Genomic DNA, 144,179 nt, shown 5'->3' on the forward strand with positions numbered 1-144,179 from the left:
ATGGCAGAACCTAAACCAAGCAATTGATGTTTCTGTTTGTCTGTGTGTTTAACAGAGCCCCTTTGTGAACTCTAGGAGAATTACTCATTGTTTAAATTCCCTTCTGCCTGGGACCAAGTAAATGCCGTGTATCTGATGCCCTATTCTTAGACATTTGGACAACTCTACAAACTATACCCATGCAAATAAATTAAAAACTTGTCTTTTCAAGCTCCTGGGAAATACGAAAGGTTATGATCAGTCAAGGAAAATGTGTTTAGCAAAATGCATCTGGGTTTTTATTGGCCCCAAAGCCCCTGGAAAAATTGGCTAAGAAACTTGTTGCATTCCAAATGTATCTTGTCTGCGTTCCTTATTAAGGCCCAATGACATTCAAAATGATTTGTGTGGCTACGGTCCCTTCTCTCTGGCCCCTTTGTGAATTTAGTGGACACAGGTCAGAAATAAACAATGAAAAATGAAAATAAAAGATGAGTGCCATTTCGTTCACTAAACTGGGCCAACTGAGCTGAGGCCTGACTTTTAATAATATAGTCAGTTCTCAGCTTGCCACTTTGTTATTTACACAGATTGAATTGTGAACGACAGGTTGGCTTCCCCAGCCACCCTGCCCTCCACAACCACCATCTATTGTCTACCTACCTAATGCCAGCTCATTTTAATGTGAGCCTAATCCAGGCAGAAATAAGAACACAGCTCTTCAAGGAAAAGGGAGTATATTGCATTTCAAAGCCAATTACAACCAGAGTGGTAGAAAGAGCCCTGAGATACAACTTTAAGAGATCTATATTATAAGCCAAATTCTTCCTCAATTTGTGTGGCCTTGGGCAACATACTTCACCATTTATGCTATGGTGAGGATTCATTTTGGTGTATAGGTTAAACTAGATGGCCTCTGATAGTCCGTCCAACTCTGAGCTTCTGTGATCAGGAAATATTTACTATCTAGGACATGATTACTATGTCCTAGATACCCTCTTGCTAGGCAGTAGGGATTCAAGCACAAAGAAAGAAAATTCTTTTTCTCATTGAGCTTATACTCTAATGAGGGAGAAAAATACCTATAAAAACACATACAGCATAAGTTGAGGTTGTTTGTCCTTTGAAGAGGATCAAAGACTTCCCAGGATAATGTCTTGACTTGCATGTGAATTGCATGACTTTGTGCAACTCACCTCCCTTTTTCTTCCATCAAAGTCCAACAGCAAGACAAAAGTCAAGATGATTGCATTGGCCTGGGAGGCAGTGGATGACCTTGGAGTCTTTGATGCCTGACCAAGCACTAAGGGCTCTATGACTCCTCCTTCAGCTGCCTTCATGGCTATTGGTACAAGCTGTTGTCATCCAGCCATTCTGCTAAGGGAAGTCTTTGTATGCTTGGGGTAGACATCCCCCTAATTCACCAAAAGGTCTGAGACACGTCAGTCTTCCTTAACCTGGTGTAGCCCAACTGCTGAGGTAGTTTTACTGAGGTCCACCATGGTGAATGCTACAGCTTCTTGGAGCTGTAACAGTTGGGTGACAGGTGGACACCAAAGGGAGATGAGTAGCCCTGAAAAGGACTTGGCAAGCCCTCATACCAAAGGTGCCAATTTTCTCAGAACACCCACATACCTCAAAGCATTAGCATAAAGTTAACAAATTCATCAATTAATATATATAAACATATACTTATACAAAGTAATTAAATATGAGATAGTTGGGGAGGAAGGGCACCAACACTCAGGGGCTCAGGAAAGGCTTTCATGCAGAGGATGATACCTGGTATCCATCTCAAAGGAAGAGAGGGAATCTATGAAGGGTTGAGGAGGGAGGACATTCAGGTGGGTGGACAGCCACTGCTAAGGAGACAGAGTGCCAAAAAGGGAGTACAGAGAGCAAGCCAATTTGATTGGACAGCAGAGATTGGCAAGGGGAACAATATCCAGTGGGGTCATTTGGAAAGGTAATTTGGGGCCAAGTTGTGCAGGGATTTAAAAGATAAATAGAGCAGTTTATATTTTATCCAAGAGTAAATAGGAAGACCCTGGAGTCATGTGGTCAGATGTTCAGTTAAAAAAGATTATTTTGATAGCAACGTATAAAATGGACTAGAGTGAAGAGAACCTTGAGGCCAAGAGACCAGTTAGGAAACTGTTGAAATAATCTAAGCTAGAATGAGGGTCTGACCTAAGGTGGTTGCTGAGTGAGTGGAGAGAAGCAATCAGATGTTGTGAGGATAGAAATAGCAAAAGAAAACCAAGGAAATTGAGTTAGATGACTTCTATGATGACTTCTTCTAGTTCTAACAATCTCTGATTTTTTATAGATTAACTATGGTTTGGGATTATTCATGCCACTTGAACTCAGATAATTAAAAGGAGATGGCGATCACATTTTCCATGTATGGTGCCTAAGAGTACCCCAGTTGGCTGGCTTCTGGTTCCATTTCTTTCTTGGCTATGAAGTGGGTTGGAATCTGCCTTTGGGTGTCAAGTTTGGCTTATTCAAGAAACAAGGAGTATAGACCTGAAAAGGAGTGGGAGGGTAGAAAAGAGAATATATTCTCCACACATAACCATTGTTAAATTTCTTTTTTGGCACATAGAAAGGAGCTGTGCATGGGTGGATGCCAAGATAGCCTAAAGATTTAAAATGCTGCTAATTGAAAAAAGGCCTCTTCTTTTAATTGTTCAAATGACTGCAGTTGGTTGGCTCAGAGATATTAAGGGGTTACCAGTTGGATAGCTTTTTATTGAACAATCAATTCGGCAGACATTTATGGGGTACCTCCATGGGGCAAAGCACTGTGCTGAGCATGAAAAGGTCCACAGAGGTGACAAAAACACAATCCCCCCCCGCATGAACTTTCAATCCAGTAAGGGATAGAAGCCATAGGTACACATGTGTATGGCTTACATACACAGTAAAACAGAATATTGACAGTGTACATGATGCACAAAGAAAATTCTAAGAAGAATCACAGGAGAGAAGGGTCATTTCTGTCCAGAAGGAGTGAGGAAGGTATCATGAATGAGGTTGTATTGGAAAAGTGCTATTTTGAAGGATGTTACCAATTTCAACAAGATTTTTAGAATGTAATGTGGCCTATGAGAAAATGTACAAAACCCAGGGTCAAGAAGCCAGCTAGCAAGTCAACAAACATTTAGTAAGTGTTGGCTGTGTGCCAGGCACTGTGGTAAGCACAGGAGATCAAAGAAAGGCAAAAACAGATCCTACTCCCAAGAAACTCACAATCTAAGGAGAAGGGTGAGACACAACATGGAAACTACATACAAACAAGACACATATAGGTTACATTGGAGATGCTCTCAGAGGGAAGGCACTAGCATGAAGACGGATCAGGAAAGATCTTATTTTAAATCCCACTCTATCACTTACAAGTTCTATGACCATGAGCAATTTATTTATCCTTCTCTTCATGATTCAGTTTCCTCATCTGTAAAATCAGAACCATATACCTGTAATACTGTGCCTCACTGGTTGTTGTGAGGGTCAAGTGAGATGCTGTGTCTAAAGTACATTGCAAATGGCAACCCAAGACAGTTCCAAAGAATTTATGATGAAAAGATGTTACCTACTTCCAAACAAAGAGATGATCAAATCTGAATGCAGATTGAGGCATTTTTCAAACTTTTTTCTTTTTTTTCTTTTTGGTCTATGTTTTCTTTTGCAACATGGTTGATATGGAAAAAATGTTTTGCCTGATTGAACATGCATAATCTATAACAAATTGCTTGCCTTCTCAAGGAGGGAGTAGGGGAAAGAAGGAGAGAATTTGGAATGAAAAATTAAAAAAGAAAAAAGTGTTAAAAATTGTTGTAATGTTGTAAAAACTTCCTGTAATTACTAGAAATAAAATATAAGATTTTTAAAGTATATCACAAGCCTTAAAGCATTATATAAATTTCAATTATTATTAGTGCACAGCATAATAATTATTATTATTTCCTTCTTACATAATTATCTCATCATCATTTTTATGAGGTTCAGATAGAAAATAATCCCAGGACAAGTAACTATTCTACAATTGTTCTTCATATTCAATGGTCTGTGATCCGTTTACTCTGTCTCTATCTTGTGGATACACAGTTGTCCACAGGTTGACTTTCTCATTGGAATGTGAGCGCCTTGAGAGTAGGAATTGGGCTTTTGCCTTTCTTTGTTTCCTCAATACTTAGCACAGTGCCTGGCAGATAGTCCATGGTTAGTCAATGATTTTTGACTTACTATTGCCCAAGCAGATAAGATAACTACTTTCAAAAATTGCACAAAAGATATAAACTCATCTTCTGTAGACATCCTCAATGCAATGTTAGTAGTCTTTCATCATCATATCCTGCAGCCAACCAATTGCAGGCATTTAAATAATGAGAAGAAGAAACTCTTTTTCAATTAGTAGCATTTTTAATCTTTAGGCTCTCCTGGCATCTACCCATGTAACTTTGATGTCTGCTCCTAGGTCTGTATGTTTTGAAAGCTTTATGTGCCATGTTGCTTGGAGATAATTTATGAAATCTGTCATGGTGACATCTATTAAAAGTACTCTTCCTAATTTATTGTTGTTATTGTTGTTGCTACTACTGATATTGTTGTTCTGGGGATAGAAATGTGGAAGAAGGGTGTCTCAGGCAAAAGGTATCATGTAAGCAAAGGTGCAGGGGAGGAAAAAAGCAAGGGATATGTTCAATAACAGTGAGCAGACTGGTTTGATCACAGCATAAGGCATGCCAAATGAAGCATCTTAACACAAATGTGGAGTGGTTATTTAGATTGTGGAACCTGTTGTTGGTGTTTTTTCATTCTCAAAGAGGACCAATGACATCACAAAGGTGATGACTTGTGAGCCAATTGAATTTAAGTGAAGCAGAGCTGTACAAAGTCATCATCCCCACTGTCTCCTTCAGAGTCATCAGAGCTCAGTAGCAAGACAAAAGTCACAATATCTGATGATGGTCCAACAGATTTTAGAGACCCTTAAATGTAAGGCTGAAAACTTGAAATTAAACCATTAAGAAATAGGGAGCTAGGTGGAGCCAAGATGGCAGAGTAGAAAGACACACGTACTCAGGGTCTCTCCCCACAGCCCATAAAATACCTGTAGAGAGGGACTCTCAACAAATTTTGGAGCAGCAGAAGCAGGGAACTACAGAGTGGAGGAGATTTCCAGCCCAGGGTGACCTGAAAGGCCCACAGGAAACATCGGTTGCACCGGATGCAGAGCAGAGTGCGGAGTCCAGCCTAGCCTTGGCCTTGCAACAAGACTCTGGGAGGAGGACACCTTGGGGGCAGAATCTCCATTCACAGCAGGGGGTCCTCAGATCCCTCAACCCACAGGTGCCAAAGGTCAGTGACAGGGTTTTTTCAGCTGGCCAGGAAGGGAAAAGAGCCTTCCCATAGCTCCAGCCTTAGGCAGTGGTCACTGAGGCCACATTGGGCAGGCAGCAGCAGTTCTCAGGGCACCCCCTACATCAGCCCACATACATTATTGGATTGTAAAACCCCTGGGGGCACTGAGGAGCTGAGTCTTACCTCAGCCTTTTGTAAAGGCCCTGAGAGAGCTGGTCTTTGTCTCACACTGAATGGTGGCCCTGCCCATCCAGCTTATCTGAAAATCAGCCCCCAGTGCTGACTTGGCAGAACTGGAGGCTAGGGGGGCTGTGGAGAGGTAACTGCTAAGATTCTAGACACAAAAATCTTCCTGCTTCCAGATCAGTGTACACACTAGATTGTGCCACCTTGGAGGAACTGAGATATTACAGATTCCCAGGGTATACCTTACTCTTGACAAAGGACCCAAAAGTCAAATAACTGGTTGAGAAAATGCCCAAAAAAGGGAAAAAAATAAGACTATAGAAGGTTACTTTCTTGGTGAACAGATATATTCTCCCATCCTTTCTGATGAGGAAGAACAATGCTTACCATCAGGTAAAGACATAAAAGTGAAGGCTTCTGTATCCCAAACATCCAAAATAAATATTCAGTGGTCTCAGGCCATGGAAGAGCTCAAAAAGGATTTTGAAAATCAAGAGAGGTGGAGGAAAAACTAGGAAGAGAAATGAGAGAGATGCAAGAAAAGCATGAAAAGCAGGTGAACACCTTGCTAAACGAGACCTAAAAAAATGCTGAAGAAAATAACACCTTGAAAAATAGGCTAACTCAACTGGCAAAAGAGGTTCAAAAAGCCAATGAGGAGAAGAATGCTTTCAAAAGCAGAATTAGCCAAATGGAAAAGGAGGTTCAAAAGCTCACTGAAGAAAATAGTTCTTTCAAAATTAGAATGGAACAGATGGAGGCTAATGACTTTATGTGAAACCAAGAAATCACAAAACAAAACCAAAAGAATGCAAAAACGGAAGATAATGTGAAATACCTCACTGGAAAAACAACTGACCTGGAAAATAGATCCAGGAGAGAAAATATAAAAATTATGGGACTACCTGAAAGCCATGATCAAAAAAGAGCTTAGACATCATCTTTCATGAAATTATCAAGGAAAACTGCCCTGAGGTTCTAGAACCAGGGAGCAAAACAAATATTGAAAGAATCCACCAATCACCTCCTGAAAGAGATCCAAAAAGAGAAACTCCTAGGAACATTGTGGCCAAATTCCAGAGTTCCCAGGTCAAGGAGAAAATATTGCAAGCAGCTAGAAAGAAACACTTCAAGTATTGTGGAAATACAATCAGGATAACACAAGATCTAGCAGCTTCTACATTAAGGGATCGAAGGGCGTGGAATATAATATTCCAGAAGTCAAAGGAACTAGCACTAAAACAAAGAATCACCTACCCAGCAAAACTGAGTATAATACTTCAGGGGAAAAAATGATCTTTCAATGAAATAGAGGACTTTCAAACATTCTTGATGAAAAGACCAGAGCTGAAAAGAAAATTTGACTTTCAAACACAAGAATCAAGAGAAGCACGAAAAGATAAACAACAAAGAGAAATCATAAGGGACTTACAAAAGTTGAACTGTTTACATTCCTACATGGAAAGACAATACTTGTAACTCTTGAAAATTTTTTTTAGTATCTGGGTAGTTGGTGGGATTACACACACACACACACACACATACAGAGAGCACAGGGTGAATAGAATAGGATGGGATCACATCTTTAAAAAAAATAAAATTAAGTGGTGAGAGAGAAATATATTGGGAGGAGAAAGGGAGAAATGGAAGGGGCCAAATTATCTCTCATAAAAGAGGAAAGTAAATGACTTTTCAGAGGAGGGACAAAGTAGGGAGGTGAGAGAAAAAACATGAAGCTCACAACACATTCGAGTAAAGAAGGAATAAAATGCACACTCATTTTGGTATGAAAATTTATCTTACAATACAGGAAAGTGGGGGATAAGGGGATAAGCAGGGTGGGGGGGATGATGGAAGGGAGGGAAATGGGAGGAGGGAGCAATTAGAAGTCAACACCTCTTGGGGAGAGATAGGATCAAAAGAGAGAATAGAAGCAATGGGCAGCAGGACAGGATGGAGGGAAATATGGTTAGTCTTACACAACATGACTGTTAAGGAAATCATTTGTAAAACTTCACAGATATGGCCTATATTGAATTGCTTGCCTTCCCAAAGGGAATGGGTGGGGTGAGAGGCATGAAGAGAAGTTGGAACTCAAAGTTTTAGGAACAACTGTTGAGTATTATTCTTGCAGCTAGGAAATAAGAAATACAGGTAATGGGGTATAGAAATTTATCTTGACCTACAGGAAAAAAGAGAAGATGGGGATAAGGGAAGGGAGGGATGTTAGAAGGAGGGCAGGTTGATGATAGGGATAATTAGAATGCTCAGCGTTTTGGGGTGGGGGAGGGGAGAAATGGGGAGAAAATTTGGAACCCAAAAATTTTTTGGAAATGAATCTTGAAAACTTAAATTAATGAATTTAAAAGAAAATAATGCAGGTTAAGCTTTAAAAAAAGAAAGAAAGAAATGGGAGGTAGTGAAGATTTTTGTGGCAAATGAACTGATCAAACTAGTGTATTAGGGAAATTAGTCTGGTAGTGTTCAGAGGACAAAATTAGAGTAGAAAGAGTCTGAAAGTTGGAAAACTGGTAGAAAACTGTTGAAATGTCCTAAATGGGAGAGGAAGAATGTAAGAGGTGCTTTGGAGATAGAATTGATGGAACAAGTATTCAAACCAATGAACATCTAGTCTCCGGCTAGAAAAAGAGAAAAAAGGAAATGAGTTTAAAATGTATAGAGATTAGATTTAAAGAAGGGGCAATGTTTTGTTTTGTTTTCACTCCTAGATAGAGACTGAATTACTGAGGTGGGTAGGGGAATTTTCCCCCCTGTATGTCTTTCAAAAGAAAATTAAATCTCAGAATCATGTGGTAGTAAGACTACTGGGTTCAGAGTTTAGGGGACTGTAATGTTAATGAGATATAAGATCTTCCCTGCCCATTAATAGGTCTCATGTGGAGCCCATTAAGGGAAGCTTCCTTAGGGGAGGCTTGCTTGTAGGAAAGCTTCCATACCTCTTGGTACTAAGTTGATGAGGCACTGAGTCACAAGGTTTATGATGCCTTCTGGCTCTGAGAAGTATAAATATATACTCTGAGTTGTTGCTTTGCTTTGGGAGCTCTCTTATGAGAAAGACCTTGTGATTCCCTGGTCAAGACTCTGAGTAGCTGCATGTTCAGACACTCTGATTGCTCAGATGTAAAGTCTCTCTCGATCCAGTGGCATATGTAATGTGTATAACAGTATTACCTTGATCCAGGCAGTGAAAGCCCTGTCTGTCATTCTTTATGCTAATTTCTCTGTATTTTCACTGTTTGCATTTTCTCTGCTTATATTTTCTCTGATGTTCAGGGTCCCCCTGAACTAGTAAATGTAAGTAAAGAAGACTGTTGACCCCTTAAATGTTGCTTTCCTTTAAGAAAAGCAGATCCAAGAACCTATGCTAGTAGATCATTCTGGGTGTGCCAGGGTGCTTGCTGTTGCAGGGACTTTGCTTTAAATCATGGCTCTACTACTTACTATCTTTGTGACCTTGAAGAAGTCAATTACTCTGCTCTTGGCCTCAGTTTCTCCTGACAGAATATAAGCTCTCTTGCCCACCGCTGTCAATGCCCTTTTCACAAACAAGCTTGCATTTACTTTTAATTACTTATATATACTTATATATGCATGTACATAAAGAATATACAATTATTAACTTCATGTTTATGCTGTTTGTATTTTTATACATATTTTGCCAAATTATAATGTAAGTTCATTTCATGTTGGGCATATTTCATTCTGTACATTCGTATTCCCTGGGTCTATCTAGCATAGTGCCTGATACATAATAGGTATATATAGGCACTTAATATAAAAGATGGATTGACTGATGGTAGAAATCACTTCATTTCTGTCTTTATATCCCTGATACTTGGCACATGGTAAGTGCTTGGTATATACTTGATTGAATGATCTGTAAAATGAGTTCAGTCAGATTTGATTTACCTCTGAGGTCCCTTCTAGATGTAGACCTTATGATCTAATATGCTTTAAAGATGGTTCTTCCTGATAGCATGGCAAAGAACTACGTACCCTTTCAACATGTATTTCCAGAGTCTTCTTTTTCCAGAGTCCTAATTCTGAGCATGCAATAAGGTATTAAAATATACTGATTGTTCATTGTCCTTTTATCCTTGCAGGGTTCATCATAAGCTAATGGGATCTACTGATTGGAGATTACCCTTGTAAAGAAAAAAACTGCTGCTCTCTTCAAATCAATCGAATTGAATTCGACAAGTATTATATTATGTGTCTACTGTTTGCATAGCACTATGCTATATATTGGGGGATGCAGAAAGTATAAATAAGACAGAGTTCCTGCCTTCACAATGCTTAGAGTCTAGCATAGGGGTAAGCCACATAAACAAATAGCTATAATCCAACAAAATACATAAGTACATTATAGCAATATAAAGTGCTTTGTAAATTTTAATGGGAGAAATATTGTTACCAATGGAAGGCTTCATGGAGGAAAAAGGGTTGGCATTTGGATTTGGCTCCTAAGACAGAAGCACAGGTGTAAAAAACAGAAAATATTAGGTTTCTAGAGGGCACATAAAGTCCGGGGTTGGGGAATTGTGGGGAATGTGGAAGAGAGTACTCTGGGAGTAGAGATGGCATCAGTTGTAAAAGCCTTGAATGCCAAGCAAATGAGGTTGAACTTTACTCAGATTCAACCATACTTTGCATTCCATCTAGCTGTTCACTTGACAATCTAGCAAGCCACTCTGTTTGATGCTCTACTTTTCCCTACCTAGGACATCTTCAGACTTGGCTACCAGAAAACAAATGGTCCCCAGTCCCCTGTGGTAAAGGAGAGTAAACCTACTCAACTTTGGAACTTGTGCCTGAGCAGAGCTATTTTGGCTGGTGAATGAATAAGAGACAGTTCACCTAGCCCATACTACTTATGTGGTCCCTGGTCACCCAGCTCAAACCATGCTTCATATCCCAGTCAGTCATCTTCCCTGAGTCATCATGTCAACTGACTGGTGTCATATATGTGTCCATATGTCCTATCATCCTCCTCAGTCCCTTCTATTTCTCTCTCTGGGCTCTACAAGCAAATCAATATCATTGCTACCATTGCTCCTGGAATGCTCATGCTAGACTGCAGTAAGATAGATCTAGTGGATAGAGTGCCACCCTTGAAATCAAGCAGACTCTAGTTCGAATCCTACTGCTAACTCTTACTAGCTGTGTTGCCCTGGGCAAGTCACCTAACCTCTCTCAGCCAGTTTCTTCATCTATAAAATGAGGATAAAATGAACAATTATTTTTCATGGGTCTTAGGATAAGTAAACTGCTTTGCAAACTTTTGCGTGCTATATATAAATGCTATCTATTATTTTTGTCTGATCCAACTTCCCTCGTTCTGCAGATGGGGAATAAGAAACCAAATTCAGTTACTTCTACTTCCCTAAAAGTAACAAATGAAATCAATTTTTATGAGTTTGGAAAAGAAGCCAATAAAATGATAGGTTCCTATTAGATCTGGAGTCAAAGGACATGAGTCTGAACCCAGGTCTGATAATTACTATGTGTGGGTTCTTGGACAAATCACGTAGATTGTAGATTTAGAACTGAGAATGACCTCAAGGACCATGGAATTCAACCTTATGGATTTTACAGATAAAGAAACTGAGGCATCAGAGACAGGATTTGAACACACTTCTTGTGTGTTCACTCCTTGTCTCATACCCTTTCCACCCTACCTTCCCTGTGAGCCTCAGTTTCTAGTTCTATAACATGAGAAAGTAAGATTAGAAGATCTCTAAGATTACTTCATACTTTGAAATCTGGGAGTCTATTATCCCAGTGGAAGCATTTCCATTCTAAAGGTTGGGTGTGACCTAGGGGTTGATACAGAGGAAGTGATGAGAATGAAGAGTATTAAGACTGTTTATGCCTACAAGCAGCTGAAATAAGACAGAAAGAAACCATCAGACAACAGGACCATGAAGAGATGGGAGTAGCAATGAGGCAAATTTGAGAGGGTCAAGGAACCCAGTGGAAGTTGAGGAAAATGATGAAATTCACTTATTTGAAAAGAAGACTGATGATTCTCCAGGGACATTATTATGGGAGCAGATGTGATGATGGCTTTGCAAGACAGAATGCAGAGAGAAAGCCTCGTCAGAGAGCAGCTGTGGACTCTCCCCATGGCTCAGAGTCCTAAGGAAAGGAAAATGGGAAAATAGAGTGGGTCAGAGGAAAGCTCACATCTCTCCAATGAAGGTTCCTGGGGAGGTGGGGTGGGAGCCAGTATTGTTTGAAGACTGAGCCAGTAAATCCTGGCAAAGAAACTGGAGAAAAGAGGTCCTGAAACAGGAGAAAAGAATGATTTCGGTCTGGACCCTAGAAAGGCAAAGAACCTAATGTTTTTCTTAAAAAAAATTAAGGTTTCTTGACATTTTTTATTATTATATCTTTTCCTTACTGTTCACTAATAGTAATAATGATACTTGGTATTTATGGATGGTTTAAAGGTTTGTAAAAAATATTATTTTGTTTGTTCCTCACAACAACACTGGGAGACAGGTGTTAGTTATTATTATCATCATCATCATCGCTGTTTTACAGAATAAACTGAAGTAGACAAAGGTTTAGTGACTTGCTCAGGGACCACAGCTAGTAAGTGTCTGAGGTAGGATTCAGACTCAGGTCTCCCTGACTCTGGGTTCAGCATTTGATCCACTGTGCCACCAAATTGCCTGTGCAGCTAACTCCAAGTCTGATCATTATAATTACAGTTCTGGGGTGTGTGTGTGTGTGTGTGTGTGTGTGTGTGTGTGTGTGTGTGTGTGTGTGTGTGTGTGTGTGTGTGTGTGTGTGTGTGTGTGTGTGTGTGCGCGTGAGTGTGTGTTTCTATTTACATTGTCATAATCAGTTGTGTTTATTATTTTCTGGATTCTCCTTACTTCAGACTGCATCGGTTTATATGTGTTTCCATGCTTCTCTTTTCTGATTTTTTTCATTTCTTATGACACAGACCTTAAATCAACAGAAAGACTTTTCTTTCTTCTTCTCTTTTTCCTTCTCTTTCTCCTTTTCCTCCTTCTCCTCTCCTCTCCTCCTCCTCTTTTTCCCTCCTCTATCATGACATCAGTGATGAAGTCTACCTGCCTCACTCCTCTTGGCAGAGATGGACTATGGGCATACAACAAGACAGAATACATGTGGCCAGATCTTCAACTTGTTTTACGTGACTATACTCATTTGTTCTGTTTGGGCAGAAGGAAGGTGGAAATTGGAAGTAAGTGAGTGAGAAGTAACAGACGTGAGAAAAGAAAGAAAGAGAAAGAACATCAATAAAACATTTCAAAGTGCAGAAGGAAACAAAAAGACATATATAAGTGAAAACACAACAGAGCAAATTTGATTGCGCTGTTAAACTTAATATACACTTTTTAAAAAACAAATTATGTAATGGGGTAATAAAAGGAAAGTGATTTGCAACTCTGAAAACAAAAAGAATCCCAACCAACCCTTTCTGAGAATCCCCCGTTTGGCATGCTCAGAGCAGGAGAGAGAGACCCAGGCTGAAAATTCTGGAGGTGAGAGGAGCTCCCCTGCTCAAAGAGGAAATGGTCCCCAGTCCCCCGTGCTGACTTTCTGCATCTCCTCTTCTTGACTTGAGTGCTGAAGTGTTTCCACAGCAGTTCCTACCTGGGATCAGCTTACAGATTGTTTCTAATTCCTAGCCTGCCCACCCATCTGCCAGGGTTGCGCTGCCGCCACTGGTGTGAAAAGGCAGGTGAAGCATGAAACCTGTTTTCCAGTACATGATTTAAATCCTAACTGGGGGGAAAAAAAACCAACAACAACAACCCTCACAACCACAAAAAGCTCAACTCAATACCACCCATGAAAAGGGGAAAATGGGAAGATATTCTTTGGAAATTTCATAGACCAGAGGCCAGGCTGCTGCACACATGAGGTAACAAATCAATTAGCTAATTGGAAACCAGTTGCAATTATTTCTTTTCCCAAAGCTCAAGAGAGGCAGAAAGATGCATGTCAAAAATGGGCCAACAGATTCCAGTCTAATAAGTCTGCCATATTCTTGTTTTCTAGAATAAATATGAAAGATTCCTGCAGACTTCCCAAGGGAAGAATGCTGGGCCTGGGGACTGGGTTCAAATCCCAGCTCGGCCAATTATTATCTGTGTGGTTTGAGGAAAATTATTTATTTATTTTTTTTTTTTTTATTATTAAATTTATTTATTTAACTTTTAACATTCATTTTCACAAAATTTTGGGTTACAAATTTTCTCCCCTTTTATCCCCTCCCCCCCCAAACACCAAGCATTCTAATTGCCCCTATGACCAATCTGCTCTCTCTTCTATCATCCCTCTCTGCCCTTGTCTCCATCTTCTCTTTTGTCCTGTAGGGGCAGATAGCTTTCTATACCCCTTTACCTGTTTTTCTTATTTCCTAGTGGCAAGAACATTACTCGACAGTTGATCCTAACACTTTGAGTTCCAACTTCTCTTCCTCCCTCCCTCCCCACCCCTTCCCTTTGGAAGGCAAGCAATTCAATATAGGCCATATCTGTGTAGTTTTGCAAATGACTTCCATAATAGTTGTGTTGTATAGGACTAACTATATTTCCCTCCATCCTATCCTGTCCCCCATTACTTCTATTCTCTTTTGATCCTAACCCTCCCCATGAGTGTCGACCTCAAATTGCACTCTCCTCCTCATGCCCTGCCTTCTATCATCCCCCCCACCCTGCTTGTCCCCTTATCCCCCACTTTCCTGTATTGTGAGATAGGTTTTCCTACCAAAATGAGTGTGCACTTTATTCTTTTCTTTAGTGGAATGTGATAAGAGTAGACTTCATGTTTTTCTCTCACCTCCCCTCTTTATCCCTCCACTAATGAGTCTTTTGATTGCCTCTTTTATGAGAGATAATTTGCCCCATTCAATTTCTCCCTTTCTCTTCCCAATATTTTTCTTTCTCACTGCTTGATTTCATTTTGTTTTAAAGATATGATCCCAACCTATTCAATTCACTCTGTGCACTCTGTCTCTATGTATGTGAGCGTGTGTGCATGTGTAATCCCACCCAGTACCCAGATACTGAAATGTTTCAAGAGTTACAAATATTGTCTTTCCATGTAGGAATGTAAACAGTTCAGCTTTAGTAAGTCCCTTATGACTTCACTTTGCTGTTCACCTTTTCATGGTTCTCTTCATTCTTGTGTTTGAAAGTCAAATTTTCTTTTCAGCTCTGGTCTTTTCATCAAGAATACTTGAAAATCCTCTATTTCATTGAAAGACCATTTTTTCCCCTGAAGTATTATAGTCAGTTTTGCTGGGTAGGTGATTCTTGGTTTTAGTCCTAGTTCCTTTGACTTCTGGAATATACTGTTCCATGCCCTTCGATCCCTTAATGTAGAGGCTGCTAGATCTTGTGTTATCCTGATTGTATTTCCACAATACTTGAATTGTTTCTTTCTAGCTGCCTGCAGTATTTTCTCCTTGACCTGGGAACTCTGGAATTTGGCCACAATGTTCCTAGGAGTTTCTCTTTTTGGATCTCTTTCAGGCGGTGTTCTGTGGATTCCTTGAATATTTATTTTGCCCTCTGGTTCTAGAATCTCAGGGCAGTTTTCCTTGATAATTTCATGAAGGATGATGTCTAGGCTCTTCTTTTGATCATGGCTTTCAGGTGGTCCCATAATTTTTAAATTGTCTCTCCTGGATCTATTTTCCAGGTCTGTTGTTTTTCCAATGAGATATTTCACATTATCTTCCATTTTTCCATTCTTCTCTCTTTGTTCTGTGATTTCTTGGTTTTGCATAAAGTCATTAGCCTCCATCTGTTCCATTCTAATTTTGAAAGAACTATTTTCTTCAGTGAGCTTTTGAATCTCCTTTTCCATTTGGCTAATTCTGCTTTTGAAAGCATTCTTCTCCTCATTGGCTTTTTGAACCTCTTTTGCCAATTGAGTTAGGCTAGTTTTTAAGGTGTTAATTTCTTCAACATTTTTTTGGGTCTCCCTTAGCAGGGAGCTGATCTGCTGTTCATGCTTTGACTTCATGTCTCTCATTTCTCTTCCCAGCTTTTCCTCCACCTCTCTAACTTGATTTTCAAAATTCTTTTTGAGCTCTTCCATGGCCTGAGCCCATTGGGTGGGCTGGGACACAGAATCCTTGATTTCTGTGTCTTTGCCTGATGGTAAGCATTGTTCTTCCTCATCAGAAAGGAAGGGAGGAAATGCCTGTTCGCCAAGAAAGTAACCTTCTATAGTCTTATTTCTTTTCCCTTTTCTGGGCATTTTCCCAGCCAGTGACTTGACCTCTGAATATTTTCCTCACACCCACCTCACCTCCTGATCCTCCCAGCCCGTGTTTGTGGTCTGAGATTCAAATGCTGCTTCCAGCCTCAGGGCTTTTGGCGGGGGCAGGGCTGCTATTCAGTATGAGATTATGATCTGGTGCTGAGATCGGGGCAGGGCCACCTCTCAGGCTCAGTTCCCTCAGGGGGTTTATGCGCAGACCTTCCGCAATGGATTCAAGCTCCCGCCCGCTTGGGGAGCCCCTGTCTGCATCCGCCTCTCAGCTTCTACCTCCCGGGGGGGGGGGGCCTGAATTATGGGGGCACTCCACTCCCCTCTCGACCCGCCAAAGAGACTCTCTCACCCACCCCTGTCACCTGTGGGTGGAGGGACTTGTGCGGCCGCTGGAGATCCCGTCCCTGAAGCCTGCTCGGATCTGTTTCTCTCGGTGCTGCAGCCGTGGCCGCAGCAGGTCTGGGCTGGGCTTTGTGTCTGCAGCGCGACGGACCTTTTGCGAGAGGTTTGCAGATCCCTCTGTGGGTGGAGGGACCCGCGTGGCCGCTGGAGATCCTGTCTGTGAAGCCTGCTCGGATCTTTTCCTCTCGGTGCCGCGGCCGCGGCAGGGCTGCACTCAGCTCCCAGTCCCAGCGCCCAGTCCGCAGCGTGAAGGACCCCCCCACGAGAGGTTTGCAGGTCTCTCTGGAACAGAAATCTCCCTCGCTCCAATGTTCCGTGGCCTCTGGGTGCGGAATTCGCCGTGAGTTACTTCCCTGTAGCCATTCTATGGGTTGTGGGTTCAGAGCTATGTGTATGTGCGTCTTTCTACTCCGCCATCTTGGCTCTGCCCCCGAGGAAAATTATTTAACCTCGGTTTCCTCATGTGTCAAATGATGGGGTTGGATTAGATAACTTGTAGGTTGCCTTCTAGCTCTTAATTCATAATCTTATGACTAGTGGAATACTGATGATAGAGGTCACATTTATTTGATTTATAAGGAACAAGTTATACTAGCTACAAATGAGGAATTTCACAAAGAGCTAGAGTTAGAAAGTCACCTAGATGCCATCGAGTCCACCTTGTATATGAATAAGAACCCTGCCTACATCTCTGAGTTGACCTTCAACTTTTACTTGAAGGCTTTTAGAAATGGTGAGCTACCTACCTCTTGAGTCATGTCATTTCACTCTCAGACAGCTTGAATTGTTGAATTTTTCCTTCTGTTGAGCTTCAGTCTGCCTGTCTACCACTTTTTATCCGTCACTGCACTCTAACTCTACTCGCTGGAGCTAAACAGAGTCTACTCCTTATTAGAATCTATTAGATGGCACAGTGGCTAGTCTAAGATTTGGAGGCAAGAAGACCTTGGTGCCAATCCAACCTCCAATGTTTCTTAACAAGGTGATCCTAGGCAAGTTTTTTAACTTCTCTGTGCCTCAGTGCCTCAATCTTAAAGAGAGGATAATAATAGAATCTAACTCACAGAGCTGTTGTGTGGATCAAATGAATTAGCATATGTCAAAGGCTTTATAAATCTTATAGCAATACATAAATGCTAATAATAATACATGATTATTAAACTCCCCTAGGATATGCTTTTAAATACTCGAAGTCAGCTATTATATCCCACCTCCAAGTTATTCAAACATTTGGGTTGAATGAAATGACAAAACTAGTAATAAATGAAATGTAGCTGAAGTACCTGAATCAATGAAAAAGCATTTATTAAGGGCTCACTATGTTTTAAGTAGTGTGTTAAGTGCTAGACATTCAAATACAAAAACGAGATAGTCATAGGATTAGAGATTTGGAGCTAGAAGGAAACCTTCCTTTAGAGGTCATAGAGTGTACCCCTCTCTATTTACAAGTAAAGAAAGAAAAACCAAAAAAGGTTGAGCTGTCAACTCCGCTGGATCTTTAGTGCATGTGATGGCAAATTTCTGGAGCCACTGGATCTTTAGAAGTCATACAGTCCAGCCCCCTGCCTTTTTTTAAACAAGTAAAGGAAGAAAAACCCCAAAAGGTTGAGCTATCAACTCCCATCTTGATCTATTTGGACCAGGTTCCAGGTATCAACTACATCAGGCAGTGTTTCAAAGCAATTCTTTCCCTTGAAGAACTTGCTTTGAATACACAAAGGCAACAAATATGGGCTAACGATTATTCTTAGTAAGTTGATTTAGTGTAGTGCTGATGAAAATTATCCTCCCCCTTTGTATAATATCCTTTTTCAAGAAGATTTTGACTGAGACTCCATTTCTCTGCTGTCAGTTAGGTGAGTTCCTGTTCTTACATCCTCAAAAGTTCTGGGAGTCTCCTCTCCACAAGTAAAGTTGGGTGATGACCTGTTCCTTGGGTCTAGGACATGTGAGATGAGGAAGGGGTAGAAGCTGGGGTAAGGAATGATGTTTTAGGGGATAAAACAAAAAAATTTCCATCAAGCACATCAGATAATTTCCTGAACAAAGAAAGATTCTTTAAGCAAGTTATTATGATATATTTCTCATAATTTAGTTTACAAAATGTCAAAGATAATATAGAAACCGGAATCATTTTTGCTACTTGGTCATTAAAAAGACAAGAACAAAACTCCCAACAGGTCTGGAAATAATCAGTGTTTATTAAGTGTAGCTCTTTTGTACATAGTGATTCAATGATTAAAGGAGAAACAATCTGACTATTCCCTCCTGACCCTTTATGTGATCATCATTATTTATAGACTGCAAAAAATTAAAACCCAACATATTGTCAAGGCATAGAATCACAAATATGTCATTAAAACAGGCATATGAGCTCCCAGGGCTCCATGGACTCCATTGTGCTTACAGATTTGCGGTACTCAGACACTAATTGAAGTTACCCTGGTAATGAATTTTTGCTGTGATTCTATCATTAAATTATCTGCATCATCCATAAGAGAAATTTGCCATCACATGCACAAAAACATTATTGGATATTTTTCTCCTTAACTCAGAGACTAATTAATTGATTTTTGCATCTTTATAATTTATTATTAGTTTCTTAATGATTCGATTTGAATGCTCCAGGAATCTGAGAAAGCACAAGCTGACCCAAAGGAAAAGCTTTCATGGAACATTCTGTTTTTACAAAGCATGTCACAGCCCCTGATGAGTTCATCCATAGAACATCTCGGTGAGGTAGGTCCAGCAGTGAGAAATGGTTGAATGGGGGGAAAATACACCCTATAAATTAACCTGGCATTTAGCAAGCAAGGATAGCTTTTTGCTGTGATACCCAGTACTACTACAACAATCTGACATCTCTTTGGCAGAGGGATGACTTTTGATGACTGGTGAAAATGAGTTACAGCTTTGAAGACAGCTTTCTTTTGACCGTTCCAGTAATTTTGCCATATGGGTTATCAGTAGGGAGTAGAACCTATGGATAGAAACAATGTTAGCTTGAGGGATATTGACATCTAGCCATTCACTTGTTTTATTAATTTATATCATGGAAATATTCAGTAAAAAATGCACATAAGTTATATATATAATATATATATTATATATACATATTTAAGTGAACATGCAAGCACACAGTATGTCCTTAATTATAAATATATATATACATACACATGAATATGTATATATATACATATATATATGTACATACATATAGATGGCATTGTTAGGGAATGAGATATTCCAAATAAGCTAATTTCCTATATATTTCAAACTGAAGATCCTCATTCCGCTGCCCCTAGGACAACATTTTTTAACAAATATTTTAAACATTTTATAAGCACCTCTCCCAAGTGTTCCATAGAACCATAGATCTAGAATTAGAAGGAACCTCAGAGACCTTCCCCCTTAGTTTACTTTGAGTAAACTGAGGACCTCACTAAGTAGTTTGTTCAAGGTTGCAAAGTCACTAAATCCAGAAGCAGAATCAGAATCCAGGTCCTCTCACTACAGAGGCAGCGTTCTTTAAAGTTTACTGCAATTATTCCATCCCTTGTTAAAAAAAAAAAAGACATTATATTTATGCCTTTTATCTTTACTTACCAATCATTTTCCACCTCCTTCTTGTGACAAAGAAAAGCAATTTAGCAAAAACACCTGATACAAAACTCGTTTGATGACCTATCCAACATTCTGTTCTCATAGTCCCCCAGCAATTTGATATGAAAGAGGAGACATGTTTTATTATCTCTTTTCTAAGACCTTCACTGGTTTTCCATTACTCATAGTTTAACTTCCTTCTTTTAGTTACTCTGCCTTCACCAGAGAGCAATTCAGTGTTGTGTTGAATCCTTGCTTTGTTCAACAATCCAACATTCGGCACACTTATTCAACAAGTAATTATGAGACTGTGGCACTCCAGTAGGTGCTGGGGTTATAAAACTATATAGTCCCTGCCCTCGTGGAGCTTACATTCTGTTGGAGAGGAGAGAGAAAGAATAGCTTGGACACACACATGCACACAGACACACACACAAACACACACTTCACTAGGAACTATATACAAAACACTCTCAAAATTATTTTGGGGAAGTTATGAAGGGTGTGGAGCACCAAGATGGGCTTCCCTTGGGAAGCCGCCCCTGAGCTGAGCTCTGAAAGAAGTCAGGTCTCCATGAGGTGGAAGTATGGAGGCTTAGGAGAGACACTGTGCAGTTAGGAAGGAGTAGAAAGTCAGTTTGGCTGAATTGTTGAGTTCATAAAGCAGAGCAATATACATTCCATAAAGCTGAAGAGGGAAGGAAGCCTCAGAACCACACTGTTGGGTGCTCTTTTTATCCCAAGGGAAGGGGGACCCAAGAGAGTTTCTCAAGCTTTGCTCAGCATTAAACTTTGGCACGTTGAGTGGAAAGAAGAGAGGAAAGGGTAGAGATTGATCTTGATCCACTATTGTACCCAAACCACACCTTCTCATTCTATAGTCCAGTTCTTGTCCCTGTCCTACCAAAATTCTTGCCCTACTTAAAGATTTCCATTAGGATTTTTAATTCTATCCAAATCAGTCAATAACCATCAAGCCTGACTATGTGCCAGACACTGTGCTAAGCCCTGAAGATACAAAAAGAGGTAAAAGATAGTCCCTGCTCTCAAGGAGTTCACCATCTTATGGTGTTTATCAAGTGCAAGACCCTGGGAAAGACAAAAACTAAACAGCCCCTGCCCTAACAATCGACTGCATTTTAAATTCCATGAGTATCAATACGATCCTCACATCACCCATCTGGCATCTTGAAGATAATTTAGCATTTTATCAAAGACTCAAGGCCATCATTATGATAATTAGTGCACTTTGTCACCAAGAATGATAGTCTCAAGCATCACTTGCCCCTGCATTGGAGAGCTCCAGAGGGCTCTATACTTTGGGAATTCTGGCTTCTGTTATTTTTAGGATTTTTTTTCCTGTCTTCCTCACAGTCAGTTGCCCTTTTTTCCCTCTGTCCATTCCTAGTGTCCTCTCCTCCTTCTAATTCCCTACTTCCGATCTGACTAGAACTATAACTGAATGTGTTGCAATTGTCCACAAAGTAAGAACGGATGGATCTGGAGAGAGGGCTTGACAAGGTTTTCCTATGGAGCAAAGCACAGGAATGTTAAGTGCATGGACTTGATACCCTCTGTTGGACAGCTCAGAGAGATCTATTTTGCTATGCTCCAGAGAATGAAGTTGTAAGATAAGGTACATCTGGATAAATGAGGTCACGGTAAGTCAGAGATTTGCAGAACCTCACGTGGGTAATTTCACTTTCTGTTTCTCATCCTGTTCTTTTTGCTTTTTCTTTTTGGAATCATCTTTCCCCTTTTTCTTTTCATCTCATTCATTTTATGTGGTCTCTGAATCAGCTTGATTTTGGTTACAGAGAAAAATGCTATACACATGTGTTTGCATCAATGAACTGTGAGACTCCCTCCTAAGGAACTCTAGGCATTTATAGAACTGCCAAAATTTAGAAGTTTAGATTGTTGAGTCTAATCCCCTCCCTTTGTGAATAGAGGAACTGAGAGTTGCTTAAAGTTACTCAGATATTTAGAGACAAATCTGGTACCAAGATCCCAGGTCTTCTGCCTCCTAGTGGTCTTTCAACTTAATACTATATCAGGGGGAGGAAGGGGAAAGAGAGGTACTCTCCATATATATTATTAGATAACCCTATACTAAATAATTAAAATAGCACACTTTCCTGAGCCCTCCTTGGAAACTCATGAATGGAACAAGGTTTGGCACTTTTCATTGCCAAATTATTGTACAATTAGTATAGGATCCTTCCAGAGCCATGGATCCTATGGGTGGGGCCCCCAAAATGGGAGGCTTAAGGATACAGGTCTACCTAGTCAACTCTTTTAGAAGCCTTTATTACCCTGTGATCCTGAGAGTCTGGGAAGGCTCATTTGCTTTTCTCAGCAGATAGATAGATATTTTCCTCTTAAGTGACACCTACATGAGGCCTTTTCTGATTCCTACAACTGCTAGTGTCTTCTCTTGACAAATCACCTTATGTTTACTCTGTATATAGCTTGAATATACTTCTATATGGTGGCACTGTGGATATGGATTTGGAGTCATGAAGCCCTGAGTTCAAATCTTGTCTCAGATGCTTATCAGCTATATGACCCTTGGTAAGATACTTAACTTCTCACCTCAGTTTCCTTACCAGTAAGGTGGGGAGAAGAGTAGTGCCTACCTCTCAGAGTTGTTATAAGGATTAAGTGAGAGTGTATATAAATGTTTTGCAAACTTAAAGCACTTTATGAATTCTAGTCATTATTATGTTGTTTATCCTGACAAAATGTAAGCTCTCTGAGGACTAGGAATGTTCCCCTTTGCTTTTGCATCCCCAGTGCCTAGCATAGTGATTGTCACTTAATAGAGCAGGAGCTTAACAAATGTCTGTTGACATCAATTGAGGCCACCATGCTGTTTTAGGCTGAGGTTTCATGAAAAGGATCTGGAAGGAGAAATATCATTATATACACCTTGGATCAGCTTCTTTCTTTCATCTCTGGATTGGGCACTAGACTTTTCTTAGTATGCCCCTCCAGTAAATGTTTTTGCTTTGAGCTATTTTGTCCTCTGGCTAACTATGAAAGCTAAGCACACACATTGGTAGGGAATCATGAGATATATTTTTAGGGATACAGACACACAAGTATTTTGATTCTGAGAGAGCCATCTTTTGGGGATCTGTTCTGAGTTGGCATGGGGAAGGGTAGACCCTTGTTCTTAAAAAGAGGGAACATGGAGAAATTGGCAAGGGTATAAAGAAAAACATGGCACAAGCATGCCTGAGGCATGTAGCCTAAAGAGTCTATAGAACCTCTAGTCAAAATGTAGCATTTCCAATATTTGACCAAAGTCAGGGATATTGCCTGGTCATTGTGGGCACTAGCTTTGGTAGGAGGAGGAGAATATGGGCTCAGATCTCAGTCTGCCCCTAACTTCCTATGATACCTTGGGCAAGTTCTTGAATCTACTTAGGTTTCCGTTTTCTCATTTTCCAAATGAGGCCTTTGGACCATTTGAATCCAAAGGTCCCTTTTCAATTTTAAATCCTAGGAAATATAGGAACCTCATAACATTTTAGCACGCACACACACACACACACAAGTTTTGTATATATGTTTTTATACATAGATGCACACAAGAGGCAACATGAAATGGTAGATAGTGGGCCAGCCTTGAAGGCAGAAAGATCTGAATTCAAGTCCTACCTGTGACGATGGTGACTGTATGACCATGGTGAAATCACAACTTCTCAACTCCCCAGGGAAGTCTCTAAGACTTCTAAGTTACAAATGAGTTTCCAGTTTACGTTGGTGGGGGGAGTTTCAACATTAGGAGCATCCCCACATGAATGAAATTAATAGTTCCATTAAAAAAATATACATACAGGCATGTATATGGATACATAGATATTTTATGCAGCTAATAGATATAATCATATTAATAGAAAAGTCCAAAGTTTAAAAAAATCCATCCATAAAACTGTGTCAAGAACAATCTAAGAGAAATGTTGCCTATGGAATGCTGATGATAAGAAACTGCCCATAGATTGACGTGATCAGAAGTGCCTTCCCCCTTTTATCTCTTCCCCCACCATCCCAGTCTTTTAGCAATGGGGAATAACTGCTAATGATTCCACTGTCATTAAAAATGTCCCTGGGCTTTGTAACTAGATAAATGAAATGATTTAATTGTTTTTCTCCGTCAAAAGAGAAATGAAGATAAACAAATAAACAAGAAACCTTCCCATAATTTAGCTGCTTTTCTAAAACCAAACATCATGACTGGAAGGGAGCTTCCTCATCCCACCTTCTATAATTCTAGTTAGAAACACAAATGCCCTGTCATCTCCCCCTAAAAAGCTTCCTTGCTACTGGACTTGCTGCTTCCTAATCAATAAAACTTTTGGCTAGTTGAGGAAGAATAAGGTACTGACGGGAGGGAAGGTATCATTTCTCAGGGAAGTCTCCCTGAGAACTTTGTGCTTTGAACACCTTCTGTTCTCTTTGTCCCTCTCCATCTCTACCTCCACCTCCCCTCTAAGCATCCAATCATCCTTCTGCTCCTAGACTCTCCAGTCCTTGAGTCCTTGAAGTGCCCTGAGTGTGAAATTCTTAATTAGTTATCACCTAGGAAGACCCAAGAGCTGCTAAGATGGTAGACAGGTTTCTGGTCTGAAAACTTAGGATGGGAGACATAGCTGGTACTGAGAGTGGTTACATGCTGAATACTCAAAAAGCTTTCTTACCTCATCTTTGTTGATTAGCCCCATTTTGGACATGTCAATAGTGAAGTAGTGAATGTTAGGGAGGCTGATTTCCATGTCTTCTATCTGAAATCAATTCAATAATATGGAGTGTGATTGTTTTGAACCTCCATCCATCCACCCACTTTCTCTTACCTGCCCTCCAAATTGTTCCTGTTTAAGACTCTTTCTGTTATTGTAAGTTGTTTCAGTCATGTCTGACTTTTTGTAACCCTTTATGTGATTTTCTTGATACTGAAGTGATTTATCATTTCCTTCTCCAGCTCATTTTTCAGATGAGGAAATGGAGTCAAACAGGGTTAAGTGACTTAGCCAGGGTCACACAGATAGTAAGTGTCTGAGGCTACCTACCTATTATCCCTCTAGTATTTGTAAATTTTTTTTTGTCTCCTACTCTGCTCTTTTGCCAGGTCCCATCTCATATTATCCAAGTCAGCTCTTCTATCATTCTATACTAAACATATTCAATTGTTTCCACATAAGTCCCCAACCAGCCCTTTCTGTCAACTACCCTTTGCCCACAACCTCCTTGCTCCTCTCCACAGCCCTCCTCATATCTTTTGGTTCATTACAAACAGATTCACTCAGGGGCATGCTACCAGCTAGTGAGAGCAAATTGCTAAATTTTCAGTGTGAGCTCAGAAATAGGCTAATGCTACAAATCAGTGCTTGCTTGATTGTGTTGATTGCCTAGACTTAAGAAGGTGATAATAAAATGTTAATAATGCAGATTATACTGAAAAGTATGTCCTCTGTGCTGAAACATCAGCACATCCTCGGATCTACTCTGAGACCATGATGTGGTGACATAGAAGTGCTACAGGTCATGTTTACCCTAAATCAGGAGCAAACGAAAAGGAAGCAGAGTTTTTGAGAGGAGTTGAGAATGACACTATTGCCCCATATTGCCATTTCTAGTTATCTCCCATTATTTGCTTATTTTTTTTTTGCTTCACAGAATTATTGTCATAGCAGCCTGTTTTTCATCTAGTATTCAGTTTTCTATTTTGTAGTCAAGAGTTTTCTTAAGACAAGAGTATCTCTAGCAAATTATCTCAACTTAAACTCTACAAAGGGTTTAGTGAAAAAAAAGATACCTCTGGAATTTTGCTCAGAGAGAACACTTGAATGTCATAGAGGGTCTTCTGAACTGAAGGGGAATACTGTCCTTTGTCATATGGCCCAGCAAATTTCTCCAGGATAATATCCCGAACACCATTCCTTAAACATAGAAAGGGAAACTAATAAATTTAAGAGATAGCAACGGTGTGACTTTTGTTTTCAAATGATTTCATTAATAATGCCCCTTCTCCTTAGTACGACTTTACTTGTCCCCTCCTGCCCTTCTCCTCCACCTTCCCCTACCCCCATCTTGCTAGGGATGCTAATATCACGATGCTTATGCTTCTCATTTCCCCATGCAGTAAAGGCAAACAATATTTCTAGTCGTCTGATAGATGATCAAATATGAGTCACTGGAAAGAAAGAACTTTTAAGAATATTAGAACATTGTGATATTTGGTTTTGCCTCAAAATCTCATTACCACTCCCTCTGTACATCTCGTCTCCAAACACCCGCTCCCCAGTACACACAGACACACACAGACACACAGACACACACACACACACACACACACACACACACACACACACCTTCCTTGGCCCTGGCATCAAGCTACCAGGCAACTTTAATCATCTAGTGCATTTGACAATTGGCACCAGTGAGTTACAAACTCCCCCAGTCTCTGATCCTATCAGGTAAACAAAAATAGGAAGAAGGTATTTGATCATTTCAATTCTCCCATTCCTTACCCCAGCTAGTCCCCAAATTGATAACAAAACTCTATTCTCCTTGCAGTATCTGACTCTCAGTGCAGGCCTAGCTTTCTTTTAAAACCACACCAAACTGAGAGGTTAGAATATTTATAAGGTAGCATTAATAAATAAACATATGTAGGTATCATATATACATATATGGTACATACATGTATGTATTTTAGATGAAATACTTCTCAAAAAAAAAAGGAAGAAAATAGCTATAGGTCATAGGACAGAATCAGAGAGCTTCCAGGATTCAGTAGTGGCCACACCATTTCTGCAGAGTTCTCTTTGGTTCTGGGCAATGTCTTTTTCCAAAGAGATCATGACAAATCAAAATCCATCCAGAACAGGGTGACTCAAATGGTGAGAAATCTGGAGATCATATCATATGAAGAAATGTTAAAGAAACTGGGGATGGAGAAGAAAAGATTTAGGGAGGACATGACTGTCTTCAAGCATTTTGAAGGACTTTTGTATAGAGGAAGTCTACTTAAAGATTTAGAGCTGGACAGGACCTTTGGGGCAGAGCATCTCTGTACTTCAGAGGTTGTCTGGCCCAACCTAATTCCTAAATTCAATATAATTTGATAAACATTTATTAAGCACCTACTGTATTCCAGGCACTGTGCTAAGTGTTGAGGATACAAAAAGAGGCAGAAGATAGCCCCTGCCCTCAAGGAGCTCACTGTCTAATAGGAACAAACATTTCCTCTAGAACTCACCCAAGGAAGGTCATGTAGTCCACCTTCCTCATTCTACAGTTGAGAGAACTGAGGCTCAGAGATGTTGTATGACTTTCCCAAGGTGACACAAGTGTGACAGAATAGCAGAGTCAGACATTTGAACTCCAATCTTTCTGACTCTAACCCATTAATTTTCCCATACTACCTCTGAAACATTTGTTCTGTGTCACCATAAAGGACAGCACCAGGAGCAATGGGTCTACAGCACAGACCAATATAAGGAATAACTTTTAAATGATAGGAACTATCCAACAAGGGAATAGATTGCTTATGAAATATGGTGTGTGTGTGTGTGTGTGTGTGTTTGTGTGTGAGAGAGAGAACATTGTTGTTACACATTTACATGCCAGGCCCAAGCACTAGGATTATTCAAGAGAAAACAACCTACATTCACCCGTCATCTAGAGATATCATAATACCAGAGGAGGCATTCCTTTATGAATGTGGTGTTGGTTTATTTGATCTGCTGGTGCCATGGACTCCAACCCAACTCATGGAGTGGGGGATCAGTACATGCTCCTGCTTCCTCACCATACTGCTTGGAAGTCCACATTCTGGAACTGACTGTAACGCCACTTGCAGTAAACCTGGGTGGCAAAGCACCGGTCCTTCACTTCAGAAAGAGTTGTGAACTGGTCCTTGATGAATCCTTCAAATCCAGACTGGGTTGTTTTCAAAACCTTCATGTCTTTGATGCCAGAGTGAATGGTTGGGGGACCTATTTGGGGAAAAAGAAGTAGAGAGGAGAAATTAAACTGGTAAAAAGCTTGATCCCAGTGGAGAAGAAAAGTAGAAATTCTGGGGGTGTTGCCATTTTCACAAAACAACCCTACTTTCTCCCAAAACACTACTTTCTCCCAGACCCATCACATTGTGCATCTCCCAAGAGGCTCTGAAATTCTTAAATTAAAAAATTCAGAATAACCTTTTCAGAGAAAACATTGTTCTGTCTTCTATCGGTTTGATTTTATCAGTTCCTCTATTTACACTGTATTTCTTACTGTTATCAGGACTCCAACTCCACCTCAGTCTGGGCTTGTGTAGGTTGAAAGTCTGAGTGGAAAAGAGTCTCTAAACCACCCATTTTAGCTGAAGCACCCTGAAATGAAAATCCTTGCTCCACCATGCCTCCATACCCAAAGGCAGGCATTATGTATGGTAATTAACATTCTGCATCTTTAATGAAAAGTCTGAGAACTGAGAGGCAGCCTTGCAGGGTAGACTGAGAACCAGTATGGAAGTCAGAAAGACCGGATTTCAAATCCCGGTCATTTAACCCTTCGGTGACTAGGCAACTGTCTAAAATTTTACATTTTAAATCAGGAGCTAATCTATAATTGGAAGAAGGTAGGGGGAGCAGGTTGGGATTCTATACTGACAACTCTCTAAACCAGTAAAATCACAAAATCTCAGGTCCGAACAAAACATGAGAAGCTCCTTACTCAAGGTCATCTAACATGTCTCCTATTATCCTGTAACTCCTGTTATTATAATGCTAAATACTCATTATAGGCTAACTATTGATATTATACATTCAATAAGCATTTATTAAGCACTTACTACATTGTGTTAGGAGCTAGGGACACAAACCCCTCCAGAATCTTGCTTCAAGGCTGATTAAACATTATTGTCTCTCATGCATATTACATTACAGCCAAACTGAGCTGCGTTGTTTTGGTTCATTTTTGTATGGAACAATGCTGGAGCTAACATTCTACTAAGGGATAAATGGAAGAAACAGCACATGCACAGAAAAGGGAATGCAAAATATGCACTAAAGTAAGTCACTAACAATAAGGATGTCAGGAAAGGTCAGGAAAAGTACTGTTAGAGGTGGCCCTTTGCATGAACTGTCTATAAGTGGCATGCTGTCTTCACTACCACCTGCTGGAATCCCTTGGCTTCCTTCAAGAGTTGGCTCAAACCTTGCCTGCTCTCCTAGCTGGTAGTGTCCTATGTCACCTTATAGCTTGTTTGTATATCTCTATAGAGGCAGGTGTTGTTTCCTCATTGGAATGTAACCTTAGAGAGTAGCAACTGTTTCACTTTGGCCAGCCCAGAACAGGGAAGCTAGGCATTCTAAGAGGCAGAGAGGAGGAACGACTCCATTCCAGAAGTAGGGGAGTAGGTGGAGGACAGATTGTACAAAGGCAGGGAGGTGAGATGTGGGATGTCATGAACAGAAAATACATAGGTGAATTTGTCTGAAATGCAGCCTGTATAGGCAGAGTGTGTTTAATCAGCCTGAAAAGAAAGGCTGAAGTCAGATCCTGGAGGACTTTCAATACCACGGAAGAGTGTTTGCATTTTCTCCTAGAGACACTAGGGAGACATGGGGTGTGTGTGTATGTGTGTGTAAAATTTAAAATTATATTTTATTTTCAGAGCTGCCTTCTCTCCTTCACATCCTCTTATCCCACAACTGAGGAAGCAATAAAAATAAGACTATATGTACTAAAAGTACATATAGTCAAACAAATTCCTGCACTGATCATGTAAAGAAAAATTTGTTTTAAAAAAGATGTCTTCATCTGTACTGAGTCCATCACTTTTCCAGCATGCATAGTCTTTTAATGCATGTATTTCAGAAGGTTTTGCTCACCACCACCAAGTGATTCCAGTGTAGCAATGTGGTTAAGTGGAAAGAAATCTGGATTAGGAATCAAAAGACGGGTTTTGAAATTAGGAGACCTGGGTTTTGGGGAGCTGCTGAAAGTTCTTAAACAGAAGAGTGGCGCTGGTGCATCCATGTTGTAGGACTACCCCCAAATGGAGGCATGGAGTCAAGATGACTAAGTGACAAGGAAGCACTCCCCAAAGGATTATACTTTAATGAATACGGCTTCACCTAAAGGAAGAACTCTACTTCTCCCCCATCTCCACTCAGTGGTCACCAGTCCCATTACCTCTCAATTCTGTCGATCTAAAAACTTAGCTGGCCCAGCAACTTTGATTCTTGGAGATGTCACTTATTTCCAAATTGCTATTGGAATTCCAAAAGGAATTAATTCAGAAAGTGGTTCTCTTCAGGCTAAGTAGGTCCTTGACCAAATTCCCTGCATAGGCAAAGGTGACTGGATTGGGTTACAAAATGAAGGAACCCATCAGTTTAGCTTTATTGAATGTGAAGTAGCCTTTTCTGAAGACCATCAGCAAACATTTATTTAAATACTCACTGGGTACAAAGCATAAAAAGCTCCTGGACCCTGGCTAAATTCTAGTTACAGATTTTAATAGCACAGTGATTTATACTCCCTACACAGTTTTAATTGAAGTGGTTTAATAGACATTGCTCTGCACTAAGGAATAGCTGAATTTCAGTAAAAGTGGAATAATTACTATTTCACATTCCCCTCTGTTACATCCTATGGAGAAGAGTGACCAGTAAAATGTTGGTTCATTAAATATGTATAAATATCTGCAATGTTCGGTGTAGTGTTCTGGTCTAAACAAGGCTAGAAATAATAGATTTTTTAAAAAAAAATCTCAAATATCTATGATAATCCATGATTAAGAAAGGAGGATAAAAGCAGCAGGGAAAACAGGGCTCTGTCCTGGGCCCCTTCTGTTTCAACATTTTTATCAATTACTTGAATGAAGGCACAGTTGTCATGTTAGTCAGATTTGTAGGCAACATAATTCTGAAAGCAATTAACTAATACATTGGATTCAAGAATGAAGATCCATCAATATTTCTATCAGCCACAATGATGAAGTCAAGTCAAGTAGGGTGAAAATTACTAGAAAAAAATGTAAATTTGTTCACTCAGGTTTAAAATTTTAGCTGTAGCAGGGCAGGACAGGGGACTTCCAACCAGACAAGATACCTCTTAATGATGTCATAAGAATGAAAAACTTGGGAAGACTTAAGAGCTCTGATCCACACATTGACCACCCATTATTCCAGGGCACCAATGATGAAGAATCTCCTGACAGAAAGATTATGGATTCAGGGGACAGAATGAAATGTACATTTTTGGCCATGGCCAATGTAGGAATTTTTTTTTTTTTATTCCACTATGCATAGTTGTTACAAGAATTTTGATTTTCTTTTTCTTTATTTCTCAAATGGGAGGTAGGGAGGTTGGAGGGAGAGAAAATAAATGCTTCATTGAAAAAAGTAAACTTTTTAAAATAAAAAAGCCCTTGGGATTTTATCAGATTGCAAATTCAACATGTATTATAGTGTCAGTGTCATCCTATAATGTTCAAAAAAACAGCTGAGGTGATTTTAGACCATGTTACTAGAGGAAATGCATCTGGAACAAAGGAAAAAAATAGTCCTGCTCTACTCTGTCCTGGTGAGGAAGTCAGCTCTAGGTTTCACATTTTTGGAAAATGTTCTAATAATTTGAATTATCCCAAAATGAAATGGGTAGTGAGTTCTCCCTCAACAGAGAACTTCAAAGAGTTGCTGAATGATTACTCAATTATTATGGACTACTATGGACTATTATCTTCTAGAGGAGATGGCTTTCGGGAATAGATTGGGTTAACTGGTTGCTTATTACTCTCCCAACTCTAACATTCTGTGATTCTTTAACTCAATGCAAGACATTGAGAAGCTAGAGTACGACCACAGGAGGGTTATTGGGGTGATTGAGGGGCTTGCAATCATGTCATTCAAGTACTGATTGCAGGAACCAGGAATATTTGTCTTTGAGGTGGGGAGAATGGCATGATGGCTATCTTTGAGTATTTGATGGGTAGTCATGTGGAAGGCAGATTGGACTAGTTTGACTTAGACTTAGAGGGCAGAACTAGGCTGAAACTGGAGATGAGAACAGAAAAGCACCATCTGCCTATTTCTTGCTTATAACAGAATAGAAAGTAGTTCGCAATGCCTTAGGAAGGAACGACTTTTATAAACACCAGTGCAATTCTAATTATCCTTGTCATCATTTGCTTCTATACAAAAGCTCAATCAACTTACTTCCATCCAGATAATACCTACTATCTCTATAGAGAAGTCCATCAAGGGAGCTTATCTCTTGCCATGAACCAGGCTCATTTCCGCCCAGGAAATGGTCTTTGATCCATCTACCCCTGGCCTCAATACTTTACAAGTCTCCCCTCCCACTTTGGAAGATCTTTTACTAGAATGACTTACTGTAGTCTTAAAAATATCCCACTCTCTGCTGTTTCTATGTTCTTTAGGGATGTTAAATGGGGAAGCAACTATATTTCTTCATGACAGGACTTTTTTTTATGTCTCAGGGAAAGTTCTGTGCTTTGTGACACCTGATGTATAGGTAAGGAAATGGGTTTATTTTCTGTTCTCAGTGAGTTCCTTTCCCTTAGAGACCTAAAGGATAGAGTATATGGTTCTTTGGGAAAGAAATTGCAGTCTGGTAGGTTAACGAGAGTGTAGGAGGAATACTAAAAGCTAGGAAAAATTATGTTGCAGGAAAATTGAAATGCTGAAGACTCTTTCTCCTCTTCCTTTCCCCTCTTTTTATCCCCATGCTTTACTCCACAATCATTGAGGGAAACCTGAAAAGCTGATTAAGTGGTTTCATGGAAATGTAGCCCAGAAAAGGACAGTCTTTTTTGGGTGAGTTCCTTCTTGTTTGCATAAATTTGAATATTCTTTGAGTGTGTGAAGCATAATATTTTCATTGGTGGGGCTGTAGACTAAAAAAGCTCCAACTTAGCCATTGTTATGAGAGTTGGGATGCTGCCAATAGAGAACATCAAATAAACTCCCTAATTTTAACTGGGGTTCTTAATGTCTGCCAAGACAAGGTAAAACACACACACACACTTGCGCACACATGTGCACAAAGATTATTTTTCATAGAAAGATGAGAGAGCCAGAGTCATGAGGGTTCATTCTGCCAAAAATATGGTTATGGTTAATTGTCTCTGGAAACATAAACAATTTCTTCCTGTGCAAAACTGAAGCCAAAATATATTCAAAAACATAACTATTTTCTCCATTTTCATAATGTATCAGTAAAGGGAAGGTTCCAAAAGAACTGAGGAGGACAAGTACTCCCATGCATATTGTTAATTCTGTGCCAGTGTTGGAGGCAGGCCTAGACTTTACATTGGAGACCTTTGGCAGAACCAAGAGAATCCATGTGATCAGCTCACTCTACTTGCAGTTGGATGAAACTTAAAAAATAGTATATCACATCAAGTGCAAATCACCCAATCACAGAGCCTAGGGTTGGATGAGAACTTAGCACAATGTTAATAAAGTATTGGATCTGGAATCAAGGAGACCTGAAATCAGAAGCTGTCTTCACTGCTTGCTACATGCATAATCTCGAGCCAGTGATTTCCTCTCTTTGGATCTCAGTTTACTGCTCTATAAATGGAAGGGATTAAGCTAGATAACCTTGAAACTCTACCCAACTTGAAATCTATAATTTTATAATCCATCTAGTCCAACCCATACCTAAACAGGCAACCCCTCTGGCAAATAAGTGGTCATCCAACTTTTACCTGATGCATCTAATGACTATGAACCTGCGACCCCCTGAAATATTTATTGGTGATTAAATAGACCAGATGAATGAGTGTATTACTAGAGCCTTATGTAGGGGGACCAGTGAGGGTTTGTTGTTGTGGCAGATAAGCATAGTTAAGGCAGCAAAATTGAGGGGCATGAGAGGCCTAGCACAGTAGACAAGCCTTCTTTACTTAGCTTTTGTGCCAGATCCTAGCTTATTTATATTCCATTTGCAATGAATCTTGGGAGCGAAGCTTCCTTTGTTGCTCTAGCCTTACCATTGGTCCTTTGGATTTAGGGGGAGACCTAGGCTCACCATGAAGGATATAATGAATTTTCTAAACCATAGTCTGTTAGCTTTTGTTAACTTCCTGACTAGGTATAGTGATCGTAACCTCAGCTTTGTACTGAAAGAGTGTTAGTCTGACTTTTTCAGGGAGAAGTTTTCCAGGCTTTTCTAACGCAGCCCAGCCTCTCTTTCTCACCTCATTGTCCATTACTCTTCCTCCCACAGTCTTTGACTCAGGCTAACTCTCTCAGGTCCTCACACACAGCCCTCCATCTCTCCTCTCCATGCCTTTCTATTGGCAGTGCCTTATGCCTAGGCTGCACCACCTCTTTACTTCTATTCTGCAGAATACCAGTCTTCCTTCAAGATGCAGCTAACATACCACCTTCTACACAAAGCCTTTCCTGATGCCCCCAGTTGCCAGTGCCCCCCTTCCAAACTACCTTTGATTTTGACTTTATTCTGTATGTAATTACATTGGTACCTGTCTCCCCCATAAGAATTGGAGCTCTCCAAAAGTAGAAATTATTTCATTCTTGCTTTTGTGTCCCCAGGTCCAAGAACAATGCCTGACACATAGTAGGTCCCTAATAGATTTGTGTTTGTTGATTTATAACAAACCATAAATTGCAATATAAAGGCAAACTATTATTTTCCAAGTGCAAGGCATAAGAGAAGGAACTGTGTACAGAGCGGCATGAAGGAATGGTCAGAAGGAGTCAGAGCAGCAGAAAGGTCCAATGAAAACTAAAAAAACACCATTGCATGAAGCAACGAAGGAATCTCTGGTGACATTACAGAAAGGAATGCCAGTAAGGATTTAATCCACCAGTGGGAGTGGAATCTAAATGCTACAATTCAAGCCATGATTGATGTTAATGGTACCTGTAGGCAGAGTTTTCAGCAGAAACATTTCTATCCTTTGCCTCACCTACCAAGATGAGGCAACCAAATGACTCTGTAGTTCATTGGGCAAATGCTCCTTTAATCCTTGGCATGCATGGAGCATGAGTTCCCCATCTTGATGAAACCATAGTTCCTTCCCGTGACTGTGTGCCAGTATACATCTAACCCACACTCTCTACATGCCAATGGGTATAACACTGGGTGGCACCATTGTTAGCATTTTCTCCATGGATGGCAGAGATTTAACTGCCTTTGTCATTAAAGTTAGGCAGCCTTGACTAAAGTCACAGGCAGGGGTTCATGCCTTCTATAATGTAAAGAAATGACTTAGTATCATTAAAACAGAGATAACAGAAATATCTATGAAATATCAGGGTCAGGAGCTCTTAGTGTGGGAATTTCCTCCACTTAAAGAGATCTCAACTCAACTGTGACAAGATAAGTCTGAGGGATTTTCCATATGCACATAGAGGTTAAGGGACTCTCCCAAGGACATACAGCTAATATCAGAGAAGAAAAATACTATATGTACCATAATAACAATAACAAATAAGACAGCAATAACAATACAAATGACCAAATCACTAAATTAAAGTTGGACCCTGAAAAATACAAAAAGTAGATAAGGTCCCAGAGAAGAGAGCAGGAAATATACCTTTCTTCACTGACTGAGAGGTAGGGGAATAACTAAAGTGCCAATTCATTCTCCACACAACTTTTAAAGTGATTTTCCTAAAAACTAGCTCTGACCATGTTACTCCTCCTCTCAAGAAACTCCAGTGTTCCATTACTGCCTCAAATATCTCTTCTCTTGGTTTTGCAAGCCCTTCACAAAATATCCCCAACTTACCTTTCCAATTTTTTTCAATATTATTGTATTTGTTATGATGATCTGTGATTAATGTTCTTTAATGTTACTATTGTGTGTGTTTGGGGGCATCCTGAACCATGCCCATATAAGACAGCAAATTAATAAATGTTGCATGTATGCTGACTACTCCACCAACTGGCCATTCCCCCATCTTTTTCCCTCTCCTTGGGTCTCCCTATTTCCTGAGACACAATAATATTGAAATTAGGCCACTTAATAACCCTACAATGGCCTCTAAATGTTCAAGATAAAGGGAGAGTCGATCAATTTGGCAAACTTCATTGTTGTCTTCTTTTAAGAAATTACCACAGCCACCCCCAACCTTCAGCATACTTCCTATAGTACAGCATAAACATAACTATTATATGTACTGGGAAACCAAAAACTTCATATGACTAGCTTTATTGTGATATTTGCTCCATTGAGAGATTTGCTTTGTTGCAGTAGTCTGGAGCCAAATCCACAATATCTCCAAACCCTCAATATCTTCAAGGTATGCCTGTATTTACTTTGGATATGTTTTACATTTTTTGTTTCATCAGGTACCATGGTTTAAATAATGTTTTTCATCATAAAATGATGAATCTCTGCAACCTGAATTGTTCTGGTCCTTGGAAAGGAGACTCAGTCTCTTGCTGGGGCTGTAGTAGAGGGATTCCAGCATGGTAAAGCTTGACAGATCTTATACTACTCTGGCATTAACCTTAAAGAACCCAGAGCCACCTCCATACCACAAAGAGACACAAAAGTCAGACGTTGGGTAGACCATCTCTTGCACAATTATGGAATGGTCTCTCATAGATAGGTTGTAGTCTGTATTGTTGGGGAAATTGTCGAAACCATGAGATCACAGATCTATTTGAGTATAATTTGTGTATATTTAGATATGCACTTGTTGTCTATTAACAGAATATAAGTTCTTTGAAGGCAGGGACTGTTTGCTTTTGGAAGTGGAGGGAGTCTTTTTATTGACAATAATTAATACAGTGCTTGGCATATAATGGATAATAAATGTTTATAGACCAACAGACTATTCAATACCTTGTCAGACATGGCCTCTGTATTGGAGGATTTATTCCAAAGGAGGATTCAGTTTGTAAGGGGGCAGAAATAACTGGTATAAAAGAAAAATCATAAATAAAATGTACTTTTTTTTAAAAAATTGACAACTTTGCAGATTAGAAGCCTGAATTGTGTCTCTACACCAGTGCTGGGCATACAGGATAACTTATATATATATTCCTTAAGAAGTATTAATCTCTCCACTAAGTATGTAGGAACACATGGGAGAGAAACCTCAAAGATTATTTATATACATTTTCATTAAATATCTTTGTTATGAATTAAATGTGAGCCCTGGCTAACTAATTACCCCACAGGGAAGGGCTTATGATTTATGGTTTGAACAGCATTCGGACCCATAGAGAACCTAGAACCTGGGGTAGCTCAGTGGAGGAAGCTGAAATCGAGAGGGCCTACTCATGGAATGCCCTCCCTGTCTGTGGAAATGGCTCCCAAGTTTATATTTTCATTCCCAATCCTTCTGTTTTCTCACTTCACTCAACCTCAAACTCAACACTGAGTTCCAAAAATGAATTTATTTCTCACCTGTCCTCAAATGTACTTCTCTTTTAGACTTAATTCTCTCACCATCCTTCACTCAGTCACTTAGACACAAAAGCTTAAGGTTATCTGTTCTTTGGCAAATCCAATCAATTGCCAAGTCCTGCCAGTTTGACCTCAGCAGCATCCCTAGTATCTGCCTCATCCTTTCTATTCTTATCACAGGCTAGTTCAGACTTTCATCACCTTTTTGCCCAGACTATTACTACAGATTAATAACTAACTGGTCTCTTTGATTATAGTTTCTCTATCCACTCTTTTTCCAGAGTTGTCTTCCCTATGTTCAGACATAATCATAGGCATGCCCAAAATGTGGGCTGGATAGGCCCAGGGGTTTTTGCACACCCTGCCGACACGTGATTCACACCTATGAAAAGGCTCATTTCACTTCTTTGCTCACAACTTCTCAGTGACTCCCTATTGTCTGCTCAGTAAAGTCTGACCTTAAAGAATCATAATGTGTGCATCATAATGACCACCCAAAGCCCCAGATTTTGATATTTTAAAATGACATGATCATTTTTGTCTTCCTTGAATCTCTCATAATACTTTCTTATCTTTTCTCCTGGGCTGAAAGCTCCTTAAGGATAGGGATCCAGTTATATCATCTTTGCCTTTGGCATTGAATAGACGTTGTTGACGCACATCCGTCAGTTGAGGCAGTATTGTTTAAGGGATAGTGTGTTGTTCCTGAAATCAGGAAGACTCGAATGAAAATCCTACCTCAGATATTTATTAGCTCTTGATCCTGGGCAAATCACTTAGTTTCTCTCAGCCTCCTGAAAAAGGGAGATAATAAAGGTGCCTACCTCCCAGTATTGCTGTGAGGATCAAATGGGATAATGTACATAAAATGCTTTACAGATCTGAAAGCAATAAAATCAGTAAACTCCTGTAACTCTCTGTTGCTTCTAGGAGCTCTTCTCTACCTTCAAACCCCTTTATACTACAGTTCCCTCCTACTCTTCCAAGTCTTCTTGTACCTTAGTGCCTACCATGGACTCTTTGTCCTCCTGACTATTTCCTGAACAAGATACTCCAACTCCCAGCTCCAGGCTATCCCCCATACCTATAATGCTGTCCCTACTGCTTTCCCTGGCTTCTTTCAAGTCTCAGCTAAAATCCCAACATCTAACTGAAACCTCTTCCAATTCCTCTTAATTCTGCTAACTTCCTTCTCCATTATTTCCAATTTATTCTGTATATAGCTTGTTTGTACACATTTATCTGCTTGCTGTCTCTCCCGTTAGATTTTGAGCTCCTTCAGGGCAGGGACTGTCTTTAGCCTCTTTTTGTATCTCCAATGCATAACCCAGTGCTTAGCACATGGCAGGCACTTAATAAATGTTTATTGACTGAAAACATAATACAAATATTAGATATCCTTACTCACTTGAATGTTTAAATTTATTTTTCCTTACATTAATATCTTTCTATCATGTCCCCTCAGTGTGATTTCAAGAAAGGTAATTTTCAGTTTGGGGATAACAGATGGCTTGGAATCAGAGAATCTCCAAATTGGAAGAGATCCCAGAGAACACCTTTTACAACTCTCAATTGAAACATGAATTCCCATTATCACACTCCAGATATGTGGTCCATCTAACCTCCACTTAAAGAACTCCACTGATGAAGAACTCATTAGCTTTCCTCCTTAATACTCCCCGCTTCCAACTTTCCATCTTTCTAGTCACTCACATATGTACGCTGGGAGTCATCCTCACCTCCTCACTCTCTGTCACCTCATAGATCCAATCAGTTACCAAATCTTGCTGAGTCTATCTCCAAGTTGCTTTAGTCCCCTTCACTTCACTCATATGACTACCACCCGAGTTCAGACATCTCACTGGAGCTATTGCAAAAGTCTTCTGGTTGTTTTCCCTGCCTCAAGTCTCTCCTCTCTCCAATCCATTTTTCATACAACTATCAGTGATATTCTAAAAGTGTGTTTCTGACCATATCATTCCCCTGATCAAGAAATTCTAATTCCTCCATGATAAAATACAAACTACTCTTGTTGCTGTTGTCTGATTCTTCATGACCCCATTTGGGGGTTTTCTTGGCAAACATAATGGAGTGTTTTGCCATTTCCTTCTCCAACTCATTTTACAGATGAGGATACTGAGGCAAACAGGGTGAAGTGATTTGCCCAGGGTCACACGACTAGTAAGTGTCTATGGCTGTATTTGATTTCAGGAAGGTAAGTCTGCCTGATTCTAAGCTTAGTGTTTTCTCTCCACTGATCCACCTAGATGCCCACCATATTCTGACATTTAAAATCCTTCCCAATCTGTCTCCATCCTATCTTTCAGCATTATTATACATTAGTCCAGGAAACTGAACTGCTTCCATGTCAGGAACTGAATTGCTTCCATCTGAATTGTCTTAGGAAGATTCTGAGAATCACCTGGCAGGATAAGGTACCAGACACTGAAGTCCTTGCTCCAGCTGAACTGCCAAGTATTCAAACTATGCTTCAGAGAGCGCAGCTCCGATGGGCTGGCCACATTGTTTGAATGCAAAATGTATGCTTGCAAAAGAGACTATTTTATGGAGAATTCGCATGGGGCAGGCAATCATATCGTGGTCAGAAGAAGTGATACCAGGACACTCTCAAGAACACTGGATTTGACTGTGCAACATGGGAGACACTGGCACAGGACCGTTCAGCATGGTGTGCCCCCATCAGAAAGGGTGTTGTGCTTTATGAGTAAAGCAGAATTGAGACAGGACAAAGTAAATGTAGGATACATAAATTTGGATATCCATCCCAAATATTCAAATGCACTATCTGTGCCCAACCTGTGGTAGAGCATTCCAAGCTCGTATTGGTCTGATCAGCCACAGTTGGACACACTGAAATTTCACTTTATCGTGGTGATGTTATTTTGGTGCTCTTCGAGAATGAAGGGCCAAAACCAACATTACTCCCTCTTCTGCTCTCCAAAGTCTTGTCAAATTAGTCTTCACTTCCTCTCTCCCATCTCACCTGGAATATATTCTGTCCTTACTTCCATATCATAGAATCCTTGGCTTCAATGATGATGATGATGATGATAATTATTGGGGAAATAATTGTTATTATTATAATTAAGATTTAGATAATGCTTTTAAGGTTTGAAAAGCACTTTACAAACATTAAACCATTTTATCCTTCAAAACTCAGTTGAAATGTCACCTCCTAATATATGGCATTTTTTTCTTCCTCACAAGCTTTAACTAGTGCTTCCTGCCTCTATCAAAAAAATTGTTTTTATGTACTTTTCCTATATTTTTATTAAGTGTATTTATGGGTATCTATGCAGTCTTCCTTCTTTGTAAGGTCTCAGAAGGCAAGGACCATTTATTTTGTCTTTGAATCTCCACCATTGGTCTAACCCTTGTATATAGCAGGTGCTTAATAAATGCTTATTGATCTATTGGTGCTGATGCTGCTCCCCAGTATCATCTCTTTTTCAGGCCAAACAATCCCAGTTCTTTCCACTAAACCTTATGGAGAATGATTTCAATTCTTTACAACATCATAGATAAATTCTAGCTTGTCCATGTGCTTCCTAAAACTGTATACAACATACCAGGTTTGGTCTGGTCCAGAGTAGAGTGGAGGTGAATTCTCCTCTCTCTCTCTCTCTCTCTCTCTCTCTCTCTCTCTCTCTCTCTCTCTCTCTCTCTCTCTCTCTCTCTCTCTCTCTCACACACACACACACACACACACACACACACACACACACACGCATGCATCCTTCAGGCTACATGTGGTCCTCTAGGTCCTCAAGGGTGGCCCTTTGACTGAATCCAAACTTCACAGAACAAATCACCTTAATAAAAGCATTTGTTCTGTAAAACTTGGACTTAGTAAAAGGGCCATACCCAAGAACCTAGAGGGCTACATGTGGTCTTGAGGCCATAGGTTCTCCACCCCTATTTAGATTCTATGACTCTCTTAAGGAAGAAATCGAAAGTGCTTTCTGCGCCATGCTACTAACTCATACTGATGTAGAAGCCCACCCAAATCCCCAGGTCTTAATCTTCCTCCCACACCGCTTTCCAGAGAAGTAGAGCAAAAACTGACTCCTTCCCATGTCCAGTGAACCCAACCAAGGGAAACAAAGAACTGCCATTGTCTTTTTTCATAGACATTGAACTTGGTTGCCTGCTCTACTCCCAACCCCATCTGAGCTCTGACCATAACTTCCACAATGTTTTATAACCTCTTGGGATGACATGAGGAATTGCTAAGCATCCCATCAACTACTATAATTCTGTTTCACATGATCATGATTCTGATAAGGAAGGACTTCCCTCTTTCACTAAGGCAGATGCTTCAAGTTGATAAATAAATAAATAAATAGGGTTTGAGATCATCAGAAAGAATATTTCTGTGATTTACTCTAACAAACGTCCTCAGCAGAGTGTTATGTTATCATGTGACCACAAACCATGGAGAGGGCTTTTTAACCCAACCTAGCCAATAATTACTGAGCACCTCTCAGGTACCTGGCTTCTCTAACTCAAATCTGAAGAGGGCATCAGCTGTTTTCTATCACTTAGCACAGCAAGTGAGGCATATAAAAAGTTGGCTGAGATGCCAGAGATTTTCATAGAGGCATAGCCTGCTAACGCAAAAGACTAACAGTTTGCGAAGTTGTTTACTAATATTTTCCTTCCTTTTTATCAGTTATAATGAGGTCCAGGTTGTTGTAATTAATCATTTTCTGTATTTAACTTGCAAATTTTGGGATAAACAGCAGGAATTATGCAATTATCCTTGTTGCTGCTTAACTGAATTTAATTCAATATCAATGACTGGGTGGCAGAGCATGTGGAGACAGTTAAGAAGGATAAAGGTTGTAAAATGCTTTAAATACCAAAAGAGGAGTTCATATTTGATCCTACAATAGGAAGCCAGTGGGATCTATTGGGTAGGGTTGTGATGTGACATTGGGACCTATACTTTGGCAGCTGTGCGGATGATAGATTGGCAAGGGAAGAGATGATGAGGCAGGGAACTCTATCAGAGGGAATGAAAATGAACAATGTGATAGGTAATGAAGACCTAGAGTAGGTGGAGGATGGGTGAATAGAGAGATGACCTATGTGAGAGGAGTTATGGAAATAGAAGTGACAGGCTTATCGGTATTTAGGAATATATTTAGTTAGATGCTATGTGATGTTGTAAAGGAACAAATGGTCTTAGAGTGGGAAAACCTGGGTTTAAGCCCCAGTTCTCATATACCCTGGCTATGTGGCCTTGACCAAGTCACTTAACCTCTTGGTGCTCCAGGTGACTCACTAAGAACATAAGTTGTAGAGAAGGTGTCAACTTGCATTGATAGAATTTCTTTATCCGAAAATTGCTTATATCAATGAAATCATGGGCCCAATCCCTATCCCTATACTCTATACACACACATATGTATGTATTTATTTCATAGATAAATAGATTGGACAATTTATGCGTATATATGTATATATATATACATATATACCTATATATATACATACATACTTACATACATATATATGTATGTACATATATATATATACATATATATATATATATATGTATATATATACACACACACATACACACATAAGTCTTCCTTGGCAATGAAGGACAAACACAATCCTGTGAGTAGATGCAGCTGGCTGAATAGGGACCCAGCTAGCTAGGTAACTCAACTCCTCCTCTCCTGTCTGCCTCCCCCTCCTCTTCTCCTCTCCAAAGGATGGTAAATTTAGATGGCCAAAAAATGCCCAGCTGACTTGGGTTTTACTGGTCCCTTTCCTTCCTTTCACTTCCCTTCCCTTCCCTTTCTCCTGTTCTGTCCTGTCCTGTCTTCTCCTCAAACCTTAAACCTACTGCCCTCTGAAACTGGGAAGCCAAATGGTCCCCTGCCAAAGGGCTCCTCTTGACCCTCTTAGCTTTATAGTGATTATCAATAGTAACTGTGTCTTTTTCCCACCCAGCCTGAAGTCTTTCTTTTTCTTGGTGTCATAAAAGGTGTCTAGCTACTTCTTAAACAGGCCTATTCAATGAATGGGAGTTGCCTCACCCTAAGTGAGTACCTGCAAAGACCTTGGCCTAAAGGGCTCACGGTCCCCCAGTGCATCCTGGGTCATCTCTAGTCATCCTGATGAATATCTGGTCACTGGATTCAGATGGCTCTGGAGGAGAAGTGAGGCTGGTGACCTGCACAGTCCTCCCTCACTCAAAACAAAGTCAAGTGCAAGTCATGTCATTATTTCTCTGATGTCATATCCTTCTTTGGCAATGAAAGAAGAACACACTGTGGGTGTGTGAAGATTATGGATCCTTCAAATGTTTAGATTTCTTCATATCCATGGTTTCCATGTCCAAGAAATACTATCCTAGAATTCTTACCACACAGAACCCTAGCAGGCAGTGGAGCCTTCCCTGGGTCCTCCTGTCTTTACAATCTACTACCTAAAGACTAGCTTTTTGGAAATCTTAATCAAAATGAACATAATTCAAACTACAGTGCTTTAAAACCTTCCATTCTTTTCTCTGCTGCTGGCTTCATAGAGCTAAAGCTGTCTTTGGGGAGGAGATAGGTTTCTTCTGCTTGGACCCAAAGAGAAAAGACCAAGAACAACAGTTAAAAGTAACCAAGAGACAAATTTAGGATTTATATAAACAAATAGGATTCCTAATAATGAAAGCTATCCAAAAGTAGGATGGTGGGTTCTTGTTCACTGGAGATCGGTCATAAAAGGCCAGAAGACTATTCACTGGGTATGTCATAATGGGAATTCTGTTTTAGATTTAGTTTAGATCAGATGGTTTCTAAGGTCTTGACCAACACCGAGATTCTGGGATTCTGAGATAAGTACTCCTTTAATAGAACATCAAGCTAGAGTCTAAGTTTCTATCTCAAGTGAAGGTAACGTTCTGCATTCTCCATACCTGGTCTCAGTTAAGGAACAGAGAAGTCTAGGGAGAAAAAAAGAAATGCTACCACAATACCAAAGAGATGGACAGAGAAGTCCTTTCTCACCATTTGGACTCTGCTCAACTTCACAGAAGTGAGTTCCAGTGGGAGTGTTGATAAATGCATGAGCATGCTCCACTCCATTCTGAGGAGAAAGATATCCAGTCAATTTTTAGCATCAATCCACATGTATTTTCTCAGTGCCAGATACAGCACTAAGCCCAGTTCCCATCTTCAAGGAGCTCACAGTCTATTAAGCAAAAAAATCATATGGACAACACACATATAAATATGTATGAAATAAATAAATAACAAGGAATACAAAGAGTCAATCACTGGCAGCCAAGGGAACCAGCAATGGCTTTATGGAGCAGGTGATGAATGAGTCCAGCCCCAACAACAAAGGTATACATAAACTGGAAAATACAACTTATTGAACTGACCTTTTCCAAACGCTTCCAGGGGACCTGTTCAATATAGACTTTAGCTCGAGTAACGTGGCTAAATGAAGAAAGGAAGTGCTCACAAATATCCATGGCAAATTTCTCTATGGTTTTGATCTGCAAAGAGAAGCAAAATAGCAGAGGACATGAATCCCTGGTCCCAGGTACACGATGATGACAACAACAATAACCAAATAGCTGCCACCATTATTGTCTACATTAATGATCTACAATTTCCTCAGTCATGCAAACAAAGATTTGGAAGACTCTTTAGAAGGAGAGTGAACTCATTGTCATAATACACAGGAACTAGCATGGTGGTACAGTGGAAACTATCATTTGCTCTGGAGCCAGCAGACCTGGGTCCAAATCCCACTTCTATTATTTCCTATGCAATGATCATGAGCAAGTTAATCTCGCTGAGCTTTAGGTTCTTTCTTTGTAAAATAAAGTGAAGTTCATAATAACAAAAAAAAATTTAGTTTTAAAAAATGTTCCCTGGGTATAAGGGGTGAAAATAGATGACCTCTAAGGTCCTTTCCAGTTCTAAATTTGTGATTTATAAAACATTTTCCTGACATAGGCTAGAGACAGATAGTTTATAATGTGCTTCATAGATTATAGGATCTTAGCTGGAAGGAATATTAGAGAACGTTGAGTTGAACTCTATTTTATAGTTGAGGAAACTGAGACTAAGAGATAGTTAAATGACTTGCCTAGGATCATACAGCTTTTGCTGTTCAGCTGTTTCAGTTGTGTTTGATTCTTCACTTGGGCTTTCTTGGCAAAGATACTAGAGTTTGCCATTTGCTTATCCAATTCATTTTACAGATGAGGAAACTGAAGAAAACAAAGTGATTTATCCAGAGTCACACAGCTACTAAGTGTCTGAGTCTGGGTTTGAACTCATGAAGATGAGTCTTCTTGATTCCAGGCTCAGGGCTCTATCCATCTAGCTGCTCCCTATCTAGTAAGTATCTAGATAAAGTAAAACTTGAATCCAGGTCTTTCCAGTTAAAGTCCCTGTCTTCTAAATGCCTCATTGCTATGAACATGACAATCATGGCATTACCAATCTACCTGAAAATGTGAATACTGAACGTCTCCCGACAACAATCTCGTAAGGCACAAATATTGTTGTCCTCTTTTGATGAAGGAGGAAATGAAGGCTCAGTGAGATTAAGTGAATTGTCCCATGAAAAAACAGCTAATTAGGAAAACTGTCGGGTCTGTCCCTTGCATTCTGCCGCGATGTCCAGGGCTCCTTTGGTTATCCTCTAATTGGGACTCAGCTTTCTTCACCAGAGTCCGTGGTCTTTGGAACTGCCAAGAATGGTTAATAAACCATCTTAAACAGATGAGAATCTGTCCTATTTTTAAAAAAGAATTCTTCCTTGAGGTTCTGTAACACCACCTCAGAAACCATTGTGAGGGAGAAAGCGTGGAGATGTATGAGTAGGAAAACAACTCCAAATACATGTCCTTCTGAGGCCAAGCGGACAAGTGTGCTCTTCAAGTACAAAGAGCTCGTGTTTTATAGGACAATATGCAGCTTAGCTACAGAACACTTTCCTCCAAATGACCCTGTAAAGTACACAGGAGATCAAGACCCAGAAAAGTTGTGAATTACCCAAGTGGACATTGCTACTAAGTGGTGTGGGCTGAGATTCAACACCTGGTCTTTCAATTCCAAATTCAGATTTCTTTCCATTGTACCCCCAGTTCATCTAGTACTGAGCATGGTTGTTTGCAGTTTATAGGTAATTAATGGCAGTGAGAGAATTTAACAATTGGAACAAAGAATTGGAGGACTGAAGTAGAATTCTTTAGCCTTCTTATAGTCTGAAGGTAAGAGATAGAGGAGGAGATGGTAATGGCCTTCAGAAAATACAAAATATCAGAAATCATGACAGAATTCAAAGGGATTCTTGACAGAGAGACTTGGAGTGTTTACTTAAAAAAAAGAAGAAAGAAAATGCAGAAGGATTGGAAAGGATTCTGGAAAGAAGAGCACTGTAATCTCCACAAACCTCACCCACAACAACAAAATTCAAGGGTTAGAGGGAATCTCAGTATTCATTTAGTTGAGTCCCAGAAAGGAGTCATCCCAGAGCAACACAGTGGAAAGGATGCTGGCTTTGGAGTTAGAGGACCTTATTTCAAATCCCAATCCATTGCTTGAGTTTTGACAGGGTTTACCTCTCTGGGCCTCAGTTTTCTCATCTGTAAAATGAGAGGGTTGGATTAAATGGCCTCTGAGGTTCCTTTCAGATTCAAATCGATGATCTCCAGCAAGAAGAAGCCTATTGGTTCCCAAGGCAGCCCATTTCACTTTCAGTCACAAAGTATTTTGATCTGGAAGTGATCTCAGAGAAGGAAAAGAAGGATGGATGGAAAGAAGGAAGGAAGGAAGGAAGGAAGGAAGGAAGGAAGGAAGGAAGGAAGGAAGGAAGGAAGGAAGGAAGGAAGGAAGGAAGGAAGGAAGGAGGGAGGGAGGGAGGGAGGGAGGGAGGGAGGGAGGGAGGGAGGGAGGGAGGGAGGGAGAGAGGGAAGGAGTATTTTAGGCCAGAACAGGGAAAGAAGGAAATCCTTTGAGACTTATTCAGGGCACCAAATGCTAAAAAGTCGTGAGAATTCCAAATGAGCAAACAGGCCAAACCATGATAGAATATCCCAGAAGCAGACTCACTTACCCCTTTGAATTTTGCCAGAACATGGACAGTATTCTTGATAGTGTCTGTAGGGATGATGTCAGAGTTGTCTCCAAAGAGATAATCTTTCTTGGTCCCCAAAGTGAGTTGGACTGATGCTGCAACTTCCTTAATGGTGTGGTATTTGCCATCACGTTGGATGTGGAGAACTTTGACCATATCCTTCCCATAGCCAGTGCGTACAAATTCCACATCCCTGTTCTACAATGAAAAAAAATTCATTTCAGTTTCCTTAGATGATTGGCACCTCAATAAGACAGACAGTACCTAAATCAGACCAGATTTCAATTCTTAGTTGAGTTTTGGTTTTGTATCCTCTGTCTTTGGCATGACACCTGGCACATAGTAGTTCTTTATCAAATGATTGTTGATTATTGATGATGGTTTGTCCATACCAGATTCTCACACAATTAACAAGAAAGGTTAAAATTCAGGATGTCTATAAAAGTGTTATGCATAGAAATTAGTCAGGAATGGAGTCAAGTCCTTTGATTTCACTGGGATAGGAAACTCCTTGGAGAGAAAACCTCTACCAATGAAAGGTAGCAGCCGCTTTGTCATTTGGAGTTTTAGAGAATGGCCTAGAGAACTAAGAGATTAAATGACTTCTCCAGGGTCACATGGCCAGAAGGTTTTATAGATAAAACTTGAATATAAATTATCTTGACTTTAAGTCTCAGGCTCAATTTACTTTCATTCAATGGAAAAAGTCTCACAAATGGATTAATATTATATTAGCCTACATGCAAGGAGAGAAGGTTTTTTTCTAACTTTGTTTTCCAGAATATAATATTGGGTAATAATTAGATAATGAGTTGAACAAATAGCCCTTTTACATAGAGGTGGCTTAGAGGAGTCTCTATTGACATCTAATGCAGGTGTGACCAAGTCACTCCCCAAATCAATAAAGTGTATCGGCTCCCTTATTCTGTGATCAAATCCATACTCTTCTGTTTTTGAAGCTTTTCACAACCTTAATCTGCCTACCTTTTGTAGCCCCATTATATATTACTCTGTGCCACATTCTAGGGTCCAGTCCAACTAGCTTTCTTCCTCAGACATGGCGCTATGCCTTGGCCAGTGTCCATTCCAAGTAGACATTCTTACCTTTTCTCCACCTTAAATAATTCCTCACTTCCTTCAAAACTCAGTTCAAGTGACTGTCTTCTACATGAAGTCCATCCCGATTCCCCCAATTGCCAGTGTGGGGCATGAGATAAAGTAGTGGACCAGAGTCTGGAAAACTCACATTCCAATCCAATTCTACCTATGTCTGCCTTGGTTTCCTCAATTGCAAAATAAGAATAATAGCACCCACCTCACAGAGTTGTGAGGAAAAAATGAGATAACATTTGTAAAATACTTAGCATAGTACCTGGCACATAACAAGTGCCCATTTCTTTTTGTTCTCGAAATTACCATGTATTTTCTTTTGCCTTTATTCTACATGTACTTTTATCTCCCTTCATTTCTCAACAATTTCTTTCCTGGACATCATCATCATCATCACTGCCCCCAGAGACTCATCTTCCCATGACCACACTGGCTCTGAAACTCACACCTCCTCAGTACCTTCCTTCACGTGGGGCCCCTCCCTCTCTCTGGTTGAGAGTGGAAGGCAGCTAGTGGGGAGCTTCTTCCAGATCCTCTATTTAAGGAGGGGCTGCAGGGCAGCCACCTTGATATTTCTGATCTGCATGCAAAATTTCTTTTCATATGTTGTCTTTCCCCCATTAGACTATAAGCTCCTTGAGGGCAGAGACTATCTTTTGCCTTTCTTTGTATCCACTCTGCTTAGCACAGTGCTTGGCACATAGTGTGTGTGTTTGTCCTTTGTTGCTAAAGAAGACCATGTCATCAGAGAAATAATGACATGACTTGCACTTTGTTTTGAGTGAGGGAGGGCTGTGCAGGTCACCAGCCTCACTTCTCCTCCAGAGCCATCTGAATTCAGTGACCCGATATTCTTTAGGATGACTGAAGATGACCCAGGATGAGGCAATTGGGGTTAAGTGACTTGTTCAAGGTCACACAGCTAATGAGTGTCAAGTGTCTGAGGTGACATTTGAACTCAGGTCCTCCTGACTCCTGCACTGGTGCTCTATCCACTGCACCATCTATAGCTGCTCCTTGGCACACAGTAGGTGTTTAATAAATGATTGTTGTTTGATTGACTGATTGAACACTAGCACAAAGTCTTTACCTCTGATTCCCCAAGGACAAAGTTTTGTTTCCTCAGCCATGTCTGTGAGCCCAAAGGAATAAAGCACCAGAAATTGGAGTAAAAGGGGACAGGAAGGAATCTCTAGATACTTCAAAAGTGAACCCAGGCTGAAGAAAAACTCCCTGCAGAAAAGAGGCATTTTTCTTATGGATGTTTAATATAAATGATGGATTTTTATTTCTCCAGTCTGAAAAGAAGGTGAGTGGGTGATATCTTATCTTCAAGCCAATTGAAGAATTATTAAACCATTTGTTAGGTGAAACAGGTTGTGTCTGTAGGTTCAACAGCAGGACTGGTTTAGTCATACTTAAGAATAATAGACTTAGAGTTGGAAATGACTTTAGAAGTCATCTGGTCCAATCCACTCATTTTACTGGTGAAAAAACTCAGGCACAGAGAGAAAAAGCAACACCCAAGTTCCCATGGCCAGTGAACCAAGGTTCAGACTTAGGTTGTCTGTCTCCAAATCCATGGTTTCCCCCATTATGCCAAGAAGGAGACCTTTGATCACCCTGGTTTGCCTTGGTCTATCAACCATCAACCAGCAATCAGCAAAGAGCACAGAGCAATAGTTGATCTGGCTGTCCAACCAAATGTTTGTTTATGCATATGTGTGTGTATTTATATGTATATTTGCGTTCATATATATGTTTATGTCTATACACACACAGAGAGATCTGATTAATTAAATATATATGTATATGTATCTATCTATAGTAACAGTAGAATTTCTGTTACACATCATGTCTTCCCTCGCTGCCCACAGGGTACATGCTCCTCGAGAATAGGAAGTGCTGTCCTTGAAACCCCAGCACCATCCCTGATAATCATTCAAAAGATTTCAGACTAATGATCCACACTGTGAGGGAGTAGAAAAGATATTCCTTTGGATGGATGGACATCCATAGAGCTCATCCATCAATCAGTTCATATATCTTGGACAGGTTGATTAATAGTAACAACAATAAAAATAATAGCTAACATTTGTAAGATTTGCAAAGCACTTTACGTATGTTAACTAATTGGGTACTCACGACAACCCTATGAGATAGGTGCTATTTATTATTTTCATTTTACAGATGAGGAAACTGAGACTGAGAGAAGTTGAATGTCTTGCTCAGGGTCACAGTGTTTGAGACAGGTCTGAAACTCAGGTTTTTCTGCCTCTGTGTCCTGCACTCTATCTGCTGCACCACCTACCTCTGTCTTCATTAACTAATCAACTGACAAATATTATGAAGTACCTATGTTTTGCCAAACACTGTATGTACTACCAGCATGGGGAAATCCAAGGTAAAGAATATAACAGTAAACAAAAAAGCCAGTTTCTTGGGATTGTAGTATCCATGAAGGGCTGAGATGTGTAATAAAGCTGGAAAGGTAAGATGGGGGAAGACTGAAGAACTCCTAATTCCAGAGGCATCTATACTTCATACTTGAAGTAATGAGGTGGAGTAATTGAGTAGTAACAGTCACTCCCATGCTTTGGGAAAATTCCTTTGGCAGCGCTGTGAAGACTTTGTTAGAATGGGGGGAGACTTGAGGTAGAGTCCAATGAAAAGATCATTGCAATCACTCAGTCAAGAAATCATCAGGAAATGAACCAAGGTTATGACTGTATGAATGGAGAGAAGACGATTGCATACAAGAAACATTGTGAACAGAGAACAATGTGGCAAATGATTAGATAGGATGCCAAGAGGCAGTGAGGAGTGGAGGACAGCACCAAGATGGTGACACTAGGTGACAGGAAGTGTGGTGAGGTCATTGACAGATAAAAGAAAGTTCATGAAATGGGGGAAGTTGAAATAAAAAATAATGAGTTATTTCAAACATTTTAAGTCCAAGTTGGACTAAGTTGAAGCTCAGGACTAAATAGATAGATCTAGGAGTCATCAACATAGAAATGGTAACCAAACGCAAGTGAACTGATGCAAATGGACAAGAAACTGGGTCTAAAATAGATCAGAGAAAGGCAAGCATGCTGGATATCTTTGGGGAATTTCATGGTGCTTTTAAGGACCCCAGACTTCTTGAGACAAAGACCTAGCTTTTTTTTTTTTAGCACCAATATTCTTTCAGTGATGTATGACAAATGACAATGAGTCATTTGATATCAACAGTGTCCAACAACTCCAAGGCAAGTATCACACAAAGGTCAGTGGAGAATTGGTTGGTGAGCATGAGCAGGCTGCAGCCCACTGAAGAATTACAGAGGACATACTGTTCAAACGATGAAACCACCAGAGAAATGTACAGTCAGAAAAATACAAAAAAAGATGGACTAATGATGCAACAAAAGCCAGGATAACCAATGGACAAAGTCTGCTTACTCCACTGGCATCCATGAACTATAAGAACTAGAGGCAGTCCCCTGGAATGGAGGCTGTTTGGGAAAGATGTGGGCAAGAATTGCCCAGGATAAGTAGGCATGGATGGACAGGAATAGTCTGCAGCACAAGAGATAGTACAGATAGAGATTCATCAAAGTGACAAAGTATAAAATCTGCACCATTTACTAGGAAGATGGTATAACTGCGCAAATAACTCAAATAAAAAGAATACTGGATCTGAATTCTGGAGAGAGTTGAGTTGAAATTCCAACTCTGCAAGTTATTTTGAGATCTCAGAGCCTCAGCATCCTCATCTGCATAATGAGGTTAATACACAACTGGCTACCTGAGGTTGTCATGAGGAAAGCATTTTAAATTTCATCAAACTATGCAGCCATTTTCTCTCTTTCTCCCCAAACCTTTTTCCCTCAGTTTTCTTCAGGCTTTCTGAAATAACTAACCGAACCAATCTATATTTATTAATATCAGGGAAATTTTTTTTTTAATTGAACATTGACTGAAAAATTTCCTCCTGCAGTTTGTATGGGGGTGGGGTGGTGAGAGTGGGAAGTGAATAGAGAACTAATCCTTTTTTTTTTTTTGAAACAATTGGGGTTAAGTGACTTGCCCAAGGTCACACAGGTAGTAAGTATCTGAGACCAGATGAGAACTAGTCTTGAAGCAAGCAAGACCTGAGTTCTGATTTTTCTTTTGATTCATACTGGTTGTATGATCTTGAACAAGCCATTTAACCTTGATGCCTTGGGTAAAGGATTTTATTCATCTAGCAGCTGCCAATGCCAAGGAAATCATGGACCTGGAACCCACCTCTCTTCCTAAAACACAGTGGAGATCTGGTATTAGTATTATTTTGTCCCCAAAGACATAGCCTGCGAAGCTAGAATGCATCATGGACTGAGCTCTATATTTATGATTCTCATGAAAAATAAATCCTACACATGCCTGTACTGGTCGCTGTTGTCCCTATGTCCTGTCTTCCCTATAGGGAAACAACCGGACTTTATGTTACTCATGAGCCCGAAATTATTCTGATCAAGTTAAAACCTTCGCAGAATTGCCCTGCAGAGGAAGCGCCAGATGTGGAGCTGCTCGGAGAAGATTTCAATGTTTGGAACAGCCTTGTTTCGTCTTTCTGGCTGGCTTCCTTTCGCTCAGGCTCTGACGGGTGGGTTTGTTTTGTTGTTTGTTTCGCTTGTTGTGTTAGACGTTTCTTCGCAGTGTCTACGCCCCCGTCAGCTGCCAGAGGGAAATACTTCAATCTTCATATTTCGTTTTGCATTTTTTTCTGATATTAATAAATGTGGTTTGTTTGCGATTTGTTTTTCTGAAAGCCTGAGGAAAATCGAGGGAAAATTGTTTGGGGAGATAGGGGGAAAAACTGCCATACACTTTGATGAGATAGAGGGAGCAGAACTGCAGCTCCATCTAAAAAGACAGTATCTTTCCCCCTCCCTCATCCCTATCTCTCAACAACGATGTGAAAATACGCACTTACAAAGCCTGCTAAACATCACCTTGGGGAGAATTGTAGGCTGGGTCTTTAGAACACTTCACACCTGTGTAAATAGCCATATGCTGAGGCGAGAATGTCTCCAAGAGCAAACTGCACTGAGAATTAGAAAACCGATTTCCTTTCTCTGATTCTGTAATTTTATTAAATTAATTTTATTTAATTAATTTCAGGAGGATCTGCTGAGTGCTCACCTCAGAGTTCTCACCTCTAAAATGGGAGAGAACCATGGTAGCTAGCATTTAAGCTTGGCCAAGTGCTTTCCAAATAATATCTCATATATCTTTACAACTACAACTATAATCTCCTTTTTTCAGTTAAGTAAGTTGAGGTAGACAGAGATTAAATGACTTACCCAGAGTCTGGCTAGATTTGAACATTGGTTTTTCTTGATTCCAGACCCAGGACTCTATCCACTGTGCCACTTAGACGCCTCTAAATAGGGGATAAGAATTCATTCCAGCTACAAAGAACATTGGCTGTGCATAGAGAAAAATACATAGCATACCTCAACAACAAGGGGCTTTGGAAAGAGTGATGGATTCAGAGCTAATGGTCCTTGGTTCAGATCCCAACCCTACTATTTATGACTGCAGGATCATGGACCCGTACCTTCACTTTGCAAGGCCTGGCTTTCATTATCTGCAAAAGGAGGGGGCTGGGCTATATGAATACTAAGGTCTCTTTCAGCTCTAAGCCAATATCCTAAGTTATTATTGCTTTGGTGAGTCTTACTAGAAGTAACAATCACATATTAGTGAACCAGGAACAACGATAGGTCAAAAAGCTGTAGCCAAGGGGCTAGTTTCCTGATTTACCCCCAAATCTACTGCCTTTGGCCAACAAGGATCCAAATACTCCCAAATCATACAATAAGAGCATTACCTCAACCTGTCTGGAAAGGGAAACTACCCTGAGTATTTGTAGACATGAGGTCATAAAGGGATTTTGCCTAACAAATGTTTCACGAGCAGGATAATCGTACATCTACATCACTTACAGCAAGGAGAAAGAATGGCCTATTACATATTGAATAGTGAACTTTTAAAACAGCAGGTGCTACAGGTACACAATTATTGCCGTTTCTCTGCTTGTGTTACCTAGGGAGAGGAAATCATAAAGAAACGCCGACCGGAATGCTGATTTGCGTGCTAGTCTTTGCCACACTAGCAATGGCATCATGGAATGAGGAGTCAGCAAAAAAAGTCGAATTCTTGGCCTCAACCTCTGGTATGAAAAGGTTAAACCCATCATGCTCAATTCCATGGGTCATCCTTGGATAAATCATTAGACTTCCGGGAGCCTTTGTTCAGCGGAGGAGTAAAGGCAGGAAGGAACCTGGGTTCAAATCTCAGCCATGACATTTACTTGTTATTGAACCACAGACAAAATACAGTATCTTACTTCTCTGAATCTCAATTTCTTCATCTGTGAAACAGGCACGATAATAATGTCCATATACTATCAATCAACTTCACAGGTTTGTTCTGGGGACCAAATGAGAATGTTTGTAAAGTATTTTGGAAACATCCAGCACTCAACAAATGTAAGCTATTAGGTCAGGGGTTCTTAACCTTTTTAGAGCTATGAACTCCATTTGGGAATCTGATGAAGCCTGTGTACCTCTTCTTAGCATGAAATAAAATACAAAGGATTTTGAAGGAAGCCAATTATACTGAAATATAGTTACCAAGATATTTTTAAAAGCAATTCAAACACCCTACGTTAAGAACACTGAAGCTAGATAAATTGTAAATTTCTTTCCAGCTTAACTCAATTCTAAGATCTAGGTTGTTTTCTTAAGATGGATTTGGTTAAAATAAATACTGGCCACTTCATTCCCAGTTAATCTGTGGGTAAAACATAATTGCAGTGAATGAACAGGGGGAAAAGAAGCACTCTATACCCAGCAGTGGAAATAGGGGAATAATAGTTAGCACTCATATGCTAGGAAACACACTTTAAAGTTTGTAAAGCGTTTTATAAATTTACAAATATTTTACAAATTTAGGGAGCTAAAATTTTACAAATTATCTCATTAGATCTTCTCGATAACCCTGAGAGATAGGGATTACTATTTCCTATTTTACAGATAAGGAAACTGAAGCAGAGGTGAAGTAACTTGTCCAGAGTCACCCTGCTAGGAAGTGTCTGAGGCTGGATTTGAACATGGGTCTTCCTGACTCCAGATTCAGTGCCCTGTGCCTTATGCTACCCCACACACCCTTCACAGCACCTTCTAAGAAAATGCCCTGCATACCACAACTCTTATTCTGATTTTCCTAATAAGAGGAAGATCCTATTTCAATAATGCTTTAAAGTTTACTAAGCACTTTTCTCACAACTTTGTGAAATAAGTAGTAGGGGTATTCATATCCCCATGTAACTGTCATGTATGAGATGGAGAAGGACTACATTTTTCACAATGTCTGGATCAATGCCCAAATGCTCTTGTAAGGGAACAAAGCTGTATACTCAGAACAACACTGGGAAGTGGAACTTCTGGGGTTGACAAAGGACAGCAATGAGATGGAGAATGAATGGATATCTCTGCAAGGGATGGTTGTGATTGTGTGTGATGAGAAGGAATGAAGACGAGCAAGCTAGGAGTTATATGGTGACCATGACCAAAAGAAAGAGTCTTCAGATACTTGAACAGTTTGTAAGTTGGGATGCCAAGGCTGTCTGAACTGCACTCTCTTAAAGCAATTCACTCCATATTCAGAAAGACAAAGAGAGATGGAGATAAATAAAGAGACAAAAACAGTGAGACAGAGATAGAGACAGAAAGAGACAAAGAAAGAGAAAGAAATAGAGAAAGAGTGGGAAAGGTAGAAAAAGAAAAAAGAGGCAAAGAGTAAAAGAGAGACAGAGAAGGATAGAGAAGAAAAGACTTTGCCTATATTTTTCATAAACAATCATTAGGAGTTAGAAAGGAAGTGGAGATAAGTAGAGATGAGATTGTATTCATTCAAAAATATAGACTATGATTGCTTTCTCTTGCTTTACTATTTATTTCTGCCCAATTACACTTTTTAAGCAAAGAAATCCATGTATCACTTTCAACACTGTTATTTTCTTGGATCTGTTAGCATAGTAAATAACCAAATACAGAAAGGTGAGTTCATTTCAAGTGTTCCCAGGGTTTTAACTGGGTGGGAGAAAAGCAAGCCTGATCACGTATTTGACTGTGAAATTCGTCATGATTTGAACTCAAGTCTGAGAGGGTCCAGAGATAATTAAACCATGACCTCAGTACTCCTATGACATGGGCAACAGTCGTTAAACAAATGAGAACAAATGAATGATCACATTAGGGTTCTCCTATCTTCACTTCCAATGGTCTTTCCCCATGCCATATTGTCTCTCCTTGATCGGGAGTCTTTTAAAATGTTGTTTTGTAAGTGGCTCAGGTTTTTAGATGGGCTATCTTTAAAAGACAGGGATGTCTGAGAATATTTGAAGGCTAACTTTATTCACCTATCTACATTTTCCCTGCTGCTTCATGGTGGAGTAAAAGTTTAGCTCTGCTGCCTCCCTAAAATGCAAGACACCCTCAACTTGAAGAGTAACTTCTGCATGAAGAAGGACAAGAGAATTTACACAGGACTAGTCATTGCTTAGAATTCATTAGAATCAGGTCATCACAACATCATTCCTGTAGTCAGTTCTTAGGATATATTTATTGAACTTGAATTTTTAATTTGGAACAAAGTCACAGGCTGTTAGAAATATAAGTGGTATGATCTGTTTCAAATACCTCACTTTACTAATAAAGAAACTGAGATGAAAAGCTTTTGAATGACTTGATTAATATGGAAAATAGCAAAGGAAAGATACCAACCCAAGTCCTCTGATTTCAATTCCCATGATGTAGAAAGAAACATCACAGAACCACAGCAATTCAGAGTTAACCAGGATCTCCATGTCAATGTAATCCAAATCTTCCATGAAAAAGAACCTCCATCCCCAACAGTATATCCAGCAAGTGGCCATCATCACAGACCTTCAGTGAGGGGAAATCCACTACATCTCAAAGCAGCCCATTCCACCTTGAGACAGCTCTAATCATTAGAAAGTTCTTCCATTCATCAAGTTGAAAGTAGCCCCTTTGCAACTTCTGGCCGTTTATTACTCCTAGTTTTACCCACTGGAACTAAGCATTACAAATCTTTTCCCTCTTCTCCATGACAGCCTTTATTTCTTGAAGATAACTAGTAGGTTCCCCCTAAGTCTTCTTTTCCTCAAGCTTAAGAACCCCAGTTACTTCAACTCATCCTCTTTTGACATGAGCCCAAGGTCTTTTACTATCCTAATTGTCCTCCTTTATGAAATCTTACCTATATCCTCACTTTTGCTTTAATAATTTGATCAGGGTTAATTCAGAATTCTCATCTAAAATATTTTCCAATAATCTCCTCACTGTGACTAAATTTTGCATGATTTTTCATTTGTCATCCTGATGTTTTCCCCTTCCCCTATTTTTTGTGGTCCTCATCAGCTTTAGCTGCTCTTTCCTTTGGTCTATTACAACCTTCCTTTTACTTGTCAATCAGTATACTTATATCCCTTGCTCTACTGTATTCCTCGTATCAACAAAAGTGAAGTCCTCAGACCCTACACAGAGTAACACTGTTCTAGAGTTTCTGGGACAAAATAAAAACATGCCCTGCAAATTCACTCCAAGCTACTGAAACTACTCTTGAAGAAATGAAAGGAAGAGATAGATGCAGATCTTCAAATAGACTAGAAAGTCCAAGAGTTTCCTAAAAAATGTATAACCAGGGCATCCCAGTCCCTTAGCCAGGGCTCTGACATCCTTGTGGAGTAGTTTCATTTCCTCATTTGTCTTCTCAGGTTGACGTGGTTAGAGGACCAAGAAAGCAGATTTCATACATATGAGAAAGACACTGAAGTGTGTTGATACCCCTGACACTACTGATGCTAGACTTTATAATGGTCAGGGGGCACCGTATGGATAAGAGTTAGTTTCTGGGACATTTGAGAGTTCCTTATTTCAGTGATGAACTTTCAGGGACAGACAGAAGCATGGACAAAGAAAAATACTCAACCCTAAAAGAGGTTTGTGCTGAATCTTGGAATTGAATGTGTAGTCTATGTTACATGAAGTTAATACTTCTTCTTTGACTATACATTTACTAGTCTAATTAAATTATGTGTTTAGATTATGGCCTTAAATAAAAGTAGACAAATCAAATGAAGCAACATGAAAAGAAGGCAACAGCAGGGGACCAAGTAATAGGATCTGAGCAATAGAAGGACTGTCATACTCAGACTGAAATCTACAAAATCATGATAGTAAAGTTGTGTGAGCAAAGTGCTAATTAACTGGAAGCCATATGCTTTGAGTTTCTTCTTGTTACATAAGAACTTTTTCCTAGTTCACTATAGCTAGGCAAGAACCTAAGAACACATTGCTTATTTTTCTGGAAAAAATCAAATTGGTCAGGAGATAGAGTATTTTGCAAAGTAGCATGTTTCCCAGGCTTTAAAAGAAAGACAGAATTGAGAGAGGGAGGGAAAATCCAGAACTTGTCTCATCCTTCCATACAAAACCCAAATATTTTAAATTCATTTATGAAACCTCTACTCACCTTCAAAATATTCTGTTTTTAATAGTAAAATCTAAGGCAAATTTGAGTTTATGGTTGATTTCTTTAATTACAAATCCCTCTTCCACCCTGCCACTGCAACACTGTAGTTTCTTAAATAACTGTTGTTTACTGACTAATTAAATTCTGCTTGGCCACAGAGGGCAGAAGTAGAAGAAATTAATGCAAGTTGTAGAGAGTCATATTTGGTTTGAATGGAAAGGAAAATCCCCAATAATCAATTAATCAAAATGGTTACTTTGGGAAGCATGGGTTCTATATCACAGTCTTCAGGCTGTGATTTGTCCTTCATTCTCAAAGAGGACTATGACATCAGGAAAATGATGCCATGACTTGCAAGTGAATTGGATTTAAATGAGGGAGGGTTATGTAGTCACCAGCTTTACCTTCTCCTCCAGAGCCATCTAAGTCTAGTGGTCAGATATAGATCAGGACAAATGGAGATGGCTCGAGATGCAATAGGAGACCTTGGCCCTTTTAAGCAAAGGTTCTGAGTTCTCACTTTGACTGAGGCAATGCCCATTCAGTGATTGAGACTCTTTATGAGTGAGTCAATGGATGGCCCCTTTAATCTAAAATAAAAATAAAATAAAATTGGGAGGAGAAGACCCTCAGAATTTCTAGCCAAAAGAAAAACAGTTGTTATTTGCATTCACTCTGAGTTATCAGGACTCAAAAAATATCCATTAAGTGGTGCTTGGGCAGGGATTTATTGTCCAATCATGGACAGCCAGAGTGAATTGGGTTTAAGGCATGGTCTCTAAGAAAGAAATGTATATCATGACATGTTTCAGTCATCAAAATTTACCTTGATTTGGCCAGAGTATGCTGAGATAAGGGCATGATACCCTATTTGGAGAGAGGAAATACAGGGAGAGGAGGGGAGGAAGAAGAAGGGGAGGGGAGGGGAGATCCATGATTTTGAAAGTATGGGTATAATGTCAACTGATATAACCCATAAGCCCCTAGGCTTTAGCCATTCACTTCTCAACCCCTGGCAATTTGACTTGCAAGCTCACCACTCAACTGAAACTATTTTTCAGGATCACCAATGCTAAAACAGGTGGCCTCTTCTAAATTCTTACTTTTCTTCACCTCACTGAAGCCGTTGACATCTTTTGTTACCCTCCTCTTGGATACTCCCTCTCCCTTGGCTTTTGTGACATTGCTTTTTTCTGCTTGCCCAACTGCTCCTTCGCAATTTCCTTTACTGGACCATCATCCTTTCCCTACTCCCTGAATGTGTCTCACCCTCCCCAAGGTTCTGGCTTGAACTGGATTAAGTGAAGTAGATTGTTTCGTGAATTGCTCTGGCTCCCAAAATTCCTCCGTATGACATTTGACCCAACACTAACATTTTGGAAATCCTTAAAATGTAACTGGATTAAAAAAAAGGAACAAAATTTCCTGTAAATATGTCATACCAATATGAACTATATCTATATCTATATCCCTATGCCTTAGGATTGAAAGAAATATAAAGAATAAGATTAAAAGAATTAGCATCAGTTTAATACTCCACCAAAATAAACAGATATGTATTCTGGGTCCCAGAGAATGTGATAGTTATATTCACTAAAAACCCTAAAAGCAGTAATTTTAAGTGACCTCAAGAGGTATCAAAAAATACTCAAAAAGTTTTCAAATCAAAATAATATTTAATTAACTTTAATTTTAAAAAATAAACATCAATAATGTAGCTCCTATGAAAGTACCAAAAGGCATTGTGAAGTGACATTAAATATAAAGGATGACAATTTCAAATGGTTGAGATTCATCAAAATTTTGGAATGTGCCCAAACCATATAAGACCTGTACCTATGGTGGTCATAGGGAAAGCTGATGGGGCCCCTGGGTTTGGAAAATGATTTAACAGGGAACAAAAATGTTGCCTATTGTTTGCAGGGTTTAGCTTGAGCCAAACCCAAAGGTGTTTGTCTGACTAAGGTAGATATTAATTTATCTTTTGGAGGAGCCTTCAAAGGGAACCAGGCTTGAGATCATACCTTGTCCGAAAGAATCTTAGGAAGCTAAGGCAACTCCTTGGACCCTCAGTGCCAATGCAGATTCATTGTAAAGATGAATGCCAAGAGTCCTCTTTGGTCTAGACTCAAGAATGGTTCCTAATCCTCAAAGTGATTCTAATCTCAACCTCTATCCCCAATACTGACTCAGAAGCAGAGCCAACTACTGAGTGGGTTGTGAGACTTTACTATTCCTTTCATTTTTTCCCTCTACACCTGGCCTTCTGGTGGAAAATCATTCTTTTAAACCAATACATTAAAGGCAATGGTTTCCATGTCTCTCTACTTTTTATCTCCCCTCACCCCCTCAAACAAGGTAATTCTCACCTTTTCATATTCATAGTCATGGGGCATTTTCACTTATTCTTCAGATTCTGTTTTAGGAGTGATGAGAATGAATCCCTTGGACAAAATACCTATTGGTGATGGGTTTTTTTTATTTGCATGGAAGGGTAGAAGGTCAGCATTGTGTATTTGTTCCCTATCATAGGCTCCAATAAGCTATTGGAGCTCTTTAAGCTAAAGCTACACTTTGAATGGTTTAGTCTGGGAGGTGGAGAGGACATGTCAATAACCCAATGAGCCACACTTTGATTTTAACCCTTTCCTTTACTGTCAAATAAGCAGTTACCTCAAATAAATGACCATTTACTTCCAGAAGGGAAAAGGACAAGTGGTTTTCCCAAGTCATTATTTATCTTTTATTACCCCTTTAGAAGGTGGTATTACATAGCATATGGAAAGTTGCCCATAGAATCAGATAGAACAAAGTTCATGACTTGCCTTTGATTCATACCTTGGATAGAATATTTCACCTCTTAAGGCTCTATGCTCTTTTGTCAGAAAATAAGGTTCAGAAAGTTTGCTGAATGCATTGGTAAGGGAGTTTCCTCATTAACAAGTTTTCTACCCCAATGAAATCACTGGTCTCATTCCCCAAACCCTCGAAATTATCCTTTTACATCTGGTGAGGCATCTGTGTATCTGTGTGTGTGTGTGTGTGTGTGTGTGTGTGTGTGTGTGCGTATTATGTCTCTCATTAAAAAACAGGTTCAGACTAGGTTGGAGATGGGAGGGTGGGAGAAGAACCAGGAAAGGAATATTGACCCAGTATATATATATTTCTTGGCTTGAAAGGCTCTTTCTGATTATTCACACTACAGAGAACTTGCCCTCAAGGGTTAACTATATTTCCCCTCTTGTCCAAGTTTTTTGAATGACTTTTCAAGGTAGGCAAACAACTCAGAAAAATCGCATCCTAAGCCACTTTGACTGCATTTGTGGTGGGACCATAGAATTCTCCCAGATCCAGCCCATTCTGAAAAGGCAGGGATCCTGGACTGCGTGACGAAACTGAATCAAAAAGTGGAGTTGATGGGTCTCGGAAGAAATACCTTTTAGACAACTAGTCATCTTTTTCAAAGTTGTCCTTTCTGGCATTTCCTAGAGAAGGCAGACAGAAAATGACAGCGAGATTATTAGGCGTGGGCTTCACTGTGCTCTTTCTGAGCTCCTGTGTGCCCGTGGGGGCAGCTCAAATTTCTTGCAGAAATGAAGATGGTGACGCTGTAGATTGGTAGGTAAAGAAAATTCATAGTCTGGCTTTTGCAAATAAAATGCACTGGGCTGACAGATGAAAGGACTGACTGTGGAATCTTTGGGGCCCATTCTCTCCTCTTTCTCCTATCTTCCACCTTGCCCTCCAAAAGACAGAGGGTTCACCTGCAGTGATATTTTTGTACACTGAACAGGAATAGATGGGAATAAGAGAGAACTGCTTCCCCTGGGCACAGACAATCTCATGTAGGACCAACTCTACAACTTATGATCTTGGTCTACACCTCTCAGAGGAGGCTGAGAAGTGTAATGAGATAGATGCTCACATAGTTATGTCAAGGATTTTGCTTGCTTCCTCACCAAGGTTCTTCCAGGCTCCCATTCAAAGAGTCCGAAGAAGGTAGGGAAAAATAGTTTTCCTCTTAACATGGAAAATAGGCTTTTCCCAAGAAGAATAGGGAAAATCAACATTATGGCCTACTCCCTAGTGCACTATTTGAATAACCTTGGTCTGTAAGAGCAGCCGCAGCAGCTGAATGGCATGTCATTGACATCAGATGACGTTTCAAGGTGATAGGATATAGCATTGCTTAGTTCAGATTGCAAAATCATCATAAGTTCTCAGAAAACTCTGATCACTCTTTGACTCTTTCTAATTGAGAGCAAACAGGCTGATGGTTCAAAGGATAATAGATTGAGAGTTCAAAGGGACCTTAGAAAACATTGAGGCTAGTCCTTTCATTTTTTACAGATGAAGAACTAAGGCCAACAAAGATTATGTGATTTGTCCAAGGTTAAACAGGTAACATTTGAACCCGTATAATTATATCAAAAATGTAACCTTGAAAACCTTATTTAAATAGTAGCTATTATTATTATTATCCAAACGTCATTTATTAAGCACCAACTGTTCCAGATACTCCACTAGCTCCTAGAGTTGCACTAAAACAAAGATTTTTAATCTGGTGTCCAGGAATTTTATTTATTTTTAATAGTTTGATAATTGTATTACTATATAATTGGTTTTCTTTGTCATTCTATACATTATATTCCATACATTTAAAACCATGATTCTGAAGAGTCCCTAGGCTTCACCAGACTGCCAAAAAGGATCCAGGAAAGAAACCAAATTAAAATTTAGAATTGTTGCACTAGATGACCCCTAAAGATGCTTCCAGCTCTGTAGGCACAGTCTTGACTCTTGGTCCAGTCATTTTTTTTACTATCCCATATTCTTGCCTATGATTTATACAAAGTGACAGTAATGTAAAATTCACCTTTTTCATTTCCACAGGCAAAAAATGAATGTGAAAAAAGGTGGAAAAAATTCCCAGAACATAGAATTTCCTCCCTTGGTTTAACGCACAATAGACAAAGTGTCCAAGGATGAGATCCCCATGGGCTAGGAGAGATCCTGACTGCTTTCAGAGTCTTTCCTTTCAGAGAAAGGTCTGCTTAGACAATATATGTGCCTACAGAAGGATGTCATTTACTGCAGGAATGAAATCAGCAGGCATCCAAGTTGGGGGACGAAAACTTCATGTCTCCTCCTCTTTTTTCTCCAGCACCCAGCTGCTCTGACCTCAATACCAGTTGGTCCCAAATCCAATAAAACATGGGAAAGAGGATGGGAGGGTATTAGACTTCCAGCTCCCTAGATTATTGGTCACAATATCATGGATTTAGAGCAGAAAAGAAACTTAGATATCGTGTCCAAGCTATGCATTTTATATTTGAGGAACCTGGCCCCCGGGGACATTTGATTTCCCTACCGTTGCATAGATCATGATTAACAGGCATGATGTGACCTTGGAACAAGTGTTCTGACTCCAACCTAGCATTCTTTCCACTGAACTGTTTACCCTGGAAAGGCTCTATTTTGGGGGAACATGGGGGTGAGGAGTTTCAGAAATTCTTTCCAAAACGAAAAGCAATCTTTTTTCCTTTTGTACTCACAAGGGTCTTTTGGAAACTCCATTTTATAGGCATAGGAATCAGAGCTTCTGGACAGAACTTGAAGTGGTTGGAATATCTGAGCATTTGGGTATGTCTGGGCTACTCTGGACAAATTTGCAGGGTATAGAGAGACAGAGATTTACCTGCACTAGGGGTTCTTAGACTTTGTGTGTCATAGATCCCTTTAGAAGTCTGGAGAATCCTAAAGAGTCCTTCTCAGAATAATGTTTTTCAATACATAAAATCAAATTCATAGGATTACAAAGAAAACCAATTATATTCAATAGTTATCAAAAAATTTTAAAAATCATGGAACCCAGGTCAAACATTCTTGATGCTAAATCCATGGGTAAGTTTTCTCATTTGCTAAGGAGCTCAATATTCAGGTACAGTTCCACTGGAATTAGGTCAGAAGGATGTTTCTCTTAGGTCCCATAGTTTCCCACACACACCTCCTGGGAGGAGGAAATGACAAGTTTACAAGGGGAGACACAATCTTTCCAGTTGTGTTCCACTACTGATTTTGGATGACTAGCATTGAAAAATATTGCCCACTTCCTGACAGAGGGGTGATAGACTCAATATACAGAATATGATACATTTAAGGGCATGGTCAGTCTGAGAATGTTCGATGATGTGTATTTGTTACAAAGGTTGATTATCTTTTTTTTTTCAGGGAGGGGAGAGACAGTAGGGAGAAAAAATAAAAACCTTTTTAATTGGAAAAATCAGATTTAATTTTTTAAAAAATTACATGCCAAAGTGCTGACCCCTTTCCAGGGGACAGACAAGCATATTCAGGCCATCAGCCCTCACAAGGCCCTCATAAGTATTAAAGAGAGAGGGTGTGGTAAAAGCATCTTCCTTCTGGCCTTCCTTGCTCTGCATATTCTGAAGCTGAAATTTGTTAAGGGAAAATAGCAAAAGCCAGGAGACAGAGAGATATCATATTGGACTCCTGCATATATCATACACTCAAGTTAACCTCAGAATGGCTGAGGAAGAGGGGGAAGGTGAATACTACAGAGAGTCAGGGATTGGGGCCTGAAGCAAAAAAAGAACATTATTGCCAATGTGAAAGAAATTCTAGAAGAGAGCAGGGAGTGAGAGGGATTTGGTAATATGGGTGTGAAGGAGAGTTGGGATAGATGGTAGGCATAGGGTGGGGATGCTGCCATATTTTATATCTTCTGATGAAATTAATTATAGAGAAACCATGAAGGTCTGCCCTCCCCTTTGCTAGAATAGACCTTAGCATCTAGAGAGAACATTGCTCATTTCTATCCCTTTTGGTCAGAAGGTTTTAAATAAGTAATGCTTCATTTGTATTTTAGATTCATAACCTGACCAAATATGATCCAATGAGATAGTATATACATATATATATAAAACCTTAAATCATTTTATAAATATGAGCTATTATCATATCCTGGTGACTATGCAAATAAATAAATAAATCAGCAAATAAATTCCACTAGAATGGGAGCACTTCTGAAGACCAAACTGTTGTCCACTGTAGACCAATGCTTGACACTGATCCATAAAAAGTTGAGAATATTTTTAATGGATGTCTCTACCACAAACAGAGATGCCATCTAAACTACATGGAATGAAAAACTTTCAAAATATAGAGATGTAGAAAAGGAGATCAAAATCATGTCTAAATCTTGTTCAATCTTGTTGACTTGTCTGCTACTGGAGAGGTACTAAGGATGTTTTCAGTGAACTTATAGAAAATGAACTTATATTGTTATTGTTGAGTCATTTCAATCGTGTCTGACTCTCTGTGACCCCGTTTGGGGTTTTCTTGGCAAAGATACTGGAGAGGTTCACATTTTGTTCTCAGATCATTTTCCAGATCAGGAATAGGGCTAAGGGGCTTACCCAGGGTGACACAGGTAGTAAGTGTCTGAGGCAGAATTTAAACTCAGAAAGATAAGTCTCCCTGATTCAAAGCCCAGTGCTCTATGCACTATGGTGTCACCTAGCTATCCTGACCTTGATAGTTTATTCAAGTATTTTGAAAGCTATGCTGACAAATGTTTAGCAACTGGCTCCCTGAAAACACATTCAATTTTTAAAAGTTTAATATGAATTATTCATATTTTCTAAATCGCTTTCTAAAGTCTAAGCAGTCAATAAAACAATAAATCAATCCCTGTTTATAGTGTATAAATGCTCATACTGAAAATTGAAAAATCAGCTCTCACCGAGCAGGGCAGGTATTTTGTTCACCTGTTTAATAGAGTTTTATAGACAGAGTGCTGGGCCTGGAGTCAGGAAGACCTGAGTTCAAATCTGGCTTCAGATGTTTCCTAACTGGATGACCCTGGATAAGTCACTTAATCTCTTTGCCTCAATTTCCTCAACTATCAAATGAGAATCATATCAGTACCTACCTCCCAGGGTTGTTGTGAGGGTCAAATGAAAAAAAAACCTCATAAAGTACCTAGCACAGGACCTGGAAATAGTAGGTGCTTAATAAATGCTTATTGATGGACTAACTGACATATTATCAGTGAAGTATGACATATGGTAATTATAATAATATCTAATACATATAACTCTTAAGGTTTATGGAGGGTGGTGTAGTTAAGAAGAGTTCCAAACCTGGAATCAGGAAGACTTCTCTTCCTGAGTTCAAATCTGGCCTCAGACACTTACTAGTTGTGTGACCCTGGGCAAGTCACTTAACCCTGTTTGCCTCAGTTTTCATTTCTATAAAATGAGCTAGAAAAGAAAGTGGCAAACCACTCCAGTGTCTTTGCCAAGAAAACCCCAAATGGGGTCACAAAGAGTCGGACATGACTGAAAACTTAAGTGAAGTATCTAAGTTGACCCTCAAAGCAGCCCTGAGAAGTAGGTGCTGTTTACAGGAGGGAAAGTTGAGTCCAAGAGAGGGTAAGTTATTTCCCAGAGTCATACCATTGGTATTTACAGCTGTATTTGAACTCCAGTTATCTTGACTCACAGTCCAACTTTCTATCCATTATTCCATCCTGTTTCTTCCACCAATGAAAGAATTCAAACAAAATGCTCTAAGAAAATTTGAGAATGGTAGAATATTTTTAACTGTGGGGAGGCAGGAATCATAGAGGAGGGGGCATCTGAGTTGACCCTTGGATCCTTTCCTTTTGCAGGTTTGTTTTTTACAAGTTACCCCAGAATAGAAAACAGAAAAGCGAAAGGAGTGGGTTAGAGTACATGTACCTGGATGCTACCACCAGAGGCTGGCAGCGAAGCAAGAGTCTAGTCAATATGACCCAGAGTTTCTTAGGAAGAACATTACAGCAGCTTTACAAGGCACGGGAAGCCAAGGTAAGCCAAGCTTGGGCATGATCTAAAATGATGATGATGAAATAGAGAGCAAAGCAAGTACCCCTGGGGCTTGGGATCATTCATTCAGCTTTTTTATGGGCCAGGCACTGTGCCAGGTGGTGGAAATAGAAGATAAAATCCTACCAGATCTTCAGAAGGCTTACAATCTATTCTCTGGCAAAGGAGGTGGGGAGCCCATAAGAGTCCTATAGGACAGGGTATATAATAGCTGGAGGATCTAGATTTGGGGTCACAGGACCATAGATCCAGAGGTACAAGGGACTTGTACAAGGTACAAGTGGGAGTTGAGGTGGTTTTTGTAAAAAGAGAATCATTTCAGCAAGGTAGAGGCACATTCTAAGCCCAGGAAGCAGTAGCAGTAAAGGCACAGAAATGGGAGAGGACAGGGAAAAAACAGAGGGCAGGAAATAGTCCAGTTCGGCTAGAATGCAGAGTACATGACACGAAATAGCATGAGACTAGCTTGGCTTGTCTAAGCATCAAAATCAATTTAAGTCAGAGCTACAAACTAGGCAGCTGTATGCAAACCTCTGAAAACCAGAGAGAAGACAAGAAGGGACAAGGCCATGCTGATTCAAGGCCTTACGGACCAGGTTGTCATACTGCATAGAGAGGCTAGCTTCTAGTCAGATTCAGCACTCTGTCAATGGCGTCCCTCTGCACGAGTTGAGACAATTCTCTAAGTAAGCCAGTCTGCTGGCTAAGCTATTACTACTCACTTTGTGTTTGCTATGTGATATATTTTTTTCCTTGTATAAACAGAAAAAAATACTCCTTGAACACAAACATAAACTACAATACCGAGCCTCCATTGATAAGACATGAACCATAGGTTGTTTTTTCATTAGTGGTGATCACTATGGGCTGACTCATTCATGAACCATCTCAGGGTCACTCTTATATAGAAGCTGTGTGGCACAGTATATAGAGTGCAGGACTTGGAGTCAGGACAATGTGAGTTTGAATCCTGCCTCATAAACCTGCTATCTGTGTGAACCTGAGCAAGTCACTTAACTTCTATTAGCCTCAATTTCCCTATCTGTAAAATGGAGATAATAATAGCACCTGCCTCCCAGGGTTGTTTTAAGGATCAAATCAGTTAAAATACATAAAGCGAGACAGAATAGAATTTAGAACAGTGGGCCTGGAGTCAGAAAGACCTGAGTTCAAATCCAACCTCAGCCATTTACTCGCTGTGTGATCCTGACAGTTGCTTAACCTTTGTATCAGTTTCCTCATCTGAAAAATGAGGACAATAATGACATCTACTTCCCAGGGTTTTTATGAGGATAAAAGGAGATAATAATGATAAGGTGCTTAGCACTGCACCTTACACATAATTAGAAGCATATAAATGTTCATTATTAGTATTTTGCAAACCTTAAAGCACTACATCGATGCTAGTTATTGTTAACTATGCATCTTTAGTATGGCAAGGCAGTGGGCTAATGAAATGTAGAAATGGATGAACCAAATTGGAGACCGAATTTGTCACATCAGATTTGTAAGCACCATTTTTATGTTATCACAACAAGGCAGGCAGGTTGGTGACTTCATTCAGTTACCCTGGTTGCAGCAGCTTCTTTCTCACGCTCTGATGTCCTGTACCAGGTGTATGTAAGAGAAAAGATTAGTGGGATAGTCAGTGACAGTGTCTGAGACTAGCCTTCATGATTTTGATTTTGTAGAAGTTTTGGAGGATGGGAGAAAGGAGACCTGGAGGACTTTGTTGTGACAGAATAGCCTGGCTGCTGCATTCGAGTGTTTCTGAGCTGCCTTCTCTCTATATCTCAAGTTTGTGTACCACCCATTATGTGCATGTCCTCCACGGGAGGCTGGTCACTTGTCTTGAAAAGAGAATGGATCTGGATGGTGTGGGCTTCAGGCTTGGCTCTGACCTCACAAGCTAGGCAAGCAGGATGAATCATAAGACACATCATTTGTTAGAGTAAGCTTCCTCAGTTGTAAAATGAGAGTAATCATATTTAAACTATCTGCTGTATAAGATTTTGAGGAATGCACTCTGTAAACGTTAAAGGGATTATATAGAATGGTTATATATATAGATACAGACAGGTATATATGTATGGGTATATGTATATATGAATACACACACATATAGCGACTCTATATGACAGACAAATGTGATATAACAACTATAGAGCTGGACTCAGACTGGAAGACCCAGATTATAGGAAAATACAACTAAAAAAATATCCCTGTTCACCTGGGACATCGTGCTCTGTGGGAGTTTACTCAGTTCACCTCAGGATCACCTGTCATCAGGACAGCCCTTTGAGTCTAGGATACCAAACCTTGAGTCCTTCTTTGTGGAATCCTTCCTCTTAGAGTGAAGCCTTTAGATCAACCATAAGAAGAAAGACCCTTCATTCCAAGTCTCTTGACTTTCTACACCACGTGTAACTTCCTGACTATATTCATCACATTCCCACCCAGCTGACCATCCTAGGGAGACATAGAGCCATCATGAAGGATGGAGAATACCTCATTTTTGCTTCTGTAGATCCCAGCAGCTATCCCATTGCTTGCCATATCATGTGCCCTTAGGATCATAGAATATTAGATCTAGAGAAATGGCTACTGGTGATGATGATGATGGTGGTGGTGGTAATGGTGATCCTAATGCCTGGCATATCTTTGGTTCTCATGATCATAGAATTATAGCTAAAAGGGACTTTGGAGCTTATTTTACAGATAAAGAAACTGAGGCCCAAAACAGAAAGTGGCTTACCCAAGATTATACAGGGAATGTGTCTAAGGTGGGATATGAACCCAGTCTTCCTGACTGAGTCCAACACTCTGCCCTTCTGTGTAATGCTGCCTCTACTTAAGAAAAAAATGTTTATTGAATTTAATTGGATTAGAAATAACTGTGGAGGAAATAACTCAGCTTGTGAATCAATCAGTGAATAAACATTTGTGAAACATCTACTATGTGTCAGACGCTGCTAGATGTTGGGGATACAAAGACAAAAATGAAATCGTTCCTCTCCTCAAAAAGCTTATATTCTATTATGAAGACAACCCCCTCCCCCCCAAGCCTCTGTTATATTCTATTTTGTCAAGAGAGATATCCCCTAAAGCAGGGATTCTTAACCTATGGTCTGTGACCTTTTAAAAATATTTTGATAGCTGTATTTTAATAAAATCGATTTCCTTTATAATTTTTTGTATTTTATTTCTGTATTTAAAAATATGATTCTGAGAAAAGTTTCATAGTTTTCATCAGAGGGGTGTCAAAGAGGTCTATGACACAAAAGAGAAGATCCTCCACCTTAAAGAAAGAGAGAAGTTGGATTTTGTAAAGAAATTAAACCATTCTGGTAGAATTGGGAGACAATTGCATCCTTCCTGCCTCCCTACTTCACAAGATGAAAGCAAGGCTTTTAGTCATTGTTCCTTTGAGTCATTAGATGGGGAGCTGCCCATAAGAAAGATTTATGGAAATTATCTTTGTTAGTCATATCTAAAAGCACATCGTTTGTGCCTACCTGAACTTCGGTGCTGTTTAAAACAGAATAAAAAAAATAAGATAAAAATCCCTGAAATATAGCAAGGAATGGTCCTCAGAATCACGGGCTCACGAACTTGGCCTTAGAGACTCCCCTGGATGTTTTGAGAATGCGGTGGTATTTATTTAATGGGAAGATTCACGCAAGGAAATGAAATGTTATGCATACAATTTCACTGTTTTTCCAGGCAGGAAAATATCAAGCTAAAAAAGGTGATAAGCCAATGAAAAATGAGCTGAAGAGAGAGTTTAGGAGAAAAGCTTCCATCTCAATGGGAAATGCTCTATGGGGTGGTGTTCCATCCAGTATCTATATTGACAGCCGCCACCCTCCTTACCATTCCCTGGATGACTGCAATGATCTCCTAATACGATGCAAAAAAAAAATTCTCTCTTTCTTATTTTGCCAGTTGAATTTTTACCTGTCTCTAAAAGCTCAATTTCCTGAAGACAGTCACCATCCTTCCTGAAACAATCCCATTTAGCAAGGCTATCTCATGGGGAATCCATGGGAATCATCCCGGGCAGGGTCACCCCAGGGAGCAGGTATGGGTATGGGCTTTGGAATGGCTCTTCATCCTCCCTGGGATGACGCCGCTACACTACAAAGTCTTTTGTAAGACTTCTCTAATGCATTTACCACATCATTTAGCTATCTAGTTACTCTACTAGTCTTGTCCTACTATTGAATTATAACCTACAGTAAGGCAAGGACTATTCCCCTTACCACCTACCAGCCCCTAACACAGTGCTCTGAACACTTCGACTTCCTGCAGGAAATGGATAAGGCAATGGTCTCCTAAATCAGGCATCATGTCATTGAGTCTCACGGAGGGTAGAAAATTCACTATAGAGGCAGCTAGATGATGGATAGAGTGCTGTTTTTAAGGTCAGAAAGAACTGTATTTAAATACTACTTCAGACACTTAATAACTTTGTGACCCTAGGCAAGTTACCTAAGTCCTTCTCAGTTTCCTCATCTGTAAAGTGAGATTGACTTGATGGTTTCTAAGGTCCCTTCAACTTCTACAGCTGTAATCATTTCCTTTCCTCCATACTTATTGTATGTGCTTTTTCCCTTCTCATATGGTAAACTTAACCATTTATGTGTGACAAATCTCAACTCTTCCAGTAAAATGTAAGGTCCTTGAGAGCAAGAACTACTTTTTGTACTTATTCTGTATCTTCAGCACAGTGCTGGGCTCCTAGTAGATGTCTAATAAGTGCTTATGGAATTTGGATTGGCTTGGATTGGGTTGGATTGGATTCAATTGAGCTGGACTGAACCATAGACATTTTGATTGATGTTTGCAGAACTGAATTGGTTGAAAGGAATACCTAATGAGGATTACCCATTCAATACAGAGGGAGAAAGGACCAGTGCAGCTCCCTAAGGTCACAACAGAGAAAGGACAAGGGCTAATATGGTTGCACATTATAGCTCAGATCAAGCAGTTGTGGAGAAGTAATGATGTATCGATGATTAGCTCCAAGCTCTATTCATAGCATGCCTACATTATCACTGGAAGAAGCCTGGGCATCATCCTCACTGGTTCTTCCTGTTTTGTTTCCTGAACAAATATTTAGCCTTGATTTTATTGTATGTTCTGATTGCTCAATAACAAATCTGAATCTCAAACAAAACAAAACAAAAACAGAAACAAGAGAAGAGTGAGAGGAAAAATCCCTCCCTCACTTCTCATGGTATAAAGCAGTCTAACTGCTTGGTAACAATTATAACCATCAAAATAAGATCTAGCATTTACAGAGCACAGTGCTTTCCGTATATTATCTCATTTTATCCTCACAATAACCTGAAGCATGTGCTATTATGAGTACCATTTCTTACAAATGAGGAAACTGAGGTTGAAAAAAAGTTAAGTGACTCACCTATGGTCACACAACTAGTAAGGGGCTAAGGCCAGATCTGAATACTTTGATAACAACCTAGTTCTGTTCATTATATACAAGGCTCAATTTCCCATCTCCATGTCTTTGCACTGGCTGTCTCCCATGCCTGAAATGCTCTCCCTCCTTATTTCTGCCTATTAAAATAACAACAACCAGCAATGACACCAAAGACAACAACAGTAATAGCAGATTTCTGGTTCTGGAATCAGAAAGACCTGAGTTCAAATCTGACCTCAGATGCTTACTAGCAGTGAGACCATGAACAAGTTACTGAACCACTGTCTCAGTTTCCTCAGCTGTAAATAGGGATCATAATTGCCCTTAACTCTCAGGATTGTTATGAGAACCAAATGAAATATTTGTAAAGCATTTAGCACAGTGTTTGTCACATAGTAGGCATTTTATAAATGTTTATTGAATGATTGATTATTGATTGATTAAGGGCAGGGACTATTTTTGCTTTTCCTTTCCCACCCTGGCACTTAAGCATTCCATGAATGCTTGGTTATGGATTGACTCAAAGCTGGGCACTGCCCTCACTGCCCCAAGCTTTCACCCTCAACTATAACCAGGTCATGGCAGGGCAGAGGCAGGATGACTCCTTTTGGCTTTCTCTAGAGGCTGTAAAAAGCTCTTATTGCTACACAAACTGCCTGTTAAGGGCAAAGATGGAATCTCTAGAGTGTTCAGGAAAACTCTGCATTCCAAACCACAAAGGTAGCAAAGCTGTCTACTGTGCCATGGAAGATTAACTGTTTTAAAAAAATATAATGCGTTTTCTGCAGAACAGCAGCACTGCCTATCTGATATATAACGACAATGTCCCTTGCTCTGTGGATTACAGCTGGAAGCAGGGGCATGCAAAAGGTATGATAATAGCCCTGAGTCTATGTCTTCTGTCAGTGATGAAACTCACCCACAAACTTACTTATTTATTTGCCCTTTGAGATTCATAGAACATCTTCCCCCTGAGAACTCAGAGACCTATGCCAACAATTTCAAAACCAGAAGCCTTCTAGGGGTGGGGGTGGGGGGAATAAAGCAACATCTGCCTTCTTGGGGGGAGGGGTGGCAAGAAGGGAAGTGAGGCAGGTGGTCAAATGAAGAGACCCTACCCCCAGGTACAATGACATATGTGCTAAGAGGTGATGATGCCTGGGCAAGGCAGCACATTCCATCAAGGGAGAGGTTTATGTTGGGAGGCAGCCAGCTTCATTATGCAATATTAATTTGGGCATCTGGCCAAACATTTTCCACTTGAACACAAGCCATAAGAGAGATTCAGAGCTATAAAGAGCCTCAGAATTCATACCGTTCTGACTCTTCATTTTACAAATAAAGAAACTGAGGCTCAGCGAGGAAAAATGACAGGCAGCCCATGGCAGAGCCATCTCCAAATCTAGCCCTCTTTCCGCTGCTCTACGTGGTCTTCCTTAGTTGGTCTATTTCCACTCAGAGTCTACAGAATCACAGAAATTGAGAGAAGGAAGAGACCTGAGGGGCTGTCTAGTCTAAATGATGCATAAAAGATATCCTTGCTAGAGCATACCCAATAAGAAGCCAACCATTGTCTACTTGAAGACTCCCAAAGAGGGAGAACCCTTTCCTCTCGTGAAGCAGCTCATTCCACCTTTGGACATTCTAATTATTAGAAAGATTTTTCTAACACTGCACCTAAATTTTCTTCTTTGTAACTTCTACCCATAACTCCTCATTCCACCCTCTGGGACCAAGAAGAACAAGTCTTATCTCTTTTCCACATCGCAGAGTTCCCCATATTTGAGGGTAGCTTTCATGTCCCCTCACCGAGGCTAAACATCTCCAATGGCTTCCACCTATCCTCAGATGACAGACTCAAAACCCTTCACCAGCCAGGTTGTTTTCTTGATCTACTTTTTTCCTCTTGCAAATGTGCATCCTCTGAAATTGAGTTACTGTTATACAAGTAGGCAGGCTTCCATTATTCTATTAAAGTGAACATGAATGCATTGTGATTGTTTACCTATTTACTTGTGAGAGTAATAGTTCAAATCATATGAAAGAAACCACTGACATGCGCTTATTAACACAGAAGGGCTTTTACACACTTCTGTGGAAAGCTTTATGTCTCATAAGATTATGGAAAGCAATCCATATTCTTCCTTCTCGGATTTTTCTTATTTTCTTTCTAGAGATTTTATGTGTAGATAATTCACTTGGATGGAGTGAATGTTCCCCATTTGCCTTTTGTGCCTCCTTTTGTGTCTTGGCACAATTGGGCAACTCTTCCTACCCCACACATGAGTTTAATTATCTTTAGGTACAAATATACAGACATAAATTGCTTAGGACCCTTTTTTTCATATAATTTTCCTTTGGAAACACATTTCCCTTTGGCTTTTTCTCAGACTTTTGGAAGCAGTTGGGCCGGGAAGACACTTGCTTAAGCTTCCTTTCCTTAACGAGGTCAAATTCCAAGTTAGCAAACTACCTTCTGCCAAAACAAACCCTCCGTGTGGTTTCAACATGGGAATCCTTTTATAACTCTTTTTTGAGAGGCTGGCCACCTTCCTTCTCTGAGGTGGCTAGCTGTCTAAGTTATAGGGAAATTAATTAAAGGATGGAGTCTTTTATGAAACCTGCAAAAATGTCACATGCTCTTTTTTGACAAACAGTGGAGAGGAAGAAATGCTTATTTTCCCAATGAACCATTAACCAAAAGCTGAAACAAAGCTGATCCATGATTAACTTTGAGTTTTACAGCTTCGGGGTGTCTTTTTAAAAGAAAGAGAGACAAAAACCTAGAGAAGTAGAGACAGAGCGATCATCAAAGGCAGAAACACAGCGAGCGAGGACTTGGGTTTCCTAATTTATCTCTATTAACCTTATCTTTGACAGGTTTCTTGCTTTGGGATAAATCACAAGGATTCTGGCTGATTCACACAATTCCCCAGTTTCCTCCTTTTCCTGAAGAAGGCTATAGATATCCATCTACTGGGGAAAAAAATGGACAAATTGGTATCTGCATAACTTACAACTACAGTCAATTTGTAGAAATAGGTAATATGGGGCATGGTGGGTTCTGATGTGGAGAAGGAACTTTTCTGTGATAGGTTTCCACCCAACTGGTCCAAGTATGTTCTCCTGGGGAAATTAACTTTGAAATCTTATACCACTCAAACTCTAAAGAAAGGAAAAAGAAAATATGACCTGCCTAGGAAACTCAGGTTCTAATTTCTTCTTTAAGAAGTTAATATAACTGGGAAGTATTACCTTCCTTTGACTAAAGGATCCTAAAATGAAAGTAGAATCTATGATTGGCTTCTACAATGAAAAACAATATTTGGGGGACAGGGGGAAGAAGGGAGAAGTTTAAAGGAGAAAAGTGAGTTGGATACATAATAAAATGTCACTACTGCACACAGGCCTATGGTAGTACCCCTAATATCTTAGAAAAGGAACTAGACCTGGAAGAAGCCTAAAATCCCAAAAAGAGCAATGACCTGAAAGACAAAGACCTGGGTTCAAATCCCACCTCAGTCAGTCAATCAACAAGCATTTGCTGAGCACAATGTACCAAACAATGGAATATAAATATAAGCAGAAAGAAATCTGGGATCCCTGCTTTCCAGAAGCTTACATTTTAATGGAGGAAGACCACTCACACAAAAGGTCATTGAGAAGGGGATGGGGAATAGTAACAGACAGGGTAGATGCTTATTTTACTATGTCATCCTGGGGAAGTCACTTAAACTGTCTAAATCTCAGTTTCTTCATCTGTAAAATGGGGAGAATAAAATCTGGAGTATCTCTTCTGTGGGATTGTTTTTGAGGAACAAATATCCTACTGTATGCAAAATGCACTGTAAATATTAAAGCATTAAAAGGTTTAGTTGTTATTATTGTGACATTAGACACATAACCTGACTTCTCAGAGGCTTAATCTCCTCAGAGGTTTAATCTCCTTATCTTTAAAGTGGAACAGCTGAGTATGTTAGGCAGAGTGCTGATGCTGGACTTAGGCACTCATATTCTGCTTCTTATACTAATAGTGAGACTTTGGGTAAATCATTTTATTTCTACTTGCATGGGACTGGTGAGCTTCCAGACCTTTGGAGTGCATTCCTTCTGGCATGTCTCAGGGAAACAGTGTACGCTGTTGGCTTACGCTTCTCTGAGAGAAAGGGATATGGCGATGGGTCTGTTCTGCTAGAGTGAGCTGACTAGCACACCAGCCCTGCACACCATGCCTACTATATACCTGTGTGCTTCCAGACTCACCTTTGAGTCATTGATGGGCTGTGACCTATGTTGTTGGGAAGAGTTTCCATACCAGGGAGTTCCCCACATTGACAAAATCATGGATTCTTTTGTATCTTTACAGAGCCATAAAATGAGGGTGTTGGACTATTTTATTTCTAGGATCATTTTTACTTTTAAAATGTGATCTTTCTTTTAGCCGTCATGATATACCAGCAGTCTCCATTATAGATGTTCCAGATGTCTCCTTAAAGACATCTAAGGAAAATCATTCTGTATCTACCTATTTACTATCTATCCATCATCTATTTCTACCATCTCTATCATCGATTTCCATCATGTCTCTGTCATCTCTCTCTCTCTCTTTCTACATCTCTCCCCTCTCTTTCTCCTTCCCTATTCCTTCCTTATCCCTTCCTCTCTCTTTATATCTCCTTCTATTTCTCTCTGTCTCTCTGTTACTGTCTCTACATCTGAGTCTGTCTACTTCTCTCTCTCTCTCTCTCACACTCTGTCTCTCTCTATCCCCCATCTCTTTCTCTTTGTCTCTGTCTCTCTCTGTTTCTCTTTGTGTCTCTCTCTTTCTCCTTCCCCTCCCACTCTGTCAGTCTGTCTTTCTCCCTCCCCTCTGCCCCGTTCCCTCTTTCTCTCTGTCTGTGTCTCTGTCTCTCTGTGTTTGTTTGTCTCTCTGCCTTCATCTCTCTCTCTCTCTCTTTTTCTCTCTCTCTCTCTCTCTCCCCCTCTTCCTCCTCCTCCTCTCTCCATCTCTCTGTGTCTGTCTCTGACTCTGTCTCCCTCTCTGTCTCTGTCTCCATTTCTGTCTCTTTCTGTGTCTCTTTCTCTCTGTCTCTATCTCTCTCTCTCCCTTTTCATCTCCCTCAGCCCACCCCCCAGTAGGAGCTCTGCGGAGCAATGCAGTGTGTTTCATGGGAGATGCAGCAGGGTACCATAGATAGACTGTTGGATTTAGAGTCACAAACACCAGGTTCAGATCCCACTTGTTCCATCCATTGTGGGGTGTAACTCTGGACAAGTAATTTTACCTGTTTGGTTTCTGTTCTCTCATCTGGAAAAAGAGAGGAATTCTAAAAACCTGGCGGCTTTAATTCTATGGACTCAGAATGTCAGGATTTTACTCCCTTGGAGTTTTCTGAATTTTTAAATTTCTGTAGCTGATGCTACAGTGATTCCTGCAGTAATATAGCAGTCATGATTAAAGCTTGTCATTCCCTTGTCTCCTCCTGTTAATTAACATAACAGAAACAGAAAGTGAGAAGAGACTTATCCTGAGAGGTCAGATGGATGAACAGGATTAGACTATCTCTCCTACAATAATAACCACTGGCATTTGTATTTCACTTTAATGGTTACAAATTACTTTACATTTATTATCTCATTTGATGTCAGTATCCTGACCATTTTACAGATAAGCAAACTCATGTGAGTTATCCATGGTCCTGTAGCCAGAAATGCCTGAGGCAGGATATATACCCAGGTCTTTATGACTCCAAGTCACATATTCTGCTTACAAGTGTTACAATGCAAAGAGCACTGGATCTGGAGAAAAACTGGATTTAAATTTTAGTTTGGCCTTTTGGACAAGTCCATTAACCTTTGAGGACCTCAGTTTCCATAACTGTAAAAGGAGAAAGTATGACGAGTTGATCTCTAAGCTCCTTCCTGACAGCTAGGTAGAGTGCCCATCTTGGAGTCAAGAAAACCTGAGTTCAAATCCCACCTCATACATTTACTAGCTGTGTGACCCTGGGCAACCCTATTTGTCTCGGTTTCCTCACTGTCAAATGAGCTGGGGTAGGAAATGGCAAACCAGTCCAGTATCTTTGCCAAGAAATATTTTTGCCAAGAAAACCCCAAATGGGATCATGAAGAGTCAGACAAGAAGGAACAGCGATAACTAACTAAAAGTTCCCTCCGAGATCTAAATGTTATATTCTTAAATTTCCCTCACTGACATTGGCTTCCAATCAATCTCTCTTCTGTATCGTTTAGGCTCAATTAGTCTCACCAAAAATAATCAATTCTTTAATTGGACTAAAGAATTCCATCTGATGGCTACTGAGAAAAGGAGGACAGAGAAAAGAAAAAGACAAATAAGCTGGCGTTTTAAAATTCATGACACGATCTATGCCTCTTAACTCATGCCAGTTTGGGGTTGTTTTCTTTTTTTTGTCTGTTCCCATCCCCAGATTCCCAGCTATTAAGCTGCATTCCAAATATCTACAGCTGCTCCATCCCTGCCACCTTTCATCCGGAGCTCACCTATTTGCCCACACTGTGTGCCGGCTCCCCACTCCCCAGGATCCCTCGCAGGCGCCTAGCCAGACTTCAGTCTCTCCAAGGCCAAAACTTCCTCCACTTTGCAAAATCACCTTATTTTGTTGATGGTAAGAAAAATGAGCATGTAAGGATACATACTAGCTTTGGTGGGTTAGACTCATTTGGGTTGGGGCAGAGGAGATTTTGTACTAAGCTGCTAAGGTGAGGGAATCAATGAGTAGGGAAAAGAGAGGGAAGGGGACCAAGGGCTTGTACTTTGGAGGACTGGAATGGAATCTCCTCACTGGAAGACTTTTATCTGGAGCAAAAGATTTCAGTATCCTCTTGGGCTACTTTGGAATCATTTGGTTTGTATTATGATATCGATCCATGTCCCAGACTCACTATGCTGGCACAGTTCAGTTAGCATTTATGAAGTTACTGCTATGTGCAAAGCATGTTAGCAAGTGCTAGAGATGTAAAGACAGAAAATGAAACAGCCCATGTCCTCAAAAAGTTTCTATTCTATTGGCGAACTCCAACACGTACGTATAAAATAGAAACAAGACAAAATAGAAACAAGAGAAATACAATGTATTTCTAATACTTCTAATATGAACTACAAAAGAAATACAAAAATACTTCAATGAGGAAGTAGGACACAAGCAATCTGAAGAATGAGGAAAGACCTTGTGCCTTCACATAGTAGGTGCTTTAAAAATGCTAGTTGACTGACTAACAGACAGGAGATGGCATCTGTGCTGAGAACTGAAGAGAGCTTATAATTTTAAAAAACAGAGATCAGAAAGGAATAGGCAAACTTGTTTTACCTTATTAGAATATTTATTCTCTTTCCCCACAAGCAGTCTATTGCCTAATGACTACTCTCAAGGTGGTACAGAGGCAATTAGGTGCCAAAGTGGAGAAAATCCTAGAACTTGAGTGAGGAAGACATGAGTTCAAATCCAGCCTCAGACCCTTACTAGTTGTGTGACCCTGGGCAAGTCATTTAACTTGTCTGCTTCAGTTTCCTCATCTATAAAGCAAGGATAACAATAGCACCTATTTCCCTGGGTCATTATAAGGAGAAAATGAGATAATATTTGTAAGGCACTTGGCAAAACTTAGAACGCTATATAAATGCTACCTATGATTACTTCCAAAAATCTTTTTGGAACTGGGTCTGTGCCTTCCTCTCCATTTTTTTTTTTTTATGATATGACTGAACATGTCATGTTTTTGTGACACTGAACATTATGTGAACTGCATCCCAGGGAGAGGAATGTTGGGAAAATATATACCATTCTTTATTTTCAGTCTATGAAATTATCCCTGAGGCTATTATCTAAGGTCAGAAATACCAATTTCATTTTTCTTTCTTCTTCTAACTCATAGATATCTACGTGGCTTGGATGGCTCAACACTTGGAAACCAATTTGCTTGTACAAACTTGGCACCCGAAACTTCCATCAAATTGTTCTCTTTCATACCATGTCTATAACATCAAAGGAATTAGAATCCCAGGACATTCTACTTTTAGTTCCAACTATGATCATGCCAAATGGTGTGTTTCCCAAAGATACTACAAGAAACACTGGACATGCATTGGAGACCTGAACCGCAGCCCATTCCAGAGTCGGAGAGGAGGAGGACTCATTTGTACTCAAAATAAGTACATCTATCTCTCATTTAGAGGTTTGATTCTGCACTATCAGAATTGCAATCAGTCTTAATCAGAGATAACTGTTAGATCATGGAGAATCTATGGGGATTCCTGCTGTCCTTATGATTTATCCATGCCTTATGCTCTAAGAGTCTAGGAGGATACTTCTTTACTATAAAACTATCAACTAAAATATTATTTTCTAAATACCTGTATCATATCACTTTCCAAGAGAGCAGAGCTCATTTTGCTATTTTATATTATTACGTGTAATTTAAAATGTAGAAAAAAACTAGTTCACCATGAGAGGAAGTCAACTCTCAATAATTCAATTGATTATCCAGTGTTCTAATTAACCAGGTCCTTTGATTGCTTTTTGGGATAACTCACTTCTCATTAATATCTCCACGAGAGGATGGACAAGTAAGTGATGACCCAATGACCATGGTCTAGAAAAACCTATCTGCTCCATTGCTAACGCAATTATTAAAAGGAAAATGTTCTTCTTGATCTGAGTTCCCAGGTTTCAGTCCTCAGCACCATCCTGGATTTATCCAGAGGTCTCCATATTCTGACCTCATTGGTAACATGACCACATCTAATAGGGCCTGAAACAAATTCTAACAGCTAGAACTTTCAACCAGTTCATCTCTCAGTGAACAGCCACATGATTCATCTGCACATTGCAGAACTCAATCTCGTGGCCCAGGCTAACAAGCTAGAGCTACATTAGACCCTTCTCATCTTTACTCTGGCTGCTTATCACCAACTAAGAGGCAAGTTTAGTGGGAAGAGGAATGGAGTTGAGAGAAAGCTAGGTGGTACAGTAAATAGAACACTGGACTTGGAGATGGAAAGACCTGAGTTCTACTCTAGCCTCAGACACAACGTGTGTGATCCTGGGCAAGTTAACCTCTACTTCTGTTTCTTCATCTGTAAAATGAGAATATTAACACTCACCTGCTTTCCAGGGTTGTTGTTAGGATAAAATATGATACTATTGTAGAGCACTTTTCAAAATTCAAAAGGTTATATAAATACCAGCTATTATAAATAAAACTTATGCCCCATTTAGGATCTCTGTGGCCTCAGGCAAACCACTTGTCTTTTCATTTGTAAAATGATAGGGTTGTGCTAGGACAGTTCTAAATTTCTGATTGTATGGACTTGCTGTACAATCCTAAATTTTTACTCCCTGCTTCCCCCACCCCGTGGCCCATCCCAACTTCTCCTAATGGCTAAAGTAGGCTCATAGACATATCCAAGGACCAATCACAATTGTAATATTTTTCTTTGTTTTTTAGTGAGTCTACTTATTGAGGGTGTTTCTTCCCATTACTACAAATAAAAATTCATGAGTATTTTAAAATACCATTTGTTTTCATTTTCTTTATCACACTCCAATAATCTGGCAAGAACTTATCACCGAGAGCTACTGTAAACACAAATGAGTGAACAAATGAAAAAGATTTTGAAGTGTTAAAAGTACTAAGTAACACTAATGTCAGACTATAAATAGGAACTTCGGCACTTGGGGAAAATTCACTAGTTTAGATCTACAGTATGACCGGTGCTGTGTTTGGTTGGGCTACGTTGGAGGGCAAAGTCATGGGAGTTGAGGAGAATGAGGAAACGGATACCAGGGTACTTAGAGGGTGGGAGTATAGAATGCAACTATGAACTTAAAATATAGGAAAGTAAGTATGGTGGTCTGGAAGTCCGGGGATTGCAGCAATAAGTCTCTGGTCAGCATAGAATGAACTTTATTATGATTCAGCAACTTTTCCCCTATCCCCTTCTTTCTTTCCTCCCTCCCTGCTATTCTCCTCTTTCCTCTTCTCTCACCTTCTCCCTTTCTCTTCTTTCCCTTCTATACTTCCCTTCTTTTTTTCTTGCAGTCCTACCTATTTCCTTGCCCCCTCACTTCTACATTTTTCTTTTCTAATTTAAACATAAAATTTTCCTTCTCCCTACCCAGCACTCTTTCAATGGACTCACATACTGCCTTGGACTGTAACTGATTATGTAGCAATGGCAGTGAGACTGGAGAGTCTCTTTCCCTGGAGGCTGATAAAGCTAAAAGACATACCTTTCCAAATGGGATAGTTTAAATTAAGTCCTGCTTTGAAGCTTAATGAATTCTATAGGTCCTATGTACCCCAGAGATTTTAGAATGTTTAATCAGATGGTCCCTCTCATTACAACTGGGCCCATGCTTGAAGCCCATTCAGCTTGGTGGGACTTAGAAGACCTTGCACTGTGCCAGCAAAGACTTTGAAAGCTCAGGGTCACTTTTGTCCAGCAATGGTCAATCCATTAGATGCTCTATGACAATGAGCAATTAAGAATAGATACTTCTCTTGCCAACTTCAATTTCTTTTCTCCTAATAGAAGAAATTCTTTATTGCAGACTCTTTTCAAACTCTGCAAGAAATAGCCATCTGCCTACACAATACTTGATCATTCATCCACTTTCATTCAGCAAACAAATACTTAATGCATATCTCCTATGTTCAAGGCCCTGGTCCTGCTTACAATTCAGACACAAAAACAACTAAAGACAAGGCAGCCTTCAACAGTTGATTCACAAGGACATTTATTTGGGGCTAGGATAATGACAGTGACAGAGCTAAGATTAAAATCCAGTTGTCCCAAGACTTAGTCCAGTTACTAGCCCAAACTAGCAGTATAACATTAGGCAAGTATAGTCCCCACTTTGTGCCTTAGTTTCCCCATTTCTTAAATACATATGTATATTATATATATATGTATATATGACAAGATGATCTAAAGCCTACAAGATCTGTCTATAACCTATGAGAACATTGACTTTCACTGATGAGAATGAGTATCCCCTTTCTAGTAACCCATGTATTGTACATGTCTCTTCACTACGCATCTTTTCCCCAAAACTAGAGTAGGCCATTGGGTTCCAGCTAAGGGCAAGCCACTTTAAGTTTATACTGCAAAAACATTTACTTCCCAAACAGCATTGATTCAATACAAATAATACTATGTCACGTTTAACAAATAAGTGTGTGTGCTTGGGGGTGGGTTGTCAGGAACTGTTGACAGCCTTATGCCTGTTAATTCCTCTGTTTCCTCCCAAACTAATTCCAAATGCCCAAGCCAAGTGACATACTCTAACTCCAGAAAGCAGTGCCATCACTAGAGCATGAAGGTTACAGGAGCCTGATGGGGTTGGGTTAGGTAGCTGGTGGTGGGTACCATTAGGTGATTGAGGGAGTCTGGCAGCCCACTCTGCAGTAAGGGGAGATAGTACCCTCTCATGTCACCACATTGGACCAAGCCCCAGTTGTCCTTGAGTTCGTCAACATTGCTCTAACCAACAGCAAAGATATTTCTAAAATGTTCTCCAGAGCTAACAATAATCAAAAAAATTATTAACTTTAGTGATTTTACTGAGTTGTCTGGTTACCTTGATTCAAGGGTATCAAGAGAATTGAGACTTTATTCCCCGTCAACTCCCTTTTTATAGATGAAGAAAAAGCAGATAATTATAAGTAGATTCTTCTCTGCCCCCGACTTGCTGTATGACCTTGGTAAAATCACTCTACATCTTTGTTTTTCAGCTTTTCTATGTACATAGGTGTTGGTACTGGTTTTGGAACTTTTTGAATTATTGTGAAGATAAAATGAGATAAAACCATTAATGTACTTTGAGTTCTTTTTTCTTTTTAATTAACCAAATAATAATAGGGAATAACAAAGAAAAACAATCAGGAAATTGACTAATCAGGGTTTAGTTTAAGCTTCTGTTATGAAAATGAACACTGTGAGCTAAAGAATCCCTCAGTTAGTTACAAGCCTGGTAAAACGAAGTGTTGGCTGAGCCTGCCTTTCTGTTTCGAGTTGTATTAAATTTAAACATATTGGTGGAAATTCAAATATATTTTTGTTTACTTCTGGCCACTAATTTGTTGCTCAGTCATTTTTCAGTCATGTCTAACGCTTCATGACTCCATTGGTGGGTTTCTTGGTAGGGATACTGGAATGGTTTGCCATTTTTTTCTCCAGTTCATTTTAAAGATGAGGAAACTGAGGTCAATAGGGGTATGTGACTTGCCCAGGGTCACACAGTTAGTAAGTATCCAGGTCAGATTTGAACTCATGAAGATGAGTCTCTCTAATTTCAAGTCCAGTGCTCTATCCATTGTGCCACCTAGCTGACCACTAATAGATTTCATCAAAATAGACTATATGAGTTGACCCCAACCAGTATTACTCAGATTTCTCAATCATCTGATTCAACTGATTTGATTCCAAGTGACTTCGTACTATTTCCAAAAGTCAAATCCATCTTCAAAATCTTTGCTACCATCAAGGATATCTGAAAAGATGTGCCATAGACTCAGAAGGCAATTCCAAAAGGAGAATTGGAAAAAAAATACCTTGAGCCATACATTGTCAATATAGTTTTATATCCTCCTTAAATAAATACTTTGAAGGGGATATCATTCATTTGGATGTGTAAATTCTAGAATATGTGTCTTTTTAAAAAAACAAATCATATTACTGTACTATTTAACTTTCTATATCTATATGGTTTTGAGGAAGAATGACTATTTCAGTGTCCTTTATTTTCAAAGATGATGCTACTGATCATCATTTGTTTATATCAACCAATTAATAAGCATTTATTAAGCAATTATTTGCCAGCCATTGTACCAAGCTCTAGGGTTAAAAAGACAAAAAAATGGAACCATTCCTTCCCTCAAATCACATATCTATTGAAGGGAGACAACACATACATGTTACGAGTTTACAAAGGATAAATGTAAGGTAATTGGGATGAGAAGCACATTAGCAGGTGGGGGGGATGGAACAGGAAAAACCTTATGTAGATGATCATGCTTGAGAAGAACTTTGAAGAAGACCAGAAAGTCTACTAGGAGGAGAAGAGGTGTGAAATCATTCTAGGCCTGGAGAACTAAGAGATGTGTACACGTACATGCTGTCCTACAGTATGGTGTGTAGATATGACAATGATCAATGGATACTCTTAGCATCTCTCTTTTGGGAAGTGATTTGGGGGCATCACTGACTTCCTTGTGGGGTCTTTTGTGAGCAAGTGAACAATCTGTTGTCGGCCTGAACCCCATCTCATAAACAGATAACTTTGCTCACAAGAGAGGGAAAAAGGCATTTTAAAAGGATTTGAAAATACATGGACTTTAGGGAAAAAATCAAAATCCACACACCAATCAAAATGACACATAAATGAAGACTGTAATTCTTAGCACTAATCTGAAAGATACAAATGCATAAGCACCAGATTATTAGCAAAATAACTCTTTTTAAAAACTCAACACCTACTTTTTTTTTTCCCACTCACTAGGATGATCAGCCACAGACATGCCAACATACATGGACACATTCCTGGGTCCTGTTACACCTTGGCATGAGGCCACCCAACCTCCCCCATAAAAAGGGGGAGGGGGGTTTGCTATTTGTTTTCTGTCCTTGGCAGTCAGAGCAACAGAGAGAGAACCTAAGGTAGATGACAGAAAGGAGGGAGGAAAGATTCTTCCCCTCACATGGCCACCAGAGCGTAGAGAGAAAATGATGGAAGAACACAACACTGCTCATTGTTCCTCCACCCTCCAGGGAAGAGATGGGAGGAGAGACATTCTTAGACTTTCTAACTCATTCCATTCTACTGGTCTTACAGCTACCTTTTTTCCTAACAGAATTTCTATAGTCTACTCCTTAGATCCTCCTGAGGACAGAGGCGGGTGGGGGAGGGCCAGGGAGTTTGTGGATGAAATTGTACATTCAACATTCAAACAACATTCGAAATGTTGGGTCAGATCTGAGGATCAGTGGGTGCTTCCCCTCTTCCTTTGGCAAGGATGTAATTTTTAATTGTGAAGGACTAATCCTGTTAAGAACAGAAAGCTGACCCTTCATCACAGTCACATAATCCATTGCTGACTGCCTTTCTAAGGTCTATTGTTTTGGTTGGCACTAAATAGTCAAGGAATATATTATTGTGTCCTCATTCCAAATAGCTAAAGGTAATGAGATGTCAATCAAAAATTATGATATTGCCAAGGACAGCTAAGCATGCAGACTCCTAACAACAGTGGAAGGAGTTTTGTCAGTTTCTGCTCTGTTAGATTTAATTCCCTAATTCCTTGGTAAGCCAAAAAGGAGGGATTTGTAAACACTTTCAAGAAATGATCTTCTCTACTTATTCATTCAATCTCCCCCAGCCCTCTAATCAAAATCCAATTGCATGTAAGTATGTGTACACCAAAACAAATAAAGGAAAAATTGAAGTCAGCAGCAGATTGTGCACTTGGTATCTGGGACAAGGCCAATGACAAGGTTAATCTAGAGGGAGTGATTCATGCCATAGAACTCTCCACCCCGCGCCCCCCCCCCCCCCTTCCCTTTTAAGCCCTTAGCATAATTCCCTTGCCTTAGGTAGAGAAAGTAAACATCTATCTATGCCCAATACAACTTCCCTCTCTCCTCTCTATTGTCCTTTTCTGACTCACCTCCTCGGTCCTTGTCTCATGTGAAAAGAGGTTTTGTTTGTTCTATATGTTTCCATGGAACTCTTTAAAGGAGGGATTCCTAAACATTTGTATGTGTCAGGAACTCTTTCAAGTACTCTGATCACACCTCTGGACTCCTCAGAATATATTTTAAGAAGAAAATGCACAAGATTTCAAAAGAAACCAATTATACAAAATTAAAATATTTAGATGTCAAAATATTTATAAAAGCAAGGTCATGGGCCCTGCTTGAGAGCAAATCTTATAGGAAAAAGTGTAAGTGTTACTTGAACTAATTCTTAATGCTTAGTTTTTAGGACTGGAGTATAAACATCTTTTTGCTGCTTCTGCTGCATAGAATTCTTTTTGCTTTTATAATTTCATTGGTATAGGAAGATCTTGGGTGAGGAGTCACCCGTTATTAATGTAAATAAGCAACTATTTTGCAGCTGACTTTGGCAGGCAGAGCAGCAATGACTATTTTGTAATTGATAATCTTAGAGAGTTGTCTAGGGTACTGAGAAGTTAAGTGATTTGCCCAGGGGGTCACATAGTAAATATGTGTCAGATATCGGACTTTAAACTGGATCATCCTTGACTCCCAAACCAACTCTCTGTCCACTAATTTTTGAGACTTCAAACTGGGTCATCCTTGGCCCAATTCTCTGTCCACTAGTTTTTAATCACTGAGGAAGAATTAAGGTCATGTTTACCTAAACTTGAAATAACCAGTCCTTTTAGTGAAAAGTCATAATACCAACAAAAAAAGAAATTCAACTGAAATGTCTACTTTTCAATTAATGTTGGAGCAGTATAGATCCATTTGTAGTCTCTTATATTCTGTAGGTGCTAAGTGAATGTTTGTTTGAATTGAAGTGACCTTACTGACATAGCCTTGTATAAGATCAAGCTTAACTTTGCTGAATAATTAGAGAAATCTGAAGAAGAATGTTAAGGAAGTAACTAGTGCTCAAAGAAAAAGAGGAAGCTATAAATGTACTCTTCACTAGAAACCAAGATAAACTCTTTGCAAACATTCTCATTGTGAAAGTGCCTGACATGACTTCAACTGTAGCCAGGCTGGAGGGCACTGGCACAGTTATTAATAGAACCAGCACAGAGAGATGGCTCTGTAGGGTGTGGTTAGGACTATGTTAGCTAAAAAAAATTTACTGTGGCGAGCAGAATATCAGAATAGCAAACAGTAGACTCTGTCTCCCACTGGGAAGTTGGATGGTTGCATGCTAAGAAACATCCAACTGAGCCTAGGAACATGTATATGGCTGTGTGTATATCAATGGAATCAGATGAGCTATGTTCAAATCCCAGCTCTGATATTTACTACTTGGGTGACCTTGTCTAAACCATCTCTGAGCCTCAGTTTCCTTATCTTTAAAAACTGGACCTGGAGTCAGGAAGACTCATGTTCCTGAATTAAAATCTGGCCTCAGACACTGACTAGTTATGTGAGCCTGAGTAAGTCAGGTAATGCTGCTTGCCTCAGTTTTCTCATCTATAAAATGAGCCGGAGAAGGACATGACAAATCTTTGCCAAGAAGATTCCAAATGGGGTCATGGAGAGTTGGACATGACTGAAAAATGACCTAATGACAACAAAAAGAAGGTATTAATCTAGATGGCCTCCAACATACCTTTCAGTATTTAATCTAGGATCCTGCATATTGTGAGCAGGTTAGATCCTAAAACCAGGTTTCAATCTGCATTATTTGAAGTATATCTGAGTACTTCTATTCCAGGGGGTGGCAGGTATCCAGTGAGTAGTGGTTGATTTGATTTAGTTTTCACCTGGGATTACTTTCTGTGCTGGAATATCTAGCCCCATATCTGCCTCAGAATTGTGCGAAGTCTTATAAGGCAGAGTCTTTTTTCTAGCCAATTACATCAGCCTCATCCCTATTCCATGACCCCATCTATTTCATTCGCCAGTTTTGCTTCACCTTTGCCTTATTCAAGAAATATTTCACTGGTTGGTCACTCAAGAAGGACACAGAGAAAGAGGCATTCATTATGTTGCATTTTTTTCTAAAAGGTTTCCAAAACTTTGGGACTGGATCATAGGAAGATAACACTACATGACTAAAAAGTCTTTTAAAATGGTACCAGGGGAAAGGATTGGATTTAGACCATTTTCCAGGGCAATGTCATCCAAGAGAAGTACCCATGTCAGAGGTTAGCCACTGTTGAGAAGGAGTTTACCAGTGTTCCCGCCCCTTTGCACTTTATATGCATATTTAAGAAGTAGTGTGGTAGGAGGGGGTGCTTTACTATTGTTTCTTACAGGAAAAATACTAGGATGAGCTGTACTACCTTTCAAGACAAGAGAAGATGAGCTCTCAAGAGCAAGCTTAAAACAGAGACTAGCTCTATATAATGGGACTTGGGTAAGGGAGTCCCTGGCTACATCTACTGCATCAATCAAGTCAATGAGCATTGGTTAAGTGCTTACCATATACCAGATATTGTGGTAAGTGCTGAAGATTCAAAGAAATATCCTTTCACAGACAACAACTAAGTAGATACAATCTACAGAGTAGATGGGAGAACAAAACACATGAATAAATATTTTAAATTATGTCCACTGCATTATATTATGATCTAAATCAATCATCTACCCTAGAGGCAACATGACTTAATGAATAGAGTGTTGGATGTAAAATACCACTAATAATAAGGAGAAAAGACCCAGCATGGTATAATCAACACAGATTCTCAACCTAGGATCCATGAAATTGTGTTTTTTAAAAAAAATAGTTTGATAGCTGTATTTCAATATATTTTTTCTTTGTAATCCTCTGTATTTTCTTTTATTAGTTTTAAAACATTATTCTGAGAAGGGATCCATAGGCTTCATCAGACTGCCAAAGGAGTCCAAGACACGCACACACACACACACACACACACACACGTTAGGAACTTCTCGTAGTGGACAGAGAGCTGACCTCAGAGTCAGAAAGACCTGAATTCATGTCCTACCTCTGAATTTTCTAGCTATGTGATTCTGGTCAAGTCACTAAACCTCTCTTGGCCTCAGTTTCCTCATTTGTAAAATTAGGGTTTTGGATTAGAAATAAGGGTTTTACTCACTTTAAAAATAGGTATCTTTCATGTTGCACTCCTAAAAATCTCTTTACATAGAACTGTTTCCAAAATGACCCCCAAAAAAGTTTTAGTCAGAAAAAAAGACTATAGAGTCTTTATAATCCTATAGATAGAATTAGAAAAGAAGACAATTATATTGAAACACAATTAGTAAATTTTTTTTTAAGAAGTCAGAGACTCCAGATTAAGAATCCCTTGATTAGATGACCTCTAAGCTTCCTTCCAGTTCTAAATCTATAATTTCACAAGAATAATCTTTGAGCTGGAAAGATCAAAGAGAAAAATGGATAATGGAATTAAAATTCAATTTAAGAGATAAAATGGTCAAAAAGTATCTAGATTATTCCAATGAGTTTAAGTCACTAGAGTCTGAGGCCCTATGTCCCAAGATTAACAGTAAGTTCTAGTCACTAGGGTCTGATGTCCTATATCCCAAGATGCTAAAAGAACTGGTAGCTGTGGTTGTTGCGCTACTTTCAGAGAACTTCTGAACTATCATGAAGACTGGGGCAGGGAACGTGCCATAGGAATAGAAATTAGAAAATGCTATCTCATTTTTCAAAGAATGGAAGAAGGTAGAATCTTCAAACCATAGACCAGTGATAATTGACTTCAATACCAAGTACAATTTTATTACTATTGATCTGTGATCTCATTGGTGAAGGTAGTCATCCGAATAATACAGATCACAATTCCTCCATGTCTATTTCTTCTGTTCAAAATTTTATAATGTGTTATTTTTTTTAAAAATGGCTTGTGAGCATTGAAGAACAGCTGACATGAAGTCATCAAGAATAGGTCATAACTGATGAGCTTTATTTGATCTTTGGCAGGGTTACTAGACTGGTAATTCCAGGGAAGGCTATGGTAGTGTTATATCTACATTTAAGGAAAGAATTGACAAAGTCTCTTGTGTGTATTTATGGACAAAGTGAAAAGATTTATGGTAGATCATAGCTGGATTTGAGAATGAATGAAAGTCAGGACAGAATGAGAAGGCATGAATAGATCAATGACAGCCTAGGGAGGGAGTCACTAGTGGAGTTTTCTAATTACCTACCTGTCTTTGCTCATTAATCATTTTTATCTGTGACTTGGATGATGATAGGAAAGGCATGCTCATGAAATTTACGTATGATATAACACTGGGAAAGATAGGTAACAGTGAATGATTAAGTTTGGATTCAAAAAGATCTCAGTAGGCTAGAATAATGGATTGGTCTTTTAAAAAATGGGATGGAATAGAGAGAAATGTAAATTCCCACACTTGAACTTAAAGAATAAACTATATCAATATGGCATGGAGGTTGTATGGTTAAATAAAAGTTTTAGTGGATTGTAAGCTCACTAAAAGCAGTATAACATGGCAAGTAAAAAATCTGATTCAATATTAGATAACCTTAAGAGAGAGAGAGAGTTCAGAATGGAGATCATCCCACTGAGCCATGTTGAATATGTTCAGCTCTGGATCCCATATTTGAGCGGGAAAACTGAAAAAGCTAATTAAGGATATGGAGAGGATTAGATCCATACCAGGACTAGGAACTCAGTTCCTTTCAAAATATTCTCTATATCACCTGAAAGTTCTAATTGTTAGAAAGATTTTCCTTAAATCTAGTTGAAGTTTTCCCTTACAACTTCTATCCATTACTATCAGTTTGGAATTTGGAGGAACTGAAGGTGCTTTTCTTGAAGAAGAAAAAAGTCTTAGGATTGATATGACAGCATGATGGAATGCTATAATGTGGAACAAGAGAGAAGATAAGACTTGGTCTGTTTGACTCCAAATGGCAGAACTCTAATAATTGGTGGGAGCCCCAGAAAAGGAAATTTCAATTCAATTTAAGGGAAATTTTCCTAACAATTACAGCTCTCCAAAAATGAAATGGCTCACCTTGGAAGGCAGAGTGGTTTTCCCCATCACTGGAGTTTTTCTAAAGGAGCCTGGATGAACACTTTTCTGGGATATTGTGGAGGGTTTTGTTGTCTAGGTGGGGGTTGGATTTGGTGACTTCTGAGACCCCTTCCAAATTTTGATTCTATATAATATTTATGAAGTACTCATTCTCTGTCTAGCATTGTTCTAAACACTATGGGAGATATGAAGAAAAATTAGACATAATCCCGACCTTTAAGGAGCCAACAATTCGGTTGGAGAGACATGACTCATTAAACAATTAGAGACTAATTAAGTACTAATTGTGTTCTATTGACTATAAATGCCATTGAATTTCAAAGAAAAGAGAGCCTAGAGTGGGCTAGAATAGCTTGGAGACAATTCAAGAAGCAGGTGGGACTTTCTGTTAGCCTTGAAGGTTGAGTAGGACTGGGAGAGGTTTAGAGGAGAATAAATGATGTTTTAAGCAAGTGAAACAATGTATAAGAATAGATTTGGAATAAACATAGGCATTATGGAGGATAGCAAGAAGGTCAGTCTGATGGAAATGGAGAGGGTATGTTGTGTAGCAGTGAAAAATAAGCGTGGATAGGTAGGATGGGGTAGCTAGGTGACACACTGAATAAAGCACCAAGCCCAGAGTTAGTAAGACTTATCTTCATGACTTCCAATCCAGCCCCAGACACTTACTAGCTGTATCACCTTGGGCACTTAACCCTGTTTGCCTCTCAGTTCCTCTTCTGTGCAAATGAGCAGGAGAAGGAAATGGCAAACCACTGCAGTATCTGTGCCAAGAAAATTCCAAATGGGATCATGAAGAGTCAGACACGGCTGAAAAGCAATTGAACAACAGGTAGATAGGGTGACATCGTAATTCGCAGAGTGAATGTTTGGTGTTATTAGTCAGTGGATAGGGATCCCGGCATGGAATCAAGAAGACCCGAGTTCAAATGTGGCCTCAGACACTTTCCAGTTGTGTGTCCCTGAGCAAGTCATTTAACCTATGTTTACCTTAATCTACTGGAGAAAGAACTGGCAAACCACTCTAGTATCTTTGCCAAGAAAACCTCATGGACAATATGGTCCATGACTCACAAGGAGTGGGACATGATTGAACAACTGGACATCAATAATAACATAAGGACCTGTTATTTCATTGATTTAGAGAACTTCCAGAAAAATGAAATTCCCTATCCCAATACAGATAGACACTCTCTCCAATCTTTGGTAGTCACCTAGAGCACTGAGTCTTGCCCAAGGTCACACAGCCAGCACAGGTCAGATGTGGGATTGAACCAATGTTTTCCTGGCTTCAAGCCCAGTTCTATCCATTACGCCACACTGCCTTTATCCACCATACCAGCTGTCAGTAAAAAAAAAAAAAAAAAAAAAAGAATTCAAGACTATGAAGGGTAATAGAAACCTTTCTATAACACTTGGAATAATTATTTATTAGCAAAAAGGTCCTCTAGACTGTCCAAATCCTGTCTCTTGTAATAAGGACTACCAGCCTTGACTCAAAAACTTCCCAGCATGGGGATCTCACCACTTTTTCAAATGAACACATTCCATCCTGTGAAGAGTTAGAAAGCCTTGTTCCTGTGAATTAAGCCAAAATCTGTCTTCTTAAAATTTCTTCTTTTAGCTCCTCTATCCACCTTCCAGGACCAACTAATAGAACTCTAATCATTCTGCCATATTGGAGTTCTCCACCTTTTTTTGTGCCTCACCTCTTGGCAATCAAGTGAAGCCAGTGGAACCCTTCTCAGAATGTTGTGTATAAAATAAAATACATAGCATTGAAAAGGAAAGCAATTATAGTGAAATACAGCTATGAAAGTATTAAAAACAAAATAAGGACCCCAGGTTAAGAACTCCTGTTTCCATGTGACACATTTTTGAATCCTTGAATGCAGCTATAATGCTGTAATATCTTTCCCAGATTCAACATCCACAGCCCCCTTCGATCAGACCTTATATGACTTTCTTTCCAGATCGAGCAACATGCTAGACATCTACTGATGTGCTAGAGTTTTGCAATGTCCCTCTTAAAATAGGGCAGCCAGAACTGCACACAATCCTCTAGATGCAGTATGAACAAAGGAGTGTACAGTGGGACTAACACCTTCCTTGATGTGGACACTCTACTACTTTTCCCCAAAACCTTCTCATCCCCTCCCTCTGCCTCAAATAGGGGAATACAAGAAAATGTGTAAAAGGAATTGACCTGATGTACCATGTCCCATGGACTTAAGATCTCAAAGTCAGAGAGAGGAGTATCCTTTTTTGGGACCAGTCACTGAATCCATTCCTCCTACACTGAGATAATCTAGCAGCAGGATTACCTTCCAGTGTCAGAACACTGAATAGAAAAATATTGGTTATTAGGAATTCTAGTCCATACCAAAACCAAAGTAAAAGACCCTTGTGAGAAGTCACCAGTCCAGAGGACCAGGGAACAGTCTTCACCTAATGACTAACCCTCCTGAATTTGTGAGTCAGACATCAGTTACAAATTAAATTACACTGTCCATATTTCTTTTCCTGCTTGTAGGAGGAATTGACATGAAGCCTAAGAAAATGGAATTGCTCATTTCTTAGAGCTTCTGGGTTTATAGCTATCTATGTACCATCTGGGAGCTGCTTGGGTCTGGGAGAGGTTATTGGCATAAAGTCACATGATAGATGTTTTTATTACATATTACTTTGTTGCCTTTGTTAATTTTTTTCCATAAGCAAAATGCTTCATAGAGTATCTAAATATGTTTATTCTCTTCCTGCGGTGAGGTGACTCCAGTATGTCAAGATTATCTGATGAGGGTTCAGTAAAATAAAGAAAGCTCAGGTGAGAGATGTGGGATTTGGCACCGGTGGGGGCTCAAGGACTGATTATGGTTAGGTAAATGCACAATCATTCATACTTGCTTAGGTAATAAGTCAGCATGGTTACCCAGGGTAGAGCTGGAGGATAGAAAGTTGTTCACTATGTAAGTACTTCAGAGAGTCTGGCATTCTCCAAGCACTTTCTTTCACCATATTGAGGTTTCATAACCTCAGGATGAGTGTGGGATGACACACATCCTTATTCTTCCTGGTGAATAGGAAATGAAACTTAAAATAACAATTAATTGATTGATTGATTGATTGATTAATGATTAATTAATGCCTAAGATTGCATTGGGTTTTGTTCATCTCATACTAAGTTTGAGGTCTACTAAAATATCTTACTGTCCCCCTCCCCCCAGCTTATTCTCTTTATTACTTCCAAATCAATCTTTCTAAAATATAGATCCAATCATGACATTCTTCTACTCCAAAGCTTTTCCTGGCTCCTTATTGCCTACTAAATTATTTCTAATCCTCTAGCTTCACATTTAATGTCTCTATGAGCTGGTTATTTACAAGTTACCTAACTCACAATTACTGTCCTCCACATACCATATATTCCAGTAGAGCTAGACTACTCAATGCATATTTGTAGCTCCCTTGCCTTCTCCCCTGCATACCCTGTTCCTGATGTTTCTTCTACGCTGAGGTACCCTTGTCCCTTTTCCCCTGCCTTCATGGTCCAACTCGGATATCACTAACTTTAGGGAACCTTTTCTGAGCAATTCTGCAAGATGTGATCTCTCCCTCCTCTGAAATCCACAGAGCACCTTATTTTTATTTGACTTACGACACATATTTAGCTCTGAATTGTAACTATTTGTGTATTTATCATATACCTTTCTAGAAATTCATAGACCCACAGAGTTTTAAGAGAGGTCATCTGGTCTATTCCACAAGTAAATATGAAATGCCCCTTCTGATGTGACCATCCAGCTTTCACTTAGGAAAACACAGGTGGGGCAATGGATCAAGTGTCAGGCTTGGAATCCAGAAGACCTAGGTTCAAATGTGGCTTCTGATATTTACTGGCTGTGTGACCCTGGGCAAATCACTTGACTTTAGTTTGCCTGAGCTTTCTCATCTGTTCAAGGAGGATAATAAAATCACCTACTTCCCAGGGCTATTGCGAGGATCAAATGAGATGATAATTGTATAAAGCACTTAGATCAGTACCTAGCACATAACAGGTACTATATAAATATTAATTCTTTTTATTATTACTTGAAGAACTGTGAAAGGAGTTCAGTACCTTTCCATTAGTGCTTCCATTAGCACACACACACACACACACAAACACACAAACACACATTCTACTACTTGAACATTGCAATCATTAGAAAAGTTTTACTTAAACTGAGTGATAAATTTACCATGAGAAAGGCCCTCCTTGAAATACTGGAAGACAGCCACTATGTCCCACCTAAGTTTTCTCTTTTCAATCCTTATCATCTCCAATCCTTCCTACCAATCCCCTTCTAAAATGATCTCAAGATCCTTCACAACTCTATTGAACTTACCAAGGTCCTTCCTAGAAAGTAGCACTCCTAACTGAGCACAATGTTCTGACTGTAATCAGACCCAGGACAAAGGAGTCCCCATTCCATTCCCCACCCTAGACTGCATACCAAGCTATTAATCTAGGCTAATATTGAGTGGCAGAATGGTGTAGCATATGGAAAGCTGATTTTTGAAGTCACAAAGTTCTAGGTTGAAGCCTAGCTTCTGACACATTTCAGATGTGTAACCATAGGCACATAATTAAATCCTCAGCACCTCTAGTACCTAAGCAGATGAACTGCAATCTCCATTGGGAGTTCTGTAAATTGGTGAAATTATTGATCCAAATATCCATTCCATCCCCCTGTGCCTTCAAAAAAAAGATTAAAATTGCTTTCTTGCTTCCATGTAACACTGCTGGCTCATGTGAAATTGATAGGACATGAAAGTCTACTAATACCTAAGAACTTTTTCACATGATCTTCAAGGAATAGCAGGTTCCCTATCACTGGAAGCTTTTATGACTATCTCTTAGGTAGGTCGTAAAAGAAATTCTTGGGGCAATGAAGGTCAGTTACAATGGCCTCTCAAGGCTCTTCCAACTCTAAGATTCTGTTCTTTTACTTTCTAGTTATCCTATCACTCCCCATTCCATGCCTAGACAACTGAATTTCTGAACACAAGTATAAAGTTACATTTGGCCCTATTAAATTTCACTTTATATATTCAAATTAGAGAACTTGCCTTGGAACCAGAAAGACCCAGGTTCTAATTTTGCCATTGGCACCTGATATCTGGGACCCTGGGCAAGACATTTAACCTCTCAGTGCTCTAGAATTCAAATAGAAACACAGACCATTCAGCTGGTACATAAGCATCCCTGCAGGTCATGCACACAATGACTTAATTTTGAAATTAAAATTTCAATAGTTTCTAGTTTTTTACTATCTGTTTCTTTATTTGGTTAATTATTTCCTAATTACACGTTAATTTGGTTCATGCGGAACTCAGGAGTGTTATAAGTTTGTTAAACATGTGTTAAACACCTCAACTCGACAACTTTCTGAGACAGTAAGTTACAGAGATGGTGTTGACCTGCTCAAGTAGAATTTTCCTCTCTAGAAGTTCTCTATATCAATGAAACCACATGTCTAGTCCCTATCTCTAAAGTGGGATCACAATTAGCTTTTGAGGAGCAGGGTACAGATCACGTCATCCAAAGTGTCATCTTCAAGTTGTTCAAGTCAAGTTGACTCATAGAGGTTTCAGTCCCCCTCAATAGCAACTTGCCAGCTACTACAACTTATTTCTCTTTGGCTAGGTGGCCTTTCACTTGGTCATCCTTGTGCTTCCTATCATATTCCTTGGAGCACATGAAGGCAATTTTTCTCCCAAGAATCCAATTCCACTGAGCTCCAAATATTCAATGGGTCCATTTTCTTCTCTACCATCTTTGTGTTAATTATATTCTTTCACCCTCCCAACACATGACATAGGTTAAGATTCCTCTGCCTCTTCTCATTCTTTTTCCCCCTCTTTGTCCTGCGGTTGAAGCACTTCTTTCAGTCCTTCAATGAATTTGTCATCCCCCCAATAATCTAGAGGGTAGATGGAGTCTTCTTTCTGCCCATTTTATCATCACAGGTAAATTGAGTCAGATTTTAAGGACATTTAGTAGATACAAAAACCTAAGCTTAGCACAATGCCTGAATGTCTCTGGAATATTCTCCTTGACATTCCATCGTTGCTAGAACAGCAAGCTCCCCATTTGTCCCTACCTCTTTCTGCTAACCCTGGCAGCTGGTTGTAATGGTAAATTCCCTGTTTGCCAAGCCTGTTCACTGTGCCAGGCTTATGTAATTATTCTGTCCTTCTTCTAGAGTTTTTCTGTCCTCAAGGTATCTGAGGCTACTTAACCAAGTGCTCATGAATTTAATCTGCATTTTAGCTTGTTTGCCCTGGTACTCAGGTGCATTTATTCTACCTTTAGCACATTCCTGCCAAGGATTTAATGCAAACTGTACTTACCTTCAGCTACAGTTAATGAGAATGTTGGTCACCCCTCTCTTCCCCTTTCCTTTCTTTTCTTTCCTCTCACCATCGATCTAAATTTCATTTAGATCAATATTTACCCTCCTCTTTCTTTGCTTTCTTTGCTTCTGTTATAGTATCTTCCATAGATTAAAGCTTACTATTTCTTTTCAATGAAGTCTGACAACGTATAAAATAGTCCATCCCCATAATCCTCACCTCTGCAATATGTGGCACACTAGATAGGGAGGACACTGGACCTGGTGCCAAGAAGACCTGAATTCAAAACTAGCCTCAGACTCTTACTAGCTATGTGACCCAAACAACTCACTTAACTTTTGTCTGCCTTGGGTAGGTTGTAAAATGGAAATAATAACAGCACGTACTTCCCAGGGTTACTGTGAAGATCAAATGAGATAATATTTGAAAAGTGTTTAGCATAATTCCTGGCACCTAGTAGGTTCTTAAAAGAAAGACTTATTATTCTCTTCTCCAACTTCACCACTGCCAAGCTTCTTGATTATAAATAGCGATACAGCAGTTGAGTTTTTGTTTGTATTCTTTTCATTTATCATGTTGTAGAATTCATTGTTTATGTTGTTCTCCTGGTTCTGCCTACTGCATTCTGCATCAGTTCATCTAAGTCATGAGGGAATATAGCTTAATCATTTTTGTATCTCCCACAATGTCTTTAACATAATCTGTGTTCAATAAACATCTTTTAAAAATTAAGTTCAATAAACTGCTTAAACCAGGTCTCTCCTGTATTTTGTACCATTAATATTTTTAATCTGAATGTAGGACTTTATACTCATCAGCATTTAATTGAACCTCATTTGTCTCAGACAATCAACCCAGTCTTATCAAGATCTTTTTGAATCTTAATTTTGCCATCTGTTATAAGGCTATTCCTCACAGCTTTGTGTTGGCTGAAAATTTGAGAAGCATGCCTTCTACATAGTTGTCTAATTCACTGATTAAAAATTTTGATTGGGGCTAGAAATTTTGATTTTAAGGGAGATATCAAAGAATCCTGAGAAGAACAAGATGACTTGATATGTCTGTGGGAGCCCCAATCTCTTCAACTGCTCACTAGCTACCCAAGCAATAAGCACATATCTATCAACTCCTTTGATGCTGGGGGTTGAACACATAGCTATATTGGTTGAGAGATCCAGCCTTGGTTGTGGATATAACAAAGCAGAGAACACTTTTTTAGTGAGTGAGATAGAAATTCATCCCATCCTACCCCATCCCCAAGAGGCAAGAGAGAGAAAGAAATGGGAAATGGAACAGCCATAGAAAAGGTGAAGAAAGAAGATGAGGAGGGAAGGGAGACAAACAGAGGCAGACAGAAGGGGGAAAAGGGGGAAGGAGGGAAAGAGAGAAAAAGAGGTGGGAGCAAAGAGAAAGGAGAGAAAGAGAAGGAAAGGATGGAGGAAAAGAAACAAAAGAAGAATGGAGCGATTGAGGGGGGAAACGGGTGGGGAGCACCCAGTTTTGAAGCCCCTAAAGTATCTGGCTTATATATAAATTTGTGAAAATATAAGAATAAGGACTGGCAAAGATAGGTGTACCATACTGGTGTTTTAAGCCTAGTGTTTTATGTGAAGCTTTGAGCTCTGGTGTCCTCCCACACAGCAATATCAGCATTTGGGGAACAATGAGGAGGGTGCCTTGGCAGATGCCAATATGTGATTGGCATAATTCTGAGCCCCCCAGGAGTCAGCCTGGGAGAAGAAAGTACCTGGAAGAAATAAGAAAATTTGGAATTTCATAGTGATTGAGCTTGAGAGCGTTTGTGAGTGGGACGTTGTCAGTTGACATTGATCCATTAATCAACACACTTTGGGGACAGTTGTTCTAAGAGTGATGAATCCACTTATCCTCACTGTCATCCAGCCCACATTCCTCCATTTTATTAACAAGGATAAGAAGATCTGCTGTATGCAAAAGCACTTTAAAACACCTTGAGTCACTATACAAATGTAAAGTAAGAGTATTATTTGATGCCTACTCATATGATAATTTGAATTCATTCTTTGAAAGAGCAATGAATTCACTGGTGTAATTACTCATCAAAAACTCCCAACGTCTTCTAATCTTGTGCAATTCTTGCCCATGTTTTCCAACACATGCTCCTTTGATGCCTCACTAGAACATGGAACTGCCCCATGACATTTGAAGGCTTTGCCAATGGAGAGCAGATCTGGGAGAACCCACTAAACTAGAAGGACTTTGAGTGTCATTGGCCAAATGATGGACTATGGACTAGGCTCTTTCTGACCAGCCAAGTTCAAAGATGTTTACCAGTGGAATGAGGACTAATAGATAATGGTTTCTTTTGACCATGGTAACTCATGAAATAAATAAAAATACCAGATGGAACCCCAGTCCTGTGTCTACCCACTCCTTTAGGATATATTCATCCTACAGTATGAGTCTCACCATACTACTCATCTGCTCAAGAATCTTTGCTGCCCCCTATAGTCTCAGGAATGAAGTACAACCTACTTAGCTTTCTATTTAAAGCCTTTCACATTCCTTCTCCCGTCTCCCTTTCCAGAGCTATTTCACATTACTCCCTTGCATGTCCTCTCTACTCCAGCCAAACTGGACTACAGCTATTCACTGAACTCAGCATTCCATCTCCTGTGTCTATGCTTTGGCTCGGGCCAGGAATTCTTAACCTTGTTTGTCTCATGGACCACTTTCGATAGTGTGGTGAAGTCTACGCATCCCTTCTCAGAATAAGGTTTTTAAATGTATAAAATAAAATACATTGGATTACAAAGGAAACCAATTATATTGAAATAAAGATGTCATTCTTTTCACATCCAAGTTCACAGGGACCCATGGGGTCCATGGATTCCAGGTTAAGAACTTCTGGTCCAGGCTTTCTCTCCCCCAGAATTTACTCTCTTCTCACCTATATTTCATGGGATCCTTAGCTTCCTTCAAGACTCAGTCTTGGTGCCACCTCCTACGGAAGTCTTCCTAGTGATTAGCCTTCCTCAAAGAATCTTGAACTTACTTTTAGGTGTAAATGGTGCATTTTATCAGGAAAATGCAAAACCCCAAAGCAAAATGGCTCTTTTGCATTTGGTCTTTGTGGATTGGGTCCCTGGCATAGTAATATATATATGTATATATGTATATATACATATATATATATATATAATGGGTTCTTGTTGGATCAGATTGAATTGATTTTTAAAACTATGAACTAAACCATGGAATGGAAAGGAAGAGAATTTATTAATTGTTTACTATGTGCCAAACATTGGTGCTAAAGCTGAAAGCAGAGTAATGTATTAAAACATTTCCTCTCTGAGACCAATTTTGGTCATGAAGATACAGAAGGTAAACAAACAGGAAAGATAGTCAGTCCTTCCTTTCAAAACAAACAGCTCACATTCTAATTTGGAGAGACAACACCTCTAGTGCCATTTAGCTATAGGACAGATGTAAAGACCTGGTGATGCTTAGAGTGTAGTAGAGGCTCAGAGAGCAAAACTGGAGATCCATAGAATGCCGTGACTACAGAGATGCCAGAGGATATAAGTAGCCATGTTCACTACATAGCCAGAAGACTGGAAGGATCAGCACCCATGAGAAAGAGATACCCTGCTGGCATCTGAATGAGAAGCAGACAAGGAAATTAGGAAAGGGGGCTCCCATGACAGTCAGGTGGTTTCTGACTTTCCACACGCAATTCTGAGACACTAGTAAAAAGGTGTAGGACTGGAGCCATTGGGGGAAATGGACAAACATTTGGGAGTGGACCAACAAATTCAATCGTATGAGGGTGTCAGGAAATAGTATTGCTCCATAAGAAATGAGCCATATGAAGAATACAGAGAAAAGTAAGAGTACTTGTATGAATGATGCGGAATTAGTCAGTAGAATAAAGAAAATAAAAAACAGTAAGTATAATAATTTTGTATAATCATCAGTTAATCAATAAGCATTTATTAAGTGCCTACTATGTTCCAGCATGTTACTATAACCAGGCACTGCTATTCAAAGTCATAAATGAAACCATTCTTCCTTTAAGGAGTTTAATGTTCTAAATCATAATAACCAATACTGGCCCCAGAGAGAAAATGAGTCAATATACCTATATCTCTTGTTTCACTGGAGAATCTAGGAACTAATGCTGTGGAATATTGTATATACTGTATTGTTTGCTTTTGTTTCACTGTTTTTCTTTGTTACAAGGAATTTCTTGGGGTGAGGGGAAGTATAGAGCCATATATAGAAATAACTGTGTTGGGAAAATAAAAGACATCGTTAAACCTTTTAAAACCCCAAACTATGAACAAGACCAACCACAGAGCAATCTTAATTTTTATGAGATACTGCCCAGCAGCTGCATGGTGAGCATGACACGTGAAATGTTTATGTTGGAAGCAAAGGGTAAAGAAGAAAGCCCACAGGGGAGTCGTGGTCACTGGCAGTGACAGGGACTGGAGGAAACATTTTCTCCAATGAGCTCTAGTTTCAAGTATTTGTTAAGTTCCCCCAGTCCCCAGGATCTCATTATTACCTACTTAGCAAACACTATATGCTTAATAGCTGATGCCCTGCCTTAAGCTGATGCCCTGCCGCATAAACACTGAAGAGAGATGCTGCCTCTCTAATGACAACTGAGAAGCCCACAGGCTGCTCCTGCCGAGTTGGATGCTAAACTATTTCAGTCTGCAGCAGATCAGTGGCCAGGAATGACTTGGGCCCACCAGCATCTCTTATGGGCATGATAGGCATTTCCTCACTTCTAAAGCTTTGCCTAGAAATTCTGATGTGGAAGGTGAGAGTGGTGAAGGAAAGAAAACTGCAAAAAATTCTGCCCAGGCAAAACAAGGTGGCTCTGGAGATAGCAAAAAATGGTCAGTGGCTGCCGTCTGTGTGGGTGATTTCAAGCAGAGACAGAACTAACTACCCAAGCCTTTTGCTGGGAGAAAAAAAAGGCTGCCAAGGTCTCGTGGCAGGGATGGTGCTTTAGGGATTAATAGCACATTAGAGACTAAGGCTTACAAGCAGTGAGTCAGACAAGACTTAGTCATGTTTCTCATAAAATGGAAAAACAGAGCTCTGTACTAGGAGTCAGAAAGCTGGATACTACTAGATCTCAGCTCTACATTTGCTAGGCATGCGACTATAGGCAAGACATTTAGTCCATCTAAGCCTCAGTTTACCTGTCTGAAAAGTAGATTTTGAGAATTCCTTAAAGGCTTATCTGAAAGGGAGAAAGTAGGGATCAAATGAGATAATTTAAGTGAAAGCACTTCATAAATTCTAAAGCATTGTAAAACTACAAAGAGTTAGGAATCAATCAATAAGCATCAACTAAGCACTGGGCCTATGAAAAAAGTAAAAAACAGTCCCTTCCCTCAAGGAGCTTCAATTCTAATAGAGGAGACAAAGTGAGAACGAAGCCCATATGAGATATGTCCAGAGTAAGTAGACAATATTATCGCCACTATGGTTGGTTGTGGTGGGTTTTGTTGTATCTCTGGCAAGTCAAATTGTCAGTCTATTCCTTGATGCTTAGTGACTTCTAATTTAGAAATAGACACAGGGCTAGCTAGATAAAATTATGTTGCAAAAAATGATTTGAGTTCAAGAAATGAAGGAACATGGGATGGCGCTGTGAGGGCTGACTCCAGGGTCAGAGAATCTGGCTTCAAATATCACCACTTAACCAACCTCAGTAAACCTCAGTTTACTTTTCTGTGAAAAATAATGGAATTGGACTCTCTGGTCTCTGGGGTCTCTTACAGCCCCAGATTCATCATCCTATGAGGGCAAATGCTTATAGGCTCCCTACAATCTTCATTCCTATCCAGAATAAATTCTTCTCAATGGAATTAGAAGATATTGGATTTGGTGAGGAAGGAAAGAAAAAAGGGAGGGGGAAAAGGAAGGAAAGGAGAAAGAAAAGAAGGAAGGAAGGAAGGAAAGAAGGAAGGAAGAAAGGAAGGAAAGAAGGAAGGAAGGAAGGAAGGAAGGAAGGAAGGAAATAAGTCACTTAATCCTGTTTGCCTCAGTTTCCTCATCTGCTAAATGCACTAGAGAAGAAAGTGGCAAACCACTCCATTATCTTTGCCAAGGAAACCTCAAATAGCGTCACAAAGAATTGGACACAACAGAAATAAACAAACGACATCAACAAATGCTTATGTAGAGGTTTGCAGGACACTTGACTTATTTTATCTGAGTCTCATACCAACTTAGTCACCAAATATTGTTCTTCAATGTATATCACTGGAGAGTTTCACTGAGACATTAAGTGACTTACCCAGGGTCATACAGTCAATATGTGTTAAACACCAGACTTGAATCAATGACTTCCTGATTCTACTACCCATCATAGCAGATGAGATGCAGAGAATCGCACAAATAGGGCCTTTATTCTCTGGAAGTATTTATAAGGATTGGCTAACTACAGGCAGTCTTAATTAATTAATTAATTCGGGGGGAGAGGAGATATCCTTTTTAGTTTAATAACTGATTTGTAAAGCTGAATTGTCTACTTAATTTATTCAACTCTCCATTTGGCTTTATTCCTATAAATATCACCAGGTGCATGAGACTAAGAGGCATTTGCTTGGTGATGACCCTCTGTGGTTACTTTTATAGCCTGGAGGCTTGTATGTGGTCACCTTAGTGGAAAGGAGTCAACTCTCCCTACAATAACGAAATCAAGGCTTTGGCTTGGCCAGAAAGCAGCACTAGTCAACAATTTCGTTGCTAGCAGATAAGAATAGCGAAGGCAAGAAGAAAAAACAGACAGAAATAGAAGGTCCAGATAGCTTCACTTAACTTTGTTCTTGTCTGTAGGTTCATTTACATTTCAAATCAGAAAGCATGATGGTTGTTGAGGGGAGTATCATGGTCTCAGACCTCTATTATTGGGTTTTGTTGGGTAGAGTACCCAAAATGAATTTTGGGGGTGCAGACTGACAACCAGGGATTTGACAAAAATTGAAAAGGATTTTACTAACTGAGCATCATAGAGAGCTTAGTGATTAAAGAATCAGCAGAGATGTTCAGTGTTTCTGCATGGTATAATGCAGAGACAATCCAGCAAACTGAGGAGGAAACAAAATCCCTAGTAGAAAGAAGCATGATGATATTACCAGAAGACAGCAGTAGCTTTCCAGAAACAAAGGTATGAATTGTATTTCACTCAGTCATACATATATCATAGGGGGCAGCTAAGTGGTGCAGTGGATAGAGCACCAGTGCAGGAGTCAGGAGGACCTGAGTTCAAATCTCACCTCAGACTCTTGACACTCACTAGCTGTGTGACCAACCCCAATTGCCTCATCCTGGGTCATCTCCAGTCATCCAGATGAATATCTGGTCACTGGATTCAGATAGCTATGGAGGAGAAGTGAGGCTGGTGACCTGTACAGCCCTCCCTCACTCAAAACAAAGTCAAGTGCAAGTCATGTCATCATTTCTCTGATGGCATGGTCTTCTTCGGCATCGAAGGATGAACACACACACACACACACACACACACACACACACATATATCCTGGCCACATGTGTTCCCATATGTGTGCTCTCCCTATATGTTCCCTGGTCATCTTAGTTCTCTATGTGTGTGCCTTTCCATTCCCCATTTACAGATTTCAAAGATTATAGATGTTATCTGCGTATGTGATTCCCCACTGCAAATTATGAGAAAATATTCTAGCAAGTGCTCCATATGTGTACATGAGAGGTGAGGGTAGCATCTTTTCCTCTTTCTGAATTTTTTATTCTGTTTGATTAAATGTCTTCTACTTTAGACTGTTGTGTCATTTCTAGTTGGTTTTGTAAAAGTGAACACATTGATGGGAGCTTGTAATCTATGGTTTTGAGAGGATGCTGACCCATATCCACAATGTATATCAAACCAAAAAGGCTCATGCATATGGGAAGAAGTGGGAGCACTTGGTACAACACTACTATTGGCCCTGAAGTCCTTTTCTTTATGTTCCCTCCGCAAGTCAAATCCTATTAAAGACACATGGATAAGCTTCAAGAAATAGAATTCTAGCCCTTGCTTGCTAGACCTTGGGGATGGGGTTGAGGAAGAAAGAGTCTGAAGTCATGGTCACAATTAGCAATAATTGTGCTACAATTCTGAGCAAGTCCACCAGGAGCAATAACACTGGTCTAGGCACATGGGATTTTACAGCCTTTAGGAAGCTAACTGGTCATCTAGTTCAAGCCCTTTAGTTCACAGATGAAGAAACTGAAGCCTCAAGAGCACGAATGCTCTAGAACGCAATGATATACACTTATGTGAATGTGTGGGTGCCCATACACACAGATACTATTCAACCAAAGGGAATGTTGCTGTCTACAACCTCCTGATGTAGGATGACTTCAAGCTGAGACAGAACTACCAAATTCCTTTGCTGAGAATGCAAGGTTTGGTAGCATTTAGGATACTGTGGAAATTAATGTCCACTAGATAGCTTTGAGCACATTATAGGCAAACCCTGAAGTATAATAAATCTAACAACAGTTTCTTAAACAGTGGAAATACAGAACACGGGACTAGGAGCCAAAAGATCTGTGATCTTAAGACATGACATGTAGCTAGTCTAATAATCTCTGTCTGCCTCACTTTCCCTAACTTTAAAATGGAGTTCATAATAGCACCTACCCCCCAGGGTTGTTATACTGTATAAATATTTGTGTCCTTCTCCTTTGCTCACTTTTAAAGTGAGGAGTAATATTTTCTCAGACTACCTTATTATCAGGGAATGCTAGAGGGATCTCAAAGGATCCTTAAAGATTCTCAGGTCCAGCACCAATGCAGTTAGGTTAGAACTGGTGTAACAGATGTTTTGGTTTTAGAACAAAACATGCACGTTCAAATCCCAGATCTGAAACATGGCACTTGTGTGACTTTGGGCAAATCACTTTCTGTCTCTGGACTTCAGTTTCCTCATCTATAAAATGAGGAATGGGTCAGATTCAATGGTTTCTGAGGTCCCCTCCAGGTCTAAATCTATAATCCTGTGATATATGGATACACATATCTATATCTATCTTTATGTTTATCTATATCTATAAATCTATCCATATTTATACATCCATATCTATCTATATGTATGTATCTGTATCTACCTATATCTATAATCTATTTATATTTATATATCCATATCTCTCTCTATACACATCTAAATCTATCTATATAACTATATCTATCTATATATCAAAACACATATTTATATATCCATATCTATCTATCTCTCTATATATCTAAATCTATGTCTGTATCTATCTATATCTAATCAAAATCTATATATTTATATGTCCTTGTCTATATTTAACTAGATGTATAACTAAATATATGTCTAGCTATATCTATATTTATACATTTGTATCTATCCCTGTATCTGAATCTATCTATATACTTATATATCCATATCTATATCTAACTATATAAATATATCTGTATCTATCTATAATCTATCTACATATCTAACTGTATATAAAATCTCTATGTATATGTATCTAAATCTATCTATATAATTATATATCCATATCTAAATCTATCTATATATCCATATCTATATTAATATATCTGTATCTACCTATATCTATATCATAAATCTATTTATATTTATATATCCATATCTATCTCTCTATATATCTAAATCTGTCTATATTTATATATCTACATCTATCTGTATATCAAAACATATATCTATATATTCATATCTATATCTATCTAGATGTATAACTAAGTATATGTCTATCTTATATCCAAATTTATTTTTATATATCTACATCTATCTATATATCTAAATCTACCTATTTATTTATGTATCCATATCTGTCTATATCTATCCATATATATAAATGCATCTAAATCTATCTATATATTTATATATCCATATCTAGATCTATCTGTATATCTATATAAATATCTATATAAATCTATATTTATGTATACATATCTACCTATATATGTATCTATATATCTATCTACATATCAATATTGAGAGAGACGAAGAAGAAGAAGGAGAAGAAGAAGAAGAAGAAAGAGAAGAAGAAGAAGAAAGAGAGGGAGAAGGAGAAGAAGGAGGAGGAGGAGGAGGAAGAGGAGGAGGAGGAGAAGAAGAAGAAGAAGAAGAAGAAGAAGAAGAAGAAGAAGAAGAAGAAAATATAGAGTTCAGAAAAGTGACTTGTCCAAGATACCAGAGCTAGTTCATGGCCAAATGAGTACCAAGACTCAAAGCCTCTGCTCCCTATTCTAGGAGTCTTTCCATTCATTAACCAGGCCAAGTAGATGCAGCTCACACTGCTGCTGACATTTAATTTCATTATCTAGATTGTAAACTCTCTCTTAGATTGTCAGAGGGGAGGAAAGGAAGCTATAAAAATTCTGGCAATTTCTATCAAAGAAACAAAGCAGGTTGGCCTAAGGGCGATATTATGACTGGTTTTGTTAGTTCTTTTTGGGGGGTAGGGGTGTTACTATGCCCACCATAGAGAACTCCACATGGCTAATCAGTGTTTTAGGGAGGGAGGACCATAAGCCACCCTATTCCCAAAGAAGGAAGAGGAGGAGGGTACTGACCATATAAAGAGAGTCTCTTCAGGTTCTTGTCCTTACTGCTAAGGCTGATATAATATTACCCTTCTCATTCAGAAGTCAGTCTTCCAGAACCTTGACCACCTGGAACCTGGCCATCAATTGGAAACTAAATGAAAAAAGCCTCAGAAGTGGCTGAAACAGCTGTCCTCAAGCCTTGCTCAGCCCCTTACGCAGACAACTGTTTGCAAAATAAGGCAGCAAATTGGAAGTGGGTGCCAGCTCACAGGAATGACAGCTGAGAAAGGTAGCTGGCAGAGGGGCTGGAGGGAGACAGAAGAGCAACACACAACCTTACCAGCCCATTAAAGAGCCCTACACACCTCAACAACCCTTGAGATGACTGCAGTATTAAAGCACTGCTTGATAAGTGATATTCATCATGGTTCAACTGTGCTTGGTATGGAGATAACCCTAGGCTTTCAAAGGCTATGCCAGGAGATTGTTACTGATGCTTGTCCTTTGTTCTTGAAGAGGACCATGCCATCAGGAAGATGATGCCATGACTTTCAAGTGAACTGGATTGAGGTGAAGTCTCCTATAGACCCTTCTGGGTCCAGTGGCAAGATCAGTATGACTGTAGATGGTCCTGGATGCAGTGGCCTTTTTAGGCTAAGGTCTTTCCCAGGTCTCAGTTTGACTGAGGCAACGAAGACCTACACCAGGAGAATATGAACCATGGTGGGTCTTATACTACTCAAATTCCTTCAAGGGACCTATTAGCTCACTGATGAGGGTTTTCCCTCCAATGACGTAGATTCCAATTAGCTATGCCTGCCTACCCCATGAGACCCTTGTCTATGTAGTTCCATAAGTTTGCTAGAGGTGGCTCATTGAACTTACAGGGACCTTTGTCACCAATGCAGATTTCAACCCCTTTCTAACTCACTGAGGCAGCCAGCTTTTCCAAACTTAACTAAGATGATCCTTAGGCACCAAAGTAAAGGAGCCCTATCTTCAAAACCTTTCCAGACTATCAGAACTTCCATTCCAGCATCCTTGGAGAACCCAGTGTAACCCACCTTCATGCCATAATCAGCCAGTGGATAATGATTCCACCAGAGAACACTGTTCAGCAAAATGTTGTTCCAAAAGGAATCAATATTGAATGAAAGACTTCAGATGTCTTACATTTCTATAGAGTCAGAGAATCTTAAAGTTGAGAGTTGGTGTGATGCATTTATAGATCGTGGGAGTCAGAAAGACCTGGATCCAAATCCAGCCTCACATATTTAACTATGTGACCTTGGGTAAGCCTATTGTTTTCTCTTGGTCTCAGTTTTCTCATCTGTAAAATTGGAAGGTCGAAATCAATGGCTTGTAAGGTTCTTTCCCATTCTAAATTTGTGAAGCTATAAGCCAATAAGGCAGCTAGGTGGTACAGTGAATAGCAGCCTAGACTTGGAGGCAGGAAGATTCATCTTCCTGAGTTCAAATCTGGCCTCAGACACTTACTAGCTGTGTGATCCTGGGTAATTCACTTAGTTTCCTCAGCAAAATAAGCTAGAGAAAGAAAAGGCAAACTATTCTAGTATCTTTTCCAAGAAAATCCCAAAATGAAGTCACAAACAGTTAAACATAACTGAAACAACTGATTAACAACAAAGAACCTAATGGACCACAGAAATCATCTGGTACTACTTCCCGCTTGATTCAGTATTCCTCTTATAGCCTACCTACTAGACTACAAGATTCTTGAGGGAATGAGCCTTACTTGTCATCTCCCCTTAGTACATTGTCATGCACAGTCTTGGCTGCTTAGCAAATGTTGAATTTACTCGCATCCTGGGTCAGCCATCTCCTATCCCCCTGGATCGACCATCTCCTGTGTTCTTGGCCCACATCTGCAATTTCTCTTCCCAAACCCTACAGCCAAAGTTTCATGGGAAACAAAATGATAGAACCAACCTCAACAGCACCTGCTCCTGCTCCAAAAGCCAACAGCTCATGAGCTAATGGTGTAGGCACAACTTTTCTGTCCAAACAGTTTTCAGGCCATTTTTGCCAACAAATCCCACTTGGCCAACTCTACTCCTCCTCTAGCTGGACTGTACCATATCTCTTCAGCTTTTCTGAGCCCCCATGGCCTTGATCCAATCCTTGGAAATTAACTAAGGAGATAGAGAGATAGAGAGCCCACCGCTATGCAAGGTGACTCCTTTCCATGGTGCATTGCATGGTGGTGGTCTGGCCATGGCTGTCCCTTTGTAGTGCCACAAAGCTCTTCTGCCAAGCAGGCAGGTCTTGTTTAAAGTGTCCCCACATTCTATTGAGTAACAATTCATGACATTTCCATCACTTTTAGTCCCAGTTGCTTATTCTCTGTACATATATCAGAATGGATAGAGAACTGGAATTGTAGTACAGGAAACTGAGTTCAAATCCATCTCATATAATCAAACTGCTACCCATGGCAAGACACTTAATAATAATAACTAGCATTTATGTAACACTTATTATGTGCTGTGCCCTTTACAATTATTATCTCGTTTGATTCTCGTAACAATTCTGGGAGATAGTGTTATTACAATATTTATTTTACAGTTGAGGCAAACATATTAAGTGACTGATCCAGAGTCACCCAACTCCTAAGGGTCTGAGACTGGATTTGAACTCAGATCCTCCTGACTCCAAGCCCAGCATTCTGTCAACTGCACCATCTAGCTATTAGTCCCTTAAACTCACTGGCCCTCAGTTCCTCTGCTATGAAATAAGAGAAGGTAGATTCAATGAGTTCTATATTCCCTTGTAGCTCTAAATTATGGTCCTCATGCTGTGTAGTTCTGGGAGGAAAGAAGAGAATGCAAAAGCAAGCTGTGACCTCATAAATATGGGCATTACATCTATTACAATGTGCCATGTAAATATTCGCTCTTTTTCTGAATGTACTGAGCTTCAGATGTGAAGATGGCACCATTGACAAACCTTTGGTGGGGTCTGTGCTTCCAGTCTTCTCTTTAGTGGGTGATAATGGATTTGTACTAATCTATCTATATCCTGTTGCCCAGCTCCCCTTCCAATCAGCAGTAAGAATCTTCAGGCTTAGTCAGTGCTCATGAAATAGAGCAAAGCTGACTGGTCCACATAGGGGTCCAACTGAGTCCCATGCCCTCATTAGTGCCATGCTCCTACCAACTGAGCTAAGCAACCATGGAAATTGATGTCAATAAGGCTGCTTTTTTATAATAGAAGAATGAGTTGGCATAAAAAAAAAGAAAGAAAAGACTGTCATTTAAAAATAACATGCATCTAAAATTCATTTTCACTTTCTTTTTTTCATGAGTGCCACCACCTGTCAAATTAATTGATGTCACCAGGAAAAATAGATGAACTTCAAGTTTTCAACCACTTTTTGAAACATAGTGAATTCAATGGAAACATTTGTTTTATGTCCAAATGGCCTTGCTTTTATTTTGAACCATGTGTACATTATGTTTTTTATTCTCATCTTTTTTTTCCTTAAAGTGTTATTATATGAGAACTCTTGATGGAAAGTTGCCTTTCAGAGTGTAGATGAGACAGGGGATGGGTGAGTTAGACATTGGCTTTCAAAGCAAGGGGATGTGTGCACCATGTGAATTCCTCTTCAAGCATCACTTCTGACACTTTGCTTTCATGTGGTACATGGTAGAGAATATATACCAGCTTATCCTTGCCACTGAGGGATTATACAAACAGCACAAACATAATTTTAAAAGTCCTGGGCAGTGCTGCTTTTATTGTTACTCTCTGTGGATGAGTCATATGTTTTTTTTACAAGGCATGAATCCATACATCTTTTCACTGATGACCTCCACACAAAAAGTAGCCAAAGGGATGTCAATAGGGAAATATGGCTCCAAAGAGGAGGTGGTCAAACCATGTAGCTAAAGCCAGAGGTAATAAATGGACAACATAAGTTTTGCACTAGTACTCACATGAAAAACCCCAGAGGAAGCCTCCTGGCACAATGTGGATGATCCGTGGGAGATCACAGATCACCCAGAATGAGATATCTCTGATAGGTTAGGAGCTGTGCCAATGAAGGACATCTCCATATTAATGAGATCATATCTCTCCTAAAGTATAGGCTACCATTCTTTCACTCATTCAAGCATCTATTAAGTACTCCTCTATGGTTGGCCCCATGCTAGGCACTGGGAATACAGAGTGAAAAACAAAGCACAGCTAGTAGTGCAATGAACAGAACCCTAGATTTGGAGTCAGGAAAACCTGAATTCAAAAGTGACTTCAAACACATACTAGTTATGTGACTTTGAGCCAGTCACTTAACATCTCTTTGTCTCAGTTTCCTCAACTCTAAAATGGAGATATATTACCTACCTCACAGGACTGGGGCAGCTAGGTTGTACAGTAGATAGAGTGCTGTACTTGGAGTCAGGAAGACTCATCTTTCTGAGTTCAAATCCAACCTCAGAGCCTTATTAGTTGTGTATTCCTGGACAAATCACTTAATCCTATTTGCCTCACTTTCCTCATCTGTAAAATGAGTTGGAGAAGGAAATGGCAAACCATGCCAGTATCTTTGCCAAGAGGACATGAAATGAGGTCACAAAGAGTCAGATACAACTGAAATGAATGAACAACAAAAACCTGACAGAGACAAACCACAGAACGGCTAGAGGGGACTAACCCAGGGCGAATTCTGCACCCAGAGACCACGGAATATAGGAGCGAGGGAGATTTCTGTTCCGGAGAGACCTGCAAACCTCTCACAAAAGGTCCGTTGCGCTGCAGACGCGGAGCCCAGCCCGAACCTGCGGTGGCGGCCGCGGCCGCGGCTCCGAGAGGTACAGATCCAAGAAGGCTCCAGAGACGGGTTCTCCAGCGGCGGCACTAGCCCCCCCACAAACAGGTGACTGACGGGGATAGGTGAGAGAGTGTCTTTGGCGGGTTGAGAGGGGAGTGGGGTGCCCCCATGGCTCGGGCCCCCCCAGGAGATGGAAGCTGAGAGGCGGCTACAGACAGGGGCTCCCCAAACAGGCGGGAGCCTGGATCCATTGTGGATGGTCTGTGCATAAACCCCCTGAGGGAACTGAGCAAGAGAGGCGGCCCTGCCCCTGACCACCTGGACTTAATTCTCGCACTGAATAGCAGCCCTGCCCCCACCAAAAACCCTAAGGCGGGAAGCAGCATTTGAATCTCAGTCCCCAAACGCTGGCTGGGAGGACCAGGGGGCGAGGTGGGTGTGAGGAGAACATTCAGAGGTCAGGTCACTGGTTGGGGAGAATGTCAAGAAAAGGGAAAAGAAATAAAACCATTGAAGGGTATTTTCTCGGAGAAAAGACACTTCCTCCCTTCCTTTCTGATGGGGAGGAACAATGTTTGCCATCAGGCAAAGACACAGAAATCAAGGATTCTGTGTCCCAGCCCACCCAATGGGCTCGGGCCATGGAAGAGCTCAAGAGGAATTTTGAAAATCAAGTTAGAGAGGTGGAGGAAAGACTGGGAAGGGAAATGAGAGGAATGAAAGAGAAGCATGAAAGGCAGATCAGCTCCCTGCTAAAGGAGAACCAAAAAAATCTTGAAGAAATTGGCACCCTGAGAACTAGCCTAACTCAGTTGGCAAGGGAGGTGCAAGGGGCCAATGAGGAGAAGAATGCTGTCAAAAGCAGAATTAACCAAATGGAAAAGGAGATTCAAAAGCTCACTGAAGAAAATAGATCTTTCAAAACTGGAATGGTACGGATGGACGCTAAGGACTTTATGAGAAAGACAGATATCTCAGAACATATCGCGCAGATTCGAAAAATGGAAGATAATGTGAAATATCTTATTGGAAAAACAACTGACCTGGAAAATAGAATCAGGAGAGACAATGTAAAAATTCTGGGACTACCTGAAAACCATGATCAAAAGAAGAGCCTAGACATCATCTTCCATGAAATTATCAAGGAAAACTGCCCTGAGATTCTAGAACCAGAAGGCAAAATAAATATTCAAGGAATCCGCAGAACACCGCATGAAAGAGATCCAAAAAGAGAAACTCCCAGGAGCATTGTGGCCAAATTACAGAATTCCCAGGTGAAAGAGAAAATATTGCAAGCAGCTAGAAAGAAACAATTCAAGTATTGTGGAAATACAATCAGGATAGCACAAGATCTGGCACCCTCTACATTGAGAGATAGAAGGGAATGGAATAGGATATTCCAGAAGTCAAAGGAACTAGGACTGAAGCCAAGAATCACCTACCCAGCAAAACTGAGTATAATACTTCAGGAGAAAAAATGGTCTTTCAATGAAACAGAGGACTTTCAAATTTTCCTGATGAAAAGACCAGAGCTGGAAAGAAAATTTGACTTTCTAACACAAGAATGAAGAGAACCATGAAAAGGTGAACAGCAAAGAGAAGTCAGAAGGGACTTACTAAAGTTGAACTGTTTACATTCCTACATGGAAAGACAATATTTGTAACTCTTGAAACATTTCAGTATCTGGGTACTGGGTGGGAGCACACACACACACACATGCACACACGCACACATACATAGAGACAGAGTGCACAGAGTGAATTGAAGAGGATGGGATCATATCTTAAAAAAAAAAATGAAATCAAGCAGTGAGAGAGAAATATTGGGAGGAGAAAGGGAGAAGTTATATGGGGCAAATTATCTCTCATAAAAGAGGCAAGCAAAAGACTTATTAGTGGTGGGATAAAGAGGGGAGGCAAGAGAAAAACATGAGGTCTACTCTCATCACATTCCACTAAAGGAAAGAATATAATGCACACTCATTTTGATAGGAAAACCTATCTCATAATACAGGAGAGTGGGAGACAGGGGCACAAGCAGGGTGGGGGGGAGGATGGAGGGGAGGGCATGGGGAGGAGAATGCAATACGAGGTCGACACTCATGGGGAGGGAAAGGACCATAAGAAAATAGAAGTAATGGGGGACAGGATAGGATGGAGGGAAATATAGTTAGTCCCATACAACACAACTAGTATGGAAATCATTTGCAAAACTAAATAGATATGGCCTATATTGAATTGCCTGTTTTCCAAGGGGAAGGGGTGGAGAGGGAGGGAGCTAAAGAAGTGGGAACTCAAAGTGTTAGGACCAAATGTAATGTTCTTACCACTGGGTAACAAGAAATACAGGTTAAGGGGTCAAGAAAGCTATCTGGCCCTACAAGACAAAAGAGAAGACGGAGACAAGGGCAGGGAGGGAGGAGAGAGGAGAGAGCAGATAGGTCACAGGGGCAATTAGAAAGCTTGGGTCTGGGGGGGGGGGGGATAAAAGGGGAGAAAATTTGTAACCCAAAATTGTGTGAAAATAAATGTTAAAAGTTAAATAAAAAAAAAAAACCTGACAGAGTTAGTGTGAAGATCAAAGGAGAGTGCAAATGAGCAGTACTTTGCAAATCTGAAAGCAGCATAGAAATACTATTAGCAATTAAATAGACCCTTGAGAAATTCTAGAAGAGTTTCTATCACAAAACAAAATGTACACATATAAGTAAATATATAAGATCATGGATTTAGATCCAGAAAGAGCTTAAGAGTCGTAAGAGTCCAACCAACTCACTTTTCCAGATGAGGAAAGTAAGGCAGACAGAAGTTAAGTGATTTGCTCAGTCACACAGCTAATACATGTTTGAAGGTAGGATTGGAATACGAGGCTTCCAGACTCCAAATCTAACACTCCATGAAATACAAAATCCCCACCTTCAAGTCGCTTACATTTTATTGGGAGTTGGGGAGGAGGATCAACATGTGCATCAATAAATAACTAAAAATTCACATAAAAAATGTGTAGCATAGAAGAGGGCCTGCCTTAGCAGTTGGGGAGGACAGTGTGGACAGCCTGTAGGAGGTAGAACTGGAAGGAAACTGAAGATTTTAAAAACCATCTGAGTTGTGTCAATACTATCTATTTGTACGATATACTCCTTTTCTGTTTGCTCACATCTTCATTCCCGGCTGAATCATCTGAGGAACCTGTGAAACAGGGACCTGACATAGCAGTTGTACTAGACTGCAGAGGTCAGACCAATGGCCAGTGTGCAGGCTGAACCAGATTAAAATATAATTGGGAAATATTCAACAAAATAAAAAAAAATTCCAATGAAACATAGGTAACATTACATTTTAGAACTAAGTTACTACATAGTCCCACAGGGATTTTTATGTACCTATCAGTGAGTTTGGCCTCACTGACCGGATGACCCCTAATCTAACTCTAAATGGTCACCACTGAGATCACATTTTTACCACAAAAAAAAAAAAGAAAAAAAAAAGGAATTTAGGATCCAAGGGACTAATGAAATTACCTAAAATTATTGTTATACAAGAAAGAGATAGAATGTAGATGAGAAGCCAAGTCTCCTGGTTCCTAGCCTCAAGATCTTCACCATCCAGTCTTGCTTCTGACCTCTCATCCTAGCCCAGTCACCTTCCAAATCAGCTCTTGATCAGTCAGTTCCCATAAGGGACCTGGTTAGAAACCTAAGGTGACTGATTTGTTTTTTACTCCCATCATCTCAATCAGTTATTTGACTTAATTGACAAAATCATTTGATTGTTTAGGTGTTGTCTGCATGGGAAGAGGGGAATGGAAAGAAGCAGGTGGGGATAATGCATCACAATCATTTTCAAGATCGCACGTAGCCTTCTCCAAAAAAGAATTTGACCAACCTTGAGTATGTAGAAAAGGACCTCCTCCACTAGTTTTTGTCAAATAGAACTTTAATTATTCAACGAGAATTTATTAAATGCCTTGCAAGGGCCAAGGATTGTGCTAGGTCCTTGGGATAGAAAGCCCAAGTACAACGTCCCTGCCCCCACAGTGGGGTTTACCTTCTATCAGAGGAAATAAGATGCGCTCACATAAGTCCTCTGAAGGCAAACCACAGACCTAGTCAATGCAGGATAACTTCAGGGTGGGGGTAGGGGACCAGCAAACAGGAGAGAGAGATCAGATGAGGTCTTGTGTAGGAGTGGGTGCTTTTTGAAAAAAACAACACCGCTATCAGAGTGGGTAAGTTATTTTTCAAAAACACTGCTATCCGTGTGGGAAGGCTTAAGTATCTGTCGTATGGTGGTTATTTCTTTCCCAGGTCTAGGACATTCTCTTAAAAGGCCCGCAGCAGCCAAGAGTCACTCAGAATGTAAAGGTCAGTGCGCCCCCTGCTGACCACAAGTTCAAGGCCAGCCGTGGATAGGAAGGAAGGTTTTTCTAGAACTGTGCATAAAGCCCAGACAGCTAACTGGGTGTCCTTACCAACAGGGTTTGGGGGTTCATATGGTGATTTCTTTTCACTCCGGTGACATGAGGGACTTATGTGAGATGAACAGAGCCAGGGAGATGTATCTCACTCTCCTCTCCATGTATGTTATTCCAGCCCAAGGGGATGGCTAATTGTCTTGGGGCTTGCTTTCAGCTTAGGAAGCCAAGTTCTTCCTCATCTACTTTATGTTGAAACTTTTCTCTTCTTTCAAGGCCATCCCATCACAGATCTAAAGCCAGAAGGGTCTTAAGAGACTAACTGGTCCCACCTCCCCATTTTGCAGATGGAGAAATTGAGACCCAGTAAGGCTAAAAGACTAACTCAAGGTCATACATAAGTATCATAGACCCTCTGATCCCAGAAGCAGTGTCCTTTCCATCTTCCTCTCTTCTTCCTCCTTCATTGAAATCTTCCCTGATTCCCTATCCCACTACTAAATTCGCTTTAATGAGCCTCACCTACCTCTAGAGAGAGGTGCAGCTAGCTAGATGGTTCAGCGCTCCAAGTCAGGTGTGAAGTCAGAAAGACTCATCTTCTGAGTTCAAATCTGGCCTCAGGCACTTACTAGTTGTGTGACCCTGAGCAGATCACTAAACTCCAATTACCTCAGCTTCCTCATCCGTCAAATGAGCTGAAAAAGAAAATGGCAAACCACTCCAGTATCTCTGCCAAGAAAACATAGACTAGGATCATGAACAACCAGGAAAGGGGACCTTAACTAGATTACCCTAAAGATTTCTATTTTCAATGCACTCCTTGCTTAGGCTCTGCTTATCAGCAGATTCATCCTTTGACATTCTCCCCCAATAAAACGTCTAGTTTGAAGGTGAGAGGGTCTCCCCTGACCCCAACAGTGACAGGTCTAACAACAGCTGGGAACAGCAAAGTAATAGGTTCTCCCTCAGATGAGCAAGAGGATTTGAAAACCTTCAGTTGCTAGACTGTGCTAAAGGGCCAACCAACCAAGTATGACTTTTATTAAAGCATCACCAGGTCTGCAATATTTCTCAAAAAACAGAGCTGTGCGAAAACATTCTCCTTTCCTTTGAGAGTGGGGAGAAAGCACTTTCCTGTGGTTTTGCAAGGATGCCAACCTTTTCTCAATTCTCACTTCAGCTTTTGACCAGCACAAAAACTGTGATTTGCCCAAGTGAATTTCCTCTCACCTCTCTGGTGTCCAGGTACGAGATCATCTAATCTCCATTTGGTTATCACCAAGGGGGTATTTGGCCTAAAAGCTAGGCCTGTGTTTATGATATTTTTTTAAAAGTCTAGATTAGTATAGAACTCATGGTCTTATGGACACAACCTCACACACACACACACACACACACACACACACACACACACACACACACACACACACACACACACTAGTGCAATTTGGGACAAGAAGAAGATAACTGAGGAGATTTCAAGCAGAAAGTTTAATTTAGCTTAGTCCATGAGGTGAAAATACAAAACCATGTTTACTTAGGGGAAAAGCACATAGTTTCTTGGGCTCTTTCATTTACTCCTGGTTAACTTAATTTACATTTAGATAGTCCCTCGGTCCCCACACTGAGACAATTGTAGCTTGAAAAGTGTCATCCTGTGTTTCAAGATGGACAAACTGAGGTAAAATAAGTTGTGTGCCTGATTCAAGTAGCCATGGAGGAGGGGACTCTCTAATTCCAGCAAGGGAGCAGAGGACATATTATTCCACCTGGCCCTCAGGCTTGAATCTCTCTGGTCAAGAAAAAACAAGAACTCTAAGGGATAGAAGATTGATCTTTCCTCCTTCCTTCTCTCCTCTTTTCTTCTCCTTTCCTTGCCTTTCCTCTCCTCTCTTCTCTGTCTGTCCATCCCTATTTTTCAATCTTTGCTTCTGTCTTTGACCCTCTGACTCTCTCTCTCTCTCGTTTCTCCCCTTCTGCCTCTTCCTCCTTTCCTTCACTACTCAGATAACTTAATATCTCTCATGGTATTAACTAGTACCATTTCATGTATTACTTTTGAATCTCCATTTGAATCCATGTATTGTAATTATATCGGGGCAACTAGGTGGTTCAATGAATAGAGTGCCAGGCCTGGAGTCAGAAAGACTCATCTTCCTGAGTTCAAATGTGGCCTCAGACACTTACTAGCTGTATGATCCTGGGCAAGTCATTTCACCCTGCTTGCTTCAGTTTCCTCATCTGTAAAATGAGCTGGAAAAGGAAATGGCAAACGCCTCCAGTATCTTTATGAAGAAAACCCCAAATAGGGTCATGAAGAGTCAGACACGAGCAAACAACAAAACTGTAATTCCAACTGCTTATTCAGCATTTTCACTTGCACATCCCATGGATTTCTTCTAATACCTGAATCAAACTGATCAGCCTCCCTCCAGAAATGGATTTCCCTCTCCAACTTCCTCATTTCTCTTAATCTCTGCATATTTCCCCCAGTGTTGTCCAGGTTCTAAATTTTGGAATCATCCATGGTCTTCCTTCCACTTCATCCATCATAATCATAAACATAGCGTTCTCCAATCCCTTCCTTTTGTGCCGCTACGTTTTCCTAGCCAGCTTTCTGTAAAGTAGATTCCTAATTACTCTTCCTCCCTGAAGTCTCTCCCTTTCAATCTTCATGCATCCAACTATCAGTAAAAACCCTGAAAACCCATTTGAATTGTATCATTCACAACTTTAAAAGCATATAGCAAGTCTATTGCTAATCAAGTCCAATGTCCTCAACCTTCATTTGGACTCTCTCTATAATGCAGCCACACCGTACTTATCCAACCTGCCCTACCAGCATTTGTCAGCACTTTCTTTAGGCAACACAATTCCATGCTTTGACATGAAATCCATGAATAAGAAGATGGGATACTTAGAGTGGAAGGTAGCGTATTACACAGTGGGGCAGTGCTGGGTAGAACTGGATTTTACCTCACATAAAATTCTCAAAGGGAGGCAAAATCAAGAAATAGCCTTAGAGTCAGTCAAGAAGACCTAGGTTCTAATCTGTCCTCTGACACAGACTGGCTGTTTTTCACATCTTTCATTCTTGAAGAGGACTGATGCATGGTCTTAGGCAAGTTGCATTAAGTCTCAGTGACCCAGGCACCTCTCAGAAATCATAAAGTTGTAGAACAGGATGTCTTCTGCATTGATAGAAGAGGAGTTTACTCATTGGGACTTCCTCAGACCAATGAAATCATGGCTCTGAATTCCTACCTCCTAATGATTCTAATTTTCAAAGGGGCACTTTTTAAAGCACTGCTTTTTTTAAGGAGTGCACATTTTCACCACTATGGAAATTGAACAACTTTAGTGTTAAACTTGTTTCAGTAGGAAGCCAATTTTGCTACTAATTTTACATCTAACTGGGGAGGTTTTAAATGCTTTGTCGGCAGTTGTTAATGGCAAAAACTAAAGGTTTCCTTCCTCTGGCCCATCAATATCTTATTAGCGGTCTCAGCAACAAAAGTGTTGACAGCATTTGCTAAGGAGATTAGAGGAGAAATAGTCTATATACACAGGGTCTATAGTACCAGGGTTGGCTTGTCCAAGTCAACTTGCGCTTATTCCGCATGTGGTTTATCTATTATCTACCCACTAGAAAATCCACAGTGAAGTGTTCAACATGGACTAGATTCATCACGCTATCTCACAGCACAATCCTAGTCTAGTTTTCTCTTATCACTAAAAAGGTATATTATCAGGGGATGAAAAGTGATTTTAAATCAGCCTCAAGTGAAAAATAATTAGAGGTGGCTAGAGGAATAATCATAGAATGGATTCCCCAACAATGTATGAGGGATTTCTCTATCTACTGTTTGAAATTGTCTGTACCATTGCTTCCCACACAAGAGACAACCTGAAATAGTGGAATTTGGAACCGGAATTCTGGGTTCAAATCCTACCTCAGACACTTAACTAGCTGAATGATCCTGAAAAAAAATCATTTCCTATTTCTGAGTTAGAGGAAGTGGAATGGGAATAATTAGGTTATCACCAGTGAAATGGGAATAATTAGGCTATCACCATCCACTAGATTATGAGCTACTTGATGGCATATGCACTGTTTTTGCCTTTCTTTGTAACCCAACATTGAGTACAATGTCTGGAATACAGTAGGCACCTAATAAATGCTTGTTGAATTTACTTAATATCACCTACCTCATAGAACCATCAGATTTCTCTTTATCTGCTTCATTCTCCTCCCACTAGAACCTGGAATTCTACCCCAGTATCCTGGGCTCTGAAAGGAGAGGCTACTACATTACTCTATAGCCATTTCCAAATCATACCGCCTTTGAGATCCCTTTCTCATCCCTCTTAACATGTGTCTCTCTCATATTATTAACAAATAAAGTAAGTGAAATATGCCTGCCTTGGAGGGAGATATAAGAAAATAGAGTCAGAACCACTGACATCTTGATGCAGGTCCCTGGACCACCTATGGTTACCTTCACGAATGGTTATTGGGGAAGAAGCCTATATACACCCTCTCCCTAATTTTGTAGTTGCAAATCCATAAACACACGGTTCCAACAATGAGGATTCTTTCCAATTCCTTTGATTCTTCCTCTTTTCCATATCCAGTTGCCACTCATTTTAATTCAGCTACATGGAAGTGAGATTATGGGAAACTCTTTGGACCCAAGAACAATGTGTACCATATTTTATTTATAAAAGACAAATTAAAGAAGGTTAACAACACAGGATACTGGGAATTCCACTGAGGTTCAATGAACCTTTTTTCTATTGCATATGAATAAGAGATCCTGAGACTCTTGCAGTTGATTCACAAGAAGGACAAAGAGAATTGGACAGAAAAACCTGGCATTTTTGTTCTCTCTCTTACTTCTAGACTTCCTTGCAAAACCACAGGAAATTCAAACTCTTCTATGGAGTGCTTAAAGCGTTTTCCAATATGATTCTCTTACCTTTCCAGGATGATTACACACTGACATTTCTATACACCGTAAAGTTTAGCCAAAACAGACTCTGCACTATTTTTTTATTTTTTATTTTTTTGCTATATCCTCTTTGTTCATGATATCCCATCATCCATTTCCTGGCTTTTGCCTAGAGAGTTTCCCATACCTGGAGTGCTCTTCCTTCTCAGCTCTATTCCATTGAAGCCCTTGCTCCCTCAACTCATGTCACCTTTTTCCTGACTATCCTGGTTATTCAGTGCCCCCACACTCCTTAAAACCATATATGCATTACATATATATATATATGTAATGCATATGAATATATATGCATCCGTGAAGGAGGCAACATAATAAAACAAAAAGAAGCCTGAATCTGGAGCCAGAGAACACTGACGTTGCCATGGAACCTTAGTCCAAATCCTCTCTGAGTTTTCCTTTCCAATCTGTAAAATTGGTAGGCTTGGACCTAGATGTCTTCTGAACCCCATTCCAGCTCCAGATGCATGATCTGGTGAAGTTGTGTTGTAATCTCTGCCCCACCCCCAGTAGAATGGACTGAGACTGTCTTGTCTTGTTTTGTTTTGTTAGGTACTGTTTGTCTTTATACTCCTAGCAATTAGCACAGTGTAGACATGCATCATGGTCGCTTTATAAATTCTAGTTGATTGATTGATTCTCTATGAAGATAAAGACCTTCCTCCTCAGACTTCATGTAATACTCACGTGATGCTTGGGTTCTATGACTATCTAATGTATCTAGCATGTGATATCTTTCATTACACCTATCTGGGTTAGGGTTTTTTCTTTCTGTTAGCTTGTAGACTCCATCTAATCAAAATTCTGCATCTTCCCCATAGCCCAATCCAAGGCTCCACCCACAATAGGTGCTTCATGTATTTGTTGATTGAAAAATTGCTCCTTGTGAATCCTAGGAGCTTCCATCAATGGATATCTAGAAGAAGGAGCATATGTATTCCCGGTTTTGCTTCTACTTTTTCCCTGGAGAAATCTTAGGATATTTCCTACCTAACAACTCGGATGAGATCAATCTCCATGCCAATAATAGATGCCATTTGTGCTTTTTAATTTTGGGCTGCTAGTACTCAAAAGTCGACAAAGGATAAGCATAAGTCTCTGACCTTTAAGAAGGAAGTCAGACTGTCTATCATAAATGATCAAATGCGGTCCTCCTTCCCTCACCCAATTAGAAGAACACTTTCCTTAAAAACTCATTTCAAGGGCTACTTTCTTCCAAGATTCCCTTCTAGAGACTAGGGCTTTGCCCCCAATTCTACAATTAGCATATGTATTTTTTTTCAAATTCTTATGCATATTTCCATTATCCAAATACAACCTCTTCAAGGCAGGGATCATTTCATTTTTGAATTTGTATCTGAATTGTCTTGGCCCATAGCAGTCACTAAATGAATACTTTTTGATTTGCTAACTGATAGTGGATAGAAGGCTAGACTTTGAATCAGGAAAACCTAAGTTTAGTCCTTTCTAGCCATATAATTCTGGACAAGTGATTTTACTCCCTGTGAATCTCAGTTTCCAATTGTAAAATGAAAGGGTTGAATTTGGTAGCCTCTCAGATTTCGAGTCATAGCAAAGTTATAGCAAAGATCATTCTATTATCTTTGATGCATAGAGAGGAGGGGGCAGGAGAATATGTCAACATAGTGTTTGAGAACAATGGATGTAGGGTTCTTTCCTTTTAGTAGCTCCAGATGTGATACCCTGTGGAGTCAGGGGAGGAAACTCAGACCGTTTGGTTCCATTTCTCCTCACTTTTAATTTAAAGGTTCTTCCAATAAAGCCATTTCTTTCCGGTTATCTATTCTGTTGACTGTGAGAGAGACTTTTGAAAGCCTTAGGGGCATTTCACATTACAAGACATTCAATCAAACCCTGAATAATCCCAATTTTGCTCTAAAGAACATTGTGTCAGCTTTCAGCTATAATCCATTTTGTGTACTGAAAACCCCAAAACATTGTTCTATTAAAAGTGTCTGGACGTTCTTATGGAAATAGAAATGCAGAAAAATAGCTTTAATTTAAAAATCCATTTTCCACAGTCTGTCTTACTGTTTGTTTACATTGAGAGGCTCATTTTTTTTATTACTTCAATTTCTGATCTAATTAGACCAGAGTCCTTGTAGTATAGCTAATTTCGGAAAAATTCTCACACTAAAAATATCGGCAAAAAAAAACCATATTCTCTTGACAAAAAGCAATACAAACCAAAATCTTTTTAAAAGAACAATAATCATAGGGCATTTCAAAATATTCACAGATGACATATTAGAGAAATACAATACACACAAATAGAATATAAGTTCACTGAGAGTAGGGACCATTTGATCTTTTGTCTTTCTATTTCTAATGCCTGGGACACAGTAAGTGATTAATAAATGCTTGCTGATGAATACCTGATGATGTTAAGTATAAAAATTTCTCTCTTTTTTTTCCCTTGTTTTAAAAATGATTCATCTTAGTTCCCCTACCAATGTGAGCTTAGAGTCCCAGTCCACATAAGCCTTCTGGAAAAAGGTCTCCATCTCTTACAGAGTATGGGAAAGAAAACCTCTCTTCTGTGTTCCTTGCTCATAGAGAGTGACTATTGTTCTGGTATCTTACACCATTGGGAATATTCTTCTGGAAACCCAACAATATCCAGAGAATTACAGAATTCCAAGGTTGAAAAGGATCTCCAAGTCCATCTACTCCAAACCATATTTGAATCAATCCATAAACATTTATTATATACCACTTACTGTATCAGTTAAAAGGTAAATAAGGACAATAATGGTAGTTTCTGCCTTCAAGAAACTTACATTCTATCAGAGGAGACTGTATGTACATGACCACTTACAAAATATGTATAAATACATAGGAGATAATTTAAAGTGGTAGGAAGGAAGAAAGCATTGATTAAACATTTACTGTGTGCCAGGCACTGGGCCATGTGCTTTATAATTTTTATCTCATTTGAGATAACCCTGCCATGTAGCTTTTACCATTATCTCCATTTACAGTTATACTTAATTAAGTGTCTGAGGTCAGGTTTGAACTCAGTTCTAACTGATTCTAGATCCAGTTCTCTATTCATAGTGCCACCCACTTGCCTGTAAGAAGTAGTGGGTACCAAGAATAACAAAGATTTCAGGCCATCAAGAAACTTCAATTTAACTATTGTTACTCCAAATGTTAAGATTCTTGTGTTAAAGTAATTTCCACAGCTGGCACAGTTTGGGGTCATGTTTCCATACAGATGTATACAGAGGTGTGGCAGGACCCTGTGCCGCAGAAGCAGCAGGTGATGTAATGCACAGAGCCTCAAATCAGGAAGATTTGAGTTCATATCTGACCTCAGACACTTACTAGCTGTGTGACCCTGGGCAAGTCACTTAACCCTTCTTGCCTCAATGTCCCCATCTGTCAAATATGCTGGAGAAGAAAATGGTAAATCACTCCAGTATCTTTGCCAAGAAAACCTCAAATGGGGTCATGAAAAGTCAAACATGACTAAAAAAGGACCAAATTGACCCTGGGCAAATCACTTAACTATGGTTTCTTTAATTGTAAAATGGAAATAATAACAGCACCTACCTCTCAGGTTTGAGCATCAAGTGAGATAATATTTGTGTGTTGTTTTTTTTTTAAAACACACAGCGTAGAGCCTGACATTTTCTCTTCCCTTCCCATACTATATAGATCAGCAGTTCTCAAAGTTTGGTCCAGGATCTTCTTAGGGGTCCACAAGATCTTTTCAGAGGATCTGTACAGTCACAACTATTTTCAAAATAATTGTTTTCATTTCTATTGTGGTAAGTATTTATAAATATAGCCCACATAAACCAAAGCTTTCTGTGGGGAAGGAGATCTTCAATAATTTTAAAGAATATGAAAAGGTCCTAAGACCAAAAAGTTTGAAAACTGATGCTATAGATCAGGTGTTCTTTTTTTTTTAATGAGCTTGTCTTTTATTGCTTCTTTTTCCTTTTTTAAAAAAAAAATTTATTTATTTTTAGTTTTCAGCATTCATTTCCATAAGATTTTGAGTTCCAAATTTTCTTTCCCTCCCCTCTCCCACACCAAGATAGTGTGCATTCTGATATAGATTCTACATATATTGTCATATTAAACATATTTTCACATTAGTCATGTTGTAAAGAAGAATGAGAACCAGTGGGAGAAACCATAAGATAGAATATACCGAGAGAGAGAGAGAGAGAGAGAGAGAGAGAGAGAGAGAGAGAGAGAGAGAGAGAGAGAAAGAGAGAGAGAGAGAGAGAGAGAGAGCAAACAGTATGCTTTGTATATCAAGCATTCTTAACTTAGGATTCATGGAGACTCCAATAGATTTCAGGGGTTTTTTTTAATATTTTGTGGATTTTTGTTTTAATATTCTGGTAACAATATTTCAATAAAAGTGATTTCCTTTGAAATCTTATGTATTTCAATTTATGCATTTAAAAACACAATTCTGAGAACAGGTCTATACGTTCCACCAGACTGACAAAGGAGTCCAGTAGACTAAAAAAAAAAAGTTTTAAAGTCCCTGCTGTAAATTGTCCCTTGATGAAGTGTCACTCAGCAAACACAGGAAGCCTAGCAGAGGTTCTTGCTCCTACCTCAAGTATCTCATCATAGCCACTGCCGCTCCCCAGGATAAGCACATTGCTATGCCTTTCCTTTAGCATTGTATGGTAACAAAAGTTCTTTAAGAGGATCTGGAGAGCCAAAGGGATCTCCCAGAGGACATTTTGATTCTCTAGGTGCACCTCTATTCCCTGGGTACCTGTCATGCCTCACAGAGATGGCTGTAGCATATCCACATAGCCCTGGCAGCAATTCTGAACCTTGAGCTCCAGTGGCACATTGACAACCCACTCCTAATATCTCAGTCTTTGTCAAGCACAGACATCATCAGCCTCTTGAAAACAAATGACTTATGATGAGTACAGTTGTCTAAAGATCAATGAACAGATATATTTTAGAAGAAGCTGAATCATATCAATATTAGCATTCTTACTGTAAATGAAACTAAAAGAAAGGGGCTTGTAGCTAAATGAAAGGATGGCTCACAAAGAGAGTGCCTAAGAAGAGAGCTAGTGGAATGGGTTTGATCGTCTGCCCAGAAACTTCTTGTCATATGACATTTGGTTATCACATATTGCAATGTTAATAAGTATTAACTGTTCTTTGAATAAGAAATTCCATATCCAAACTATGGGCATTTTCACTGATGGTCTCCTATGTCTGGATTCTCTCCCTCTTCATCTCTCTCTCTCCTAGCTTCACTAAAATCTCACTTTTTGCAGGAAACCTTTTCTGACTCCCCTCAATTTGGGTGCCTTACCTTTATTGGTTATTTTCAGTGTTGTTTGGTTGCATGTTGTCTTTCCATTGGCTGTAGGGTCCCTGAGCACAGGGACTGGTTTGTTTGTTTGTTGTCTCTTTTTGCCTTTCTTTGTATCCTGAGTGTCCAAAGTAGGCACACAATAAGTGTTTGTTGACTAAGGGACTGAAAAAGACTACCATAAAATGACCACAGCTTGTGTGCCAATGTCAGTTGCTAAGGTCGAAGAGAAATTCTATAAGTAACTCAAATGAGAACTTCAAAACCAAATCACCATGCACTCTGAGCTTTGGTGACATCAGTGTAAAAATGAGAAAAGATGAAGACAGGAAGAAATCAGTTTCAAGAAAAAGAAATGAGAAAGACCAAAGACATAGAAATCTGATAGAAAATTCAAGCTTATCATGAACAGTTTCATTTAAAATGGAACTGGTAGGTATTGAATATGGAAAACCACAAATGACACCATAAGAATGAAACAGGTTTTATTTTAACAAGCAAAAAGAAAGTTCTCTTATTGATGAAGGAGTTCCACTCAAGTCAACTGTTTAGGTAACAATAGACCATGGACTCATCAAAATTACAATGAGAATTTCTAAAAAAGAAAACTCTTACACACAATGTAGAATAATTATGAGGAAAGAACAGATGTGCAGTTAAAACTATACCCCGAGCTACTTAAATAAGTAATTGAAAACTAAAAATGGGAAATAGACAACAGAACTGATGTGGACACCAATCATAATCATTTCATTCAGAAGTCTAATTAACCAATGAACCAAAAGAGCCCAGGAAGTGTCTTAGTCAGCAAATAACTTTCTTGCTTAACAGAGAGATACCTAACAAAGGAAATATAGGATTACAATATTAATTCTTCCAAAAAGCCTTTCCTAGTCTCCACGGCTGCCTTCCATATAAGTTGCAAGATATACAAGGACGGAAATGGAAGGAAAAATTACAAACAAGAAAAATGGGAAAGTTTCCCCCCCAAAAAAATGTTTTTAACAAACTCTTTTCTCCCTCAAAGATAAAGGAACCACCATATTTGGACCCAAAAGCACAGTTCTTCAGGTTCTTACAGATGATGCAGAAATGGCACAAAAGAGAATAAAGATCAGGAAAACAGCCAGAGTGGATCAAGTATATCTACCTACCTATCTATCTATCTATCTATCTATCTATCTGTCTGTCTGTCTGTCTGTCTGTCTGTCTATCTGTCTGTCTGTCTATCTGTCTATATCTATCAGTCTATCCATCTATCCATTTATTTATCTATTCATCTATCTCCAATTATAAAGATATCTCTATCTCTGTCTATACATAGATATGTATCTATCAAGGTGCATATGGAGATATATACTTAGATATATTCACCATTGTAGACAATGTAATTATGAGGGCTTTGAGAGATGAATATACAAGTTTTTGAAAAAAGAAATACCAAAAGCATGAAAAATATACAACTTTGTTGATTCTGCAAAAATTATGAGTGAGAGAACCTCAGTAACTACACACTTACATGCCTACTGTCCTGTAAAAATCTTTAAGAGAGCTAGCTACATGCAAATTGAGCTGTCCTGATGGGGAATAATTTGCCTTTGCAAGGCAAGGGTGATGAATTCTCTTTGCTTAGACATCATCAAGAAGACGTTAGCTGACCACAGTCAGGTATTGTAGAGATGGGTTCCCTTCATATATGTATTGGACTAAAAGTTGGCTTTTCAACTTTTAAGTTCTATAATTCCATGATTCTGTGTCTTTATATTCGTCCCTATTGAACTGAATTTGTCCAGTTTAGCCCAGCATTCTAGAATGTCAAGATCTCGAGGCAACTTGGTACAGTGGTAAAAGTGCTAGATTTGGGGGCAGCTAGGTGGCATAGTCAAGAGGACCTGACTTCAAATCCAGTGACTCTTACTCTGTGACAGTGGTCAAGTCATTTAACCTCAACTGACTTGCTTAAAAAACTGCTGGATTTGCAGTCAGAGAATCTGGGGTCTAATCTGCCTGTGTGACCTGGGTTAAGTGACTTCACCTCAAGTGCCACATCTATAAAATGAGAGGGTTGGACTAGATGACCCCTAAGATTCTTTCCAACTCTGATTCCTTTTAATTCCTGATTCTCTTATCCATAGTATTAGCCATCCCTCCCAGATCTGTGTCAACTGTAAGTTTGATAAGCATGTGTATCTATTCCTTTATTCAAATCATTGATCAAAAAATGTGAATAAGTACTGGAGAACTTCACTGGAGACCTCCTGCCAAGTTGACATTGAACCACCAATGATTGTTCTTGGGGCCCAATCAGTCAACCGGTTTTGAATCTACCTAATTGTCCAGCTGTGTTAGGCATTATTTATCTCTGCCTAGGCTTTGGACCCTAAGGGGCTGACTAGTCAGAAAGTCATTAATGATTTAAGGTGCATGCATAGCCTTTCATCACAGAGACCTGAAAGCAAAGGAAGTCAGGCTAAAGGCATTAAGGCCAGCTTTTTGGTAAATTCTCTATAAGCCAGTATTGATGAGGAGGTGTAGCTTTTAAGACTTGACAAACTGTTTATTCCCATATAGGCTATTGTTATCAACCTGGGTGCATCCCCATGTGCAGGAGCCTGAAAAACTGCATGTGTCAATGTGCTTCCTTGCTCAGTGTTTGTATTCAGTAAAAGGTTTGGGGGGTTTTGTTTTGTTTTGCTTTTAACCTCATCATTTCAGATCTTGAACTTGCATTTGGGACCAGCATAGACCTAACATGCTAAGCAATATCCCTCCATCTTCTACAGTAGAATGGCTTGAGAGACTTTGTCAAAAATGACCCTGATCTTCCATTCTAGTGACACTGTCAAAAGAGGAAATTAGCACGATTCATTCTTAATAAAGAACATTCTTCATAAAGACTTCCCCCTTCTTTTTTCCACATATTCACTAATCCTTAATAATGCTGGATGTCCCATGAACATCTTAAATGCAACATGTCCAAAACTGAACTTAACATCTTTCTCCCAAAATCCTCCCCACTTCCTGACTTCTCTATTAATGTCCACCCAGTCATGCAGGTTACTAACCTAGGTGCCATCTTTGAATCTTCATTCTCTCACTCCCCATATCCAATCTGTTGCCAAGTTCTACTGATTTTACCTTTATAATTTATCCTGTATATGCAACCTCGTCACTGCCACTACTCCAATGCATGGCCTCATCATCTCCTGCCAAGATTATTACAATGACTAGCTAGCTGGTCTCCCTGCCTCAAGTCTCAGATCTATTCTTTATTCAGCTGTCAAAGTGCTCTTCTTTCCTTTTTGCACCTTACCCTCATGTAGTCCGTGATTCAGTGACAAGGGCTTCCTTGTCAGGAATTGTTATTGGCTATCTCCTCTGCTTTCTTCATCTCTGCCTCCTAATTTATCTGGTATCCTTCAAGCACCATATAAAGCCCCTCTGATTCCCCTTAATGTCAGTGCCTTCCCTCTATGGGTTACTTCCAATTTATCTTGTGCATAATTTGTTTTGACCCAGTTGTTTTCCTGTTTTCTCCCCCATTAGACTGTGTGTGTGTTTTTCTTGTCTTCTCAGTGCTTAACACGTACATGGCACATAGTAGCTTCTGGTGTTTATTATCTGATGACTGACTGGCTTATGGCTTGTACTGACCTGTGTGGTTGATTTATTACCTTTTGAATACACAGAGACACATAGAGCCAAGTCAGGCTCCATGCAGAACACCAGTTAAGGGAGTATAAGGGCAGCATTCCGAAATAAAAGTAGTAGCTGAAGCTATGTTCCCATCGGGTTTTCCAGGAATTCATCCTCTTGCTTTTGAATTTCAAAGCCAGGCTGGATGAACTTCTTGCTCAGTTTTCCCTCCTTTTTTTGACCTTCTTTACAATCTGAGGTGAACAACTTTACAAGGGAGGTCATGAAATTACAATAGAAAACTCATTTCCTCTAAGAATAGAGCTATCTTTTTCTCCAAGTTATATTCAAATCATGTGGGAGCCACACAATTGGAAACCAAAGGTTTGGCAAGGAATAAACACCAGCAACATCATGTACTATGTGCCTTTCTGTGCACCAGGTGCTGTTAGATCCTGGGAACACCAAAACAGAAAAATAAAACAGTCTCTGCCTTCAGGGAGGAAGTATGGTCATAAGTCAAAACATGAAATATATGCAAATAAATTTGATTTCTGAAAGGGAGATGCCAGTAATACAGGATCCAATAGGCTTCATGGCACCTGAGCTGAGTTTTGAAGTACATTAGGGTTTCTATAAGGTGGAAGTGTATTCCAGGCAATAGGGATAGACAAGGCAAAGATGTGGAGACAGGAACTGGAATGTCACATAGAGGAAGGCCAGCTTGCTTGGAGAGCAGAGCTTGTGGGAGAGACTAATAGATAATAATTCCAGAAAAATAAGTTGGAGATCTATTTTGAAAGACTTTAAGTGTTCAACAGAGGAAATTGCCAGAAGGCAATAGACAGCATTTTGAGCAGGGAGGGTGATATGATCAAACCTGTACTTTAGGAATATCCCATTGATAGCTGTTTAAAGGATGGATTGGAAAGGGAAAAGGCTTGAAATAGAAAGACCTACTAGGTGGCAATTGTAATAGTCCTTGGAAAAAGCTGATGAGAGATTGAAGGAGAATAATAGCTGTGTGAGTGGAGAGGAGGGGTTGATGTGGAGCTAAAACCAGCAAGACTTCATGGTAACTGATTGAATGTGCAGACTGAAGGAGGACAAGATGTCCAGACTGACCTCAAGCTGCAAAGCTCGGTGACTAGAGGAATGTTTCTCAACAGAAATAGAGAAGATGGAGAATCAGTAGAAGGAGCTGAGAGTGTAAACATACCCAGAGAAAAGAATGATGAGAGAGAATGACAGCATAGACGATTTTCTACTACTAATAGACAATTATAGTGAAGTGTGATTCTCTTTGGTCTGTCTCTTCTGTCTCTCAAATTCTGAGATTCTTTGGGACATAAACAGGATCAGAATAGAAGCTTCTGGAAGTCAGATACTTTTCGTTGCTGTTGTTGTTGGTTTTGTTTGGTTGTTTGTTTTTTTGTTTTGTTTTGTTTTGTTTTTTGGCTTGGGACTCTCAGCTCTTAGCACAATACTTTGGGCGTAATAGGTCCCTAATGAGCGTTGAGTGTTAAAGCCACCCCACCCTTGTGTTTATGATTTCTATTTCCTCTCTTCTCTCAACAACAACAACAATGAAAAAATTTGTATTGAGGAAAAATTGTACAGACAACAGTCTATTAATTGGTCATTAATGAGCAGATTCTTCTGCACCTCTGTTACCTAGTCTTTAACACTCTTATCTGGTTTGCTGGTTTAGACAGTTGTGAGACCCTGTCCAGGTCACTTAACTCTTTAGTAACTCTGTAAAATAGAAAGGTTAGCTTGGATGTTCTTTAAGGGCCCTTTTAGAGAGAAAATTTGGTGACTCTATGAATCTTAATGGTATAAAGGAGAGAAAAGAACATTTGACCAAAGCAACATGCTATAATTTAGAAATGCTTGCCTTAAGTGAACCCAGCCTGCGTAAGAGCAGAAATGTCTCACTGGTCTGAAAGAGATTTATATAATGGATTTAAGTTGCTATAAAATAAAATCCCATAACACACTTCAACCCCATGACATGAAAGTATGAGTCTGTTTTACTTGCTTTTTATGGCACAGTATAATAACTGGAGCTTCTCTTGCCATTGCTTCTGACAGTATAACCCTGGATAATTCATCGACACTCAGAAATCTTGGCTTCTTAAACTACAAAATGGGGATAATAACAACCTCTCCACCAAGCCTGACCTTCGCCAAAATTGGGTGCTCTATCCTACGCCTATGTGATGCCATCTCTGACCCCACTCTGTCAAAGAGAAAGGAGAAAAATCAGGGAAGAGAAAGAGGGTTAATGGAGACATCTAATCACGTCACCCTAGATCCATCTTTAATTCCATTTCCTGCAAGCACATTTGGAAAGAAAGGAGCCAGAAACCAAGAAAACCAATTACAAACTTTAAAGAGCCAGAATTCTGGCAGAGGGTTTGTTGAATTGGATCAGAGGCTAGCAGTGCCTTTGCAATTTCACAAGTGTCTATGTTAGTATGCCCTTGGTCACATTGCCTGGGTATGGGGTGTGTGTGTGTGTGTGTGTGTGTGTGTGTGTGTGTGTGTGTGTGTGTGTGTGTGTGTGTGTGTGTCTGACAGGCAACATGGCTTAGTGGATTGAGAGCCGACCTCAGAGTTAGGAAGTCATTTTAACCTGCTTCTAACACTCCAGAACACACTTCTTCCACTAACTGTGTGACCTTTGAGATGTCCCAGCTTCTCTGGCCTTCAGTCTGTCCTCTATCAAATGAGGAAGTTGGATTAAATAAATGGTCTTGAGGTCCCTTGCAGCATGAAATCCATGATCCTATAATCCTGTGCACCAGAATAGATTACTTAACTTATTTATGCAATCATCAAATCTCTAACCTGTGGGATAGTTGCCACTCTACATCAGTAGAGGGGCAGCTAGGTGGTACAGTGGATAGAGCACCAGTGCAGGAGTTAGGAGGACCTGAGTTCAAATCTCACCTCAGACACTTGACAATCACTAGCTGTGTGACCTTGGGCAAGTCACAACCCCAACTGCCTCATCCTGGGTCATCTCCAGTCATCCTGATGAATATCTGGTCACTGCATTCAGATGGCTCTGGAGGAGAAGTGAGGCTGGTGACCTGCACAGCCCTCCCTCACTCAAAAAAAACAAAGTCAAGTGCAAGTCATGTCACCATTTCTCTGATGGCGTGGTCTTCAGCAAGGAAGGATGAACACACATCAGTAGAAGGCATTTCCTTACTTGGAATGCCTCTACACCAAATGGAGTAACTATTAGAGAGCTGACCTCGAGTTCAGTTCAGTCATTCAGTCATCTTTCAGCCATGTTTAACTTTTTGGGACCCTACTTGAACATAAACTTAAAGGTTTTTCATCAAAGATACTGGAGTGATTTTACCTGGCTTCAACACCCACCTGGGACTTATTACCAGCTGAGTGAGTTAGGGAGAAGTTACTCAGTAAACTAGTCAACTCTTTATTACTTTAAATTGCAGAGAAGATGCCAACCTACATTGCAAAGGAAATTTCCTTATCTGGGAGTTCTCCATATCAAAGAAACCACAAGTCCAGGCAGGAAGACCTGAATTCAAACACTTCCTCTAATACATGTCATTAATCTCACACTGAATAAGTCACTTAGTTTCCCCTAGGAAATAATCCAAGACTTTTAATTGTAGAGAAGGTGTTAATCTGCATTTTACTGGACAGTATCTCCTTTGGGAGTACCATATACCAATGAAATTGAGAGTCTGGAAAAAAATCAGTATCTATGCCTATACCTGTGCCTATCCCTAAACCTATACCTATACCCATGCATGCCTATGTCTTTGCCTTTGCCTATGCCTATACCTATACGTATATGTATACCTATGTGAATAGCCATCACTATAATTATATCTATAGCTATATACTTTATAGCAATAAGTATGATACCTCAAAGGGAGAAGTTCTACCTCAGATCACCAAAATGATCTGAAATTTAATAAGACCAACTTTACAAGTACTTTCAGAATCCCTCAGAGTTCATCACTACATAAATATAAAGGATTATTATCATCATCATCATTATTATTATGTTAGAGTCTTTCTGCCTTCAATATAAAAGGTTCAGTCTGAAAAGATGAAATTAACCAAAAAACCCTTTAGGGACTGAAAACAATTTGATACACAAAAACAACTGCAAATTCAGAACATAAAGAAATATACCTCCTGCTGATATTCATGCTAGCCAAGTCCTCCACAGAACCCTTTTCAGAAGGGCATGTATTATATATAAAACTTTTATACTGAGCTTAATTCCTGGTCTAATGCGCCTAATATGCCCCTTGCTTTAATATGTGTTTTCAGGAAGATATATGGCAGCATTCTCCATTGAAAGTTCTCTCCTTCTTAATAAAAGCAACAGGGGTAATTTACCCTAAGAGCCAGCTAAATACATTAAAAAATAAGATAGTCTATGATTAGAGAAAAGCCCAAAAGCAATGATTCTTTTCTGTATTGGTTAATCCTTCTTGAACTTCTCCAAAATGCTAAATCCCATCCCCTTCTCCTGGTCACCTGCTGGGAAATCACATACTAAGGAGGAAATCTAAGAAGTGAATGTTTTCCTTTAATTCAGTAAGGTGAACTTGCTGTGAGACCTCACCAAAGAAGCTCTCACAAAAATAAAATGAAAAGGCAACTATGAATGATTACCCTTTGGTAGTCCAATCCTGAGTTTTAGAGACTTCTTATATCCATAGCTAAGCTTTGTAATTAAAAAAAAAACCCTAAACCCATAATGAAGAGGATTTATTTTTAATGCCTAAACTTCTCATCTTGAATTCTTCACAAAATTAAAATAGTATTCTAGCTGAAAACTTACTCCTAGGAGATCCACAGCAGGCTCTTTGCAGTCTGATCTTTTGGATTCCATGGTGTATTGCAAGTTCAGTCTTCAACTCAGCCCAGCACTGAAGACATCTGGCCTGCAGTAAGTGGCAAGTTCATTTTCATAGTGCCCTGGGTGGTGCAGTCTTCTGAGGGTGGGTCAGGCAAACCTGAGTGTTTCATCAGTCAACCAGGAATACAACATCTCTGTTTGCCCCAGGGAAGCAAAGTTATGAGGATATAAGGTTATGAGGGAAAATTATCTATGACATCAAAGAAATGACAGAAAATATGGAAACCCAAACATCAAAGCTTAGACAGCAACTAAAACAATATCCAAAAAGCAAAATAGAGCTTGGCTCTGGCTGCCTGTCTCCTTCCTCTTCTTAGTCAATTGGAATGAATAAAATGATTAATAATTGTATCAGTGAGTCAAAAAGGCTGAGAAATTCCCATCAGTCTTACAAGCTAATGTAAAACACTAATGAGCCCATACTAACTTTTCCTCAGCCTGTGGCTCTCTCTCCCTTAGTTCCCATAAGCAAAGGCTCACCTTAATAATTAGCATGTTCACTAAATCCATGCCCAGTGAAAATCCCAAAGACAGAAAAAGTGTTGGAATGACTTCAAAGGATGGCATTAAAAATCACAAAGACAAAGTGAAATGTAATTTAGATAAAAATAAATAAATAGCATGGAAGTTTAATAGCGTGCCCACCAACTTCCTCTTCTGGATCCATAGAACTCATTATGAATGGGTCACAGAAAAAGGCTAATTGTAAATGTTGGAAATCATCAATTCTCCTCTTGGCTAATTCCCTCTGGCAGTTCCCTGAGTAACACACAGTTCATAATATCAATAACAATAATGATGATAACAATTATTAGTAATCATGTTTTACTGTGGGCAGCCAAGTTACCATGACCAATATCTACAAGCTATCCCTTGAAAGAGGACATTAGGGACAAATTCTCTATCTTGAACCTTCCATTGTGTCCTGATAGAATAAAACTCTGTCTCTCATAAAAACTATTATGATTTTCATATATACAGAGGAGGTACTTTATTGGAAGAGAGATTTTAGGTGATGTATTTTAATAGGAAAACCAAACTAAACTTACAAGCAGAGTGGGATTTTATACTCTTTTCAAATTGTCTGCTAAGGAATATCTTCATGAACTCTGCTTTCCTCCTCCCAAGAAAAAGTTGTCTCTTGTGTTTGGAAGTAGTAAAGGAGTTACCAGAAAAGGAAATGATTTGTTGGGAATGAGGACAGGCTGGTTTAGTGACCTTTCTAGTTCTTTCCCTCCCACCTCTACCTTCTGAAATATTTCCCAGATCTTTCAAAGTCAGGTAGCATTTCTCATCTGGTTTGTCACAAATCCAAGGAGGGTAGAGGGGTGAGGAGAGAAATAACAAAATTTATCTAATGGGACATAAAGAAAAATGCGGACAGAGGAGATAATGGAACACTGAAGATTAACAAGAGAGGAATGGCATCCTCTAAGGTCCTCCCAGCTCTAATAATATAATGGAAAGACCATTGGTTTGGGAATTAGAGGAACAAAGTTCAACTCCTGCCTCTGAAAATTAACTATCTGACTTTGAACAAGTCTTTTACCTTCTCTGGATTTTAATTTTTTATCTGTAAAATGAAGTTGGACTAGGTTACTTCCAAGGTGCCTTTCACCTGAAAAATCCTATAATCTTATTATGTTGCGAATAAAACCTGCCTGTTCCCCTTGTAAATCTCTCTCAAGGATAGCCTCAGTGTATACAGATTTTTTGCCACAAATGTTTTGTAGAGGTGGGAAGGTAGGCGCTTAGGTCAAGAGTTATTTATAATCTTTCGATTGCCTTTTTTAAAAATCACCAACAAGGTCCAAAATATTTGCTATCCTCCCCTCTTTCAGAAAAGCTAAGACTTGATCATTTAACACCCTTCACTGAGAGAGATGTAAGATCAGACAACTTTACTGGATAGTTTTTTGGTTATTACTTGAATAAAACAGAGAGACATGTACCCATCATCACAGAAGATACTCAATGGAGGATCCATATGCAAAAAGCTTCCCTATAGATAGTGGAAAACTCCAGGTTTTCTTGTTTAAGAATGAAATTTCAGACTGTATCAAGTATTGATCACCTTGCATTGCAAAATCTCTTAAAGAACATCCATAAAATAACTCAAAAGAGTTTGGCCTTACACTCTACTCAGGAAAAATCAAGTGGATGAAAATGTCTGTTATCTAGGCTATAATATGCATTGTTTCAAATGGACAACCCATAAAATTGATCAGGCAATACATACAGGCTGCTCCAAAAGTCTTAGTTCAGATTGCAGCTAACAATTGCACTTAAACTCTTGGAATGGTCTCCGTATCAATCAATCAGTCATAAATATAAAGTACCTACTCGGTGCCAAGGATTGTGGTAAGAGCTAGGAATCTAGAGTTATACAAAAAGATAGTTCCTGTTGTCAAAGGGCATACAATCTAATGGGGGAAATAACATGTAAACAAATATATACAAAGCAAACCATATACAAAATAAATAGGAAATAATTTGCAGAGGAAAGTCATTGGAACTAAGAGGGATTGGGGAAGGCTTCCTGTAGAAGGTGGAATTTAAGTTAGGATTTAAAGAAAGCAGTTCAATCAGTAGTTGGAGTGGAGATGGAAGAGCATTCCAGGCATGAGGGACAGCCAGAGAGAATACCTAGAGTGCAGAGAAAAAATATATGTATATATATATATATATATTTCAGATATACATTATAAATGGATAATCAGTTGAGCCCAGAGTTGAACAAGAGGAGAAAAATAGACTGGATTTATTTTGGGTAAGTACAATTTTAATGACCCCATGCTTCTCCTTGAAAATAACGGACTATCTTTTTAATAATAATATTCTTGCAGGGATGCTGAATGATTACGGGTCATAGAGGCAAACGATCTCCAAAGAATCATAATTAAGGAGAGATCAAAGGTCAATGGAAAAATACATGGTGCATGTGAGAAGAATGCAACACACAACAAATAATGAATCTCATAAAAGAAGTTGCATAAAGAGTGTTATCAGAATGAGAGACTATTGGAGATGGTCAGTTATGTTGCAAGAATGATGGATAATGAGTGGATAGTCCAAATTATATGGCAGAACATATATAATGTTGAGAGAAATAAAGAAGACCCATAGTGGAGAATTTGTGGGAGGACGTGGACCAAGTTGCATTAGATGGTCAGTCATGGTTGGATTGTGATTCACAGTGCTGAAGAAAATACCCACATCAATGCTATTGTAGACTTATTGAAGTTTTCCAGAAATGTGAAGGTCATGAGGTAAACAGGGAAGCAAAGGGAGGTCACTTTGATATTTCTTTCGGTAGCTTCCATTCCATTCCTCAATTTTGAATGGGAGCAAACTATTAAAGAATATTTTCTTAGTTCATCTCATTCTTCACCCATATATCTGATCCTGTTCCTCTCCTTTCTTCTATTTTCCCTCTTTCTCACCTCTCCCCATTCTCCCACAAAACCCAACCTGGTAATGGTAGAAAAAGAGAGGCAGGTTAGAAAAAGGGGGCAAGTAAGCCTTTCTATTTCCTCTCACTTAAATTTCCCATTTATCGACTACCATTCTGTACTTACAATTTCATAGCAGTGTGAAAAATGTTTCCAAGTATTGGCAGAGGTGAAGAAAGAAAATCCCATTCTTAGAAAGGAAATCTCATATTATAAATTCTAGCTATAAAATAAATTTAAATTTGCATGTGGTTATTAATTCCCCTGAACATTATAATTATGCAAATATCATATCTGTAGAAAAAGCAGAAGTGAGCTAGTAGTAGATAAAGATCAGATCTTCAGATGCAAATAGTCAAAGGACCATAGATTTAGAGCTAGAAGAAACTAGAAATCATCTCCTCATTTTACAAATGAGGAAACTGAGAGTCAAAAAAATTAAGGGACTTGCCCAATGACTTGTCACATAGATAATAAGTAGCAGTCAGCATTTGAACCTATGTTTTATGACTCCAAATCCATTGTTATTTGGAAAAGATGGTTGTCTCAGCAAATGTCACTATCCCCAAAGTGTTTGACCCATAGATGCCTCAACTCAATTCAATTCAAGAAATATATAATAAAAATCTACAATGTGTAATTCATTGTGATAGGTTCTGGGGATATGAAGATAAAACAAACAAACAAAACAGTTCCTTCCCTTAAAGATCCTACTTTCTACTGGGAGTATATCACATGCACAGAGATAAGTAAATACAACCTGGTTTGATGAATATTTTAGGGCAGGTACCACCTGAACTGAGCCTGGAAGACACCTGGGAGTCTAACAGCCTGAGGTAAGGAAACAATGTATTCTGGCCATGGAGAGTCTATACAAAGGCACAGCAATGGGAATGGAATGTTGAGTTTAGGGAATGGCTAGAAGATCACTATGGCTGGGATGTAGAATGTGAAGGAGAGTAATGCAAAATAAATCAGAACATACAGGCCAGATTGTGATGGAGGGCTTCAAATGGAGTTGGCATTTTACCCTAGAGACAATAGGGATCCAGGAAGATTCTTGAGTAAGGGAATGATATGGTGAGACTCATGCTTTGGGAATATTGATTCAGCATTATAAGAAGGATGGATTAGAAAACAGAGAGGTTGAAAACAGGGTGACCAATTGTTGCTGTGCTCATCCTTCATTTTCAAAGAGGACCATGACATCAAGGACATGGTGACTTTACTTTGATTTGAGGGAGATAGGGCTGTGCAAGGCCACCAGCCTCGCTTTCTCCTCCTGAGCCATCTGGATCCAATGACCAGATATTCATCAGGATGACAAGACGGCAATGGGAGACGTTGGCCTTTTAGACTAAGGCCTTTTCAGGTACTCACTTAAAGTGAGGTAATGCCCATTCAGTGAATGTAGTCAGAGGGATGACCCCTTTAATAGAAAAATCACACTGGGAGGGGCAGGAGCTTCAGGGTTGTTGTTTGGAAGAGAAACTGTTACTATTGACATTCACTCTAAGCCAGGAGGATCCAAAAACAGCCATTGAGTGGAGGTGAGCAGGGACCCATTGTTGTTCAATCCATGGACTTCTTCGTGCAGTAGGTGTAAGGTTTTAGGGAAGACAGGAAAGGGAAGGGGAGGGGAGGGGAGGGAGGGGAGGGGAGGGGAGGGAAGGGAAGGGAAGGGAAGGGAAGGGAAGGGAAGGGAAGGGAAGGGAAGGGAAGGGAAGGGAAGGGAAGGGAAGGGAAGGGAAGGGAAGGGAAGGGAAGGGAAGGGAAGGGAAGGGAAGAATCTAGTCAATATACCCCAAGTTAGCTGAGCAACTTCTGGTCATCACAATTTATCATTTTTGGAGAGGAGCAGGAAAGGGAGAGGGCTAGGTTGAGAGAGAGGATGAGCTGAATTACCCAGCTAGCTGTTCTCCATTTAGGCAGCTCAGCATACTCACAGGTTGTGGTCATCCTTTGTTTTTGAAGAGGACCATGACATCAGGGAAATGATGACATGATGCGGTAGACTTTTATTTGAGGAAGGGAGGAAGGGCTGTGCAAGGTCACCAGCCTCACTTTCTCCTCCAGAGCCATCTGATCCGGTAGCCTGATATTCACCAGGACAACTGGAGGAACTGAAGATACAAAGACAAAAAGTAATAGTCCCTTCCATCAAGAAGTTCATATTTTTAAAAAGGTACAGAAGCTCCCATTCAAAATATGCCATGATACATCACTTTCAAACTTCTTTTGTATTTTTGTATATAAAGGAGATCTTTATTGTTTTAATGTATGATACCACCCCCTGCCCATCCCTGCTTCTGTCCACCCACAGAGAAAGAGTTCTGCTATACCATCCTCACCTCTACACCCTTTAAAAAAAAGTCCTTTTAATCCATATCCTAGGATCAGGATTTGCATAGTACCTCCCGTATAGTAGGTACTTTGTAGATGTTTCTTGGTTTGTTGATAAGTTGTTGATTGGCCAAAACTGTTCCAAAAGCAGCCAGACCATTATTAGTGAGT

General features: G+C 39.6%; 2 protein-coding genes and 1 long non-coding RNA gene across 4 annotated transcripts; 2 read left to right on the forward strand and 1 right to left on the reverse strand.

Moving 5' to 3' along the window:
* The first annotated feature begins 4,914 nt into the window (after positions 1-4,914).
* On the forward strand, positions 4,915-11,945 carry LOC140524207 (uncharacterized). Its single transcript, XR_011973607.1, has 2 exons — positions 4,915-5,346; positions 9,660-11,945. It is a non-coding gene; the product is annotated as an uncharacterized lncRNA (long non-coding RNA).
* A 6,460-nt stretch (positions 11,946-18,405) lies between these two features.
* LOC140529878 (uricase) lies at positions 18,406-61,588 on the reverse strand. Of its 2 annotated transcripts, XM_072648867.1 has the most exons (9): positions 61,441-61,588; positions 53,812-53,891; positions 47,351-47,569; positions 44,658-44,774; positions 44,281-44,359; positions 27,647-27,833; positions 25,649-25,772; positions 24,534-24,617; positions 18,406-19,204 (listed from the first exon to the last, which is right to left on the reverse strand). In XM_072648867.1, exons 3-9 carry the CDS (start codon positions 47,525-47,527, stop codon positions 19,130-19,132), a joined length of 843 nt encoding a protein of 280 aa, XP_072504968.1. In that variant the 5' UTR covers positions 47,528-47,569; positions 53,812-53,891; positions 61,441-61,588; the 3' UTR covers positions 18,406-19,129. The 2 variants fall into 2 exon arrangements, with proteins under 2 accessions (XP_072504968.1, XP_072504967.1); XM_072648866.1 differs by lacking the exon at positions 53,812-53,891.
* A 789-nt stretch (positions 61,589-62,377) lies between these two features.
* On the forward strand, positions 62,378-87,860 carry DNASE2B (deoxyribonuclease 2 beta). The gene is made up of 6 exons (XM_072648868.1): positions 62,378-62,689; positions 67,767-67,944; positions 74,194-74,275; positions 76,286-76,447; positions 79,855-80,052; positions 81,320-87,860. The coding sequence occupies exons 1-6, from the start codon at positions 62,577-62,579 to the stop codon at positions 81,655-81,657; spliced, it is 1,071 nt and encodes a 356-aa protein (XP_072504969.1). The 5' UTR covers positions 62,378-62,576; the 3' UTR covers positions 81,658-87,860.
* Positions 87,861-144,179: the final 56,319 nt, after the last annotated feature.

Source organism: Notamacropus eugenii, chromosome 2 (genome assembly GCF_028372415.1).
Source record: "Notamacropus eugenii isolate mMacEug1 chromosome 2, mMacEug1.pri_v2, whole genome shotgun sequence".
Lineage (NCBI taxonomy): Eukaryota > Metazoa > Chordata > Mammalia > Diprotodontia > Macropodidae > Notamacropus > Notamacropus eugenii.

Excerpts from the sequence above, each read along its gene's own strand:
- LOC140529878 (XM_072648866.1), bottom strand. The coding sequence starts at position 61,467 with ATGCCCCATGACTATGAATATGAAAAG. Across the intron at positions 27,834-44,280 it reads AGTTGAGCAGAGTCCAAATG|GTCCCCCAACCATTCACTCT; the intron begins GTGAGAAAGGAC and ends TTCCCCAAATAG. Across the intron at positions 25,773-27,646 it reads GTGGACTTCCAAGCAGTATG|GAATGGTGTTCGGGATATTA; the intron begins GTGAGGAAGCAG and ends TCTATGTTTAAG.
- DNASE2B (XM_072648868.1), top strand. The coding sequence starts at position 62,577 with ATGACAGCGAGATTATTAGGCGTGGGCTTCACTGTGCTCTTTCTGAGC. Across the intron at positions 62,690-67,766 it reads GATGGTGACGCTGTAGATTG|GTTTGTTTTTTACAAGTTAC; the intron begins GTAGGTAAAGAA and ends TTCCTTTTGCAG. Across the intron at positions 67,945-74,193 it reads ACAAGGCACGGGAAGCCAAG|AACAGCAGCACTGCCTATCT; the intron begins GTAAGCCAAGCT and ends CGTTTTCTGCAG.